Below are 144,179 nucleotides of genomic sequence, written 5' to 3'. Positions count from 1 at the left end.
TGACTTTTTTTTTTTTTAGTTTTTTTAGTTTTTTAGCAACGTATAAGAATTTGAACAGTTTTAAATATTACTATACTTTTACTTGTGCAATGAAATATTATTCTATGGCATTTTGTAGACGACATATTATACTCTGATGTCTTCTTGAATAACATACTATTTTAATATACTGCACTATGACATTTTTTGAACCACATATCATACATGACAATTTTAGGCAACATCCTATCATTTTGCACTTCTTGAACCACATAATAATCAGTTGGTTTTTTTTGCCGACATGCTATACTATGAACTACAGGCCATACTATGTTATTGTTGAAAAGTATACTATACTTTGACATTTTCTGAACTACATCCTATACTATGGTGTTATACACAGAGTGCTTTGGTTACATGTTGATTTATAATCTAGATTTTTTTTCTGTTTTGTTTTTTGATGGAATTACCACAGACCTGACCGTGAACACCGTTGACACTCACCCGAGGGAGACGCTGCCTAAGATCTCAAGGCTGCTTGGTCGTGGTCTTTCTGGTCCTGGTCCAGAATGCCTTTATCAACTACGTCTTCTTTTGAAGAGGCCCTCAGATGCTGCAATCGCTGACCTTAAGGAGGAATTGCTACTTTCACTCTGTAACGAGACGGCGGTTATTTTAAAGACCCAGCTCCTGGCGGCTTTGAGTGAAAGTTTAACACCCATCAAAACGGAACTACAGACAGTTAAATCTGAGCTGTCGGTCAGTATTTCAAACATCAAGTCCGACCCCAGCACCCTAAAGCAAGCTGTGGGTGAAACGTAAAAATAAAAAAAAATAAATAAATGTGAAGAATGTGAGCAGCAGAACAGATGTGATCAGAAAGAAGTCATTTTCTTTATGGTTGACTTGATGCTGTCAGATGCAGATGTTGGAGCTGATTCTGATCTTTCAGGATAAAAAGCTGCTTTTCCTTCACAGACTTTTCAGGAAATTATTCTCTCAGGTTTTCTCTGCTATTTATATTTCATTATCTGTGATTATTTCATTATTTCTTTATTGTAAAAATAAAGTTTGAGGCATAAAGACTCATTTAGTTATTTTATTCCTGAAATCTTTGACGTAGCAGAACTAAACTTCCATTTTCCTTCTTGTACTTCTGATACTAGAACTAAACGTATCTTCAACACGGATCATCTGCTTTTAATGAATCAGCAGCAACATCACAACAACAAATGAGACAATTTTCAACAAATTAATGAAACTGATGTCATTTAAAACTATTAGAGTCTGTTTTAGTGTCAAATTAAAGCTGATTACTGACAACTAGAACATTAACATTACTGTTTTAATCACATTTAAGTTTCCTGAACGTTACATTAATGTCAACCAGCCACAGTTTTATGAACTTAATGAACCACATTACAGGCACACAACACACTACAGCTGTTTACATGAAACTCAACACATTAGCTTGATGCTACGTTAGCTTTAATCAGGCTAAGACTAAGCAGCTAGCTCGGTTAGCATCGCTAACATTAAAGCTAATATTTATTATGTTAACTTTCTTGTCTGGTCAACACACACTGAAACAAACTCCACCAACATCTGGAGTGCATGGCACATATTATATCTGACACTAAAGCTGCATATAAAGTGCATTAAAAGCGGCACCGATACGAAAATAAACATTTACTTACCGAACTATTAGAGTCCTTTCAGTGTCTGCTGGTAGAATCAGCCGAAGGTAGAAAACTGGTTAAAACAAGCCAACGGGCAGGAAAACTGTCTGTGGAAAATGTTGTGCTGCTGCACCGATAAATAAACCAACAGTTATTATATCAGAATGAATCCAAACGAGGAGAGCAGAGTCTCTCCTGCCTCCTCCATAGGACTGTCAATCGTTCCAGACCGGACTGTCAATCAAGTAGTCCCGCCCCCTGGCTTCGCAAAACTTTAACGCTCTATAAAAAAATCAATATTGATTTATTTTAAGATCGGCCACCTGATCTCTCATATTGACCACGAAAACTCACGAAAAAAATGTATATACAGTCTATGCACCGTACTCTGTTTGGCTCCACACTTGCTGATGACCACTTCCGGTCTCAGACAATGAAAAGACGGACTTTTTTTCGTTTGTCTCTTACTGATTTTACTTTCTTGTTATTCTAAATATAAAACGAAAATCAAAGCATTTAAAAAAAATCGTATATCCCTTTTTGATCATGAAAAGGAAAAACGCCTTGTATTTCAATTTTAATTTTTGTATTTTAAAACGAAAATCAAATAACCACTCATTTTTTTGTTTTTCAATGCCCGTTTCAGAACGGAAAATCCAATTACCAGATCCGTACACGGACCCACATGAGGACTTTTTTTTTTTTTTTTTTTTTTTGTAAAATAAAGTTTCAGCGTAGATTTATTCAAAGTGATTGGTGGAAAATTGTTTGAAAGTCAACTTCTGATGTAGATAAAAACATCGAAAACAGCTTGAAACTGATGCTTCTGTTTGCTCCATCCATGATGACTTCCTTGTTGGTTTAGCAAATAACTACATCACATATGAAAGATTAAAACTGTTATTTATTACATTAAAACATCGGAGGTGATAAATAGAAGATGCAGATTTTGAACATGGAAATTTCACTTTACATGATAATGAAAAAAAGATGATTACTGACACAATCACTACTGGTAAAACATCAATATTTTTATGAAAGACCATAACATTAAAAAAAAAAACATTTGAAACATCTGATTATGATGCCCTTCAAGCAATATAAATGATTAACTTGGCAATATTAGTTGTAGTAGCTTTCAGACACGCTCATTGTCCGGTTTATCTGTCAAGTCCTAAATCTCCCTTTTTCTGTAAACATATGACCTTAAACAAACCTCAGAGAAATACAGTGTAGCTGATGGAGGCTTTTATGAAGAGGCCCAACCATACAAATATCACACAACTGAATGTTGGATTGGAGCACGAGAGGAGAAAGAAAACTGTATTGGGACGCTCCTGTTACACTTTTTCTGCTGGGATACCGTGCTTTAACACACACAATATTTGTTATCTACCGTCAGTTTGTACTTGGGTCAATCTCTGCCTCCTGGAAGACAAAAATCACTTTGAAAACAAGATATTCATAGAGTGCTTCACCAAAAGGGAAGACAACAACCGGTGAAGACACAGTTGGATGCATTAGAGCCACGAGCTGGAGATTACATTTACATTAATTTGTTGCTTGTTGTTATGGCTCTTCCTATGGCGGCAGCGTTCTTCTGAGTAGCGCTCCCCTCGGTGGACATCCAGGTAGGGGTGCCATTTATCAGACGGAGAGCACAGTGACTTCAGACGCTGCAGAGGGTATGAACCGCATGAATTTGGAATGCTTTGCAAAATGTAGAAATAGACAAGAACAGTGTTTTGGTCAACCACGTTTTATACACACCTTCCATGGGTTTCCCTTTGCTTTTATCAGCTTATAAACAGCGACAGCAGGGATCCATAAAAGGATGAATGCAATCATCAACCAGCCTAGAGCCAAACCCCACGGTGGGTACGGGACTTCTCCGTAGGTGGGAGGTACAAAGGTTATCACAGACCACACCAGGATCACCTAGATGACAGAGATATGCGACCAAAGTTTTATATTTCTTTATGATCCTTTTGGATGGAATCAATAACTGTCAATTACACTCCTGCAATGGGACTACTTTGTTTTTTGTGTCATTTCAAATATTGTCTATTCACTAGCTTTAGTATAATTGTGTGTGTTAAAGATTCCACAATAAGGTAAAGATGACAAAATGTAACACCGTATGAGGCTGTGCTTACCACTATGATGCAGGGGCTGATGAAGAACCAGCATGCTCTCCACCACAACCAGAAAGCAAAAGTCTTTTTTCCAAGCATCATCTCAATGTCTTTAATAAAACGATTTCCTCCTGAAAAGTGTAAGAACAATAAACAAATGCTGCAGTTCAATGCCGTCTGTCACTTTTATATCCACAAATCTATCTCTCAAAGTAGTATATTTACCGTAAATGTAGGCGACGCCAGCGACTTCCAAGAGAGCCAAAAACAGCAGCACCCAGCTGGCAACAAACTGGTCAATCAGAGTCACCCAATATATTCCTGCCTATCACACACACACACACACACACACACACACACACACACACACACACACACACACACACACACACACACACACACACACACACACACACACACACACACACAGACACAGAATGAGCAAATTTAATAGATCTATGTCCGACAACAGTAACACAAAGTCACACTATAAGGCAGACTTACCCTTGTGACACATGGCAGGCCCAGGAGGTAGAGGATGGAACTAGTTGTTAAAGTCAGTAAGGCGTGTTTGGATTTGAAGAGTTTAGGGAAAGCATCAAGCAGGCAGGTGGTTATCACCTCTAATGACGAGAAGAAAGATTTTAGCTATTAGAATTCTATCAGTGGTGTGCTGAATGTTAAGTACAACGTTTAATGGAAGATGAAGCTCTAACCAATTCCTGCAAACTGAGAGTCCAGCCCAACAGTCAGCAGCATGAAGAAGAACAAAATGGACCACAGCGGGGAAATGGGAAGCTTTGACAGAGCATCTGGATACGCAATGAAAGCCAGACCAAACCCTGCACAAAGCAAAAAGAAAATACATCAGAAGTCATGAGCTAAACTTCCACATTTTTGCTAACTGGAGCCCAAATCTGTTTTCTGTCTGACCTTCCTTCACCACTTCTCCTACAGGCATTTTGTAGATGTGAGCCATATGACCCAGGATTGAAAATATGGCAAAGCCTGCAAACACACTGGTCCCTATGAAGAGATGAAAACAGCAAAAAGATTCCGATAAATTCATACGTTACTTTTCATCTTTCTCTAAATAATATGATTAGCGAGGCTCCTACCAGCATTAGTAAGTGATACAACAAATGAGTCCTTGAACACATTGTTGTGAAAGTTGTTATAGGAAGCAAGAGTCATGACTCCACCCCAGCCAACAGAGAGAGAATAGAAGGTCTGAGTTGCAGCATCTTTCCACACCTAAAACACACAGTTAGGCTTTGGATCAAAAGAAGGTTTTAGAGTTTTGTTCAAACTCTGACTACTGCAATGTATTGTGCTTGAACAGGTACAGTCGGGTTCCTACCTCTGCTTCGGTCAGTTTAGTCAAATTGGATTGGGAACCGATGTAGAACTCTATTCCATCTCTAGCTCCCTCTAGTGTCACACCTCTGATCAGCAGGATCACAATCACCACATAAGGAAATGTAGCTGTGAAGTACACAACCTGGAGATGCAAAAGCAGACAAGTAACTTTTCTTTAAAAGCATTTTCTTGCACCTCCTATTTCAGCAGTTTCCATTCTTAATTTATTCAGTATTCCAGTCTAAAGTTTACCTTAGAAGCAAAGGCAAATGTGTACATTGTAATTTGACTTAAGATAATTGCAGATTTTTGTGAATCCATGTATGTGCTGTTTTTTTATGGCAAGAGTTCGATGACAAGTTTGATACCCTTCATATTCTGTACACATGAATATAAAGCAGTAAGCAGTCTGAGTTTAACATAAAGTCTCTCTTAAACGTAAGACAATCCAGCTAACAACACCTCTAAAACAAACTAATCAAGTTTAAAAATACATGGGTTTCTATCCACATGTGGGACTATTTCCTGTCCAGTACTACAAACCAAATGGTCCCAGTCAACAAATAGTCCAGCGTACTGCCCCACATGGAATGTAGAATTGTCGTTTTAGACTTGAACTTTCATACAATACAAGAAATTTTTTCAGTTAGGTTTGGGGGTGCTGATAGGCAGATTTTTGTTATCTTTAGGCAAAACAGATGACCCAGCTAATTCTGCAAAGTTCTAGCAATGTTTTCAAGTTTGTTTTTTTAAATGTTCCTCTTAAAGGTAGGATAATGTTCTCCATAGACATTCGAAAAATATTCTTTGATAACATCGTTAAACCATTATTATGCACTATCAATCTTAAAACATTTTACAAATGTCACATTAAGAGTGTCCTTCCTTTGTTATAATGTAATATTGTGTAACACTGACAATGTTTTGTAGAAGAACATTTTACACTGTGTTTTCCCTAAACAACTTCCCCTAAGCTCTCAGATAGCAAAAGTGAAACCTTTGTTAATGTATCACATTACAGGAATGAAAAAACCTTGTGTCATCAAGACACTTTTTTGAATGTTGGTTTGTGAATGTTCTTCCTGTGTTAGTAACATAATTTGCTGACCTTGACACCTTAATCAAAACATCCTGTAAATGCTGCAGTTAAACGTTTTTGACCTGATTAACTTTTAACCTTCTAACCTAGATGCCTTTATGTCTGTGTCAGCTCCAGGTCATATTCTTAGCTGTGCAATTCATGGGAATTCAGAGAGGTTTAGTTAAGTTTCTTTTGGTTCATGAAGACATTTAGGACACGTAGGAGGTCAGCAACACCACTTATCATGTACTTAAAGTGCAGTCTTGAAATATCTCCCGAGTACATTTCACCACCATTAACATTCTGAGTCATCGTTGATCTGGTAGTTTCACAGCCAATGAAACCTTCAACCATGTGAGTCTTGATTTATTACTGGGCTATGTGATTGGGGATAAGAATAAATTCATGGGACCTCCAATTAGTTAGTTACGAATGAAGAAGCCTCTTAAATGAGAAGTAAAATGTCTCTAAGAATGAAAAAGAGAAGTACAGTTTCCTTCAAGTGAAGCTCTTGTGAAAGATATCCTGAAAACATTGCTTGAACATTAGATTTAAATGCTTTCTTTAAAACATTATTAGAACTTGTGGGTAAAGTTAGCCAGTGTTGTTACAACATTCTCTACTAGTTGGATAACTCCTTAGCCATCTTCAACTTTTATGCTAAGCTAATCATCTGTTGGTTGGCTCTTCTCACATAACTAAAGCAAACAACTGATTAAGCTCATTTTCCAAAATGTCAAAGTATTCTTTATTATAGGAACTATTGTGGTGCAAGCGGTGAACTCTCTGCATTGCACCATTTAAAGCCACAGTCTTCATGCTTTTAACTTTTCAGACTGTGAAAAGGATCAACTGCAGCTCAAATGGTTGATGGCATGGCATTTTGTGGTAGCTTTGACCTGATATGAGCTGAATGTTGACTCACTTTTCCTGATGACTTGATGCCTCTGATGAGTGCTGCAGCAACAATGATGGAGCTCAGCAGCAGACAGAGAGCCAAATGCCAAACTACTGGTCCTGTTTCATCCAGACCACTGGATCTCTGCAGAGCTACACGACTGAGAAAGAAGAGACATGTTGATCTGTGGAGCCACATCAGTAATGATAAGAGTGTGCGTTTGTGCTTGTTTGTTTGAGTGTGTGGTTCTTACTCCCAGTACTGCTCACTCGGTGTCTGCACTGAAACTGGCATTATGCTGGATGAAGGACAAGTGATGTTTTCCTGAGTCCAGTTGGCCATCAAAACACCACTCACATTACAATACACTAGAAGAGGAGAGAGGACAAGTGAATGACTCATGTTCGAAATGAGTCTCCAAGTATTATTTCTTAAAATAAACCTATTGAAAGAATTGCTATCATTTCTCCAGAAAAAAGTGAGTCAGAAAAGCTAAAAAGTACTTTAGGATACTTTTAACCTTTTATTTACATAAAATAATTTCATCCTGTCATTCCAGCACATGAGAGTAACATTTCAGCTTTCTGCAAACAGCAGATTTAATCAACACCTCTTCACAGGAATAGGAGGTAAAGTGAGCACCTGTAGGTGTGTCGCTGCAGCTACTGTTACTGGAGCAGCTGGACCACGGCAGAGGAAACTGCATGGAGGCGAACATGTAGTACAGGCTGTAGGCGATGATGACGTTATAGTAAATTGACACAATCAGAGTCACCATAACCATGGCAACACCAACACCTGGACAGGCATAAAAGAGACGATTAACCATTATAAAAAAGTTTATGAGAAATCACATTCAAAAATAGTTACCACGCACAAAGTAAGATTCGATCATATTTCATGAAGATCTGTAAAAACTTCAATTCATCAAATAAAGAATAAGATTTGTTTTTAAGGAAATTAGAGGCCACTGTGTTCAGCACTTAAACAGCCTTTTAATGTCCATGTTTATTGATTTTACATATTTAACTTCCTCCACTATTTTTGTGTATGTCAGCTCCAAAAAAGTATAAGCTACTGCTACCACCAACTAACAAGCAGTGTTCATGTGACTGATGCACAAACATTGAACAGTTTCAACTGGCTGTCCACAAAACCAGATAACATCAGTTTTCATCTCACATCAGTCTGTGCTGCAGCAATGAGAACATATGTTGTTTGCTTAGTACAAGTACATTGCAATTTTATTTTTTTTTTGTTGCCACAAACTCAGGCACTAGACTCAGGAAATAAAAAACGTGCATTCTTTATTTTGACTGAAATAGCAGCGGTCTCTGAAGTCATTTACAAGATTGGGGTTAGGGGGTTAAGGTTAATTATTGGTTACACAGCTAACCATTAACCTCAAGCCTCCTCAAACAGGGGTGTGGGTTAATGTTTTGTTACACGGTTGACCATTAACCACAAGTTAAATGTGTCACGTTATTCTATCTGTTTTATTAATCTTAGTCCTCAAATGCACCCAAACAATCTCCCAGTGGATTTGAATGGTCGTCTTACCCTGCAGGATTGGCACTGCTCTCCATAGGTTGATTGGACCTTGACTGCAGAACTGACCCAAGGCACTTTCCAGGAAGAAAAGAGGAATTCCCGTCAGCACCAACATCGTAAAATAAGGGATGAGAAAGGCACCTGTTTAAAATGAAAGATTTAGTGACATGGAAATAAAAGAAATGCTATAGTAACAGCAGTGTTTTCAAATACGGATGGATTGGATTGCAAATATTAGAGTACCCCCTCCATTCTTGTAGGCCAAATATGGAAATCTCCAGATATTTCCCAGTCCGACAGCATAGCCGATCATAGAGAGGATGTACTCCTTCTTGTTGGCCCAGTTCCCACGCTCAGTATTCTCATCGCCATCGTCCACATGTAGATCCTGCTCAAAGAAAAACTGTCACTCAGAAACTTATCAGCCAATGAGGATTGAAGGTTTGTGTCAGAGGTGCAAACAACAAGCAAGACAGAGCAAACGAGAGCTGGCAGTGTGAAGACAGAGCTAACAATGAGGGGGAAAGTCAGTGAGAAAGAGGGAACTTTTTAAGTTTTAGAGATGAGCTTTTTTCCTGCTTCAGTGTGTTTTATTTTCTCTCAAATCCTTATTTTTGTTTGATTTGTAATAAATTTTGCTTGTTAAACAGACACAGGTCTGGTTCCATAGAAAAGCTAGAACATGTGTCAGCAATTATCTGATGCACCAGGCCATTTGGGAAAACAACTCTAAGTGTCAACAGTCAGTTTTAGAACAATAGCGAGGGAAATACTTTAATTATTTCCACTCTTGGAGTTGATGTGGTGTTTTTAGCACAAAGTAAAAAAAAAAACAAAACAAAAAAAAAACAGAACATCCATCATGATCAACACTTTTACTTTAAATTTTTTTAAAATTACAGTTACACTTGTAGCCATTGTGTGTTTTATTGAGATTTAGTGTCTTGTTTCAGCTGTAGCAGCGCATCATAAAAGATGCATTATCTCCACATTTATTGCAAATAAAAAGAAAGAATGGTATTTTTTTATAGCATTGAGCAAACACTGTTCTTGTTTGTGTTTCTAAAAAGACTTGCACTGGATTTTCAATCAGAAATACATGAAAACATCTACTTTTTTAGTCTTTTTTTTTTTTTTTTTATAAATATAACTGTGTAGTAAATTATCCAGTGAAAGTCTGGTCAAGCTGGTTTGTCATCTTACCTGTTCGACAACAGAAGGATTTCTGAAAATTAAATCCTTGAACGTGTTCCAGCCGTATTTCCTCATGTCCTTTCACGTGCTTGTTAAAGGTGTGTATACGAAATGTGAATCCTTCCTGTTGGTTTGCTTTTAAGTCCTCCTCTTCTGAAGACAGACAGACTGGAGATGTTGTCCATCCAATCACCTGACTGGACCATCCTCCTGAGGGGTTGTGTGTCTCTGCAATTAAACTTTCTAAACTGCAACATGATGCTCATCAGTGGAACAAGCTCACCTTTTGATGCTAATTTCCAGTGTACTAAAATATACCTACACTGTATTTGACTTCTCTTCTTGCATGCATAATAATGTTATGTACTCTGTGCTAATAAATAGATAAAACAGTGACTGTTGCTCATTGTCCAGTAATACAGTACAATGATGCATGTGTGTGTGCTGATCAGGTGAATCACTCTAAACATGTAACCTTCACCACGACTGCCTGATGTCACAGCTGAGATGATGCTTCATAGGGCTCATTTTGGTCAATGACATCTACATATGGTCACTGTTCTGTGTCACCTTTAATCACTGCTTGATGCTTTGACCACAAACCTCTCAGATGACAGAAGAGAAATAAATGTAAAAGTTTACTCTAGTCTTAATCAGGTTGTTTCACCAGCTATTGCCCGAAACTCATGTTGAACTTGTTACGTGTATTCTGCCTCTCATGATGACAAACATAGGTGTGTGTCCTTATATACATCAGATGTTTTATAATGCTAAAAAATATCATTTCTTAGAGGCATATTTCCCTGTGGAAAATACTACTGTAGGGAGTTTTTTCATCATTTTTGGGCAATGTGGATTTTGGCAAATATGAATGTCTATTGTGATGGATCCCATTAGTAGCATAATAATGGATCTCATCCCCAGTGTAACTGAGTGCACATTCACATCAGGCCCACATTTCACACTAAAATAACACATTTTAGCTCGCAATTCTGCACTGAGACAAATGACTTCAAATGGGTCAAGAGATGTTCAACAAATGGAACAATAGCTATTGCTTGTACAAATTATGCAGTTTTTACTGTACTGTAAGTGACAAAAAACATATTTGGGATGCCTTAATACTGGTTTATAAACAGAACTTTGACAAATGAGCTGCACTCCACCTCATTGGCTCTGTGATATATGTTTGCTGTAACAGTACGATTTCGCCTTGAGATTAATAAAGTTCTCCATGAACCGCACCATTCCTGGTTTGAATTCAGCCGTTGAGCATTTCTCTCTATCATCTCCTCACTTTTACTATGTTATAAAGACATATGGTGCTTCTCTTATTTTGCAAGAAAACTAACCACTAAATAACTTGCATAGTCAACTCCAACATGGGTGTATTTGGTCGTAACTGATACATAACCCCTTCTTTTATCTATTGCTGAGCTTGTAAGTTTGAAGCAGTTGAGTGAATATTATTATTATCACTTTGTAGCTGTTACTCAGACCTGCTGGGAGCTTTATCTCTGCTCACAGTTCTCTTTGTACGTTGTGCATTAGTCTGTACTTGATGTTCTTTTGGGTTCTTATCTTTTCTGGTCAGTGACGTTTGACCACAAGCTAACTGCTGAAAACATATAATATACATTATCTGTAATGATGATCTGCCGATGTGGCCACAGATTACAAAACACAGTGGAAAACATTACAAATATAGACACTGTGTATCCTCTGACCATCTCACCACTAGCCAGCTGACACAGATTCCCTGATGCATCACCGTTCACATAGAGACACAAACACACACACAAATCACCTCAGAACAACTTGGTTTACAGCATGGTAGACATAAAGAATTTAACAACAAGAGATATGTTAATGTTGGTACCAATAAAAAACAATTAATCAGTAACAAGAAAAGTACTCAGAGGGCTCTTCAGTCTTTGTATCATTTCCAAGGGCTGAAATCTTGAAAAAAAATTGTGGCAGAAATCACGGCATCATAGAATGTGGCCATTTAATATAGATGTACTCACAGACAAAATGACCTTATGCTGAGCACAGGCGTGTGTTATGCATGTGTACGTTGTGTACGGATACCGAATCGCATGAGCTAAATATGTAGCGGGCGGCAGGAATTGATATGACTTGGAAACACTGCCTCAATTTAATCAGTTGTTCCTTGTGTCATTTCCGACAGATAAGTCCCGATAAATCCACAATTTGTAGTAGAATCATGTGATCCTCAACAGGCAGCTGACATAGTGTTCACTTGTTGTCATGGTTACAGTGACACCGTGCCGCTATCTCGCAATGATACAGAAATCTTTAACAAATCCATGGATCCAGACTATAAACTGCATCACTGCCAAAATTGAATCACTTGGTCCTTGTGTCATTTCTGACCTTCCCTGAACATTTCATCCAAATCTCAGAATCCATTTTTGGGTAACAGTGCAAACAGACAGACAAACAGACAGACACATAACTCCGCAGCGCTCCTTGGCAGAGTAAAAATTTAGGGTTAAATTGAAGAACACACGATGAAGTGAAGTTGTTCTGCCTGATGACTCACTGTCAAATGTTCACTTCACAGTCAAAAGAAACTTGGTCTCAGCTGTTTCTCAAAGTTAAAATGACATGCTCATGGGAAAAAAACTGTCTAAAGAACAGAAGATGATGAACAAAACAAATTTTCACAAATTCGTATCTGTACACTGCCCACTAACAATTTCCCAGTGAAAACTGTGGTCAAAGTATTTTATTGTATTTCTCAATGTCACTGTCATATTTAAACTCTTAATTACTGTAAACTTTTAATCTGCATTCTAATGTAGAATATTAGTTTTACAGCAAAATACAGGATGCTGTGGTTATAATTTACTGAAAGCTAATTAGTCTGTAATAGATAGCAATATTCCACAGTAGAATATGGGGGTTACTGGTGAATACTCTAACTAGGCTTTCCAATAATATACTATATTTGTATAGTTTCCACTGTAATTAGCTTTAACTTTAACTGTAGCTATCTGTGAAGATTAATATTGTGTTCTTTTAAATTATACACTGTGCAGACAAATACCATAACAACAATGTTTCTTTAATCTTTAATCCAGAATTGGATCATCCAACTCCAACAAAACCTCATTAACCACTAAAAAATAAAGAATAAAGATTTAAAATTACATTTTACTTTACTGAGAGCATTCATCCAAAGGCAGCAATGTGTGACAAAGTGGACTTTATGAAATACATTTTAGAAACCAAAAATGTTTTTATATGACTCAAGCTTGAACAAACAAACAAAAAAAATTGAACAAAAGAAAACGCTATAAAAATGATGATTATGATGAATTTAGGACATCAGTCTAAAGTCAGCAATGATATTCTTGGCTGCCTAGATCCTGTCCCTGGTCTAAGCAGTCGCTTGCAATCTGAGCTTAGTTTGTTTTTTTGTCTTTCATCCCTTTGTCTCTTGTCTGTGTCTGCACCTGGGTTCTCTGATTCCCCCACCGTAACACACATGTTTGTTACTGGGGCATTGTGGGAATTCCTCTTTTGCTTCATTGCCCTTATTAACTTCTTTGTACCGACATCCTCTTTCCTGTGTTATGTTGGTTAATTTAATGGACAAACATAGCATCAATTACAATGTTTTGACTCTTTGTGGTTACCTCCATGGACCTGGCCTCTCTGTGTGCTTCAGGGTCATGAAGTAAAGTTAAATATCATTTCATGCTGGCCATTAGGCCGTACAATATTCATCCTCTCAGTTCTTTTTTCAAAACCTTGCACTCTGATGTCCTGGTCAAGTACTTGAATGTAAATGTATCAAACATATTAAAAAAAAATGCATTGGCATAAGCTTCACTTCAAAAGATGTAACATTTATTGTTTCTGTGTTTTCAGACAAAAGCTTCCATGTACTATTTGTAGCACTTGTTCCAGATCATTGACGCTTTCCTGTGCAAACAGGCTATAAAAGCCACAAAGACAGGAGAATGTAGTGCATTCTTCAGTACGTATATTGTATTGCAGGTGATTCATGGGTCATCGAAAATAAAACAAACACAGATCTCTTTTTAAAAAATCCCAACTTTTATTTATCCTGCAGTGGGCTCCAAAACAAAAACCCTTTGTCAGAATAAAAATCAATCCATGCAATGCATACAGTAACTCAAGAATCATAATTTATACGTCCTCTCCTCTCTCATCTAACTCACTACAGTACAGTATGGAGATAATACTTCATGTGGAACATAGATGTTTTCTACATCTCTAAGTAAGAGGATTTCACTGTGCAAAAAGAGGATCTTCAACAGAATCAACAAGTCACAGCATTTGTTATCACAAACACAAAATAATGTATTCAGCTGCAGTAAACATATTTTCATGCAGTAGACAAAGTCTTATAGTATTTTATGACTGCTAATGATGTTGAAATCATATGATTCACATTACACATAATACAAAATGTTATTAGACAAGACAATGAAAAGCTGGGAGAGAGAAAAAGAGAAGAAAACCTAATTATAAAGGTCATTGATCCTCACAGTAAAATATAGGTGGGATCAGGGTCCAAGAATGTGTGACTCATTTATCTTACTGGGCTTTTGCACTGTTTTTGTGGCTAAAGGCTCCTTGATTTGAATTTAATCAGATGAATTTGAGAGTAATCTAATTTGAGAGGCTATTTGTGAAACTGAAATGCCTTTAAAAGCTTCTTCACATCTGAAGCTCTCATCTCTCATTGTTATTAGGTGTTATAATAAGAACTGCTGCCACCTGCAGTCAACCTCAAGTCATATCATTACAGCCTCGTGTGATTCCTTTTTGGCACACGTCATAAAAACGTGTCACACTGCAGGTACATGTTGTGAACTGAGTTGTGTTTGAAGGTGCCACAGTTAGACCTCGATGCTGGAGGCCTGGCGCAGGCAGAGGGCCGACTCTGAAGGGATGTCCCGACGGTCGATCTCGTTCCCGTCCAATCGCAGAGTTTGCAGTTTGGAGAAATTTGTCACATCCACAATAGAGCAAAAACTACCCAGGGTGAACTCTACAGCCACAGACAGAGAAAGGATGGTGATTAATTTAGCTATGTATAGATACAGTTGCACTGCAAAGTGCATTTACAAACTACCCCAGTAAAACTACTCGAAACATTTCAGCAAAAAGGAAAATAAAACCGGTTCCTCAAGAGATCCTGAGTTAAAATAAAAATTAGTATATTAAGTGTTTTGCTGAAAAGTCTGCCAAGTCTGCTAGAAAAAAAATCTTTAATCACCATTTCAGAGTAGAGTTCCATTGAGAGTAGTTTTTTCTTCAAAGATGGTGGTACACGATAAAAATGGACAATAGGAGTCGCTTACCTTTGATCTGATTGGCCTGCAGATAAAGATGCTGCAGCGTGGTGCTGACAATGGGGATCCTCTCCAGTTTGTTGAAGCTCAGGTCCAGTTCCACCAGCCCAGTCACATTAAAAGTGTTTGCTGGGATGCCCTTATCTGTGAGCTGGTTACGAGCCATTCTGACATACTGTAGCTGAGTGAAGCCACCCAGGAAGCCTTCAGGTAGAGAGTCGATGGAGTTGGACTCCAGGTAGAGCTGGTGCAGATGTTCAGGAAGAGCATCTGGCACCTGAGATGGGTAATGAAAATATACTTTAGATTACACATGTGCTTGGTGAGGCATTCGTGAAACACACAGATGCAGAATTACCTTTGTCAACTTGTTGCCGCTGATGTCAAGCAGTGTGAGGGACTTCAGTGCCTTCAGTGATGCACCCATGTCTGAGACAGCATTATCGTGGAGATACAGGATAGTGAGGTTATCCATTCCTTCCAGGTCTGCAGGCGTTACCTAGGCAACAGTGGCAATAAGTTTAGAGTCTAATGATTAGAACAGATTCGAGAGAACACAGAGGAGCTGTGCATGAACACCAAACTGTGTGAAACTTTACCTTTTCAATGTGGTTATGGTTGATTCTCAGGTCTCGTAGGGAGCGAGGAAGGTTTGGAGGAATGCTGGTCAAATTGTTGTGTTGGAGATATAAACGCTCCAGTCCTTCTAACTTGAGAAATACCTAGAACAAGATGTGGAGAGCTCACTTACATGTGCATTATGGAAAATCACCACTTACGAAACCCACAATGAGGAATGTTATACATAAAGTTATCCGATTTTGCCGTTAAACTTTTTATTACTAAAATAAAAATTGCCCTTCGGCATCATCTCTTTGGTGTAGAGAGACACGTCTGTGTGTTTGACTGACATCAGCTGGCAGGTCCAGCGGGAGAGCAAAGACAAAACTAAGCCAACTTAGCTGTGGGAACACAGTGTGTTGTTAGAAGCGGTACTGAAGCGTAATGAATTTACATATTTTTTAATAGATGCAGCTGACTCGCTAATTAGACATCTAGCATGCAAATTGATGAATGCAGAGACTTTTATTGGGGTGAATGAGTTTTAACGTCTTTGGCTGGTTCAAGGTGTGAGACAAGGCATGTTTTCATGTTTGGAAGTCAAAAATAAGGCAAATTTATCCAAAATATTATTGTGGGCTACAAAGTCAGTGACCATCTGGTCTGCTTACACTCATGTTATTTCTTTAACCAAATATGGTTTTTTAATTAAGCGAGCAGAAAACTAAACATTATAAAACAAACCAAAAAAAATGCATAAAACATAATTTTTTCACTTTTGGTTTTTTTTTGGCAGAATCTAAGAAATGTGTCTCACAGAGTAGATATGTTTGCTGCAGCAGATTCTAAAAGGAGCAAAGTATTGCCAGTTGGCCGATTTTTTTTTTTTTTTTACCCCACTAACACATACAGCAATAAAACTAAAATGACACAACCGGTCAGACACCTGCCAGCCATCTGACTCCCATTTAGAACCGCATCACTGCATCTGAGCTCATAAGTGCGTCTGGATATGTGTGTAACCAGATGTATTTTTACCTTCGTGCCAATGGCATCAGATCTCAGCTGGTTGTGATGCATCATGAGCCACACCAAATTGGTTGCATTGACCACAGCTGAGTCAGGCACAGCTGTGATGGCATTGTTTTGGAGGTACAAGTACTTGATGCGGGAGGGAATGCTTGGCATGGCTGTCAGACCCCGCCCGTCACAGTACATGGCAACAGGGAAAGTGGGGGGGCAGTCACATTCTTCAGGACAGTCTCCTCCTCCTGCTGTAAGAGCCTGAACCGAGCCATAATAGTATCCTGGGCTCTGGCGGGTGTATAACCAGGCTAAAGGGTCCCGTCCTTGGGAGAGAGAGAAAGGGAGCAGGGCGGACAGGAAGACGAGCACCAGACGCATGGCCATAGTCACACAGATCTTCAGTGTTATCTAACCCAGAGAGAGACACAGTGGTGTCAGCAGTCAGTACTAGAAAAGTCATCCACAGATGCACATTACCTTCTTAATAGTATATTGACAGTCATTCTAAAACATTTTGAAACAGATACAACCCAAACACCCCTCCTATCTGTTTATCATTTTTTCTATTTATATACTGTACTTAGACTCTTTAATACTTTTTTGATTGTAAATACTAGCAACTTTTGCATCTTATTTCCTCGAGCGGCACAATTTGCACGTTCTTTCGCACATTGGTTTCTGTATTTATCTTAAAATTAATGTGTGTTACCTCCTAGATACTTTTTTCCCCAATAGGATGAATAATATATTCATGTAGTTGTCTATCTGTCTAAACTAGTGGTGTTTGTATGTATGATGGGCAAATTCCTCTCCAACATCATGCCTTCAGAAAGAAGCAACGTGTTGATTAAACCACCAAAAGGTCTGCAAAAGAATAACTTCTCTCAGAGAAAGCTACCATTCTTCAAGAATATTTTTCCTTTAAGCCCAAACCCCCTCCCCAACTTCACTGTTATCCTACTGAGGTTAAATGAACAGTCCAAGGTGCAGTTCAGACACTGACTTTGTTTTGGAAATGTAACTGCCTGCAGAGGCACATTCTTAGGGGTCTTAATCCACGGGGAAGCTGGAGAGAAAGCAAGCCTGACCTGACTGGCACTTCTCTGAATGGTTCTTGGAAGCTGTTGCAAAATAATCAAATAATCCAAATTTCGGAAGGGAAAAAGTCAAACAAAAATGTGATTTTGTCCCATCAGGCAGACACAGGTTCACACACACATGCACACACATGCACACACATGCACACACATGCACACACATGCACACACACACCTACCTGATTAGAGAGACTGGCCCTCCTCGTCCCCCTCTCTCTCTCAGAGTGTGCTCAGGACTGGAGGGGACTCAGACAAACACTTTGTAAAAAAAAAAGGAAAAAAAAAAACTTTCCCCTCTCTCCTTTCCGTTCTGCCAGCCCCCCTCTCCACCCTTCTTTCTGGTCCTTTTTGCTGTTGGTTACTTCCACCCCCTTATCCAATCGCCTGCACCCCATTGTGCTGGTTCAGGAATGGCCCAGTGCACCCCACACCACTCTTTTTCCGCTAATGTGAATGATGTGAGATGCAGTGGCTGTGAGAGATTGTTCCCATCTGTGTGCAGCACATTCAGTCCCTCAGTTTCCCCTTTCAGATGGACCCCACTCTTTCTTCACAGTAAACAGACCTTTGCACCTTTGCTTTGGGGCTCTTTAAGATCCGATTTTTCTAAAATTTCTCTTCCAAAAATATGGGAACGACACCACACATCATGCATTTTCATAAAGGCCCCATGTGGAAGTCAGCAGAAACACTGGTACACTGGTATAGATGCTGGCAGAGTGAGAAGGTTTGTGTTCCTGGGCAGCTTCGTTTATATGAGCACAAAAATTGCTATAGTGCAATGTCACACAAAGGCTTGAAAGTTTAGGTTTTTTTTTTTAACTGTATGACTGGTGACATGAAAGGCAACACTAAAAGGCTTTTCACAAAGGTGATATGTTTCTGACAAAAGCAGCCCTCGGGTTGAACTGTAATTTAGGAATCAGGTGCCAGCAGAGGAAGAAGAAAATGAGTACAAGAGGTTACAGTATTTTGAAAAAAAACTAAATTTAGGAAAAATGGTACAACCTGAAAGGTATGTGTAATGAAAGTCAGCAGTTGTTACCATATCCTGGTACTACACAGTGTAATCTAAACTACACATTAAAGCCCCAGTTAATAACAAACCTTATTTCAGGAGAGAATACCATATAAAGTGTGGTGTTTTTTCACAGGTGTGCTGTCAGCAGGCCAGCCACAGCCACACTCCAGGCATTTATTAGACCGATGTCTTCTGCTTCATTGCAGGATTTGGAATGAGAACAAGTTGGGGAATGGGCGTCCAGTCCTTCAGAAATTTTATTTTCTTGCAGCCCCGTTTCTGTGGCGCTGCAGGGGCCCATAAAAAGCACACTGGAGTAGAAAACAAGCATACCTTTGTCAGCACACAGCTGTAGGAGGCCTCTGTTGTGATCTGATGAAGAAAATATACAACATAATTAACTAATAATGTAAGAGGATTGAGAATCTAATCCTTATTATTTAATGGCTGCTTTAATATGTAACAGTAAGATTATTTTTCCCTGTAGTTGTTTTTCTTTTGTACCCATTTTGAAGCACCCGAAGGAGCAAGTGAGTATTTTATTATTGCCTAATTCACAAACTGAAATGACACTGTATGTCATGGGTGGTTGTTTCAAACATTATTTAAATAGATCATTTAAAAATGCACAAGAAAACAGAGATGCTCTTCAATCTACTTAGCAAAAATCCTTTGTCAGAGACAAAGTTTTGAAGTCAGGGTGGATCCAACTCTTTCCGTTCTTCTCCAACATTACATCTTGTAAAGGGTTAAATGAAAACACGTGTGACAGTCTTCTTATGTCGTCTGTCTGGTTTTAATGTGGGCCTCTTCCTGCCTCTGCATCTTCTCTCAGATTCAAGTTCCATCTAAGCCAGTGTTTTCTCCTCACTTTTATCTTTCATTTCTCAAAACAGCATCAGTTCTCAAAAAGATTTTATCATATCTGTTTAGCTGTTCTTCCTGGAAACTCTCTTCTAATGTGACAAGTGCAGAGATATGTGATTGTTCATTAAATAAACATGTTTATAATGCGATGGTGTGTCTGGGCCTTATTTGTACTTCATTAAAATTCTATGTATGTAAACATTGAGTATGCAACATATGGAAACATTCAAATGTGGTCTGATAGTTGAACAAAAGCATTAAAAAAGGAAATTTTTAATGGCTGTGATATTTCGTGTTGACTATAAACCCAGCTGCTTGTGCTTCCTCCAGAGTTCCACACATATTGTCATTAACATGCTGTGCATGTTTCATCCTCTGCATCTATTTCTGCCTGAGGTGTAACAGGGAACTGTAGCAAAAAGAAGAGCTGTGTTCACTCTCATCTGACGTATTTGGTTTCTTGCTGCGAGTTTGGTGAGAGGATCAACACCAGCCTTATATCTGTCAACTAAATATGCAATAAGAACCAGGAGACATTTAGGGACTGTATGGAAATTATTGGACCAGTGACTGTGACTATACCTTCTGACTGACTCTGTGAAAATGACAGCGTCTTCCTGGGGTTATTAATGTCCTCTTTGAATTCTCCTTGACTTCACAGTGTTTGAGAACAACAGAACAGTGTTAAATGAGCAGAGTTGGTTCAGTCATGCCCACCAGTTTAAACCATAGGAACATAAGGAATGTGCAGAACCAGTGTAAACATTAATAAAACCCTGGTGCACAGGCAGAATTGTTGCTCTCTACATATGGCAACGAACGCATTTATGGACGGCGGGGAAAGCGGTGTTTTTGATGTAATAATATATGTTTCTGTTTATTTTGTTTGTTTTTTTTTTTAAAGAAGGAATGCTAAAATAAAGTACAAATTCAGGACAAAAAAATCTTCTGTGGTTCCCGGGGAAGAAAAGAGTAAGACTATGGTGCCATTTGCCATCAGAAAATAACAAAACTCTCCTCTTTTCTGACTCCCTCTCTCTTCCCAGCAACTTTCATACAGTCCCTTAGCTTAGCTTAGTGTACAGACTGGATAAAGATTTGCTAAAAAACAAACAAACAAAAAACATCCAATATGCTGAATCCATATGAAATTTAAAGGTGAAAGGTTGCACATCTGAACATCTGTTGGCAAAGCTCAGTCCAACCTGGACCCTCTGCTTAGAGCCTTAAGATCAGCCAATCGTCTTGTGGCTGCATCTTGATAATTCTTGAATATATCTAAGAATGGTTTCAATCTTTTCTGTTAAGTTTTGGCAAAGAAACAAGTACGTAAAATACTGAAATATTCCGTTAAGTCCCTTACATAAGTTTTAAAAACCTGTCCAAGCGCTGCATCACCTCAGTGTGTGATCAAAGAGGAGGCGTATCAACACTTGTCATAACTAAAGTACCTCTGAAGAAATAATATAAGAGAGTCTGCTGGCTTTGTGCCTTACAAGTGTTCTTTAAGTTGGTTGTTTCTTACTGTAGCTATTTTGTCCGACGTCTGATGGTAAAAGGCTTTACACATCAACAAAGGGTAGAGAGGAACAACCAGATGTCCACATTGCATTGCAGCCGAGCTGGGGAGGTGTGGCGAGGACTTTTCCCTTTCCTGTGTGTCCGCAGGCATCTGTGGTCACCAGATGCAGCAGACGAGACCTGCCGGTGCTGTGCCCAGTCCTGTGAAACACCACACCAGTCTTATTCATTTTATCAACGTGATTTTTTTTCTCTCAATGTAGCTTTCTTTATGTCTGAATAACTCAGTGAAACTGTTTGTATTTTGCACCTGTGAAATGGACTCGTGTGAACTGCGACCCTTATTCTCACTAAGCTGACAATCTTACGGGCTTCATGAGGTTAATTCTTCTTCCAGTATAACATCGTAGATCATTTTTTATGATCTGGTTAAGCAGATAAAACTTTGTTGTGATCAGACGTAAAGATAACGTGTTCACAGAAACATAAAGAGTGAGAAACGGAAGGTGCAGCAGTTGTCATTTAGAGCGAGAGAAACTGATTCTAGGACTTCAAAGTAAGAGGCCAAAGTGGGCTTTGAGCAGTTGCAAATACATCCAGCCCCCACCCCTGTCCGTCCCCCCATCTCCTGTCTGAGTCCTGAGCAGCACTGGGCAAAGATCAGAGGATCAGAGGACCTAACCCTTTCAGCTCAGGCTGTGAACGCTTCACAGGAATGTCATAGAAGTTTTCTTACTGAGAGTTGACTCGTTGCAACTCACCTGTGGAAAAAAGTTGCAAAAACGACTGCAAAATACTTTAAACTTCACAGAACATCTAATTTTCTTCATTAAAACATTTTTTTCATCTCCAGTATGACATCAGGTCAATAACACACTTACACACTTTGTTTTGGAAGGCAATCTATTGCTCGAAACTAACTGAACTGTATTATTGTGCATGTATGGCAGTCAGGTGTTCTCTCATCTGGATGCCTTTGAGATTTAAACAGCCCTAACAAATTTGCAATAATAAAAAAATGCAGGATGTCAGCTTAGAAGTAAAATGTTGGAAAATATGTTGTGCTTGTTGCTACAAAAGAGCTTATGGATGAAGAAGACTCAGCAACGAAATAGAGTGAGAATCAATAAATAAACTCTGAATCACTATACAGCATATTATCAGCAGCACGTTGCAGTCATGATCTGCAGCAGATTTCTTTGAACTACATAGCTTGTCCATTTTCTTTCATTTCCTGGACACTAACTCTAACCTTAACCGTAACCTTTACACGCCTTAACCCCAATTCCTATCCTAACCTTGACCAAATGCTAATGGCAAACCTGGTGTGAAGCAGGCGATTGTCTCCACGTGACTTACACAAGTACACACACACACACACACACTGCAACACACACATACATCAACATTTCTTTTGAAGTGTGCCTGACCTGCTCACTCACTGTACGACACAAAAAAACAGAGCAAATTCTACACTTTTTTCACCATTGCATGAGTTAAATAATAAAGAAGATTCAAGTGTAATTACACAGAGCAAATAAAGAAATTAATTTTAAGGAATGATGGTCTTTGTCATCCTTGGACAATGTGGTTCCTTAAAGTAACTTGAACCATGGCACCCTAGGGCATAGGGGCAGCAAAACCATGCGATAGAAAGCAGATGTCCACACACACACACACACACGTGCGCATGCATAAATCACACACAGATGTTCAAGATTATACCCAGTCAAGCTTCTCATCTTTTTCTCATGTGGATAAAAGCAGCAGCTTTTTATGTATGTATGTTTTAATTATGGGTCCAAGCTCAATTCTGGCATCATCTTGGCAGAATTTATGATTTGGCCAGTGTTTAAATCTCCTGCGTTACAATGAAAAGGGAGAAATGAATGCTACGGTGAGGGTTGTCCTGGTGGCCTAGTCCAGCTGCAACATCTCCAGTTTATCACCACACTAGAGACCAAGCACAGCGCTGTGAAGAGGACAAAGATCAAGAGCTTGAAGAGAACTTAAAATGACAGTTTCCAACAGAAAAATGTCTTATAGTGATAAAAAGGACTTTTTTTTAGGTTATTTTTCTTCATATTAAAAAAATCCTATCTTGCATATTGTTTTCTATCATTTTTTGGTGCTATTGTGTTGTGTGTATCCCAGCCCTCACCAAGTTTGTGTGTGCTGCTGATTATTGAGGAAATAGAGCCCTCTAGTGTAAATGAAGGATAGATATCTGCAGAAGATGGTGAAGAAAAATACTAGTAATTAAAAAATGACAAAAAGTCAGACTCAGTGCTGTGGACAACTGGCTGCTCACATTAAATATTCAATGTAAAACCATGTCAATCTGTATTCCTGTAATACTGAAGAACAAACATTAAGTAACAACTAACATGACAATGTCACATCATCACTTTGTCATATATTTATTTCCTCAAGGCTTACTGTAACCATAACTACTACTTGTCTCTTACTCTGACCTTAAACCATACTAACATGTAATGATTTATTCTTTGGGAACTTACTTTCTGTCCCGAAAAGCTAGGCGAGTCCCCACAATGTGACTGCGTGAACTGATTTACGTCACCACAACATGAGTAACATATGTACACACAATCACACACAGACACGCCAACGAAAAGTGGAAAAAAGGTCTAATCAGGGTTGTTCCAGATGCTGTTTTCAGCACAAAAAAAAAAAATGACTGTGCACCCGCTGTCCAGACGAAGTGTAGTTAGTGACTGGTGTACATTTATCTTTAGTATATTTCTCCCAGGAGCTGGAAAAACCTACATTTATCAGGTGAAAGTGGCACAACTTGAAATGTGTATATGGGCAATGGTACGCTCTTAAGTGGTTGGAAAACAATACAAACTGACTTGGAAGATTTTGAAGCTACTGAATACACTTTGAGATGAGAGCATTTTGTCAACTTCTGTTTTTGCGGTCGAGTCTGAACTTGAAACTCATCAGGTAACATGTTTGAAATGAAAGTTGGGTTGCTTCTGGCAAAACCTCTGCAACATCTGACAAGCTGTTCGAGGATCTGCTCACCAAACAGGTTGGGAACTGACGGGTAAAGCAGACTTCTGCTAAATGTCGTTATTTGGAAACGCTGATGAGTCATTAAACATATAAAACGAGAAAGTCTGTTTAACCAGCAAAAATGTAAAATGACTGAATGATTGTTGTACTGTGACGTAAATGACTGTTTCTCTGAAGTTAAGTCAGAATGAATGTTGTGTAGTGTTCCTGAGAATTTTGTTCATACCGCTAAAACTACAGAATCCAGGTGGCTGCTGCTTTTGTTTTTCTGACAGATTTGAAGATAATTTAAGTAGACATGAGGCTCTATATAATCAAGTAGACTGAAAATTAATGGATGAGTAAATGAATTTTACATTTGAAAATATAAAGGATTTTGTTGTATTTTATATGATATCTCCATAAATTATTGCACAGATGTGAATAAAGACCATACTCTGTTGTGAGGTCCTGGCTTTCCTTTAATGTTACAGTCTGATCATAGACCAGAAATCTGGAAATTACAATAAATTCAATTAGAGATAATGTTTTCTATTGCTTTTCGATTCATTATGTCAGCTGGATGGTGTAATTATGTAGAAAAGTTGTGTGTGGAAATGTTTTTACTTTTCAAAGATCCTAAAGGAGTTCACGCTGTTGACTTTCTAATCAACTTCTTTTTTCTACAAAATATGTTCTTTCTTCATTCCTGAGCCTCAAATACTGAATTCACTAATTACATTACTTGTAAGCACTAATATGTTTATTTGGATTCTCATCTCATGAGTCTCAGGTAGTTTTTAAGTAGCCAAGAACTTCATTAGTGCCTGTAAAATTTCCCCTAAAGTTTAAATTAAGCATTAAATTCTTCCATCATCTTCCTCATTTTTATTTGTCATCTGTAAAATGAGAGTTTCCTTATGTATTGAGCGATTCTTCTGTATCTAGTTATCTTCTGCAGACCTGAGCAGTTGTAGTCATTCCAATCACACACTGGGTGAGAAAGAGTTGTACACTACAGTTAAATCATAAATATAACAAATTTATCACCCACCTCGAAGCACCTTTCAAACAGTTTAATATGACAATAAGAAAAAGCTTAATTTGGCAGGAAGAATGTTTACGTATTCATGCTAAAAATATGAATTCAGTGTAAGTGCTCCAGGTAGGACTGGCTTTATGTATGAGGGAGGTCAAGATTTATGAGTAGAGCATGCAGGGTTTCAGAGAGAGGTATTATTCAGTACAAGGGACATCAGAGCCAAACCATTTCCTTCTGTTTATGAATACAGCAGACACAGTGGAGCTCAGAGTGTAGGATGGTGAGAAAACTGCTGCTGTTGACACTGTGTCCAAGCCCTGGTACATTATTCCAGAAATATTCAACCTACCTGTTAAATATCACTTACAAAACATTACATGGTTTAACCAGAAATCTTACCAACAAGAATATAAGGAATGGTAAAACTTAACATAGCAGGTTAATAAGCATATGTATTTGTATATATACACAGAATATGCTGTATATTTAGATATATACCTATATTTTTGATGGATATTTTTTTCCCAGATTATTGTTGCATTATTGCTCAGCATTTGGTTAAGACTGAAATGTCTTAACTTCTGTTGCACAAATTGTTATGAACTTTTTATGCATAGATTGATTGTCTCCAAAATGAAAAGCATTAATTAATTTGGGAATTCAGTCATTTCTTAAAGAAATTTCTCAATAGGTATCGGATGTATTGCATTTTATACAGATACTGACAATGCCCTGATGATGATTCCCACTAACTTCGATCTTCCTCTGAAAAATACTCTAGTGTCACCACAAAATGACATTTGAGGTTTTGAGTGAAACGTCTTTATAACTATTGGATGGATTGCCATTGTTTTGGAACCAACATTTGCTGCGCCAACATTTAAGCTGCTGAAAGAACAATGATCATGTCATTACAATGTAATATTCTGCTGGGAAACCTTGGATCCAGGCATTTATGTGCATGTTACTTTGAAACATACCACTTGGTCACACCCCAAACGGCAATGGCAGTCCCCAGAAGCAGCCTCCCACAACTCAACAATGAGGCCTGTAACACCATAAAAATGCTCAGGAATGGCTTCAGGAGAAAGAACCCAAAGCGCTGACCCAATCTTCAAATCGCCAAGATCCCAGTCAAATCAAGCAATCACATGATGGACCAAAACAAGCATGGTCGATGGAATCTTACCTTGCAACCTAAAGAACCCAAAGGATCCACCACTAACGTCCTAGTTCCAGACACTAAACGAAAACCTTGAGAAGTCCTGTTTCCATGTCACATGGGTAGCTGTGGCTCAGGTGGTAGAACGTGTTCCTACAAGGTCGCAATGATCCCCAAACAACTCAAAGTTATCTTGTCCAATGACAGACCGGTCTGTGAATGGGAAACACTGTAATATGCCTTGAGAGTATTCAAGGTGTTGTGGAAGACACTCTCAAAAAGAATTGATGGGTCTTCTATCAGAATGCTATGGATGGTACAAAACATCTGGAAATCACACCTCAACAACATGTCGCTATATGGCCCACATACACGCTTGTCAACCATCATTAGGCAACGTAAACTAGCCCTGGCTGGGCATGTGGTGAGACAACGAAGCAGCTGGTCGAGTATTCTTATGGAAACTGATACTGTCAGAAAGGCTGGCAGGTCGAGCACAACATTAAGGAAGGTGCTAGAAGAAGACACTGGTCTGGAAGGCAAAGAACTTATAACTGCAATGCTGGACAGAAGGAGCTGGATGAAGAACTTCATTCATGTCACCGATTCCGTCGGATGCAATTGACTGACTGACTGTAATGTGCCTTGATCGCCAGTAAAGTAAAAATGCAGACCATTTACCATGTCTCCATGGATCAGCAGCGATGACAAAATTGTGGCGGATCAGTATGTAATTTGCTGTAACTTCTTTATGTCCAACATTTTGGTTCACTCTGGGGTTTTTTTGTTTTTTTTTTAATGACATTCCCATCTGCTTAAGCATTACTTGTATTTCGTACTGATTAGCAAATATTAGCTAACATGCTAAACTCAGACAATGAACATGGTAAACAATATACATGCAGCATCTTATTATTGTAACTTTGATCATGCACTAATTAACCTGAGTTATAAGTCATTAACAAGCAGTTGGTGTCACTGAAATGTACAAATTAACTACACACACATAATTGGGAAAATCTGTCTTCCTATGCAGTCATGATCTGAAAATAACACTAAAACTGCAGCAGTAATCCCCATTGTACATACAGAGAGAATGAATGTGGCATAAACCCATGATGGTGTGATTGTTTATGACAAATGAAAAAAGTCTTTGTCGTCTCTTTTCTCCCTCAAATACAAGTGCTTATTTTGGAGAGTCCATTATGGGTGTGATTCTGTGTGGTTTTCCTAGAGGGAGCTCTTTACATGCTATTGTCAGGAAATAGATGTCCCAATTTTTCTCCGTTTTTTTCCACCTTACCTCTTTTCTCACAGCGCTTCCCCCATATTAGGAGTGAAAGGAGTCTGGAACCGTTTTAGTTTCCTGTAGTGAGATGCTTGCAAGAAGTTTCGTCCTTCATGACACACACAGACACACACACACAGAAGTGTGCAGTCAAACACATAGATTTACACACGTACACACTGATGCACACAGACTGGTCTCTTTGGCTCCCCAGGTACTTTGTGGCTTAAATGCCTCCAGGCAGATCACATACTGTAGACTCTCTCTCTCTCTCTTTCTCTCTCTCACTCACTTACTCACTCACTCTCTCACACACACACACACAGACATACTTGAATACTGATCAAAAATTTCTCATATTCACTCAAAGCTCTGTACCACTAGAATCCCAGTCCAGCTGCCCTTCATTTCTTTCCATTTCTTTTTCCTGTGAGCCCTTTTTGTGTATTTTTTTTTTTTGTGCATCTCTCCAAGCAAACATGTTTCCACCAAATGTTGTGCATTCAACTGTTACCAAAGGCTGAGAGAAGGGAAAAGGAAGAAGTGAATGAGGGAAGTTTATGGAGGAGGTCTGGGGTCTGGGATGTGGGCAGCGTTTGAAGAAGAGGAATGTATCAGACAGCAGGCAAACATCGCTGGTAGCTTGAAAAAACACATACACTCACACACTCACACACTCACACACACACACACATTTAGACACACTGACACACACTTGCATTTAGCTCCCGAGGGTCTCACTGGAAATTTAACTCAACCTGTCTCCGTTCTGTAGCTCCTGCTCAAACAGGTAAGCGTCGGTTTGCCGTTTGTTTCTTGCCTGCCTACATTTCCTCTTTCTGCAAGGGAGGCAAAACTGGAAATGATGGAAACTACAAAGTGTGGTTGTTTAATTACAGTAATCTCTTGGCAGCGCTCTGAGCATGTGCTGCGCTGTAAGACGAGTGAGGAAGGCAAAATGCAGCTTTGCAAACATGCTGATCAAGTCAAACTTCCTGATGATGCAAAGATGTCTTTCAAATTGCTGTGTTATGTAGTGACTAGCATGTGTGTGTGTTTGTGTGCGTGTACTTTGTGCATACCAACTATGTGGGTGTTACAGTAAACATATGTGCAGGCAGGAAATAATGTATTCTTCCTTTTCATTTTCATAGGTTTCAATGTAAATAAGTGTGTATGCAAAAATAACCCATATGCAGTGGGACACGGCTTCCATTAATTAGATTTTAATTTGACAATCCATGCAGTTGGGAGAGATGGCCATAGGAAAGGTGATGTTTGATCTCACATATTTGTTTAACTTAATTTTCAAAGCCTCAGATGGACATTTTTAAATTTTCAAATTTTACAATTTAACAGTTCATTTCCTTTTACAGATCAACTTGCCTGCTATGTACTTACATCCAGGGACTCGCGAGAGACAAATAAATAACAGGACTAACCATCTACAGACATGCTAGCAGCTCTTTGAGGCTGTATGTTCAATTTTATTTCCATTTTATATAAAACTCTGGATAACACATTGAGAGAAATCCTTAATTTTCTGTGGTCCTTAGGCGCATACAATAAATGCAGAAGTATGTCAGATGAAATCCACTTTTACAATGCTGAATGTGTAGCAATTACCAATTAGATGAACAAATCCAACAAAACAAATAAATAAATGAAATCAATGTCAGTGACATTCTGTAAGCGTAGCAATTCAACCTCAGAACTGCCTCAATGATAATAATGAGGTCATCTTAAAGTTCTGTTGAAACATACTCCAAGTATGTGGTTTACAGTAACTAGAGGACCAATCCATAGATACAGCGGTGCTTTAATTTACATCCTGTTTAGCTGGTATAATTCATCATGTTCACCATGGTAGTGTTGTATGTTATCACTGGCATCGAACAAAAGCACAAAAGTAATCCAGATGAATCCTGAGATTGGCAGAATTATCTGAAATTAATGTCATGACAATCCATTATGTACATTTCTAGATTGTTTTACTTTATATCAGAAAAAGTAACCTGCTGCTAGCATTAGAAGTATGAGGATTTTCAAAATCGATCAAAGTGGTAGGCCGGCTGGGTGAGCTACATTGTTGTCCTTAAAGCGGTACTATCACATGGCTAAAATTGGTCAAAGCTGATTCTCCAAAGGTTACATGAACCTTACACCTCCTGTAATGTGTTTGTTTACACTCTTAATGTCTGGTAAATTCCCACATTAGACTCCAAATTCAGTGCACCCAAGTTTCAGTTAGAAATGTGTTTCCAGTGTCTAAGCCACAAGTCTGTCATATTTTACTCCACCAGACTCCTCAAGCTGTAGAGAAGACATTACACAACCTTCACAGGCATATAGCAGCGCTCATCCTGACTCATGAAATGACTCTGATTCGAAAATTCTGATTTGTCTTCATGTTAAATCTACAGGATCTCACCATCTTTCTCCATGGCTCTCCTGTGCTGTGGCCTGTTGATGCTGCTGTGTTGTTTTGGTTCTGGCTCGGCCACCGTTGGTGAAGACGTGGACTATGGAGGCATTCCTCTGTGGATTAACCGCCTGCTGGGTGAGCCCAGTGTTCTGAGTCTGCAGGGACGGATGGATCCGGCCTGGTTCCGAGCCAACAATCCCCTGGCCTGCCCTCAACAGTGTGACTGTCCCATCCAGTGGCCCACAGCTCTGTACTGCGACCACAGAAGTCTGGCAGACATCCCTGACCAACTGCCAGACAGAACTCAATACCTGTTTCTTCAGGTAGGACAAACACTGACACGGGTTCTGAGCTTATGTTTTCTTTCCAGTGGTCTGCTTCTAACCCATGGTGGTTTTTCATTTCCTTTTCACGTTCTACACAGTAGCTGAATTCTACCGCACTATAATGTATATTTTCTTTGAATGGATGGAAAGTTTAAAGCAACAAACTAGAAAAAGCATTGTGTTCTGTTGTTTCCAGGGTAACAACATCTCCTCCCTGCCCTCCTCTGTCCTGACCAACATCACTGGTCTCCGCTGGCTCATCCTGGACAACAACAAGCTGCAGAGCGACAAGCTGGAGCTGGCCTCCCTGCAGAACCAGAGCCAGCTGTGCTATTTTTTTGCCAACCACAACCACCTGACATCAGTGCCCAGTGCTCTGCCAGCTGGACTCAAACAGTTGCGACTGGCTCACAACCAAATCAGCAGCATCAACCCAAAAGCTTTCCAGAAACTGCAAAACCTGACGCTGCTGCTGCTGCAGGGAAACAGACTGCAAACCATCAAAGAGGGAGACCTCAAAGGTAGTGTAATGTGTCATTTCCTTTCTTTGCACATGCAGAGGCAACTTTGAATACCTGGGATGGAAAGTGAGAGAACAAACAAAAACTCCTTACGAACATTTAGAAACAAACGTTTTGTTGCGTTTATTGTGTGTAAATCTCACTTCCTTTCTCCTGAAACTCAGGCTACATACACTCTAAAAATAACAACAAAAACAACAAAACGGTTTGCATTAATGTTTATGTTAAAGGTGAGTCAAAGGTAATGTAAATAATTAACAATTATGAATAGAATAGAATGTGCTTTATTGTCATTATACAGTGTACAAAGAGATCGGAGAGCTTCTCCTTTTCAGTGCAAACATAGCAAAAGGTGCAAGATAAAAGTCTTAAAAATCTTAAAGGTAGTGCAAGCAGTCTATTTACAAATATGCAATTATAAATGTCACAAATGATAAATATCTTAGAGAATATGTGAGAATTGTAAAGAATTATATATTTTTTAAAGATAATTATCATTTTATGTATCTGATTGGAAAATGAACACAAGTTTTAAATCATTTGTAAAAATTTAAGTTGCTTCAAGTGGCATTTTTATATTACTTAAATGGAATTTTTATGTGCTTTGTATCTAATTAGCATAATTATTAACACAAGTTTTTAAGTTTGCAAATTTAAAAACAGTCACACTAGTGTTAAGTAGACCAGCAAAGGGACTTGAAATCCTGACTTAAAAGTGAAGAAATATCTAGTTATGAAGCCAATTTCATTAAGTTATCTCAACCTACATTTAGTTTTAATTCAACTAATGCAGGAAATTAAGTTTAACTGACACAAAATATGAAGTTGATGCAATTAACGACGATGTTTTGTCAACTCAACCCATTTTAAAAACGTTAACTTGAAATGTTTAAATGTTTTTTTTGTTGTAGTCATCTATTTGATAAAGTTTTATAATGTGATAATAATTAACACTGATTGGACACATCTGTCAAACCTATTTGTGTGTATTAATGTCTGCATGTGCGTGGATGTTTTCTTGTCAACCTATAGGCCTGCTTAGGCTGAACCTGTTGGACCTCAGTGGAAATTTGTTCTCAACCGTCCCCAAACATTTACCTCCCTCCATCCAGCAGCTCTATCTGTCTAACAACTCTCTGTCTGCGCTGGATGACGACAGTTTTGTGGGATTCCTCAACCTAAAGTACCTTCGTCTGAGTCACTGTGGCCTGCAGAACCTCGGCATCCACCCGCAGGTCTTTAACTCCTCCAGCTTGGTGGAGCTGGACTTGTCTTATAACAAACTTACTACCATTCCCACAGTTCCCACCACCCTGCAGAACCTCTACCTGGAGGCCAATCAGATACAAGGTGAGCTGCATAATCACAAAGAAAACACACATGAATATATACACACGAATACCTTTCACGTCGTTGATTCGGATTTCATGTCTGTGAAGTGCCAGTTTTCCACATGTGCACACATTCAGACATTCTAGCATTCAGTAAGTACAATATTGGTGAATTATGTGCCTCGACACCTGGAGCAGATCTGACAAACGCTGCTGCGGTGGATATGAAGAAATATAAAACACGTGAGAAGAAACTTTCACTGCCTTCGCTGCTGTATCTGCACATGGGAGAAGCTGCAAGTGGGTGAGGCCAGGAGAGAGAACGCAGGCAGAGGAGGGACTAAGTAGGAGTTATGGAGAGAAAAGAAGTGAGAGGAGGGTGGAGGATGGAAGAGGGGAGGGGATATTAGTTGGTTGGATGTGGGGAAAGTAGGTTACCAAAGAGGCAAAGGGAACGGTATGAAAACATCTGTGATGGATTCAGAGGTAAAAGTGCCAGATGAGCCCGAAGCACAGGCTGTTCCCCTCTTCAGTCTCCCCTTTCCTCTTTCTCTGTCTGCTCCCTGTCATTTTAACATTTGTTTTTGGACACATACTACTTATATCACAGTGCAGCAGTCTTGTACCCAGTAGCCAAACTGTGACTCACATGACTATCCAGCAGCAGCGACCTGGTGTGCAGGTCTGGGTTTCTGGCAAAGTGAAAATGTGTTCTTGTTTCTCAATCTGTGATGCAGCAGACAGAAGGGCTGTGTACCAACCAGACAGACGGACAGAAAAACACTTCCACAATAACATACACCTCATCGTCTAACTAGCTAGCAGCCTGACAGCTACCACAGTTCCTGTTTGCCAGAGCCTGCAGTCTGGGCTGAGAGCAGCAATACTACTGAAATGCCTGACAGAAAGCAAAGGAGGGTGTTGTGGTTTCTTCTGCCTCCGTTTTCACCACAGCACCTGTAAGGCTTGTAATGGTAAAAGCAGACTGTAAGAAGAAGAGGGTTATTTGCAGACTGCACAGAGCTGCTTTGATTTGACAAATCGCCTATTGTGACCGAAGTGCTTCATCTTGATAATTTACATGTGACGAACACATGGTACATGATGTGAAATCACAGCTCTCTGGAATGGCGACATTGTCTTGGCAAGACAACAATGATCAGATGACTGTCTGTCTGGTGAATAATGGATCTCTAATAATGAATGTCTGTATTTTTTTTATTCCTAAATCCTGCCTGTTTTCTGTCTTTCCATCACAGAGTTCAACGTGACCAGTTTCTGCAGAGAGGTGGGACCTTTGTCCTACTCCAGGATGAAAATCCTCCGATTGGATGGAAACAAATTGTCCTACCATCTGCTGCCTCCCGACTGGGTGTTCTGCCTGCGAGTCCTTCGAAGTATTTACATCTGACTCCACCTTCTGAACATGAATCTAGTGTACAAGTACTGTATGCGACTGGCCAACCTCATCTAGCGCTACAAAGAAAAAGTCATGACTCAACTCACAATTTTTGTTTTATTGTCCAACTCATAATCTGTGAACTCAAACAACCCAGCCTTAAAGCTTGAAACCAGAGACGAAGACTGTAATTCATTATGTCTCCAATATGTGGATACACAGCCCAAAGAAAACTGAGCTTCAGAAGATGCTGAGCTTGAACTTAATGCTAAACCAAAGTTATTTAATGGTAATGCAACAAGCTATGATCAAAACTTTTCTCATATCATCAGTGTAGGCTCTTTGGGTTTCTCTGTCTCATTCCATGTTTTCCAAGTTATGCCTCATCAGGGTTTTACATCTGTGTGTTATTACTGAATAGGACCAGTGACAAAACCTCTCATTTCTGACTTGACTGAATAATGCGCTCTGGTTAAACTGAGCTGTCTGAGGGCAAACGGAAACATTATGAATGTATGAGTGGCAAAAATCAGTAGCTTTCCCATGAGAGAATCTGACTCAGTTAACTGGACAGTGTTTAACAGCCACACCACACAGAGAGCTGTGTGTAAATGGAAATTTCATGATGAAAGTACTAAGAAGTTGAAACCTCTTATATATGTGTGTGTAATAAAGTGAAATGTAGTTACTTTATGTTTGATTTATGAACTGATGTTGATAATCACAATCATGAAGTTTGGTTTGAACAAGTAACTGAAACATAATATCGATATTAACATAATATTTAGTGAATGTGTCCTCTTTTTTTAACTCAATTGCAAGAGCAAATACTAACGTGCTATCTCACAATGATACAGAAATATTTAACAAATCTGTGGATTCAGACTATAAGCTACATCACTGCCAAGATCTAATCAGTTGGTCCTTGTGTCATTTCTGACCTTCCCTGAAAATGTCATCGAAATCTGTTAGTCTGTTTTTGGGTCCTGTTGCTGACAGACAAACAGAGGGACAGACAAACCAATGCCGATCGTCACAAAACTCCACTGCGTTCCTTGGCAGAGTAATGAGTCTGGACAGACATGGATGTGAATTGAAACTACTTGTTGGTGGAGGCATATAGCCACAAGTGGTAACTCTAGTTTCCATAATTATTTTAATCATGAACAGTATAAATAGAAATAGTTATGTAATATGTATAGTATAGAAACCTTCTGTGGAGTTTAATGTAGCAAAAACAAAGTTAAATACAAAAATCAGAAGAACAGACATAGTAAAAGAGACCCATGTAGCAGCAGTCTTCAGCACTGACCTCAACATTTGACCTCTTTTGATGCATTAAAGGATTTGTACTGTGGTTTTTCTTCCACTTATGTGTAACATTTCTTCACTCTGTTTCTCAAGCCTGTGTTGTGTCATGATGTCATTTCACGGTTTATGATGTTGGAAGAAGAATCTGAGAGAGTGGCAGAGCCGGTCATGGTGCTTTAATACTATGAAGATGACAGATTTAAAGATCTCAAATGTGAAGACTGGTGACTGGGTTAGAAACTTTTCTAGCAAAGTGAATGTAAGCTAAATTACAATAGTTTAAAAAAAAATCTAATTCTGTCACCCATGTATTTAAATGCTGACAAATGTATGAAGGTTAGATTTAAAACATTTATTAAAGATAGATGTATTAGACTCCAGACAGCACTGAATAAAACTGTGATTTCAGTTAACTCATAACTCATATCCCCTCATTTACTCAGCATCTTACAAATGACTCAGCTGATTTATTCATGTAAACTGAAACCTCAGGTGGATCACACTGTGCTTTATGGAACCTCACATACTAATAACAATACTGTCTACATCTTCTTGCAAACATAAAACAATGTCTTGCCTAATGACTAACGTTTTTTTTCATAATGGCAGTATTTCCCTTTAACAATGCTGCCATAACCTCATACTTGCAATATCCTCTAGTTTCTTATCATCACAAGATAACAATCGTACAACTCAACAGGTTTCTGCACAATTCCGAAATGCATTGTCACCATTATGAGATATGGAGTTTCAGAAAATGAGAGAGCAGAGTTCAGCACATGAAATCAACTTTTTGTGACAACATTATTTTTACTGCGTCAAAAGGGGGGAAAAGACATCCCATCTAGCTTACTTTGTAAACTTGAAATATGCTAATTTTGAATAATCTACAAGCCAACACTTGCTTTCTGGGTGATTAAGAGCAACTTAGCACCAAACAACAACAAAAATGTCTCCAGGGGACACAAAAAACTTGTTGTTCGGTGCTTTGTGTGTGTTATCGATGTTAATGGCTAAACGGTAGAGTTTATTTTACCATCGTTAACATCATAAACTCAGCTGGGCTGTGTTGTATTTGCAGCATGTTTGTTTATTAAGCCACATTGTCAATTTGTGAATATTTCAGTGTTTGTCAGTTTGGTTGTGTTCATTCTGTTTGTATTTGTTTTCTTAACCTGCACAGCGTTGAGCTCTCTTGGCCACTGTACAGAAAATATGTTTCCTCAGATTAATTTTTTTGAAACCAAGCAATACTTGGCTACAGATATTCAACAGCTCACCAATTTGTACTGAACTCATAGTACTTTAGTGAGTGTTTGTTTCACTCTGTGCCATTACTAAATCCACTGCCATATTTTCCCAGTGACACCATGTCTTATAAATGCTGTGAGTGTGTTTGATGGTCTGATCAGACTTGTGCAATGTCTGGACCCACTTTTACCAGAGGCAGGAGTCACTCACACAGAGTTGCTGTGAGGGACGAGCCTTAACCATAGAAGTCGGTATAAGCTGGAACCGGTGACGACCAGCCGGCAGTCTGCTGGCTGAGTATGAAGTCATGGTGAATGGAGACAAGCTGCAGGAAAAAGTTCTCTGCTTCCATGTTGCTGCTGACAGATTCAGTAGAAATCAGTATCCCTACCAGCAGGCACAAGTATTTTTTTTTTAACTTTAGTTTGACCACAAAAACAACTTGGTAGTATTCAGAATTATCTAGCTTAGCTAGACCACTCTCCACTGTACTCCACCTGTGTCAGCTCAGAAGAATAGTCTGCCTACACCTTGCTATCATTCTGCTAGAGGAGAAAATACTCTGGCTTGTTTTCATTGTTTTTAGCCCAGGATGCAGCGATGGTACCCCTTCATAATAGTGACAGGGGAAATTGTTTTAGTAGAGCATTTGCATGCAGGAAGGTAAGTAATGCCAATAAAATGGATAATTCACTGCATTTTACAGCGTATAGTTGCTGCTTGGACGTTGCAGTTGTTGTTTCTCATAGTGAACTACAGCTGCAAGCAGATAGTTGAAGGGGAGGACAAAACTGCATGAAAAGAAGCAGAAATGGTAGGTTTATACCTGAAGTCTACATCTGGTGAGTCAGAACAGGATTAAAGAGAGGTCAGGGCTTGGGTCCATTCAGCTCGACTTCACTCCTATGTGCTCAACAACAACACAACCTCACTTTCTCTTTTGCATATTAAGCATCATATGACCACTGGAGGGCACTGTCATTAAATGTAATTACAGTTCGCAATAACTCGCTTAAAAAAGTGATTTGTTCTACAGGAGGACAGTCACTGTATTCACGCTATTTTTTCACCGTGAACTCTATTTTGTTTCATGCAGGCTGTAAGGCTTGTAATTCAGTCGTCCTTGCATATTTAAACCAGACATTTTCACATTCCTCTTTTTAAGACCCATGAAGCACGCCAATCCAAAATGAAGCACAGATTTATTAGCAGAAACCATACTGGCATTTAAGGGAGAACCACATTTGAAGTATGGTTCATTGTTTGCATTGGTGAACTCTCACTTGTGAATCCAAACCAAGAAAAGGTGCAGATGTAAGTTTTCAAGAATTGCCAGCTGGCTGGAGTTCACACTGCAGAAGGAGGAACCGTAGAGCCAGATGGAGCGTGTTAATACCAGAAAAGCTGCCTGGCGCGTCACAGTGGAATGAACCACTGACTGAAGATGCTTTTGTTGCCTTAACAGCAAAGCAGCCAGGTAATTATTGTTCTTTAGTAGCTGATAGCTAATGTCATTTTTTCCATCGCTTCTTCCAGACTAGCTGATTTGCGCGACCGTGAGGCACAAAATGAAGTGGAAAAAATTCAAAGAAGATATGGAAAAATATTATACCAATAACATTTAAACTGGTAGGCTTCAATTTGTCAGCAAAACATCAGCACCAAGCAGAATTATCTATTATATTTTTGGGTTTCAGACTCAGTTGATATGAGTTATTCCTCATTAAATTGTAAGAAAGCCAAAAATGTGTGTTAGTTTAGGAGTTTTTCATAGTCAGGAAGAACATCTATGCAGTCTTAAAGAAACAGAATAAAAGTCTGGCTGGTGGAAACATTATCGCTCAGGCCATTCCTCTCCTCTGAATTAAACTCTGCCTTGGAAACCACCAGTCAAAACAATCTGCTATGAAGCTCCCTGTGGTGTCATAACAGCAACTTAAAGAGCTGCAGAGCTCAGGACCCCTCACATATCACATCCCTCAGCCCACAGAGACACTTTACAACAGTACCAAAATATCCTCTCAGGTTAGATAGCTGGTCTAGCTCCTGAAAACTCATTAGAACGAATCTTTTAAACCCTATTCTAATTCAATTCACTGCTGTCAATAACCTGTCTAATATTTCCAGATGGCTCTTTGTCTGGAGCTGTTCTCCTTTTCTTTTCAGAGAATCAGTTACTGAATTTGAAAAATACAAGTCTGGGACCAAAAAAGGGAAGAATTCACTGTGCAACTCGTCAAAGGTCTAAGGAGCATTTCAGCATCTTTGAGTTCATTGTTTTGATTTTATGCTCAGCAACTTTGTTGTCAAACCTATTTCATGCTGCCTTCTCAGCACCAAGCAGCAGACAGACACAATTAGCGACTAGCTGGTCAACATAATGGAGAAATTATACTCTAAAGGTCCATATATTTCCCTCAGCAGCTGGAAAAGGAGAATAAACATGGACTTTACGTTGTTTTCATGCCTTGTGGTGCTGCCAGCAGGTTCCCAAAAAATCATTTAACGCAGGTTGTCGGTAGTTTTGCGAGAATTACTTGTCAGAAAGCATTTTAATGTTGGAGCTTGAATAATGGTTACTTCAGTTGCTGATGGTTTTTCTTTTCTTTTTTTTTCTTTTTTTTGTAGAGAGCATTGACGTGCTTCAGCGCAACGTTGTCCTGCTGGTTCTTACTGTGGCCTCTCCGATAACAAAAAGTGTTTTTCCACTGTGAGGGTGTTACTCGCACTGAGCTGTTCCATGTCTCCAACAGCTTCCTCTACAGTCAAACCGATGCACATTTTACCACCAAAACAGTGTGTATTCAACTGCTTATAATGCAATTTCATCAAATTTTTGTAAATAAGTTAAAGACAAATGTTAATTGTCTTTAATGTATGAGCCAAATTAGTTGTGTGAATGAAAACTACATGAATTCTTGGAGAATGAATGAACTCCTGTTCACATGTGCTGCAGAGGAAGGCATGAAAATATGTTATGGACTGTTTAACTGCCAGTTCAGTGTAGCTGACTATGGTGTCAACATGGCGTTATGCAACCTGCTGCAGGGATTTGATCCCATTCAGACAGCAGACAGCTAGTGAGGTTCAACACTTTCTGCATGTTGGGTGATGAGGTGTTGTTGACGGCTGACATTCCAGGTCATGTGAAGGTGTTGAATGTGGTGGAGATCAGAGCTCCGTGCACTTGAGTCCTTTATGGACCTTTGTTATTTGTGCAAGGGCCCCTTTTAGAAGAAGGAAATTCACCCACTTTTTCAAAAGAAAGAAGGTAAAGATTAGAGGAAAAAAGAGGGCTCCGAGGGGAACGCTCACATATGGAGCCAACGTCTTGTAGCCAGGATCAGCCCTGCAGCTCACTTTAGGTCCTGAAGAATGAAGGAGACTGACATGGTTCTTGCTACCAAGCAGGACCACAGCAGAGTGGCTCAATGCAACTACATGTGTCCCCTGCTGTGATGCTCCAGTATTGTCATCACAGTTCGGTGCTAAAGCGGTCCACCTCAGGCTTGTGGGAAAACCCAGAAATATTGTGGGAGCTTGTGGTACCCTACATTTGTGATAAAAAAATTTGTCAGTCCTTCACCAAATTTCATAAGCTCTGTCTCAACCATTCATCTTTGAGGTAGAAAAGTGGCACCACTGGGTACACTGTGGGACTTTAGTTTACTGCTTTCATCATCTGATTTGTGTGTTTTCTGTTGCTGAGGTCATGACTGACTTCAGGTCTGGCTGGCACTTCAAGTGTTCCAGCCGACGCTGGACACCGAGTCGGGTAAGTTGTGTCACTGCTCTGACCGTCCCATGAAGTCAGTTTTCTCAGCATGTGTGTCACAGCTAAGCCTCAAACAAAACTAATAGTTAGGTTGCTGGACCAAGCGATTCTAAGAGAAGAATAATATACAGCGATGTTGGGACCTCCCAGATTTGTGAAGCGTCTGTTTGTAGCTAAATCCAACGTAGACTTGTATGGCTCTTGTGGTTTTGGTTAGATGAATGAGGAAGCCGTTAGTGACATTTACAGGCCTGTTTACAAGCAAGACTAAGACCTCCAGGACTCTCATTAGACACACTAACACATAAACACACTCATAGATGCTGATTGTGCCGTCTTGTCTTTCCTTTACGGTCTGAAGAAAGTTTCTTCTGTATCACGCAGTTCTTGCTTACAGTGCAGAAACAGCTCCTCAGTTCAAATGAGAGAAAGCTCACACTTCTTGACTTCTGGCAGCAGCTCATGTCTGAGCAGTCTTCCAGAAACAGGCCACAAGCTAACAATAATGAGCCTCAGTAATATGAAAAAGAACACATAATCTTGATAAAAGCTTCAGACTTTGAGACTAGTTGTTTCAGCCAAGGAAATTATAAATCCGCACATTTTTGGTTGAGTTGCCAACTTTGGATTTTATCATCACATCTGGATTTTATTTATTTATTTATTTATTTATTTATTTATTTATTTTACGATAAATGTGATAACATATAACATTGACATATAGGATTTGCAGGTTTTCCTATTTTATTTACCTAAATGACACTTTCGTTATCTTCGTGACAAAGCGTAAAGAGAGCCGTAGAGGTAAAACAGGCGATGTAGGTAACTGTGACAGAGCGGTTAAAGGTGTGAACAGTCCAGGTTAAACGTTGTATGTGTGAACTATGTGCGTTGCGTGTGAGAGGAGAGTTCATCCTCTTATGGAATCTGTATCAGACATTCTTTATTTCACCGAAGAGCACCGACGCAGCCCCATATGTGAAACACATGCAGCTTACTCAACACAATATGGACACGAGCAAACACACTGCTGTACCACACAAGTATTACTTATACTTCATAAAAGGGCATAGTAAACTTATGTTTCCTTGTTATCTTAAAGAATCCATCTGTGCACACATCTTCAGCTTTTCCTCCGTATTATTATGCAGTGAAAAAAAACCATAGACAGTTAGTCTAAATAACAGTATAACAGGTCTGTCATGTTTAGGATTTCTAAACATGCTGAGGCAGCAAGTGCTGTCAGTGTGAAGACTTAACTGATGGTATGCTAAAATTTGCTTAAATACCATGTTAGCCACAGATGAAAAATAAGCCAAAGACAGCCGTCATTTAAGCTAAAAAGTAGTGAATGGTCGGAATTTGAAAACCCCGCTCAAATAAGCTTCTGTCCAACATCAAAGGCCCAAAATTTCAAAAATTCCAAAGAACACCAGGCAGTAAATCTGCCGCTGCAATCACTGTCAACTCCATATGTGCCGTGCAAAAACAGAAAGCTTGACAAGTTTAGTAGCACTTACTAAGGGAAGTTCAATCCAAACATCATTGAGGAGATGCAAAAAACACAAACAAATGAGCTCTAACTCTGCAGTAGTGCATCTCTGTGACTTCAGATGAAAGACGGCTATACCACATACGGTAGATATTGAAGATTTCTCATTTGCTGTAAATTTGTACTCTCTTAAAACTGCTGTGATCAATTACAAAGCACTAATCAAATGCAGATACAATCAAAATAAAGCTGGGAAGCAGGAATAATGCAAACAAAACTGAACAAGATGTCTGAGCCACATTAAAAATCTGAAAAGTGTTGGATGTTTTCACTGAGTGGCATGGAAACCCATAGAGTTCATGGAGTTTCACCAGGACAAGACAGTCCACACAATGGCAGCATAGGATGTCTTTAATCAGCCATATGCAGCGGATTGGAGTTGGTTAGACCCATCTGTCACTTCCAAAGAGAAGAATCACAAGATCCCCTCTAGGAACGTCCCAAGATACACGAAAGTGCTCTGAATACTCCTTGTTGTAATTATTTATCAATTTTTTCATAGCAAAGTTCAAGCAGCTGGTTAGAAAATCTTAAAATGCCACTGCTACTTGTAATATGCTACTTGTAACATCGTAAATCCTGTTTGCAGCTGCACACCTTTACCTCGGAGAACCTTTCCAACTTCAGCAGATGAATTTTAAAACAATCTTCTGCAGATACATCACTCTGAACAGTGAAGCTCAAACATCCAACAGAGGTGACATTTGCCAGAACACGTTTTGAGTGGAAGATTCCTTTAAGCATTTTCAGTCATCGTTGAAGAATTTTGTCACTGAAAGAAAATAAGCAACTTATTCCAAGAAGTCGCTGTACCACTGAAGCCCATTAGATTGGGCATAAACTGTGTGAGCGAAGGCCTGCCTGGGCTGGACAGTGGTTGATTTTGTTTTACATGATGGATGAGCTTAGATTTGGAAGTGTCCACTGCGCAGGTGGTTTGTTTCTAGCGACATGTTAAGCAGTATACTCACTGGAGAAATACATTTCAGCTAATAGCATGCAGGCTCTGATTCTGTAATGACGTCAGTGATTGCCTGAAACTAGTTTTATCAGCTTTATAATGACATGTGCTTTTCAACTGACTTCATACATAAACAAAGCCTTCCAGCTACCTGTCTCCTCTGACGAACAGATATTTCAGTGACATAAACAGAAACTCTGTACAAAGGCAGGTGGTGCAGGCGGCTGCAAAAGCATGAAAACAGAATTACAACTCTGCGTGCTTTATCTAAACAAAAAGCTCTGAAGCACATATCAGTGTGGCGACTTCGTTTTGACATTTCATCTACTTAATATTTATAGAATTAACCTCACTTTCCCCTTTTCTATAAACACCCTGCATTGTTTCAAGTGTATACCATAGTTTATTCATGATTGATTCAATAATAATGCGGTTTTTGTGATCATAAAATGATTAATGAGACAGTAAGTTTGTATTAGTATGAAACCTTCAAGGGCGAACACAATGAGAATACTGTAAACATTTAGTTTTATGAAAAACATTTGCCAAAGCTCTGGACTTTCACTGTACTTCAGAAAGGAGAAAGTGGGTGCAGCCTGCAGAACTTGGGTACGTACATGCAGTGCTAACAGGATGCTGCAGTAAAACTCATTAGAAAGTTGCCTGTAAATTTTAGGGGGAGAATATTAGTATTCATTTGGCTCTACTTCCTCTGGGAACATTTCTGGCTGAAGCTCATGCGCGTCCTCTTTAAAGCAAACAGTTCAATCATCCAGATCACTCCATAGATGACAGAACAGGCCGTTCTTGGAAAGTTCTCACATTATTATACACACCAAGTGATTTTGGGCCTGAGCCTGCCCTGCTCTCTGCATCTGCTTGGAAAACAGCTGCTGCGGTATGTTATGGCACCGACGAGGACTGTTGCTTAAAGATTTCCTGCAGTAAAAGCAAGTTTTCGGCCCTTTAAATATCTGTCTTCTTGAATCAACGGGTTGAATTCAGGCCTGAACAAAACGGAGCGCTAACATCCGAACGTCTCTGTCCAGACTGCATGAATCTGATCACTGCAGGCCAAGAAGCTGCATTCCACAGTTCATGTGACTCAGTTTCCACATGCAAAACCAAACCACACAGTTTTACTCTCAAAGTTCAGCCACTTAAGCTCTGAATAATTCAATAAGAATAATATAAAGCAACACATGCATGATGTCTAAATTTGTAGAACAATGGGCAGAGATTCTGATGGGCATTATGCTACATGTTTTTAAACACAGGGCACCAATTATCTGACAGAGAAGATGTGAAGTAATCATAGTGACAAAAACTGATAAGATTCAGGTATGAAAAATTAAACTGAGCTACAACAGACACATTTCAAGAGGTGAGAAAAGAGAAAAGGTGATCAGACTGGCCTGGTCTTTCTGTCAATTTAATAGGTGAACATTGTGTCTTTTGTGTATAAAATAAAACTCAACTCAATGAAATGTTAGAGGAATTAGTTGTTTCAATTTCATCTGTAGTTACCATCATCAACAGTTTCACCTTTTCTGTACGACTCATCTTAACAACAATCACTTTAAATATATCTTTTTGAGGGACCATGTTACGGATAGATGCATTCAACCTAATAATCCATCCACAGACTCAGTAGTATACATTTACCCTTCCCTTATCTTTATATCTTCTCTCCTATCTCCTTGGTCCCTCAAATTTCTACAGTCTGTTTTATTTTTGACTGTATTTCATCTGTTTGTGTCTGTATGGTAAATAATTTCCTGAGGAATTTCAGAAATGACACTCCTATGGAATTCTATTAGACCTTTGCAGATCAAGTCACAAAGCAAACTCAGTCTCAAATGTAACTCTGTTTCTTACTTCCACTGTCGACCTTCTCTCTATCTAAGCAAGAACTAAAGTAGTTATGTCACAGTGTTTCATAGTACTCTGACGTAGCCCTCAAAGCAGAAACACTTACAAGTGATGTAACTATGTTGTGTTTACACCATCGGTTGGACAGTGAAGTGAATTACCATTACTGAACCCAAATAATCTGTTGAAACAGTGGAAATGTCCAGGAGGCCTCCCTTACTGCATGAGCTTCTGATTTGCCGCTCATTTTGTCCTTTTAAAGCATCTTCAACCTCTGGACAGAGATGCTGCAGCCACAGAGCAGTCCTGTCACATTTAGTGTCAGTCCAGAGCCAAACAGTAGCAGGATACCAATAATTAGTGGCAGACCACCTCATCGAGAAAATTACCCTGATTTAATTTCCAGTGACTTCAGGTTAAACTTCTTGCTTACTGTTTTGAATTATTTCTGATGATATTATGAGCACGATTCATGAAACATTGACCCAAATCATGAAATATTCTTTTAAAGACTATCTGAAATGATGTCATCTCTGAAAACGGCACAAAATAAAAACGTTTACACAGAAACAAGGTCGCTGCTGTTAATCACAGGAGCTGAGTCATTAAATAGCTTTCATGAACACTCTTTTAACTGGTAGCAGAGAAGCCGAGAGAGAAGAAGCACCCACCCAAAAACTGACGTATTTGTTTCATTTATTCTTTTTTTTTTTTTTTTTGCTGTTTCTTAAAGTTTCCTTTTCTTACTGAGCGGGGACCAGTCAGATCCAGATGTTTGGGCCCAGCAGTGCAGTGGGGAGAAGCTTGGAAGGAGATGTGTGTGTGTACATGTGTGTTAGAGACTGATCCCCACATATGTTCGCCTCATTATCGTGCGGCTGCAGCTCACCAAGCAGGAATTCAGGGCAGCAAACACATGTCCACCTCCTAACCCCCAGTGACATATAAGCACACACACGTATACACAGAGGCTCTACACTTTGTTAATCACAATGCCACCCAGCCCCACTTCCTGAGAGCCCCACCACAACAACCAGGCCCTCAGCTGGACCTCAGTAATCAGACTGCTTCGGTTTACTTATACTAGAGGGGGGGGGAAAAAATCCTCCTGGACGTCCAACTGACACAGAAAAGATGCCATGGAGTCAGTGGAGAGATGCTGCTAATGAAAAGCACATGACTGGATCATCTAAACAATGGCGGAGTGGGCGGGAGACAGAGAAGAGATGCAATAACAGCTGGGCTTTCCCTAACAGAAGTCCAGTGTTCACAGCGTTTCTCAAAGACCTCTGATATAGAAACACATGCTTGTGCACAACAACAAATATGCAAACATGTCCAAAGTACCCTTGTTTTATTGCTCTTTTTTTCATGACACAGACACTCTCATCCATCGGTGTGGCAAAACAAAACAATAATAAACTGAGATACAGTTCAAACACATGAAAGAGACTGCGGTCTTCCAGAAGGAATTAAGATTAAATCTCTCTGGCCCGTCGCCGAGCAGAGGGGGAGAAAGAACCACTGTGACCTTCAGAGGGAAAGAAGCCAGGGAACAAACCCAACAGGCAGGCTTGTCTACCAAAGGAGAGAGAGGGAGGGAGGGTTAGGGACGGAGAGAAACAGAGGAAGAGAGAGAGGGAGGGGAAGGAAAAGAGTGAGAGAGGCAGAGAGAAGAAAGACAGAAAACTTGTGACTTGACAGAAGAGGGCAGGTACCAGAGGCAGGTAAGAAACTTTATTTGTTGTCTCCAGTGGGGCTGCTTTTCATGGAACGTGATCAATAAGATAAGAATGCAGGCAGGAGTGTGTTTGTGTCAAACAGAGAAGCAGAGAGAGGAAAGAGGGACGTATTTGTGGACTGAGGGGGGAATCCTGGCACAGGCGGCTGAGCCAATGCTGGTGTGTTTCTATAGAAACGCGTTGCCACACAAAGTGGTACTCTGTCCTCCGTGGAGCTGCCGCACATCGACTCTGCTGCTTTCTGCTGCTTCCTTCATGCTCACCTTGATTTCAGCCTCTTTTTTTCCATCACTGAGTGAGGAGAGCTGCCACTCCAATAAAGTGAGAATGTGGAGGAGCTTCAGCTGTGCTTCTGAGAAACACCTATTGCTCCCTTTGGCTGGTGCAATCAGACTGATCCTCAAGGTTTTCAAGGTGGTCACTCACAGGATTTTCTGCTCTGCTTACCCTGCAGTGAGTTCAGATGCTGCTCCAAGATGGGTGTTAACCAAAAGTCAAAATAAAGATGAGAAGGAATATTCTGGAAATATCTCAGGCACGCATGTTTTTTCTCTTCTCTAAATTGTAAGTGAGGTTCAAAAAGATCATCACTGCAGCATGTGAAGAATGTTTCAAGGAAAACAGCAATCAATCTTGGTTGTGTTGGCTGATGAGCAATACAAAGAAGCAGGATGACAGTGTTCAGGTCCGACAGAAGAACAGGCTCCTGGAGTCTGTGCAACAGTATAGACTTCTGCTTCTTCTCTCAGTTACATTTTTCTGTGTATTTTCTTCCTTCTTTACTGCTCATTTATGTGAAGTCACCATAGAAACAGATCCAACCTGTGATCCAGGAAGCAGGATCTGTAATTGTGCTGATATTTTCAGATATGTGGGTCAGATAAATGAATTCTGCTGTGTATGACGTGAGGTCTTGTGCGGTTTAACAAAACACTGGTGATGATTTTTGGTTAAAGGAATGACAGTGGCTGTTCTGCCAAAACAAAATGGGAAAAAAAATGATTGGAAAGAACTAATCATCAGGGACTTTGTGATGACAATGAGCGCTATTTATTTGCATGCCACTAAAAAAATGAAAATCCAGATTTTTTATAATTTCCAGATGCACATCAGTATAAACAACAGTCTAATACATGCAGCTCTGATGATGACAGAAGACATAAATTACAAATACCATTACTTTTGACTAGTATCATTTAGTTCTAAAATTTCAATATATCTGAACTTTAGTTTAATAACTGCAGCTGGAGAGACCATCAGTTGCTCTGTGGAAATAAATATTTAGATTTTTTTTTAATGTCAAATAAGACAAAAAATACATATTTAATAAGAAAAAAGATATCATATGTTGTGTATTTAGTAATGGAACACTTTAATTACAGAAGACAACTGAGTAGATGAAGTTCAAAATGCAAAAAATGCACTATGGAGCCAGTAAACAGGAGTTAAGAACAGAATCCCACCACTTAGTTGGTCCATTTAGTCACATCAAGTGGTCTTCATGTGGATTATGCCAATGTTTTAAAAGGAAGATTTAATTAAATGACATAATATATTGTCTTTTCAATTAAGGAGTGAAAAACTAACCAGATAAGGATAATTTAATTATCATCGTCTGTAATCTCATTCCAGTCCTTGTATGATAAGATAGTTTGTCATAGTGTCTCTGACTGGCTGCCATGAGTGTAGTTCTCATACCGATATGTATCACACTAACTTATTGAGGTCACAAATAACAAACCAGTGAGTCACACGTCTCTGACTCTGTTTCTTCAGTGGTTTACCAGACTTCTGGTCTTGACTGCAGCATGAGGGGCAGGAGGAGAACTGGTCCTGTCTTTGAATGACGGGCTGCGAGTGAAAAGGAAGGGCAGTGCCAGGCAGCGCTATCAGAGGAACGTTCAAATATGTTTTGTCAGGCATAACAGATTTTGGCGCTCAGCCTTATTCCTGCCCTCAGACTTACATGTGATGTTTTTTGAGCTTTCCGAACCAAAGCAGTGTGATCGGAAACTAATAGTGCCTTGATGCTGAGGGATTGTGTATTCGGAAAACTGTGTGGTGATCATTTAGAGTTTGTTTAAACTGATGATGCGCAGTGAGAAGAAATGCTTTAGGAGTTATGAGATGCAGTCAGCATGGCCTAAGAGGATCATTGCACTCTGAAAGATGAATTTATCTCAGCCGAAGGGTGAATACAACTGCATCTGTGTGAGGGAGGTCTTTACATTGTCCACACAGTTCAGCCACTTTAAGCCTTTCACATCTGTTGGATATATTTTCAGAAGTCACGAGTACACACCTAAAATCTCCTCCTCTCCTGCTGGAATGAAAACTCCTGGGTGTGTCTCAGATGAGTCTGTATACAATTGATGTGCTACAATATGCAAAGAAGAAAGTCCTTAATGTCAGCAACTCTGCAAACAACAACACAGCCACATAAGCTCATTCCTATGTAATTTACAAACTTAAAACACAGATGTAAAGGGTTTTAAGATACATACTGGTTCCAGCAGAGTGTGTCTGGGGTTTAGTACAGTTTCCACTGGGCCTCTCCTGGGTCAAAGTGCATTAACCTTCCAGACCTGCAGTTTTCTACCACAGCTATCCCTCTGGACCAGTGCTCACAATACAGCCTTTATCCTAAAGTTTTCATTCCCTCTCATTCATAAGTACTAATTTCCTGTATCGCCGTTCACCTCCTCCTCTTCTTGAATGTAATCAAATTAAACTAAGTATTAGTTCCAAATGGAGGACGTAATCAGTTTATGTCACTTTCACATTATGAGATTCGTAACCCTTATTCTGCTTGTCATAACAGATACTTGTTCATACTTATAGAAACACTGAAGGACACTGGAAAGTTCATGTAAAAGCCTGGATTGCCAGACTGCTCTCTCAGTGTGCACTGAATTATTTTCAGCTCAACAGGACACTGAAGTTTTAAATATCCTGTTTTTGTAAATTTTTGAAGTTGAAACAAGAGTATACTTGGCATGGCAGCCTGCTGAATGTTTGGGTATATGACTATACAGACTCAGTGTTTTCATTGTTAAGATGCCAGTGAAACTTGTTTCATGTTTGCCTTCGGCTTTTGACTTGTGCCAGAAATATTCCCATGCTCCTTTCAAAACAAAAAAAAAAAGTCCAAAAGCAAACAAAAACAGTTGCTCACTGAAAATTTTCAGCGCTATCAAAGATGAGATGACCATCTTGGAAAGCACTGAGCCCCGCGAGACGATTAAGGGTTTGTACACGAGTCATCACACCCACACGGAGACAGAAGCTCCCAGTGGACTGATGTACTTTAGCTTTCAAACTTTCTCTTTCAGCCTATACCCACATAACTGTACTCTACATGCTGTAAAGGAATTACAAAACAACTTCCATTTCCACTGTAGGACAATGAAGGCTGGTGCGGGACTCTTCTCTGCATTGGCTCTGTTCCTCCTAATCGGGGCAGTGGCCACCCAGAGAGGTCGGCAGCCAAAGAAGCCCAAACCCAGCAGGCGGCCACCGACCACCAGAAGGCCGCCACCGATCACCAGGAGGCCTTCTGTCCCCCAGCCTGCCATACCGGCACAGCCAGAGCCCCAGGAGCCCACAGACTTCCCCCCGCCCATCCTGGGCCCACCGTCCATCTACCCCGACTGTCCCAGAGAGTGTACATGCTCCCCTAGCTATCCCAATGCTCTCAACTGTGAGAACCGGAACATCCGTGTGATCCCAGTCATCCCATCCAGAACTTACTATTTGTACCTGCAGAACAACTACATCTCAGAGGTAACAGCGGAACCGTTCAACAACGCCACCGAGGTCCGCTGGATCAATCTGGCAAACAACCGCATCCACCGAATAGACAAACAGGTCAGAGAGTTTCCTCTAATAATATTCATGATCTAAAAACACCATTTTACAGCGTTTTTTTTTGTATCTTTCTCTTGTGCAGGTATTTGAGAAGATCCCGGCGCTGCTGTATCTCTACGCACAGAAAAATCAGCTAAATGAAGTCCCTTCAGGCCTCCCAGCAAGTCTAGAGCAGCTTCGCCTTGGAAGGAACCGTATTTCTAAGATCCCTGCAGGAGCCTTTAACAAGCTTGAAAATCTGACTCTGCTTGACCTGTACAACAACCAGGTGATCCTCAAACTGTTTCTACACTGCACTATTTCAGCAAAACAATCAACTATCGTTCACATTTTCTGGAGCAAATATGAGTGTGTGCTATCTGTCTTTTCTGTCAGTTGAGTGACAGTGACATAGGAAAGAACACATTTAAGGACCTGAAGAGCCTCATGCAGCTCAATCTGGCTCGTAATACTCTGAAGAAGATGCCTGCAGGCGTTCCAAGCAACCTCATACAGCTTTTCCTGGATAAGAACCATATAGATGACATTCCAAAGCAAGTATACAGTGCACACGACGTCTCACAGCAGATGGAGGGTTGGATGTGAGCTTTCACTGCTGATGTTCTTGTCTTGTTCAGAGACTACTTCGGAGGTTTCACTCACCTGGCGTTTGTGAGGCTGAACTACAACCAGCTGAGTGACAAAGGAGTTCCCAAAGCTGTGTTCAACGTGTCGACCCTGCTGGACCTGCAGTTGGCCCACAACCAGCTCGCCTCGGTTCCCCTCTTCAACGGTCACCTGGAGCACCTGCACCTCAACCACAACAGCATTGAGAGTAAGTCATCTTTTTATTGTACATCATAGACTCATCTGCATTTTGCTTTTGGAAACATTTTAGCTGGACGCCTACATTTAGGGAGAGTAGCTACAGTACATTTAGACAGTTTGCCCGACTATGAAGTGATGAAGATTTGAGCGTGAGATTCTTCAACTTTGCGCATTTCAAAAATTCTTGATCATAAGCCTTCAGAGGTTTATTTCTGTGAGGTATGCGGCTTGGAAAAAGAGAATTCTAGCACAAGTCAGAGCAGCTCTCATCCACATCTGCAATCTGGATTCACTAAGTGAAATGTTTGCTGACTCGTGACTCAGTCTAGGTTTTACTGATGTCATTAGTGCAGTGATTCATAAACAGGGCCTATAAAATATTCACCCTCATGGTAGTTTGGGCTTTTATTGCTTTTTGACATTGAATCACAGTCAATTTGTCTTTTTGTATAAGAATTTACAAAAAAGACGCTTTACTGTCAAAATGAAACCACATTTTTCCAAAATAATGCAAATTATTTAAAAATATGAAACATAAAATAAATGATTCTATTCTATTCACTCCTTTAAAGTCAGTATTTAGTTGCTGCACCTTTGGCTAATTAGCATTAAGTCTGTGTGGGTAGCTCTCAATCAGCCGTGCACATCTGGACACTGCAATTTTGCTTTTCAGTAACTTTTTCACAGAGTTCTTTGGAATGTTCTTTTGTCTTCATGGTGCAGTTATATCTAAGAATACTGACTAAACTTTGCAGATACATGCGTCTTTATACTGCAATACCTCGAGACACATTCACTGCACTCAGATAATCTCTATTTTAGTAATTGTGTGACTTCTAGCACCAACTGGGTGCATGTTTGTTGAATTAGCTGAGCCACTTCAAAGGGGATGAATACTTATGCAGTCACGCATTTTATATCTTCAATTAATTGCCAGAACTTTGTAGAAATCCGTTTTCACTTTGACATGAACGAGTCATTTTTTGTAAGTTCTGGTGAAGAAGTCAAATTAAATTGATCAGATTCTATGTGGAAAAGAAAAAAAATGTTTTAAAAAAATGTTTTTAAAAAGTGAGTACTTGTCATAGCCACTGTTCATCTCCTAACCTACACTGTGAATATTAGAATGATATATTTAAATATGTACAAGAACAAATAATGATTTTTTTGATATGAAGATATGGTCAATTTTTTCATATAAAAACCAATCATTCTTAAAGGGTTCACTTACTTTTTCTTGCTACTGAATTTGAGGTATCCAGTAGGTTTTTGTTTTTTTTTTTTTTTATAATAAAAACTCTTGTGGCTTTGTTTGTGCTGAAACTAAAGCTCAGCAAGTTTTTGCTGACAGGGCAGCAAAGCTTTACTCCAAGCTAAGAGGCAATAACATTTTTTAAGTCATCCTTCAGAAGTTAATCCTCTTGTGACGTGTTCCATAATATTTGCAAATAATTAGCGCTGTCTTCTTGTCTTGTCTGTAATTTATTTATCCGTAGTTACCCTATTCCTCCTGTGCTTCCTGACTGCATTTGTCTCTTTTACTGATTATCTTTCCCTGGTTTGAAAGCACTTGTTACGAGGGGGGAACTGGAGAACCAAGTGCAGGCACACAGAAACTGGCAGACAGGTGAATACAGGCAAGAGATTTATTTAACCCAAAAAAACTAAACCAATACATAAATTGAGAACTGAACTGAGAGGACAGAACTAAACCAAACAACTCAAAACTCGACAATAAACACTATGAGTACAAAACGGAAGTCTACCAAAACTAAACTAAGGAGGGGTACTCACAAGATGGGGGGAAACTGAATACAGAGGGCAAAACAGGCTGAGAAAGTCCAGAGGCTAATGGAGATGAGGTAGGAACACTGACTGGAGACTGAAGCAGGGCTGATGGGAATCCGGGAGGAGAACTGAGTCCATGTGTGAGAAAATCCAGGAGGGGGGAAAACAGAGTCCAAAAAGTGGGGAAGCAAATCCCAAAGAGCGTACTGAGTCCGTGACAGGATGGGAGTTTTTGAAGGTATGTGGGTCGATGATCCAGCGGGGAGTGAATCACAGCACAGAGCTTAAATAGCTGGAGGTGAGGTGGAGAACAGGTGAGCTGATTGTCACAGCTGACTTTCATTGCAGCAATCAGCAGTTCAGGCAGTGAGAGTGAGTGAGAGACAGAGAGAGAGAGACACAGGGGCAAGAGCGACAGGGAGAGAGAGAGAGAGAGAGATACAGAGGAAGACAGACAGGTCAAAACAGACGCAGAAAAACGAGGGAGAAGGAGGGAGAAGGAACAGGGACAGAAGCAGAATCATAACAGCACTTTGGACTCTGTCTTTAAAATTGTTAAATAAATTACCATCATTAAATCATGTGTACTATTGACAATCACCACTAAACTGGTAGCTTTTCTTAATTTATCTTTGTGTGAACACTTGATGCTGGATGTTCACAACCGTGTTTTCCTAACAGGCATTAATGGCACCCAGCTCTGCCCTTACAGCCTGCATGCCGACCTGAGTGATCACAGCGTGGTGCCCAGGCTAAGGTATGGCACATTATGTCACGTCTTTGCACTCCATAACATGAATTGGCACAGTTCCACGGGAACAAAGGGATTGCATCAGCAACTAAAGTGTTTTGAAAACCCAGAGTCATTGTGATGGCATGTAAATTTCCTGGGTTTTTTTTGGTGTGTATTTTTTGCCTCAGGTACCTGCGTTTGGACGGAAATCACCTGAGTCCACCCATTCCTCTGGATGTCATCATGTGCTTCAGACACCTTCACTCTATTGTTATTTAGGAGAAAAGTGCCTAAAGGCCTGCAGGCTTCCGCACACGCACAAACCACACACACACGTACACGCAAACACACAAACGCAGAGTCACTGTGTACAAAGTGAATTCAAGACAACACATCATGGTCAGTGACGTTTATCCAGCCGTGCGAATATCTGTAAAGCTTTGATAGTTCAAGCTTTTTGACTTTGATGAGTGTCATCGTTGCCAGAGAATCCAAACATTAGACTACGAATCTGCAAAAAGTGGATGTTGCAACATTTAGGGTTAGGTTTTTGTAGGAGTTTCAGTTTATCTGTCGTATTTTGTCTACAAAGATACAATGCATTGAATATGAAAAAAACATTAGAAAAAGCAAAGCCTGAAAATACAGGTACATTGACAGACATGCTACAGATATAAAAGGTAGTTATGCTTGCTGGCAGATGTGATCAGAGTAAAGCAGCTGCCAGCGTCAACAAACAGACCTGCAGTGGATGTCAAAAGCACCAATTTAAAACATAACTACCATGTAGTTGAAACTGTCCCAAATGTGCCTGTGATTTTCAGGGTACTCCATGTAAAAATGTCGTTTTATTCTTTTTACTCTTAGTCTTCTGTATATTATTATTCTGTATAAAGAAGCTTTGTACAAATAATGGTAAATAAAAAGTTTTCTTGGATCATTTGATTGTGTTTAATGTTTAATTGAAATTATAAAATACAATTTTATAATCACCTTTTTAATACTGTGTCCTCTAACGGCATCAACAGTAACAGAGCAACGGCAATTTCGGGGGAAATGAAGCGTACAAAGCTGTGGAAAGTCTGGTTTAGAGTTGTTTTCTTTGAAAATACACTGTGGGATTTTTGACCAGTAGTAAAGCTGAGGAGCCATGTTTTTACAAGAGGTTCCCCGTTTTATTTGTGTAATGTCAGTGCAGGAGGACACACAGGATGCACATGGTGAGACATTTTGTGCTGGTGTCACGCTATGATGCTGATACGTGAGTTAATATGGATGTAATTAAAGCTTAAATCAAACTGTCTAAAATATATGAAAAAAACAATATGTCCCCTAGTAGTCTGATGCCTCAGGCACATACCACATACAGAACTGCAGTGTCAAAGGTCTGACCCCTGGCTGCAGGACCTTTGTTGTTTGTCTGATTTCCCTAATTTGTGTTATTAGGACTGCAGTGAAAACCTTGTGTAATACAGTGTCTTTTTAGATTTGTCAGAGTGATGTTGATACATTTCAAGCAGTGACTTTCTGGCTTCGTGTGTTCATCTGAGTTCTCACTGGTAGTCATAAGTAGAAATAAACAAAGGTTACACAACAGGACTCCACAAAAACAGAAAAAAGGCCTTAACAATGAGTAACAGGAGTTACAAGATGACAAATATCTACTACACAACCTCGGGAAATGACCACAGAGTTGAAAAGAAATAAATTTGACAATATTTGCTTAACCTAATAGTTCCCAGTGTGGGTCATAAAACAAAGCTGAGGTGTCATAAGATGATTATTAAGATAGTACTGAAGAAATACATGCATTTTGTACATTATTTCTATGACGGAGTGAAATAGATAGATAGATAGATAGATAGATAGATAGATAGATAGATAGATAGATAGATAGATAGATAGATAGATAGATAGATAGATAGATAGATAGATAGATAGATAGATAGATAGATAGATAGATAGATAGATAGATAGATAGATAGATAGATAGATAGATAGATAGATAGATAGATAGATAGATAGATAGATATTTTACTCATCCCCTCGGGGAAATTCAAGATCTGCCACAGGAACATTCTTTGATGGAATAACTGTCTTCAAGTCATTGATTTGCAGCTTTTATAGACATTGTGTTGTTTGAGAGTATCACAGCTCAATAAAGGTTGGAAGACGCTGGCTTATTATTACGGTGTTATCCTACGGTACTTCTGCTGCTTCTGTTGTTTTATTCACTCAGAGCCAGAAAAATGTAACTCTGTACCTAACCTTTGTATTAATGTAGTAAAAGTGATTTATATGACCATAAATATCTTAGAGCAGCTGGTGAAATACTGTCCACATGCAGAGGATTTTGACTTGAATCAACAGAGGTTTCACCTTGTTCAAAAAGCTTCACGACGACCTCTAGTGGTCAACAAAACTACAATCTACCAAACATCAAGCATTCCAGAGCTGTGAAGTGCTGTCAGGTATTTTTAGTACAGATGATGACACCTACAAATGTCCTAGACAGAAAAAGCTGGAAATTTTGTACTTCCTTGTTTATAATTATATTCCTATAGATTGCTACTGACAAACTTCATATTATTCCAACAATGCAGGTTATTCCTGTTTCCGCTGGACTTCCCTGCTCTTGATTTCTTCCAAGCAGATGAGCAGGTCTGATGGGTGTTTCTGATTACCACTTGTCTGGCAGGAGGAACGTCACTCCCTGTGAGAGAGGACTGCTCAAGGGAAAGAAGTTCAGTAATGTCTCATATTGTGCTGAAGGAGGTTTTATTTCCAGTACAGACCCAAACAGTTGTATAACCTCTGAAGAAAAACATGGGGATCAGTTAGAAGTCTATGAGAAATCAAAAACAAACGGATACAGGAGACATAGTAACCACTTAGAAACCCAGAAACAAATGATATTGGTGCAAAACATTTTAATCACACATCCTCCCCCTAAAATAAACATCATTATGGACTTTTTGAATACTTCTTAATAGAACCCGTGCATCTGCAGAGGAATGATGATGCTCTAATCTGATGAATGCGTCATTAAATAATTACACAGCATGTCACTGACTGCAAAGGCATTTCTCTACACATCAGACAGGAGCAAACCGTCAATCATTTCTTTCCCGTGTCTTCCATTCAGGTATTGAGACATCACCTGGCAGTTCCTTTAATTGCTACACACTTCCTTCTCCTGTAAAGCAATTTGGGCACATGCAGGTTCATGCATGAGTGTGTGTGTCTGTGTACGCTGTTCAATACCTGGTGAAAATCCCCCTCACTCCACTATAAGAGGCAACAGCATGGAGGCTCAGAGACACATCGTTTCCAGGACTCTTGCTCTGATTAACGCACACAAACACAGGTGAGTTTAGACACAGTTCTGGTCATGGTGGTGGATGATGATACTTGTGAAGCAAATTAAGACTATAATTAGTATATTTCACGTGCTTAAATGTACTATACAGATGAAGAATCGCATGTGTATTATGTTGATTATCAGAAAAAGCTATTCTATCAATTGATTACTCAATTATTGAGTAAAAAAATTAAAACATTTACTTCTGAAATATGTACATTTTTGAACATTTGACACCTTTTCTTGACTTTATGGACAATCCCTAGATTGATCAAACATATGTTTAAGAGACAAATCAATGGTTAAGCTTATCCCTAATTGAAACCCTACCTATCTAAATATATGTATGTGATGTATATATAGACATTTTTGTTATTATTTCTTTCTTTTTTTCCCCCTAAAGATATTTGAACATACAAAATGTCTGTTAGTTTTGCCTCCAGATAAACGTGATGATGAAGATGCTGCTCGGCTGCTCCGTCTCTCTGCTGCTGCTTCTCATCTGTCTGACTGAACCTGTGGAAAGTCGAACTCTGCATCTGGACAGCTGCTCTGTCAATGTCCACATGCATGAACTGCGCAAATATTACTCTGACATACGATCAAATGCGGTGAGTTTAATACACAGACATTCTTTTTAAAACCTATATCTCCAAGTAATCCAGTACAGCCCTTCACTCAGAATAACATGCAGGATACACATGACATGTCAGACACTGTTCACAACTCATACTGTTTATGGCACTTTTAAGTGGAAGGAAACCTGCAGACAGTGATTCTAATTTGATCCGCTGTGTTTTTTTACGTGACAGATATCAGAAGACAGTGAGATCGGAGTGAAACTTCTGGATAAATCATTAATGAAAGATGTTCAGGTGAAGTTTTTTGTTGCCTTTGAGTGATACTTACGAGCTGTTCATCTTCACTTTAGCTTTACATTTATTACATTTGTCTGCCCTATATGAGTACCAGTAGGAGTGTGTTAAAGGTGCTGTATTCTGACTATTGTATGTCTCTATCAGGAGGGTCAAATGTGCTGCTTCATGCGTCTGGTGCTGCGTTTCTATGTGGAGAGAGTTTTCAGCAACTACGCCTCTTCTCATCCGCAGCAGCAGCGCTGCTCCAGCGCTCTGGCCAATGCTTTCGTCAGCATCAGAAGAGAGATACACAAATGTGTAAGTCAGCTATTCAACAAGTTGGTTTAATTAGAAAATGTGCTTTGATTAAAAGCATCCCAAGTTGTAGTGATGGTTGTCCTCTGCTCTGTGCAGCACTGCCTTTGTGAGGAAGAAACCCAGAGAAAAATAGACTCTGTGCACGCTGAGTTCATCAAGGTATGCAGAACACAGAAAAACAGTCTCTGTAGACACACAAAACATTTTCTCATGTTCTACATTCTCACAGCAAACTGCAGAAGGTGCTAAGGAGTAAACCCCAGAATCAATTTAAATCAGTTATTCAAATGATATCTTAGGTGATATAAAAGTGATCTGTAGAAACACAGCTTCCTGAAGTGAATATTTAGTTTTGTTAAAAAGAATGTAACACAATCAAACAGAAGGTCACAGGAGTTCAAAGATTAAAGAGCTTTCAAATCTACTTTTAAAGAATTTTGTCTGTTTGACATTAATAGGAAAGCTCTTTCTCCAGAATTCAACACCATAAATACAATATTTTTTTCATAAATCCTGGCTTAACATGCAAAAAAACAGACACAAAAATAATATAAATTAACTTTTGTCATTGTGCTGAGGGCAGAATCCTTAAACAGGGTAATGTAAACACAATGGGTTTGGAAGACACGTTGTAGCTGCTTTGACCAAACCTCTCTTACCATGAAGACTAACTATGTTTTGTCTGTGTAATTATGTTCATCACTTACCCTATTTTTCCACTTTCTCTTCTCTCACCCTTTGCTTCTCCTTCATGCTGAGCAGCTCCAGATAAGCCAGGCGGCCCAGAAGGCGGTGGGAGAGCTGGACACTGTGCTGGAGTGGCTGGAGGGACAGAAAACACAAGCTTAATCTGAATTCCCACACTACTCTCTTGACCTGATACTTGCAAATTTGCTGATTTCATTTTTTTTGTGTCATTTTGCATATCTTTTTTTGTACTTGAATTAACGTATCATGTTGTTGTTTTTTTTAGTCCACTAACATGTACACCAATATTTCAATGCAATATTTATACATAAGGCAATGTATTTTAGATGTATATTTATCAGAAAATGAACACTTTTATGGTGCCGTATGCATGCTTGTACTGTAAGGTAATGATGTAACTTAACAAATAAGGGTTTTATTGCCAGCATTGCTTTGATTTCATCATCAATAAAACACTACTCTTGACACAGTAACTTGGAGCGTCTCCTTTCAACAAGTGACGTGTGCTCTGCATTACCATCTAGTGGTGATCAATTAAAATGCAGCTTCTTGGGCCAACACAAGACACAGAATTGAACCTAATATTACTCAAATGCATGTTTGTGTGTGCTGACTCCCCTTATTATGCCGTAAAGCAGTGTTTAAAGTGTATCCCACAGATCACCATGTTCTTTTGTTCCATTACAGTCTGTGGATGTTCTCAGTCATCCAGGTCATGATAAGTCTCAAGCAAGCATAGGTTATGGCAACTGGACTAACCTCGTGTGAGTCGAAAACGTTTCACCTCTCATCCAAGAGGCTTCTTCAGTTCTGGCTTTCAGAACTGAAGAAGCCTCTTGGATGAGAGGTGAAACGTTTTCGACTCACACGAGGTTAGTCCAGTTGCCATAACCTATGCTTGCTTGAGACTTCCATTACAGTCGTGCTGTTAGCAGTTTGAGCACCTGTAGGATGACATTTGGACCAACATTAAACAGACATTTAGAAGGTGACATGGGTGAATACTGTCATTTATTCATGTCCAAACAGATGGTCCACATAAAAATCTGTTCTTCTTGTTGAGGCTCATAACAGTAATGGCCAATATCTGACACTGTACAGATTAATGTTGACAGTTTGCACTTTTTTGAAGATTCTGAGATGTAGATTGCATTCATAGGAATTTTATATGGAAAAAAATCTTAAATCTACCATGTGATATCTGTCTTAAGTATAGAAAACCTACGGGCTTCCTGATAACTTCATTTGATCTGGCCTGTTAATGTATTTCTCCTCCGAGCACCTGAGCGTGGTTTGTCATGACTGTAATATTGTATAATTGATCCTGTTTGTTCCTACGAATCCTCTGAGCTCACCTGTGCCATGCAGATATTTGTATTACATATAGCATAACTGAGAGTTTTGGGAGACACTATGTGAGCTATAGCAGCCCATCATCATCATTTCAAATCAGCAGCAGCAGCACCATGACTGGTTATGACCTCTAGATTGAGTATAATTTAAAGGTCCCATATTGTGCCTCCTTTCAGCAAAAATAATACGTCTTACGTGTCCCCAGAAAGTGTCTTTTGAATTTTCAGCTCAAAATACTGCACAGATGATTCATTCACTGTGACTATATAACCCCTTGTTTTTGCCTTGTTCTGAACAAGCTGTTTCATTGTTTGTTGTATTAAATGTAGGTGAGTGCTGTCAGTCCACACACCCTTAAGGAAGAAAACTCTCTCTGCGTTTGTGACTAACGAAGCAAAACCGTTGACCACCACTGCACCTGGCATAGACATGAATGAGTGTGTGATACTAGGACTTTCTATTGCTTCTAACTTTCTGTTTCAACGATTCTTTTTACTTGGAAATGTCACAGAATTCACAGCTGTTGTTTTTGTGTTTGGTGAGTTTGTCAGACAACCTTATACTTACAAAATTAGTAGTTTAGCGATGCAGAGTGGCAGCTTGGAAATGGCCCTGAAGTAACTTCTGGTTAACAAATGAAGTCTTAATCTCTGTCATACTTGTTCTGTTGTTTGCACATTAGCAACACAACATGTTAACACAACGAATTGTCCTATTGTTGGTGTAACATCACAATCAAGAATAAGAGCAATCCACTGAGTCTTCAGTTCTTTAGATGCTAGAGGTGCATAAAGACTCTCATGTTCACTCTTGCAGCCAACAGCAGCACACTTGGTGAGTTTTGCTCAAAGCTGAGGTGTTTTCGAGTTAGCAGCAAATAAATCTGGTGAACTGTGAAGCTGTTCATCCTGAATGGTTCACCTGCAAGTAGTGGGCAGTGAGGAGAATTATACAAACCTTGAGCTAGACGATTGTTGGTTATCCAGTTGGAATGTAGCAGTTCAATAAAACTTTCACAAAGCCAGGAGGCTATCTAGGTACTGAGGGGGTTTGATGAATGGCAAAAGTAAATGTGTTCAGATCCTAACAACCACAAGGCACAATATAAGTGGATTTTTTATCAAACTGGGTCTTTAAATGAAGTCTTGTGAAGGAAGTGTTCCTTGCTATTATTCTGGTTCAGATCCATACACTGGCCGGGCCACTCCAACATGCTGTTTACTGTTAACCATTTCTTGACCTTTTCACAGCAGTATGTTCAGCGTCACTGTCTTGTTGGACCATCTGAGGTCAAGCTTTTCTGCTGTCTGCCTGATGTTTTCCTCCAGAATCTTCATGCAGTCTTCTCTTCTCATGATGTCATTTGCACTGACAAATTTGCCTGATCCGTCACTGAAAACAACCCCACAGCATCACATTCCCACCACCGTGTTTGACTATGGGGATGGCGCTCCTGGAGTTGAATATTTCTCTTTTCTTTCACCACCTGAGGCTACATCCCTATGACTAAACAAGTTTCATCTCATCAGAAAGCAGAACTGATGATTAAAATCTTGTTCTTTGTCCAGGTGAACTTTAGCAGAGGCTAGGTGAGCTTTTGTGTTCCTGTATTAGAGAAGTGGAGCCCCCTTTGGTTGATGTCCAGCAACCCAGCCTCGTTCAGTATCTTCTTAAGTGTCTGATGGAGATGTTGGTACCAGAACTCCTAAGGTTCGTGGTTCTTGGTGGTGATATTTGGATTTATTATGGCCTCTTGTAATACCATTCTTGACAGTACAGAGATTTTTCACAGAGTGGAATTCCTTGTACTTCTTGACTATGATTTGCTCTGTGGTCACGGGCACTTGGAAACATCTGGACATGTCTTTATAGCCTTTCTCTGTCATTGATGAACCCTAACAGCAAGCTCACTCAGCTCTTTGGCTTCAGCTATGATGTGTAATTGACTAGTAACTGTTAAGATAAACTGCATCAGTTGTTCTCAATTTATAGTTGATAAGAATGCTTTGGAACACACTAGAAACTAACAGGAACATTTCAACAGGTAGAGAACTTGCTTTTTTTGCAAATATTTGAAACCATTTTTCAAGGCCATACATACTATTGAACATCCAATCATCCATTTTCGATATACCATTTAATCCTCATTAGGGTCATGGGGGGGTGGGAGGTCTATCCCAGCTGACTCAGGGTGAAGTCAGGGACACCCTGGACAGGTCACCAGTCTGTCGCAGGGCTACATATACAGACAAACAATCACACTCACATCCACACCTACGGGCAGTTTAGAATAATCAGTTAACCTCAGCATATTAGTGGACTGTGTGAGAAAGTCGGAGTTAATATTGAACATGACATTTTTAACAAAAACTGTTTTTTTTTCTAAGAAGAAATGGTTAAAATTCATCACTACCATTTATTACACAATGTCCTACTGTCTTTGGTCATTTCTTAACGTCATTTACAGTCAGAAGAAACCATTGATTTGTACGTGTAATCTAAATTTGGCATGGGTATGAATAATTTGGGGTTTAATTCAATGAGTAACTGGTGAAACCAGAGCAGTTTGTCTCTATCACAATGAGAGATGTGTCAATTTAAAAGTCAACTGCTGATTTCTCAAAAACAAACAGGAGTTGACAAGACAAATCGCTTTGAAACATTCCTGATTCAACATGGACCTATAAGTTAAGAGTATGAGGAGCAGATATTAAAAATGTGGCATGATGGCTCGAATATGAACTGGCTACAACTGATTTGAAGTTCAACATCATTTTCAAATATTTTTGTTTTTTAATGAAAAGCAAGTTTTGGACATTTGGACTACTAGGGCTATGAGTCACAAAATGCCACGTCATCACCTAAATGTTGCTCACAAAATGTTCATATTAGTTCCCGTTTTCATACAGAATCAACCAACCTGTGGTGTCTTTTACAAAAATATGTGATGAGCTCTGCAAGTTAAATCTCAATGACTAACACCATCTTCCCGTTTTGGACAACATCCAAAAGTTGTCCAAATATCCCCCATATTTTTGACATGAGGTAAACATATATGGTATTAGTAATAATATTGTATTGATCAGAGAATCCTAAAGTGCTGCAGGATGCATGACTGCACATCCACATTTGGAGAAAAAGGAAGACATGTTGCTGTATTTCAGGATGTAAGTAAATCTTGGTCAAGAGCTATTAACAACACTTGATTCATGACAGTGGGGAAAGAGCTGTGGGTGTGTTCACTATAACAGAAAAAGTTGGTGATGTCAGCTTTCTGTGCTTTTCATGTCAGAAGAAATTGGACCTTAAATTGAGAAATCTTGCTCAGGTGAAAGTCAAAAACTATGAAAACTACAAAATGCTTTCAATTCTTATACAGTACAGTGAACATATGTGCATAGTGTTCAGAAATACAGTTCAGTGTTTGCTGCTTGTGATTGCTTCAAGTGGCTGGAAACTGGCAGAAACTTCTAATGTGTGTCTTCCTATGATGGAGGAAGGTGATGTTACTCACTGAGATCTAACTTGCTGAGCGGATATTTCTTAAAGGCTTTCCGTCTTCACTGTTTCTGTGAAAAGCCTCCAACTTTTAAGAAAGCTACGTTAACAGTACGAGCATTCATGTGTGTGTGAAAGCTGCTGTAAGCTGACCTTTGTGTGCCTCAATCAGGAGGACAGTCAGCTGTTTCTTGCAGCGTTGCAACACTGAAAGGGCGTTCAGCAACCTTATCTCTTCCCAGCACCAGTCTGACCAACGCTTTTGTTTTATTATAAGAGGGTCAAGGCGTCCAGTGTCAGGGGGCCAAAATGAGCAACTGCACCAGAGCTCCAGTCCGTAAGAGTCTCAAAAATCCCACAGCCGAGAAGAGAGCAGGTGAGGTCAGTATGGGCACATTGTGTTAATACACAAGCTCAGCTCTGTGCAGTACTGTCACGCATGTCCAGTTACTATACAGAATCAACTTTATCGGACCATGAAGAAGTATTCTGGATCATCTGGCTTGCATCATTGTGGGGATGGATTCGTGCTGCAGCAGGATAATGATCCCAAACACACCTCAAAGCGTTGAAGAGCTTTTTGAACACCAAGGACTCTTATCCACAGTCACCTGACCGCACTGAACATTAATGTGGCCGCTTGAAGACAGAGAAAACCAAACATTCACGAGAAGTTCTCTAGAAGGTTGTCAGATCATAACATGAGCATTTTTTGGAACAAACTTGTGGATCAAAATTGTTGCTGGAGGGCATGTTGTCAGTAAAGTGACGGGGAAAAACGAATACATAGATATTCTGAAATTCATATTTCTAAATGAAATACATATTTTTAGATAGTTAGCTATTTTTTATTCAACATGTCTATTAGCTCACACACACACACACACACACACACACACACACACACACACACACACATATATAGATACCAAGAACCAAGTTCAGGTGATGAAAATTAGATGAAACTATGATTCATCATTGAAATTGCTTTGACAAATTGTGTTATTTTTTTTTACTTTCACTAATTCAGCATTCATATGCTTAAAAACCATGGAAAATATGAGCTGTCACAACGTGCAGTGCTTACATAGGTGCGGTTAACACCATCACAGGCGTCTATGCAAATGGCCGCATGCTTGGATGTGCTTACGCACTTGCGCCCAAACATGATAGAAACAAAAACAGTACGGAGCGTTTTATGTCATACTTAAAGCATCAACCTAAAACATATACATAACTTATTAAATCACAAAGGTTTAGCTAATTTGAACTTGTATTACCGTCAATGTCCTGGCTGACGAAACACTGTGTGCAGGCAGAATTTCATAGTTTCATGTCCAGTCGACAGATGCTTGTTCAACAGAAGGAAAGGGCTATTTTAGTTTGGGGTTACAGCAATACATTCCTCCGGTGCTGCTTGCTCAGCTCTACAGAAATGATAAGGTTTCCGAGGAAATTTTACTCAGTATCTGAGGTCACGCTTAGATGAATATTTTCTAATATTTTACCTGTTTTCTTTAGAATCACATTGACAGATCTTCCGCAGATATAAAGTGATAAAGATTCTGAGGGCGAGGAGGGTAATATTACTAATCAGAGGACAGTTCACATTTGCCATGATGCACAAACTGGAAGGAAGTCTAAATGACTAAAGAATTAATGAGAATTCCAGAAGGGCATCTGCAGGTCGTTAACGCATATGAAACTCCGAGAACTTTGATTTTCCATTCTGCACAGTCCCCAAAAAAGGGCATCCACCCACTGAGATATCAGCTGTCATATCAGGTGTCGTACCACATGTCACCACAACCAGCAAAGTGCGAGTCTATCTAAATGAATGGCTGTGATCAGCGTTACCCTGTTGAAGTAACTTTAGGAAACTGCCCGTACATTTCTCAATTTCCTCATTCCTCGGAAGCTTTATCAGGGAAAACTATGAAACACTCACTGCTGTTATTTGTATTCAAGTAACAATACTCACTCGACACAATAGAGGATTCAGTACCACACGCACAAAAACACACACATATGCAGTCAAACGGACAACCGGTGTGAAAGTGAAAGAGGAATGTGGTGAATCTGTTTCGAGAGACATATAGGCTTCCTATAAAGGTTATACTTGCAAGTACACTATGCAGACACAAAATACGTACAAACACAGAAGATGTGGTGCGTAAGGTACATTGTGCAGCTCGTCAGTCTGCAAAGCACAAAGACTCACAGACGAGATCATCGTGTAAACAGCTGCCAGCATCCATCACATTGTGTCACGTATTTGAATTGATTGCGACAGTGTGTTCCATTTTGATTCATGTTCCAACAGGGGGCAGATATGATATCAGCAGTCTGGTTTCAGGTAATGTGCTGAAAATTGCTGACGGCATATTCTGTGTGTCTGACAGCATCAGAAAATGACTTTAGAAGGCAAGAGGTTAAGAAGCCCAGCGAGATAAAAGCAAAAAAAAAAGACACCCGCACCACAGTAGCACAGCACATGATCATCCATGGAACAGATGACTTTCTGATCAACAACAAAGTGATAGGTGTAAGATATGATCTGACTGATTCAGCTTTGACCTGTTTCAAGGAGACAGTGTGAACAAAGCTCCTTTATCTTTGACCTGCATGAGAAGTCTGACTCCTTCTTCAGGTTTAAAGTGAAATTCAACAGACTGAAGGTTCCACTTGACAAGCATGTTTTCCAACTCACAGAATTACACCTCAACATTGAACAGATTAAAATTCTTACATACACAAAGAAAACAAAAACGGAAAAATCGCACACCCGCTCGATACTCAGATCCACTGAATCCTACATTTTGCAAAGCTTTGTTGCCATTCAGTCAAACGCACTCATTTCTTTGTCAAATTGCTCTTTTTACTCTATGTGCTGAAATGAGAGAGAAATGCAGATGGAGCTTGAGAAATGCAGCTATATTAAACTGTCATGTGGTTTGCTTTTCTTTGTCTCTACAGACGGTTCTGAAATGAGGAAAACAAGTTGTTCTAAGTAAATATCTTGTGATAGACACAAGATAAGTAATATTTCATACACTGTTTCACTGTAAGACCTTCACATGAGATACTCATAGCTTGATGACATGCCAGTTCTGTGAACAGCTGTCGAAAGATAATTGTGTGTGACGGTTTTATCACTCAGCAGTTTTCCTGGTCACTTCTGAGCAAAACGCTATGAGTTGTGTGTGAGGAAGAAGCCCTCTGACTAACTTCTTAAATTGGTTACTTTTTTGAAAAAAAAAAAATCCAACTGTATGACTTAATAGTGGGCTCAAAATGACTCTCCCCTCTCACTCACGTAAAAAAAAAGTCACAACCGAAATCCCAGTAAACACAGAAGCATCTAAAATGCAACCGCAACCTATTGAACTCACATAATTCAGAGAGCAGACATGCATGAGCTCACATACACATGCAGTAACAGAGAGGGGATTCCCATAAACGGTTTCTGCTGGCTCACTAATTTTACATTTAGTTTTCAAACGTACACACCGATCAGCCACAACATTATGACCACTGACAGGTGAAGTGAATAACATCGATCATCTTGTTATGATGCAACGTTCTGCTGGGAAACCTTGAGTCCTGACAATCATGTGGATGTTCGACATCTATCACCCACCTAAACGTTGGAGGTCAATCAACCCCGCCACCCCAAACCCCCCCATGGCAACAGCAGTCGTTGATGCCAGTTGCCACCCTCAGCAGGACAATGCACTCCAACACACTGCAAAAACTGCTCATTAGTGGCCCGGGGAACATGACAGAGCTAAGGTGTTCACCCGGGTTCTTTCCAATAAATCTTTCCAATTTAACACCTTAAAAAAAAACATACTTTTTATTAACCCACCAGAATGCAAAATGCAAATGCCATCATTTTTTATACATTGTTGCAGTTCTTTCTGTCCAGCGTTCAAGTCCCTCTCCAGTTAACAAGGAAACTCATCTCCATCTATTAAAGTTACACATTTAGATTTTTTTTTTTGCCTGCTCCAGAATAAGCAGTCCCTGCATCTCCGCTCACTGCAGCTCAAGCACACCAGCTCACCTTCAACTCTGCAAAAACACTACTCTAAGTTGTTATATTTAAATAACTCAAGACATCCAAGAAAGTGGGGAGCACAAATAGGAAGGAACATGCAGCAACTCATGAGCTGGAATTAAACCAGGATATCAGCAGCTGTAGCCTTTATGTACACATTATAGTTATACTATAGCTACATAAGGACTATAGTCCTTGTATCTGAGGTGCCTCCACATCCAAGTGTGCTATGGGGTCACTCCAACACAAACACCAATTTTGAAAAAGACAGAAAGCCCCACTCTGAAAGTTGACAGAATTAGTTCCTTAGGTTTATTACATATGAAACCCTGGAATGTTGAATCTGTGATAAACACTGTAATAATCATTATCAGCGATATCTGCTGATTTCTGAAACACACTGAAATACAACACACCTCTTCACTTTGCTTTTTGTCTCGTGATTTGATTTAAATAGGATATAGAAAACTAATGATGTCCAAATGTCACATTGAAACACAATTCATTCTGTTAATAAAGACAAAATGCCAGAGAACTCTCCTGTTTAAAGTTTGTTTTTCATTTCATTATAACACAGTAACTATACATATGCAGGCAATGAACCTCATTTTATTTAAACATTTTTTGTGTGCTGTGTTTTTATTTAGGCCCTTCAAGTCTTCCATATTATAGTCCATGTTAAAAACAAAATCTAGATCTTTTTCCTCAGACTGGCCATTCTCATACTGGTGCAATCTTTCTTCACATTCGTGTTGCTGATGTACTCACTGTAACAAGTTTATTTCATTTTGCAGAAAAACGCTTTGTCCTCTTCAATATGGTGTAAGTTTCACATAAATGAACTTTAACTTTTGCAAATCATCCTGAACATTGTGAAGTCTTCATAATGCAGAGGTAATCACTGGGGAATGATTTTTCCTTCCAAGTATTTCTAAAATACCAGTGTTGCCCAACACAACTTAGACAAAGTGTGACCCGGACAGACAGAGAGAGCAGTTATGGATGAGTGGATATTCCACACAACTGAAAAAGTACCAAAGGAAAAATACCCCTTACACTGCCACTTCTGAGAGAACCGAACAACTTCTCTATGTGGTTTCTTCTTTTACAAGAGCATCATTTTTTTCTTGCCCCTGCATATGCAAACCTCACCGAACAAGATAATGGAATCCCATGAAAGAAAAACAACTGAACACCGATCATCAATTCACCATCAAACGCAGAAACTAGTGGATCTCTTCACTCTTGTCACTCTTGTTGCGTATATCTGACATACAGAGAGAATCCACAGCGTCATCAAACCACAGCTTTATATCATTTCCATCTTGGTGGCGTCACTTCCTTTGTTATTGTGCAGAATACATGGGATGATATTTTGTCATGTTCTGAATTCAATGCGATTTTAAGCACAGTTTAATTTAATTAAATATCATTTCTGTATTCAGTAGTTAAGTGGATTCAGCAGGAATGATGTGTTGTCACCCTACCAGTTTTGATTGAATAGTATTGATTCATTTATAATAATAATAATAATAATAATAATAATAATAATAATAATAATAATAATAATAATAATAATAGTAATAGTAATGATAATAATAATAATAATAATAATCAGAATTATAATAATGGCAATGATCATTGTTATTGTTATGAACATATTTTTAATGTTTTATAGAGGAGTATTGTGTCAAATATTGATTCACATATTGACAGTAAATAATGATGTATTAACAAATTTCCACAAATGGTATGACAGATTTTTTCCCTCCTTGACAGTTCAAGATCATGAGATCTCTAGTGGGAGTACCCCCTTTGTAACACATGAGTCTAGAAAAAAAAAAAGAAAAAAACCAGCACGCATGAAGCATGTTTAACCGTTTCTCTTCCAGTTAGTCTCCTCCCTCGAATTTCTGTCCCAATTTTGCCTATAAATACAGACAAATGAGGAGCCCCAATATGTGCACTTGTCTCTTCTGAGCTCTCCAGCTAGATTTCTACCCAGAAGAACCATATTTTCTTCTACTCACCTCTCCAGCCAGAAGACCTCAGCAGCTTGTCCAGCAGCAGCGACCATGACTCTCCGCTGTCTCCTCCTGTCCGTCCCGGCTGTCCTGTCGCTCCTTTGCATTGCCTGGTGCAATCCAACCTGCAATAACGCCTGCTGCCGTTTCGTGGAGGGTTTCCCTGTCAGGCTGAAGAAGCTCCGAGAGGACTATTCACAGATCAGAGACTTCTTTGTGAGTAAAGAGACGCTGCACTCTCACATGCACCGTGACACTTTGTGCAGCATTGGAAACATTCCCACCACGCTTGTGACCGCGTTGCGCGTCTGCCTGTCTGCAGATGATGCTGCGTTTTCTCACCACTGTTTGCGCTCTGCAGAAATATTCTCATGGCACACTGATCACACTTTTTAAATGTTTGTTTGTTTGCAGGAAGCCAACGATGACTTAGACACAGCATTGCTAGACCAGAGTGTAGAGGATTCTTTTAAGGTAAATCTCTCCGCAAACTATCCAAGACGTTGATTTTTTATTTATTTTTTTTGTTTGTTTTGGTTTTTTTAATGTTTTTGAAATGCTGTGGTGTCTCAGATTTTATCGGAAAATACGCAGTGGTGCACTAAACTTACTGACATCCAATAACCAGACTGGTGTCCCACTCCCTCCTCTCTCAGAGCCCGTTTGCCTGCCACTCCGTGAACAGCGTTTTGGGCTTCTACCTGAGCACCGTGCTCCCCTCAGCGCTTGCAGGAGTGACCGAGGACACCAAGGACTTGATACCCCACATGGAGTCCATACAGCAAATTTTCGACCAGCTCAAGAATGATGTCACCAAATGTGTGAGTAGCTGATACACGTGTTACTCCTGCAGGGAAATAAGAATGTAAATACTCACCGGCGGCGCGCAGCTGGAAGATGAGACGGAGCAAAATGTGCAGCAGTATAGTTGTTGTCCTGGTAACCTTGTGGTGATAGGATGCTCATTTCGTTGCTGTTGTCACTGTGGAAAATCGCAGAAATATTGTTGGATATAATGACATTTGAAAACTTTACTAAAATCATGCGCAATCGTTTTCAAGTCATTATGCGCAACTGGAAGGCAACAATTGGCCATGCAGGCTTCCATTTTTAATTGCTATCAACCAAGCTGATGTGCCTTTATTTGATTATCCGTCAGTAAATCGAAATTGTAGCCCCTATCTGTCAAATTGCGACCCTTAATGCCATCTTCAGATTGTTTTTTACTCCTACAAACACTGTCACAATATTCTCCAAATTTTGTGACCTCAGCCTGACACAGAAAAGGGAAGAGGTTAGCAATGGCTCACAGAAAGGATCATAATCTTGCATTAGTCAGTGATAAACTGCAGCAGCTGGCACAACTGTGCATCATCCAGTCCAGTACTCAAATGTCTGTTAAGACCTAATGCACATTAACAATAACCACTGTATAGCACCTGTCCTAACATCAGCTTTCTGTTCTTCTTACAGAGAAACTACTTCTCCTGCAAGAAGCACTTTGACATCAGAGACCTAAACTCTACTTATACTCAGGTAAGTGTCAAGATTACAAGTTACTAAAATTTGATTTACAACTATTAAAATGTGTAGTGTGTAGATAGTATATGCTCTGATAAATCTTAAGTTAGTAAGTGAACCGTGTGTTTGTCCACAGATGGAGGGTAAAGGTCTATATAAGGCCATGGGAGAGTTGGATCTGCTGTTTAACTACATTGAGACATATCTGGCTTCTAAGCGACACAGAAGCCGGCCGGCCTCTGCCTGAAGACCCACTGACCGTAATTAAAATGTAATCTTGTTCGCCTCAGGGAAAACACTCAATCTTGCACTCTTTTGCATTTTATCCATTTTTTATACCTTTTTTTCTGTGGTACAAGATGCTATCAGATTTTGATTTTGTTTGATGAGCCCTCTGATGTCTTTGTTATTGTGAGACTTACGTTTTTGTCCTACGGACAAGTTTCTATTGTACTGACTGCTAAACTTGAAGATGTCAAACCTGTAACTTGCGAAGCGCTGATATTTATTATATATTTTTCCCATGTCGAATAATATATTTTTGTATTTATTGTGACTATTTTCAAAGATTAATAAATAACATTTTTGATAAAGAATGCCTCTTTGCATTTTATTTCACAAGAAGGCATTTATTGGGGATGGTTAACTGGTAGAGAACTGAATGTATGACTGCAGTAATGCACTGAACATGGGGAACCTTAAAGCATAAACTCAACAAGCTGATGCACAAACTGCAAACGTGACCCACATACACCACTTACCAGCAGCAACCCTGCTGTATCTTAACTTACCGTAACCGTAACTAGCCAGCCTTACCCTCTGCCATATGCACACTTGCACAAACACATACGCATGCAAAAGCAGTCTCACTTAGTCACACACGAACGCATATAGAACAGAACTAACACGTATGGTGAAATGAAGCCTGCACTGAAACACCACAGGCTATTAGTATCACCTTCTTCACTGCGATAGAGTCAGAGAAGGGGCAAGTGCAGGTTTGTCCTGAAGTTTATGTAATCAGTTATAACAAAACACTTGAGAAACAAAAGAAGCACTCAAAAAGAAATGACACACAAACGTGTTGTACATCTTGCCCTGCGATTTGAATCTATGTAAGTGCATTAACTCTGACTGCAAAGTCACACAAGAGTAGGGTTCCTGAATTGAGTGACTCTTGACTTGACTCAGGACATTGCACTGAAACTACTCTACAACATTTCATCAGTCATTTGCTTAGTCAGTGTGGGATGATTTGAATAGTATCATTCCATCAATGACAGGATGAAAAGATATTCATAACATTCGTCTGGCGGAGCATGGCTGTTTCATTTTGACCAGTGTTGATAGCAGCTTCCTTAACCACAGCTGTGTTCAATTCTTTAAAAATGTTTTTAACAAATGTTGATTTAGACTTCAGTCTCCTTGAAAAAGCTGTGACATTTTCACTGACTTGTCTGTGAACTGATGAGGATAATTTGTCTCTGTTTTGTAATGAGTGTATGCTTCTGTTCAGGCAGCAATGGTTTCAAGGCAGGGTGAGAGAAACTAGAGGCAGTCATTTTCACACTACTGCTGTACAGTAATGTGCAGAGTACAGTGGTGCACAAGATAAAAAGACTAACAATAATCAGAGTCACACATCTTTGAATATTGGGCAGATGCCTTCGTAAAGAGCAGATCACCAGAGAGGTAAAGAAGTTGAAGGAATGAGATGTTTTGTTGCCCTGAAGCAGGGACAGCATTTAAACTCAAAGATTTCTGAAACTTTCTACTACTACTAATAGTAACAACAACTTGTATCAGTTCCACTTCATGACATGCCATGATGAGTATAAACACAATAACGCCTCCTTATATCTGCCTGTCGTCTGTCTCATCAAGATCGCCACAGTGTCGTATTTACCAACACTAGCAACATATAAACAGAAGTCACCTTCCAACATTGTGCAACGAGTAGAACTCTGGGTACTTCCTGTGTACGGACATAACCATACTGAGTGTTGAAACGAAAAGTCTCTTGTCACAGTTTGGCGCTGATTAGCTCTCCAAGACTGTGTGTGTGATCCATTGAGTGATCCCAAAATGGATCACTCACACAGTCTTGGAGAGCTAATCAGCGTCCAACAGCATAAATGTATATACAGAATGTACAGGGCCTATAAAAAGTAGTCTTCATGGCATAGTCATAGCCAGGAGTACTGACTGAACAGTGACTGGATCTTCCAGAAACAGGTGTCTTTATACTAAAATTCCTTGAGACACGTTTTCTGCACTCATTTGAGCTACATTCACTAACTGTATGACCTGTAGTACTTTGGAAAAACAATAAAAGGGGGCATCTTTCAAGGAAGGGCAAATACTTTTTGTAGTAACTGAACATACACTCACTGGCCACTTTCTTAGGTACACCGCTAGTAAAAGGTTGAAGCCCCTTTTGCCTGATCTGCCTTAATTGTTCGTGGCATATTTTCAACAAGGTGTTGGAAACATTCCTCAGAGATTTTGGTCCATATTGACATGATAGCATTACGCAGTTACTGCAGATTTGTCGACTGCACATCCATGATGCCAATCTCCCGTTCTGCCACATCCCAAAGGTGCTCTGTTGGATTGAGATCTGGGGACTGCGGAGGCCGTTGGAGTACAGTGAACTCATTGTCATGTTCAAGAAACCAGTATGAGATGATTTGAGCTTTGTGACACGGTGCATTATCCTGCTGGAAGTAGCCATCAGAAGATGGGTACACTGTGGTCATAAAGGGATGGCCATGGATAGAAACAGTACTCAGGTAGGCTGTGGCATTTAAACGATGCTCAGTTGGTACTAAGGGGCCCAAAGTGTGCCCAGAAAATATCCTGCACACCATTACACCAGCAGCAGCAGCCTGAACTGTTGATACAAAGCAGGATGGATTCACGCCATGCTGCTATGCCAAATTCTGACCCTTCCGTCTGAATGTTGCTGAAATTGAGACTCATCAGACCATGCAATGTTTTTACAATCTCCTATTGTCCAATTTTGGTGAGCCTGTGTGAACTGTAGCCTCAGTTTCCTGTTCTTAGCTGACAGGAGAGACACCCGGTGTGGTTTTCTGCTGATGTAGCGCATCATCTTCAAGGTTGGACGCGTTGTGCGTTCAGAGATGGTATTCTGCATTCCTTGGTTGTCACAAGTGGTTATTTGAGCTACTGTTGCCTTTCTGTCATCTGTTGCGTCTGTTTAGCTATTTGTGTTAACAAGCAATTGAACAGGTGTTAAAAATAAAGTGGCCGGTGAGTGTATGTAGTACAGTGCAAAGGTTTTAGAAGTTTAGATTTTTAGCATCTGATAGGAGCCAAATTCATTCTGCACAATGGCCCCAAATATGCAGACCACACCATAAAGCACCACATTCAGCAGCAAGAAGAACAAGGAGTCCTGCAAAAGAAGGTCTGGCCTCTACAGAGTCCTGATGTCAATGTCACGGAGTCAGTCTGGGATTACATGAAGAGACAGAAAACACAGAGACAGCCTGAATTTACTGAAGATTCATATTCAAAGCATGTATCTTGAAAAAAGACTTAAGTGTACCTTCGACAACTGAAGCTGTTTTAAGGGGAAAGGCTGATTACACCAATTTAGGTTTCTCTTTTTGTTAATTGATAAACAAAATCTACTCATGACCATCAGTTTTAAAAGCATTTACTGCATGTAAATCTACATTTCCCCTTTAACTTTTCTTGGAAGACACTGAAGAATACCTTTCTACACAAGAGGCATGTTTTTAAAGTAATCAGCAAAGACACGAACAGAAAAAGCCACAAACCACAACATATACCCACAGCTGCACTTGACAGTAAGAACAATCGGATTTCCAGCACACGTGAAAGCAAATGTTGTTGCATATGTAAAACTGACACAGAAAGGCTTTCCATTTGATCATGTCTTCACCCAGAGCTGTGGGCTTTGTACTGAGGTAACTGCTGCCTTGAGTGGGGCAGGTCAGTCAGCTCCGTCTGGTGAGAGGAAGTGTGTTATCATGCCACTTCAAAGCACTGTGTCATCACCTCAGCTGAGAAGTCTTCAACCTCCACCTTCCTCCCACACCTATAAAAAGTGACATTATGGGGTCACAACTAGGGAAACGAATGTCACTCATTCTCATAATTGTGAAAAAAACAAAAACAAAAAAAACACTGAAAACTCAAACCTTTGATGATGAAAATCCTCCAGTGTTAACTGTTGAGAGGATCTCTTCAGAAACCACACAGATCATGAGCCTCTGAAGTTCAATTCAGCTGAAACATGACCTTGAGTTTTAAATCATGTATTCAGTCCCCCCACGTCCTTAACATAATGAAATGAGAGCAGGGCCCTTCCACTTTTTACAAAAAGTGTGCTGGGTGGGTGTCCTGAGGTTGATTGTGGGTATTGTAAGGGGGTAAAACCTCATACGGGACTCCCCTCAAGCCCCATTTACCCCCATTCTCACTTACCTGGCAGACAGACTGACAGAGATGACTGTGGGTTTCGTGACACTCAGAGCTGGAAGCTCAGAGCCTACGGTCGCCTCGCACCTGAAGAGAAATAACCATGTGCACTGGCGGGAAACCGCTCAGAACACACCAGTGTTGGCAAATGTCCGTGTTGACTCAATGCCACTGTACTGTTAGCTACGCAAATGCGTATATTCCAGGAGTCACTCATGCTAGCAAAGACGAGAGGTTTGTCACAAGTTGAGTCTGTGCACTCTGTGTCAAAGCCACAAATCCCAAACCGACCCAACAACCTGAGTCACAACTAGAGATGTCTGAGCTGAGAAACTCTGTAAATGTGGAAGCAGAGGTCAACTATGAAGAAAATACTTTTAAGATAGGTTTTCTTCACAAAATGTTGTTTGTTCAGTTAGACGACAACTGAAAATCCAGAACAGATGTCACACATGAAATGCATAGTAATCACAAGCAAATTGTTTATATATTAACTTTGAATTTAGACACCAGGGCTACTTCTTCTTGCAATTCATACATAACTATACGCTATACATAATTTCACATTTTCAAAAGAAGCAGTGCTCTTGAATGTCACTCAGCGTAAGAACTATTTTATAATAGAGTTAAAACTAGATGCTATAACATCACTAGACCGCTAAAGGTGAAAATTCTATCAAATGTTTGAAATTCAATAAAAGTTTTCCAACAGGAATTACTGAAGATTTTAAGAGTGTGATACAGAAATCCAACAATTCTGACATCTATATCATTCGTTATATATTTTTAAAATATGTTGCCTCTATAAGTGTAATGGTTATTTTCTTGGTCTTTCAAAATTGATTTCAAACTCAGAAAAGAAGATTGTTTTTTATATGTTTTTTTTTTAATCCAAAGCCGAAGCAGACAAAAGTACGGCAGGTGGAGCAGAACAGACTCAATGACAGGAAAACAGAGACACATCTGTGCTTCCACTACAAAAAAATTGTGTTGAGGGACCCAAAAAAAAGACTTTTCATAAACACTCAAGAAACATTTGTACTTATTGAGAGACTTTAGGTGTGATGTGAAAAGTAACGTGGATGTGACTTTACAAAATTAAGGGAATCAAAGTGACCAAGTCATCGATCATTCTCCATGATCCCAACCAGACTGAGAAGTGTCCTTTGTGCAAAAAAAAAAAAACACTAAAGAGACAAAACATTTCCCCACTCTGAATGTGATGACAGCTTGCTGGTGGTATGTCAGACAGTCCTCTGGGATGAGGAGCAGCTCTTCAGTACTTTCCTACTTTCTATCAATCCTTCAGGGCATATGAAGGATTGTTGGAGAATGCTGGCATTGCGCCAAATTAGCCAAAGACTGAGCTTGCCTACAATTGAGTTGGTGCAACAACAGTAACTCTAAATGACCAGTCTGCACTGTGTGGTCTCAAGGGGATGCTACTGCTTACACAAACACACACAAACACTCCCTCTTGTCGCCTTGCATTTCTCCGACATATTTGCAAACAGAAACCGCTAACAAAAACATTCTAGTAGTACTTCAAGCTGACAAACACATCTGCATAGCATTAACATGAAATAACGTGGCAATGTTTTAAATTCGGAAGCATAACATTGGTAAAAGCTTCAACCAAATGGTAGGCAGGGGTTAAAAGCCATTTGCTGATTTAGCAATACTCAGTAAGGCCTATGCTAAAACGATCATGAAGACCATGAAAAAATACAGTATCAGTTGCCTCCTACTCTCCTATGAGCTACAAGCAGGAGAAAGATGGGCCAGTTTCTGTTTTTAAACATGGCTTTTTTCTCTGCCCTAAAACTATGTACCTGAAAAACAAGCGTAGATTAAGGTAGGAGAGAGGGGCCACGAGTGAGGTGCTCTGTCAGAATGGCACACGGCCCTTGAGTGAGTGCATAGGCCTCTGTTCAACATTCACAAACACAAACTGAATCTGACAGACAGTCCCAGTCCAAGTCACAGAAATTAGCAACTATTTCCAGCTAATTCCAACAGTCAGGGACAAGAGTCCTTACATTCCACACGTCAGTTCAAAATACATCTGCTTACTCTGCATGTATGTAAAAAGAAACCGTCCCTTGTTTATATTTTTTGGGATTTAGCCATTTGATTTAACATTCAGAAGTTTGGGGCTAGAGTAGGGCTGCAGGGTAAAAGATAACTACTGCTAATGCTAAGGCTTCATGTCTTATTCCAACATTCAAGCCCCTCTGAGTACAGAACCTGATATTTGGGAAAGAAGAGGAAAGAGATCTCACTGATTCCCTGTCCTCCCCTTTTCTATAGTTGATAATCTCTTCAGTGGTGTAAAAACGCAAATAATCATCCTTTCTGCCGGAGCAGAGTGACGAGTTTGTTAAAATGGTAAAAGTAATAAAAACAAAACACTCTTACAAAACATTAGAATTTGTCATGAAAAATAAAACACTGACAAAATCCATGCAATGCGACTTGTGTCGACAAATTATTGCTTCCTTTTCACAACCTGTGTTTGTATGTGCATGCATGCGTGCATCTTTCAGTGGGCGGCGGACTTTGGGTCCGCCATGGCATTACTGGCTTTCTTCCTCCTTTTCGTTAGCAGTGGATTGGTTGAGTCATCAATGGTCTTGATTTTGATTTGCTCATAGTCAACCCTCATTGTTGCCAAGGCACTCGTCATTTCCTCCTAGAAAAAATTAAGAAAAGAAGATCAAGAGGCTACTGGCTCCGTCCACCAAAATCTGCTGTTTTCCAATAGACAATATAAAATGATACTGGAAGGCTCATCAAGTTAGGAGAGCATGTGTCAAAGCACAATATCCGCCCTACATGAAGCTACTGCCAGGAGACAAGAATTGCAATCAAATACTTCGTAAGCATAGCTCCTTTCTGTGTAAATTATTTTTTCAATAATGAAATTTCAGTTATGACCAATATCTTTGACATTTCAAGTATTTTCTTCAGGGCATTTGTGAATGACAAAAAGCATCATCGTAAAACCAGCTTCATCTTCATAAAGCTGAATAAAACTAACTGCGCATTTCACACTACACCTCAGACTAAATTTTAGTTTTTCTTTTCCGATAATAAGCTCAAGTACGTGAAGTTTGGCTGTACTGTAGTGTGTGTAGGGGTTCCAAAAGCCTGTAGGAAGACAGTTTCCTATTTTGCGGTTTAAGTGTGGATCGAGGTGTGTGCACAAATAAGCTAAAAAAATGTTATTCTTTTTATTCATATTCAATTGAGGATACAAAATCAAAAGTTCCAAAACTGATTTATGAATCAAACATGCACACACAAAAAATCACAGCATATTTTCCCCATTACACTCAAATCAAAAATAGGAAATAAAAAAATATAATAAAAAAAAATTTAACTCACTAAAATCATAGCAACTTTAAACTTTGTCTTGTAAAAGTTTATATCTGTTCACACAAGTGAAGTCTTTAAACATGACATTATTGAAAATACTTTGTTGAACAAAAAAACCCAACAACAATGACTTATTACTATTATTACTTTATCCCACTAAACACAACAATTCGCTGCACATAGATAAAGTGCAGCACACAAAGAAGTCATTAGATTGCTGATCTCACAAATTGGAAATAAATAAATATCCAGTTCAAGTACAGTACTTCTGATTTCTCAATTAAATATGTAAAGAGGAAACTACACTGTAAAGCCAAATTCCTGCAGTGGATATGTAATTATTGCACTAAGACATTTGTAGAAAATTTAGATGGCTTAATGTAGCCGTAGTCAAAATTAAACAACGAACCTACATTGGGTATACGATGTAAATCAATTAGCTAATAAATATACTTTCATGTGACCACAATAGATGGTGGATACAAACGCCATAAAAACAGTTTTTTTCATTTGATGATCATGAAAATGTCTGCATGGTGCAAAGAGAACAAGATATCCAACCTTAACGTCCTCCCATGTGTCCTTCTCCTCCTTCAGAACTCGACTGGTGTGAAGTGGTGTCTGGGGAACTTCCATTGATTGCTTTGGGAGGACACACACAGTGACGTCCAAATCGTACTTTAGTGTGATCACATGGGCCGCAATAGCCGACACAAAAAGGTAAGATGAGTAAACACATGTAATGTGTATAGAAGTGCTTACATTGATCCATGGATGATTCATGAACTCTGTAATGGTCATCCTTTGGGTCGGTTCAGTCTTTAGGAGGGTCCTAATCAGTTGTTTGGCTTCAAACAAAATTAAAAAATAAAGCATTATGTTAAAAAAAAACCTTGCTAGTACAACTACTTTTCAGAAGTCTTTCATCAAAAATGTGACAAAATGAGAAAAGTGCATAAAAATTACAGACACATTCAACCACAGCTTGTTAAAGACAGAGGCCTTTGGCCCTGCATGAAGGTGATAAAACATAGTTATCATATACTTTTGTTATGTTAGCATTTATTAGCATACAGACACAGCATATGTCCATATATGAAGAGCTATCTACTAACATAGACAGGGTTTATAATGCCCCATTTTCTATATAAAATTTTCTGTATTTCTAGATAATGTGAATGGGAAAAGAGAGGTGAGGGAGTTTTGAAACTGCAATTTAGACTGATCTGGGAGAGGCAGCCTTATCTGTTGGGAATTTCTCTGAAATATTACCTTATCCTTTCATTGTTGAGAAATCCTACTTAGAAGAATCAACAGTACAGACTGTGCTGGTTCTTGAGTATTACACTAAGAACAGCACAACCATCCATTTTGTAGTTTCACACAAGCACGTACACTTCTCCGTTAGAGTTAATTGGGTAGGTGCATACCATCACCATCTGACTTCTATTTTCTCTTTAAAACCAGCGTATTAGTCAGAAAATAAGACTTCACTTTCAATTGCAGTGAATGTGAATGAAAGCAACAAATTAGAGGTGAAAAACCATCGGTTTCTTTTTCTTGATCAGAGAGTAAAGACCAGGCTGTTTGTCATGTATAGCCGAGATGCTACGTAAAGGATACCTGCAGGAGTTTATGAAACAATGACACCACCATGAAACTTATTCTCACCTCTATGAAAGTTTTTTAAATTATACAAATTTTGAGATATCAGTTACTCTGCCAAGGAACGTGGTGGAGTTATGTGACGATCAGCGTTGGTTTGTCTGTTCACAACATTACATTGTTCATACATTAATCATTTTAATGTGCAATAACCATTTCATACTGAGCATTTTACTTAATCTGACACTTTAAAGCAGATGTTGCACCTCATTGCACTACTACACTACTTTTACAGCTTTTAAAATACTTATTTCTATTTACTTGTGTGTATGTGTGTGTATATATATATATACATATACACAGACACACACACACACCCACACACACACACACACACACACACACACACACACACACACACACACACACACACACACATATATATATTTAATACTTGTTTTATACAGCTGTTCGTTGTTTGTTATACTATGTTGTTTTTGTTTTTTTGGAAGTGCCAACAAAATTTCATTGCAGAAAAGCATTGACAATAAATATCCTTGAATCCCTGAATCCTTGAATTACTCAAAAACAGACTAACTGAAATTTTTAGGGAAAGTCAGAAATGACACAAGGACCAATTGATTAGATTTTGGCAGCGATGCAGCTTATAGTCTGGTTCCACAGATTTGTTAGAGATTTCTGTATCATTGTGAGAAAGCGGCACGGTGTCACTGTAACTATGACAACAAGCGAACACTACTTAAGTTGCCTGTCGACAATCACCATTGCTCTCTGAGTGCTTTTCTTGTTTTAAATGTGATGACTTTAGATAAACAAAATGATCAATTGTAAATTTTGTTTCTTAAACAGTTTTAGGACAAAGGTTAACTCAACAGTGTACCACATTTCAAATCAGTTCTCCTTTACATGAATAGAGCAAATACATCTAAATAAATGACTTCCTACTGTACACTGCAGCAGTTTGTAGTCTTACCTTCCTCTGATACATCAGACCATTCAGGGTTGGGAAACTCATACTGGCCCATCCTGATTCTCTTTTTCATCCCAGGAGAAATGGCTAGACCGTGGTTAGAATAAAACGGGGGGTACCCACACAACCTGTTGAAGGTTTAAAATGGCAACATTACATTGCAGTAACGACAAATCATACATGATGAAAGGATCAGTGAGATCACAAAAAGGCTGACTTACAGGATGTACATGATCACACCCAATGACCACATGTCACATGACTTGTCATATTTTTCTGGGCCCAGAACCTCTGGAGCTGCACAAAGTCAGGGAGGAATAAAAGCAAAATGTCAGAAGGTGAAACCAATGTGTTATGCCTATTCATAAAAATAGACAGGTGGAGAGAATATGACATGTAGAAACAGATCCTTACCAACATAGTAGGGTGTGTAGCAGGGAGTAGCTAAGGAGTTGTGTGAAGTGGTCTCCTTGGCAAAGCCAAAGTCTGTGAGTTTTAGCAGGGCACTGGGTCGCTTCGTGGAATACAGTAAATTCTCTGGCTGCAAGGAGTATCGAGGATCCACGCAAAACAGAAAATAAATATTGTCCTGTTAGTAACCGCAGCTGTGACTCATCCAATAACCACACTGCTTTAATTTCTCAAGAAATAAAGTGTAAATTTCCTGTTTCCTCGAATAAAAATACCAGGTTGTGACACAAACCTTGACATCCCTGTGGGCAATGTTGATTGCATGCAGAAACTGAATGGCCTCCCCTATGCTCTTCATGATGTCAGAAGCCTCTAAAGTAAAGAGATAAAAAGCTCTTTTAGCAGATTACAAGCAGTGCACTGTGAGAGACATAATGGCCAGATATCTCAACTCTTCTCTTAAGATGCAGCAAATGTGAGTATCACATAAAGACTTTCTGATGCTGTTGACCCTAAAAGTGGTCTATATATTTGGCAGGTGGCAGTCTATGCTTGTGTAGATACAGTGGTAACTCTGAATCAGTGCACTATGAAAGCACAAAACAAAATATTGCAGTAGAGTAAGAAATGATGTGATGTTTAGGTGAACATCAAGTTGTTACCTCTCTCTGTGAAGGCTTGGTCTCCTCTGTCCTGGATTCGACTAAAAAGCTCACCACCATCCATGCTGGGCAAAAAAAAAATATATATATATATATATTAGGATCATATTATTTTAAGTAGATGCATTCTTTGTATAAATTTTAATTCATAATATGTGAAGCCTAGTATAGATATTTAAGGAATCAAACATCCATGGTGGAGTGTTGCAATGACACTAATGGAGATACAGAATGGAAACAGACCTTAGGAACATTTTTTGTAGAGGAAGTTTCCAGTAAATTAACTATTACTTCATCTAAAACTGATAACCATTGTATGATTACAAAAAAACTGTGTCAAAATAAAGTACTAAATCAAAATAACTGACGTAAAATCTAATTTGACAATTGTTCTAATGTGGTCAGAACCAATACTGAAGACTTCAATGAGCACCAGAGAATTAGCACGTGTTAAAAGAATATTGCGACTGACTACACTGTTTGCTATTATATGGTTTCTCCTGAGGCAAGGATATATTGTGTTGTCTGTACATCTCAATAGAAAAATATCCATCCATCCATCCATCCATCCTCTATACACCGCTTAATCCTCACTAGGGTCGCGGGGGGGGGGGGGGGGGGGGGGGGTGCTGCTGGAGCCTATCCCAGCTGACTCAGGTGAAGGCAGGGGACACCCTAGACAGGTCGCCAGTCTGCCGCAGGGCCACATACAGAGACAAACAAGCACTCTCACATTCACACCTACGGGCAATTTAGAATGATCAATTAACCTCAGCATATTTTTGGACTGTGGGAGGAAGCTGGAGTTCAATAGAAAAATATACACAAAATAATAGCAAGAATAATCAATTAATCCAAGAACGTCAGATATCAAATATGCGATGCAGCTTTCAGGATTTGACACTTCATGCTGGTTGAGTGTATAAGACGTATGAGCGGTAGTTACTGACAATGTATTTTGGACAAGAGAACACATCAAAAGCAGAATTCTATAAAGATTTAAAAGAAGGCAGAAGCAGAGTTTTTGTCCTGATGTATATCTAGAATTTGACTCTCACACAACAACCAAATTCTCAGTTATGTCATTTAAAACAGTCAAGGTATAATTAAAGTATGCTGGCACTTGAAAATCCTTGTACACAAAACGCATCAAACTGCATGGATATGATTACGAAAACACTTGGTAAAGCCATTTCAGAGGAAATGCATAAATAGTTAGCTGGTCAAAGGACTTGAAACAATGACGATATAACTTGGAGCCATTTTGTTTCTCTCAATGACACAAAAGCTGACTGGACATTTCCACACTTAGTTTTTTATGCATTTTTCAAAAAATAAAGAAATAATGCTTGGCATTTTCAATAAATCAAATGTATCTCCCCAGTGATTTCGGTCCTTGCAATGTTTTTGTTCTCTCAAGCTGCTAAGATATGAATCTTGGTCTTAAGCGGCTACTGTAGTCCTGGGCAGCTTTCATGTTTTCAACAAATTTCAAAAATTGCATACTTGTGTTATTTTTGGAGTCAGTTGCTGTATGAAAAAAAAGTATCTACATTTAAATGACAGATTTCATAAAATACTACTGGCACCTGAGTAGTTTATGATTATATCTCTGCAATGTTGCAACCATAAAACAAAGGAAGTAGAAAAACAAATAAAAAATGTAACTGGGGTAAGCAAGTACTGTCAAATGCAGAACTAATGGCTGTTAACTTCACATCTATTGAGTATGAGAAACTCATGCTAAGCTTACTTGATAAGTTTCATTTAGTCTAGTTTATGCTCAGTATGACTAAGTTTCAGGTCCAACCATCAATACCAATTTTGTGAGTGTCGAAAAGCGCATGATAGCACAGACTGATTCTTGAGGGACGGCTGTGTTAATGGGAGAGCAGGATCTGCAAACTGCGAGCTGCGGGACAGCCCTGCTAAACCACAGCACACTTCTAACTTCTCATAATCAATCATCGCATTTTGCATAGTGTGAAACAGACAGCAGCTCGATCGACCGTGCGCGCTCAGATATAAAAATGATGGCTCATGTGAGAAACCTCGAACAGTGAGGCAATCCCTTGGTTGTGCAAACGAATCTCACTCTGGTCTTTTGTGATGTGGTCAAAGGTATGAAAAATGTTCTCTTAAACCCCACCCTCTTCCTCTGCATTTCTCAAAATTTTGAGAGAAGTGTGATTTCTCAGCAGAATAGATACTAAATGATTTTGATGAACACGAGAGTACTAAAAGTGCACATCTTACACCATCTCAGCAGAAAAATGCATCACCCTACAAATTTCCAATCTGCCCTCTTTCACATCTCATACACAGTGCAGAGCACTCTCACCAGCAAGGAGGATGAAATGGAGATATTGAATAATTTAAAAAACAACTCCAGCAAACATCTGTGTTCTTTTACCAAAAGTTTAAAAAAAAGTTTTATCATTCTGGTAAAGCTTTGGAAATTATTATATTGATCTTTGACATTGGATATATAATAAATAAAAGTTTACATCTGGTCAAATGATCTAAAGCTCCAATGATGAGTGAAAAGCTGCAATATTATCCATCTGTACATATTACACTTTAGAATTCTTTAATGAGCAGCTGAACCATTGCCATAACTACTTTGAATATGCAATGTTCGCAAATATTCCATGTTTAATAACAACACGGTATGCATTTCAATTAGTACATTAATAAAAAGAAGGGCCAGAAATCAGATGAGCACTGAATTTCCTAAATGACTTGGCATAGTGACCCTTTACACAACATGGGACATCACAGCTGAAGCAGCAGGATATAGGTCATACGACTGACTCAGTGACTCAGGGCAGGTAGACAGAACAAAGAGATTTGATTGTGTTTCTATCTCTCCTAGTGTGATATTCTAGGAAACATTTTAGTTTCACCAGAAAACTTTTTTATTGGCAAATAATGCTGAGTTCATTTTCTCAGGGAAATTAGTCATCAGAAGCATTTCTGCATGTGAATGTGTAGGCAGACGAGTCCATCCTCTGCACTACAGTGGTAACCACAGACCTAATGAATGCACGTGTGACAAGGTGAGAAGGGGTTGGTGGTTAAACATGCTAGAAAATGGAAATGCAAAGGTGAGGAAAATATACTTAGCTCATTTAGAAGAAATGGGCCATTTTCTACTAAGGTCATAAACAACAGTTTTACAATAATTGACCCTGCTGAAATGTGTTAAATCATGCACTTTCACATGAATATCACAGTAAACACATGAAGAAAAAAAGAGTTAAACCTAATAAAAAAAAAAAACTAATTTATTCATATAAATTCTGAATGTAAAAAGTGCAAGAAAACAGTAAAATAATGTAACCTTATTTCGGCACCACCTATTTTTAGTGAGCTGATATTAATTTTATTGTGTTGACGTGTTTTATCTGAACTTCCCTTAAATTTGAAAAACAGATCATTCATAACCAAGTGTACTTTTTGTAATCAGATGAATCAAATCTCTTTTTCTTGTCATAGTTTTCTCTTTGTTAATGAAAGGCAGCCTTGCTGTACTGCATTGCTAGTATCGCAAAAGCTGTTCCTTGGGCACTCAGCACATGCTTTCCTGGTCAAAATGAAACTATGTACAAGAAGGTGAGTATTTGGACAGTTAAACATTGTTCTTCAGGCTCCTTACCTAAGCACGCTGTATTTGAAATAAAATGACGAATATAATATTAAATTGCCACGTGGGATATAGCCATTTATAACACATTATTTCCCAATTGCAGAGCTTCGAAATTAAGAGGGCACTTGACAAAAAAAATCTTTTGTTTCAGTGTTAGGTCATGCACCAATTCATGCTCTGGAAAGCTGAGCCTTTTCTAAGCTGCCTTCACTGATATGCCCTCCAAACACCTTTGCGCTACAGTTCTTGGCAGGATGACAATAAGTTGCATTTATTTATGGTCTGCTGCTACATTTGGATAAGTATTATATTCAGTATACACTACCGGTCAAAAGTTTTAGAACACCCCAATTTTTCCATTTTTTATTGTAAATTTTGCATGTTAATGTCTCATTGTACTCTGAAATGAAAGCATAGAACAAATAAACAAATGAAGTTAAAAAAAAAAAAAAAGTCAAAATGTTTTCTAACTGACTCATTAAAGTACCTACTTTTGGCAGATATAACAGCTGAACACACATATGGCATTCTTTCCACAATGGAAATCAAATATTCTTCATAAAGTTCTTCCCAACTCTGTAGCAGAAGTTCCCATAAATGTGTGGCTCTTGTAGGTTGCTTTGCTTTCACTCTTCTGTCAAGTTCATCCCAGGCCAGCTCCATGGGGTTTAAGTCTGGAGACTGTGCAGGACACTCCATGTTTTCAAGCTTGTTCTTTTCCCTAAGGTAGTTGTGGCATAGCTTGGACTTATGTTTTGGGTCATTATCTTGCTGTAGGATGAATCCCTGACCAACTAGGAACATACCAGAGCATGGTACTGCAGAATACCGTGGTAGCCGTTTTGGTTCTGGGTACCTCTCACTCTGTACAATCACCGACCCTGGATCCAACAAAAACAGCCCCAGACCATCATGCTTCCTCCTCCATGTTTCACAGTTGATGTCACACACTGAAGAACCATCCTTTCACCTACTTGACGGCGTACAAAAATCCTGCATGATGAACCAAAGATTTCAAATTTTGATTCATCAGTCCATAATACCTTGTTCCAGGCTTCATTAGTCCATTGGTGGCATTTCATGGCCCAGGCAAGCCTCTTTTTCTTATTCTGACATCTTAGCAAATGGACTTTCTTGCTGCAACTCGACCTGTCAAACCTGCAACTTCAAGTCTTCTCTTCACAGTTGAAACTGAGACTTCTTACTACGACCACTATTAAGCTATGCTTGAAGCTATTGTCCTGTGAGCTGCCTATCACCAAGCTGTTGACTCTCAGAAACTTGATTCTGTTGTGGTTTTGGGTCTTCCAGACCTCTTCCTGTCAGAGTTTCCAAGAGTTTCTGACTGCAATTTGATGGTGAAGAAAACTGTACCTTTATTTTCTTCGCAATTTCTCTGTAGGAAAGACCTACATTTTTAAGTGTTATGATGATCTGTGTCTCTTTTATATTTAATTGTCTTTTCCCCACCATTTTTATAGCAACACACTACTTTCTGCAGTGCAGTACTGTTAAAATAATTCTCTCGAGGGTTTGGTGCCACGTTGTGTTCCAACACTACTTTTATGCAGACAGAGAGGGTTGTAAGTAATCAAGAAAAGCTGGGACACCTGTAGGATTTGGTAGCACCAACTTTCAAGGCTAGATCAACCTCCATTACTGTAGAACAGCTTTAAGTTGATAACCCATTTCTTGTTCCCTGAAAAAGACCTTTTTGTATAATTCTGAAATTCATTTCAATTCAATTTTATTTATATAGCGCCAATTAGAGTCAAATTGTCTCGAGACGCTTTACAGAACCCATAATGTACATTATTTTTCAGTTTTGGGTAACCTTACCTTTTTTAATCTCTGCCAGTTCACCACTTACCTTTGTACCATTTCAAGCTATTCATTGGACTTGAACTACTTGAATTCAATTTTTTTTTTTTTTTTTTTTTAAAAACTGAAAAATTGGGGCGTTCTAAAACTTTTGATCAGTAGTATATGTGTGTGTGCTTGTGCATGCCTGGTTACTCACCACTCCATGACAATAAGAAGACACTTCCTGCCTTGATAGAGGTTCTCAAAAACATCAATGATGCGCACAATGTTGGAACAAGGCGACGCCCTCCAGTGGAGCTCCACTTCCCTGCGGGCTTTGGAACAGTCCTGCAGCATCTGATCACAGAGACAGAGTTGGACAAGGTGAGGATGATTAACATCAAATATACATATAAAATATGCTATAAGTCATCATTGGGCAGCAGGTGATAAGTAGAGCCCAGGTAACTATCTGTCGCATGATAGTATTATCAGGTGTGCAATGAAATGATGTCTTGTAAGTTATAAAAGGAATTAAAGTACAGAAAAATGGAAAGCACTGCTATTACTATAATTACTACTATTAACAATCACACAAAAGAAGTACAGTGCTGCCATCAGATGGCAGAATGTTGAAAAGATACTTCAGCTTTTCCAGCTAGTCTTGTATGAATATAGCACCCTCTGTGTGTCACATATGGTCAATGCAGTATTCAAAACCAGGTTTCATTTCAAATGATTTATCAAATGTTTCTATGTATTTATTCACACTTAGAATATTATGATTTTGTGAAGTTAATTTTAAGCCTTAAATACTTAATTTAAACTGGGAATTTTGTGGGGATGTATTGTGTTTTTTTGTTTGTTTTCTTTTATTTTTATGTCATTTTGAACCCAATATTATGTTTATCTACATAATACTGAGCAAACACATATTGACAGGGTTAATTTACACATCTTTTTCAATAAATTTAGTGTACACACAAGTTATTTAATTTGTTCAAAGGTAGATAGAAGAGAACTGTGTGTAGACTTTACTTTAAACCTTCTTATGAAATAACCCCTTATTCATGACAAGCACTTGTACTTTTTGATGCTTAAAACGTTTGTACGCACTGGTATTTACAAATTTCCACAATTAGAATAGGATATTCAATATTGGTAATGCAAGTAAAAGTGAAGTAAGTGAAAGCTGTCAATAAGTTACTAAGCATGAGTTTTTTAAAACTGGGTACCCCTATTTAGTAAGCAGTAGAATTTACTATGGACAGAGTCGTGCATTATATGACCCTGCCAGTTGTAAATAACACAGCAAATGCCACAGAGATTGTCATAGGAAACTAGCCGCTTCCCTTACAGTAGTAAAAACAGTTGCTTGGTCAAATATAGGTCTGAACTTGTGAACTATGACCTCAAGCGTGTCTCAACGAGCAAATATAAGAAACAAGAAACAAGGCTGTCCTGAGAACTCACTTAAAACTATAACTGATGCAAATATAACATATATTCAAACTAACTTCCATTTCAAAGCAACTTTCATTTTTGGTGTTATTTAGAAATCAAAAGCTGCATTATAGCTCTCACAAATGATTCAACAATTTTAACCGCATGTATAAAATAACTGATTCATAGTTGATTCAAAGAGGTTTTCAACTACAGAAGAGTGTTTACTTCTAACCAGAGGCTTGTAAAAGTATGAAAGCAGGGACAGTAAAAAGACAAGTAGAGACAACTGACTGTTAAATAAGCAATTGTGTTTGTTTATGGAATTAATTTTACCAAACAGAATGCATTCTAGCAAGTAAAATCTTAAAATATCCCTGTCAGTCAATAGAAAGAATTCAGTCAAGTGGCTTTGACAAAGAGCCATCGTCTGTCCATTTTGTAGTGTATTACATTCCAACGCTGCCCACATTTACAGCACAACAGTGGGCTTCATTCCAGTGGACAATGAGTATGCAGTCTGCTGTCTGGTCTGGCACACAAATTTGTCATTATGTTTACATGCTCGTAAGAAGCCAGGTTACTCAGAACTAGCAAGTTACACAAGAAATCAATGTGTTTACATACAGTGCTGTCACGTGGTTCCTGTGGAGATGCAAGCAGCAGTACCAGAGCTCTCTCCCAGCACCTACCTTATTTTTGGACATTATTACATATTATACCGAGGACAGAAAGCATAAATGAATCCTTATTATCTGCATTTGTGCATACATTTTCCTTAAAATATAGTCAGACCTTCAAAAGAATTATGAACAAACATCATCTATTTTAACTGAATAAAAATAACCATACTGTCCTTGTCTATACTGAATATGTGAATCCACAGTGTAATGACCTCAGCAGAATTAAAGTGAAGATAGGCATTTGCAAACTGGGAGTTCAATCAATAAAACAAGACTTGAGGTGTGGATTTGAGCTACTTTGATTTGCAAAAAAACAAAAAAAAAACAAAAAAAAAAAAAAACAACCCACTTGAACATTTTGAGTTTCCTTTTCAAATGAAGCATCTGCTGATGAAAACCACTGAGATCTTATCACCAAGACTCAACCATCAAGAACTGTTCATTTACAAAGAGCTGGAAAAGATTACACTGTAAAAAAAAAAAATAACAGGGAGGAAGAGCTCAAGGTAGTTTACTAACTGCAATGTGTAGGCAGTAGCTAAGGCCTGACAGTTGCATCTACTTGTTCTGTGTGGCTGTTGGCCTCTCGTCATCTAGATGGCATGATGGAAAAACGGAAGTTTGATTGGCATCTGATTTGTTGTAACCAAATCATTTTCAGAGAACATATGAAGCTCATCAAGACCATGACGCTTTTCTTGTTCGTAAGCAAGTACACAAGATGTTAATGTTATGGATGCAAACGCTTCATCATCTACACTGTCAAGTCCAATGCTGAGTCTGATCAGTAAATTGTGATATGCCTCAGCCCCATTTCCAAACATTACTGGTCAATAAATGACACTTTCATTCCATAGTTTTTATAGAGGAAGATGACTAAATAAGATGCTTCCAAGTAAGTAGAGATAAACATGTCTAAAAAAAATAAACCAAAATTATTGGGATGAATTGGGATATAATAACTAATACAATCACTAATACAATGTGACCTGAAGTCAGCAAAACAAGGCATGTGGTGGAACAAGTTTTTCCAACATATTTTCCATATTCCGTAATCCGATTAGTTGGAAATCTCTTACTGTCATCTAGTTCTCAGAGTTTCAGATTCTTCAGCATACTATTTATATCCAGTATACTGAAGAGAAACATTTTTACAAATAAATAAAATTGTCTTGCAAAATAAAAAGCAGTGAACAAAGCACACTTAAATCTAGTAGTGGATTTTCAAGTTCAGTAGGCCCACAGCTCACTTTTCCTGCTTCAAATCACTGCAGAAGACCTTTCTCAGTAGTGTGGGGATCAGGCACACATTTATTAAAAACAGGTTTATTTTTATGTGCTTTTATTTTGCAATTATAAAGACCTACTAAAGGGTCAGTCCATTGTTTCTTTGTCCCTCTCACACTGGTCTTTGATTGCTTTGTCACTTTGGCCACATTTGTTTTAAAGACTTCACTGGCGGCAGTTCTGTGATCACATAGCTGACTGAGATGTTACAGTGTGTTTGTTCAATTATTATAAGACCTGACTCGATCAAGACGTTTGAAGAGGAAAATGGCTTATGTAACATAAAAATGTCACTTCTAATGTGGGCCATTCTGAAGAAAACAGCTTATGAAAGAAAAGTAAATGATCAAAAAAAGGAAAGGAACTTCTAGAGACGGATCAGTAACGTAGACTAACAGGAAAAACAAGACAATGGAGAGAAGAGATACTATCGGGGAGTTTTTTTTTACTTTAACTTGTATAACCTTAGTGGGAACATGCTGCTGTAAGACAGATGAATTAAACTTTGTCACTGGCAATTGAATTTGTAGTACTTGGGGAAAAAAAGAACACACACGCCTTCTTCATTTCTACTGTTTCCTACAGTTTAAAAACAACACTGAAGACATCAAAACTACAAAATAGGACAAACTGAATAATGTAGTGAAGGGAAAGCAAACAGAGAAAAATGCTTCATATTTTGCATTCGATGGTGGCAGAGTCAGTCCGTCCACCGAACGATTAAGAACAGAATAACGATTTGCTTAATTCCTCATATGTACTGTATAAGAATGAAAATGTATTTTAACAATAATGTTGTGCCGATGGGATGATCAGAGCTGTGGCCAGTGTCACAGGTTTTACCCAAAACAAAGTACCATCCACTGTCTCAATAAATTATCCAACATTATATCAGAATTTAAAGCTCCACCTTGAACAGATAATAAGTAAATGTGACTGTGTTGATAAAACCAGTTTCATTTTTCACTTTTGAGTGTAAAATTATTGCAGGCCTTTGACAGTATTTTTACTGTGTGATTTTAATAGTTTAGTCAAGAAAACAGTTTTTCCACAGCCTCCAAATCACTAAATCTTGCTGTTCTGTGCTCTGAAAGAGAAACTGATATTCTGAATGACAGTTCAGATGATACTCTTAAGTTCAGACCGAATTTGCAGTCAAAGTTAAACAACTGGCTAGAACACTTCGTTCTTACTTAAGTGTAAGTCTATGTCTGTATAATTTAGTTGACTCCATGTTCGATCTGCTAGCAAGCATAACAAACCTGGTTATCGATGAATAAATTACAAGCTCTGCACATGAAGAATTTTTACTCAATGTTTCCACAGATTGATCCGTGTTCCTGCTCTGATATACAAATGACTTATCACTCTTGTGGCAACGATTATTTTCTGCATCAATTGTAATGAAGTTTAATAATAGTTTTAAATGTATGTTTCTCCTCATTCATTACCTGTGTTGGTGCACGGCACTGCAGGAGAGTGACAGAGAAGCTCCGCCCCTCACACACCTGACGTTCCATTCGTCAAGAGTTTTGCATTTAGAAAACAAAGGTGCATCATAGATAAACACACATCAGAAATGTCTTATGTGATGAAATGAGACAGAATGTGCAACACAACAATCTTCTTACTCTAACAAGTACCGTTAACAGAACTGTTACCATCGGAGCTTATTGGTAGTTCCGTATTGAAAAAACTTCGCCCCAGCACTCTGTAGTACCAGGGCTCAGTACCAATCCCTACTCACTAACGGTACCTGAGATTAGAGCCCAACTTTGATGTTTTCCAGAGTTCAGCTGTTAGTGAGAGCTTGTATCGATCAGGCTTTCATGTACAATTTGCAATTTGAATTTGACATTTTTGGTTTCAACCGCAGTGTCTTCCTGGGAGGCAGAGAAGGTGAGGACTGGAATCTGTATGTGTGATTCCCCTGTGAAGCATGGAGGGGGAACTATAGTTTAGATGGGAACTATTTTGGTGAACTTGCTGAAATATTCAGAATTCAAGGTGTATTTCATGAGATGTAAGGGATATTTTACCAAGGAGTGTGCTGATGTGTGGCATCAGATGATCTGGCCTCCACAATCACAAAAAGAATCTTTGGTTGAGCCAAGCAGCAGAGGATGGAAAAGCAGCCATCTACAGCTCAGTGTATGTGGGAACTCTCTTAATATTACTGGGAAAACCTTGCTGGTGACAATGTCATGAAGTTTGTTGACAGAATGCAAAGTGTATGCAAACTTGGTTACATATAGGAATGTGAAATATAAAACATATTTTGCATTGTGTTATTTAATAGTTTTGATGTCTTCAGTATTGTCACACCATATAGAAAATATCACATTATAATACTATGGTAATGCATTAATTGTATAGGTTAGAAACAAGGGGCTGAGGGGCTCACTGACCAATAAAAACTGACTGTCTTTGTTACCAGGAAGAGTTGGTATGGCATGGTGGCTCATGACTGCTTTATCTCAACACTGAACACACAGCACAGTTCAACCACCCTTTGGGACAGAACAAACAAGGGTGGGTCTTACATCCTGCGTCACAGCACAGAAAAAAAAAAAAAAACACATCCTAAATGGCCCATGAACCTCTGGATACACAGTAGTAGGCATAGCTGAAGCTGAGGGACTGTAATCTTGCAACATTTTCACCCTGTACAATATATTATCACAGCTGCTGCATATTTGAAAAAGTAATATATAATGGAACTCAGCTACACAATTTATCCCCATAAATATGGGAATATTACATACGCCCTGTATTTCTACTTCACTACACTAAAATTATGAGAGAAAAAATTGTTTTATAAAATTTAAACCTACTGGACTAAATCCAGAGCAGTGTATACAAACATCCCTGATGCACAGCTTGTTGTCCCTCTGATCTATCATATAACTTTCCTCTTATTCTGGGGAGGGACTAAATGGACATACACTACCTAGCTGGCAACTATTACAGCTGGAGGCTGAAGCAGAAGTACCTTAACAGGACATAAATAAAAGCTTAAAAAATAGCTGGCTTTAAGTGGAAACCATCAATTTCTTCCTAGAAACACAAGTTCAATCATTTTTTGCAAGTCACTGTGATTTCAGTCGCTAAGTTCAAACTTTCTAACATGTGTGCAGATAGTCTTTCTGTAAACTATTACTCCATCAATAAGGGCTTTGATGTTTGCAGTGTGCCCACTGGTTGACAGCTATGACAATTTGCTTGTCTGCTGCTCTTTCCCCTGAATTTGGACTTTTTTGGAGCTTCTATTTAAAGAATAAACAGTCATTTTTCTCCAGACATACATTTTTAGATGGAGAGATTAGATGGATAGATAAAACCTTTATTGATCCCACAGCGGGGAAATTTTCAGTGTTACAGCAGCAGAATCAGTAAAAAAAAAAAAAAAAAAAAAAAAAAAAACAACAAAAAGAGCAGCACACAATGCACACAGTGCTCAGATATAAATAAGTACTTTCTACTGTGTTTGTGGTTATAGAGATGTCTTAACAAGGCCCTCACAGAATGATATCATGCAATACTTAAAAATTGGCATTATTAGCACAGTGTAGCATAAGTAGTAAGTGTTAGTTGATGTGTGAACAACTGGTGTTTCCAGTAAGCAAGCGTTTGCTTCAGACTGAGGCAACTTGAAAGGCAGCCCCCCTGTATTCCTTACTTGGAAGGGCTTGACTGCAAATGGAAAATATGGCATCAACTGCTAGCTACAACTCTGGACATCAATGCCAACCCATACATTAGACCTCTCTACATAAATTTTTATTATGTCAGCAGCTTCTTTTCACCTCAGAACCTTTAAAAGCGCTTTTGTACTTAAAAATCATTCTCAAAGTAACAGGGTATTTAAACAGTCATCCTGTAAAGGTTACTCTTCTTCCAAAAACAGCAGTATTTCAAACATGTAAAGTTTTTTCCAGTACTGCATTCCTCCATGAATGCCTATCTAACCTTATCTTGTTATGCAGTCAATATTACAGATTCCAGGCAGTACAATTTAGCTCTAAACTGCTAAATATACAAATCTGGTAAACATGTCTGTCCTGAGCCTGGGTTTAATAAAAGACTTTTCTCTGTTTGAAGTTATGCTACCTCCACTAAATCAGGGAATACTATCACAAACGGAGGATTTTGTCAAAAAAAAAAAAAAAAAAAAAAAGTATCTGCATGTAGAACCCTAGCAGGTCCATGTGGGGGCAGGTAGTCAAATAAACTCTCTTAAATGCATGAGGTGGGATGGGTATAATATAACGGTGTGAGAGCAAGTGTATTTGCCCTATTGCAACCATTTCTAGGGGATGCTTGGGTAGGCACTACACTGCCTTCGGGTGGTACGAAATATGATTCAAACTGTTACTTGTAAAATAGCTATTTATGGTCTGTGTACTCGCACTTCAGGATTAGAAATTCTACAGCTTGAGATCCATCAGGACCATTTTGGCAGAGTGCTACTTGCTATCTATCAGTTATAGCATGCTAGTAGGGCTAGCGCGTAAAAATAGGCAGACACTGTGCAATGTTTATAAATAGCACACAACATATCGTACACTATAGGTTTTAATCACCTAGGACCTGTGACTCCTCTGCTCACACATTAGGGGCGACACAAGAACAAAGCGCTTGGTTAGTTTTGTTCAACAACAAACTTTCTACTTCAAAGAAGTTTATGTTGGCTGTGACACTGATGTTGACAAAAAGAGAGAAAAGAAGCATTATTTGTGCAATTTTAATACCTAAATCACACTGCTTTGTTTTTAGTAAATATCAGTTATCAAAGTACTGCAACTGGCTTGATAGATTGCGTTTATTTTTGCTATTTGATAGTTAACCCACAAAAAGATTCATAGCCAATAAGCTACTGTTCAATGCTTGTGTTATTCTGTGAATTGCTTTTGTTTTCTCTAATGTTTCGACAAAATGTACCAGATCATGACCTCTAAACACCAGACATCTGGGGAATACCATTTTAAACAGAACAATAATGGCAAAGAGGGGATAGAGTAGTGAAAGTACTGTTACATTGTTTTAACACAACAGGGTTTTTTGACTGCTTTGTAATTTAACACCACTAATTTACAGGGATACATATTCAAACTGGTTTCAAATCAATCAGTGCATGACAATAGGATTGGTTCCTCATCATTCATCATTATAGACAGCAGCTTTGTGGTCTTTGTATTATATTTGTCATTAATAGGGCCCGAATATCCGGAGCCCAGGAACTGCTATTAGGGCCAGCCCTAGTCTAAATATACATTGCTGACTAAAATAGTAAGTTTGTGTAGCAGTAAGTTATGCACTGGGCAGTTTTTGAGACTAACTATGAGATTATTTTATGGTTACTCTGCTGTCCAACTGTCAGAGAGGAACTAAACACTGACATGTGGGCATGTGTGTACTGGAAAAGACAAACTAAAAATAACAGACTTCCCTCCACAATCAAAGAGTTTACACTGTCCTTTTAACACATGAGAACCCACCCCTGACACCTCTCTGCTGGTGCTCGTGTGACTGCATCTCCCCATCTGCTGTTGGTCCTTTGAGGCTCAACAGTGAGGCTTGTGCAGAAGGAGGGAGATGAGGGGGGCAGATGGGCACACAATACACATCCTCTGGCCAACACAAAAGCCCCTGAGCCTGGGGCAGGACAGTGGGAGGTGGGATGGGGTTAAGCTGAAGAAGCACCCATCCTCCACCTGCCACTCATGAGCCAATAAAAAGCCTGGGGTTCACTTTGGTGAAAACTGAAAAAATATCACACTGAGGGTGACAGGGCAGTGAAATTCTGTGGCGGGCAGAGATTATAGAGGGGTGACAGGTTAAGTTTTGCGTAGTCAGAAAAGCTTCTTAACCTGACGAAAAAGGGTTAAACAGCACAGGAGGAGTCACTATGTGAATTTGACCTTTTCATTGTGTGCTTAGTGAAGCTGAAAACATGTTTATGTGTCAGTAAGACATGATCTGATTAAAGACATCTGTTAAGCCACAAGCCTGTCACATGTGCGTACTTGTAATAATCATGTTTCATGTGTCTGTGTGTGTGTGTGTTAATGCATACAAACATCTATGCTATTAATTAAGAATAATTCTGTTCCTGACATTTTAGTGACATTCTGGTCTAAGCTGCCATGAGAACTGTGTGTTAAGTTATGTCAATCTGAATTCTGTAGTAATAAGAGTTTCATATGCCAACAAAAGAGAACAATGGTGAGGTTAGTGCAATAACAACTGTATTTTTAACTGAGGTTGAAGTCGATTTTTTCATGCTCTTACTCTAAATCTGTATGATTCTACTTCCTAAATGTATAGAGACAAGAGGGAAACGGACTGATAAGGAAAGAAAATAACAGAGAGACCAGGAGTTCCTGATGACTTCTGAGGTCAGACATTCTAAGTTGACACAAACACAACTACATGCAGTTAATGCTTAAGTTATTGGCCAGTTAAAGCTAGTATGTGCAGAAGCAGAAGAACAAGCTGTTTGGAGTGAATAAAACACTGCATAAACACTAGCTGTTAACTGTGGGGGTAATAACAGGTGAAAATCTGTTTCATTTGAAAGACAGAATCATTAACTCTAAATGATCCTCTGTGTTTTGAAGGCATCACCAGTCATTATAGATCACTGCTCAAGTTTTGTCACCAACGGTGACAGCCACACTCTCAAGACCAACAGTTAGCCTGCAGCATCCCAATACACAATATACATTCATAAAAAAGGTGGCTAGTAAAGGGGAGGAAGCGAGCGAGGACAACATTTATAAAACACACAAGCAACTGTCTCACTTCCTGAAACAGGCCAAAAAAGAGAAAAAAAAATGGAATGAGGGAAGAGTAGGGTTGTGAGTAATAAAGACAATTGGAGATAATTACCAGAAATGTGTTGCTATAAAAGTGAAAAGACAAGCGCCATAATTTTGATATTTATCATCTCTAGCCCTTTCTTTGTGGTGGAGTCATTGATTCTTCTCTCTGGACACTTTGACTCGTAGAGTAAATCCCCTCCTGTGTCTGTATGTTATCAAATGCTTTCAAATGACAGTGATGTGACCCTTCGGTTAGTCACGTGTGTTTATAAGTGTACAAGTGAAACATACAAACCATGTTTTTTTTTTTTTTTAAACCAACTGTCCCCACAGACAACATGGTGAAATTAACCCCTTAACAATACAACAGTAACAGCGTGGTTAAAAAAAGAGTTACAAAGACAAGTCATGTGCTGCTACAAATATTGATTACACAATCATGTGGCACATGATGAAACAAAATAAAAACACATAAATCAGAAAAAAAAGAAGATTGTTTTATTGACCACTTTCAGTTTACAGTTAAATTACTTTGTTTTACTGTAATTAAGCTTAATCATTTAATTTAACTGTCTTACAATGACTGACTGACTGGTGTATTGTAAAGTTTTGGACACATTCACACAAGTGCAGCTGAGTGTGTCACATGAATGAATGAACTCTGAAAGGGGGAAAAAAAAAAACATTCACTTCCTTTTACGGTTGATACCATTCAGCACAATTTAACCATGTAGCTTCCCTATTAGGAACAGATCACAAGATGCGTAAGTATTAACAGTCAAGGAAGCACAGAAACATGAAAATTTGTTTTATAGTAAGGTGATGTCCGCTGTGAGCTCATAAAGTAAGGACTGACCAATATTCATAAACAAGGCGCATTTCTGTGTAACAGAGTGCTGCCTCAGCTTGGAAATTACTCTGCATCACATTTACAGATGGCCAGCTTCTACTGGGTCCTACTATCACAACCACAATACCACATCCTTCCAAATGCATTTCCCTCGTCAGAAAGAGATGCAACAGAGTAAGACAAGGACTGTGTGTGTAGGTGGGAGGCTAGTACTGCACTCAATCACAGATTACATACAGTAAACTGCCACTGAATAAAACATATTATGTCAAAGAAGCTTACAACACTGAGATAAATGTTTACCAGAGGAGGTTTCAGCTGAGTTAATCTCTTTGTTTGTGGCACACGGCAAACAAATATTTTCATGACAATCTTAATGGAAGAAGGTCGTATTTTCATGAGATTTGTCACCATTTTGCTATAATGTTGACAAGCAGCACAGACTTAAACAACACAGACTGACTGATCACTGATCAACAACCTCTCCACTAGCCACGGCAACCTTTACACAAAGGAAAAAGTACAGATAGAAAAAGATAATATATCTCCTAAACAGTGAGGAACAAAAGGTTACTCTTAGGCCCTCAATTGTGATAGCTATCAAAAAATAACAAGTAAATAGTTCACTCTTCACAGAGATAAGGCATATACATCTATACACAGAGACACACACAGGTTTTGTGTAAAAGCAGACTTATGGTTCCATTTTGGTGTCTGTTTGCAAAGCTCTCCGCACATGTAGAAGGGACTTCAACCAATGCAGAGGCAAAGAAGACGTGTGCCTACAGTCCTGCAACAAACCAACAGTACGTTACACCTCTGTAATGACACTTTCCCTGGGCCGAATGCTGACTGAGTTGATAGTTTGGCTCCAACTGTAAAGGGTAACAGATCGGTGTAATGAACAATGAAAGTGTTGATGTAAAAGTACCATTTGTAACTCCTCCTGAGGCAATAGGACTCTGTTTAACATTCGTCCTCTCCACAGCAGTGGCAAAGGAACCAGTAACAGCACAAACACAATCAAGAGAAGTCCACAAAACCAATATAGTAGTTTCAGCGAGGCAATTTGGCACTAGATATATTACATTACAACTTCAAACTACATCCAAAATCAAGCAGCATGCTAAGAAACCATTAAAATGTGAGCTTAAATACTCAATTATTTTCATTCCTTAGTCTGTCACTTTGTTCAAAGGGAAATCCTTTGGCCTATAAAATATCAGAAAATTGTGAAAACTATTTTTATCCCATGATAAGATAAAAATATTACTCCCCCATCAACAGCTATTACATCTGTTGGCAAATTAAATTAAAATGTTGTAAGGGTATTGTGGAATGAAATATATTGTGAAATCACATTCTTTTTCTAAGGATTTTTTGTAAGAGTGTAATCACAAGTACACATTATAGGTAAGTCAGAAAGATCACATTACTGAGACAAAAAAAACACTGATTAATTTTCCACTGAAAGCAGGGAGTTTTCACTATTGCTCAAGCATGTAATCAGTGGTATAGTGGAGGAAAGAGTAGATAATGATCCAGTAATGAAAAGACTGAAAAGAGATGCCGCACTCAAAGGTACTATTAGAATGAGTAGAGACATTACTCAGAGGACCAAAAGAAAACCTCTTCCTTCCTCTGTCCCTCCCTGCTTTTCCTTCCTTTTCTCACCATCTCATGACAGAAGTGAGGGCCGAGTTCTTTCTTTGTAGTCTGACTTTTAATTAGACCCAGTAACCGTGAATTCAGAAGGATTTATGTTGTGTAGATGATGGAAAGTCAGTACTTATAAAAACTTTATTTAATTTATGTAACGATAGAATTCTTCTCCTCTATTTCAACTGCCTGGTGGTTCTTGTTCCTCTTTTTTTCTAGCCAACTCCGGGCAGGTGTCTTCACTTCATTACAGTGACTTGCATTTCTTTCCAAATTTCAGGACATGCAACTGTAACGACTCACAAAATGCGGCCAGTGAGTTCATTTTCAGTTATTGTTGAAACTGTCAAAAAGGTGATGACTGTACTTAATCTGTATTATTGAGGTCACCGCGGGTGGTGGAGGAGCACTGTACTGCATTACATTACAAACTGTTCCAGTTATTTTATCCAACCTATTAACATACATGGTGGGGGAAAAAAATTAGAGACACAAGCTTTGTAAAAGTACATTTATGACGGCACTGTTGCTAATGCATTGAATTGCATTAGATGTCACCTAATAAAATGGCCGGTGAGTGCAGATATGTCCCAGGATTTTTTTTGGGGGGGGAGATATTTGGATCTCAAAATAAATATCCGGATACCACCGTCACAACCAAATATTCAGAAATTCGGATATTCGGGTCCAGCCCTATTAATTTGATTAAAAATCTGAACGCAATTAACCCATCTGCAGCGCAGAATGACTCAAAATCCCTGAAACGTCTCTGGCAACGCATTTCGGGTATTTTAAATTTGATGGGCCGCTTCTATTTTACCAGCGCAGCTTTCCCACTGTTTATGGCATTAGTTCATCAGCTCAGGAAACACATAGACCAATTAGGTACGAGTTCAGCCATCCTATGTAACGCTACTCAGCCAATGAATTGGTCTCTGCATTCCAGCCGCTAAACATCGCAGCTGGGTTCAGAAAACAGGTGAGGGACAGACGAGAGAAGGACGAACAAAAAGATAAACAAGAAAAGCACTCAGAGAGTGCAATGCTCTGCCAAGACTGTTAATTCCTCAATTTGTGTATTCAGAAATCACGGCAACATAGAATCTGGCCTTTTAATATAGATCAACCCACAAACTAACTAAACAAATACAAAACTGCCTTGCCTGAGCACAGGCATGTGCTGTGCATGCGTACGTTATGTAGTACAGATACCAAATTGCGTGACAGAAATATGTAACGGGTCGAGTGAATTGATGCAGCTAACTGAAACAGTGTTCACTTGTTGTCATGGTTACGGCGACGAAGTGCTGGCCGCTATATCTTGCAATGGAAAATCCTTAACAAATCCGTGGATCCAAACTATAAACCGCATCAGTGCCAAAATCTAATGAGGCGGTCCTTGTGTCATTTCTGACCTTCCCTGAAAATTTCATCCAAATCCGTTAGTCTGTTTTTGAGTACTGTTGCAGACGGACAGACAGATTCACAGACAAACGTTCGCCTATCGTCACATAACTCTGCCGCGTTCCTTAGTGGAGTAATAAACAAATCGACACCGAGAGGAAAGTCGCCCTGCACATGCTGACTATACAACATACAGCTGTAAGCCAGCTTCTCAACTATGAATATAATCCAAACTAAATATGATTCCAGACTCACCAATGAGCTCCAAATGTGTTTGAGAACTACCCTGACACCATTCAGACCACGATTCAGAATACTGGCAGCTCAGTTCTCCCATTAAGCAGCAGGGATGTAAGGGGAGTGATATAAGAGAAAAAAAATGTAAGTGTTCAACTGTTTAATTTTTTTAAAATTTAGGGATTGTTACAGATGTATATAAGTTGGTTCAGGTTGTTCAATCATTATTTTTCACTCTATTTTCAGATATACAGTTATATCAAAAGTTATTTCTTAATAAATGTTGTCAAAATGTTTTTGAACTGAACTGAATTTATTTGATTTGACGGTCAGTTATTGATTAGATGCAGACACTAATAAAACTACCAGGTTGCATCAACATATATCACACTAATTCAAGTTAGACATTAAGATTTTCTGGACCTTTGCTTTAATACATTTTCTCTGACTGGACCTCTTTGAATTTTAGTTGAATGCCCCTGCGCTAAACAGCACGTTTGCCCTCTTTTTGAATACAAAATACACCCCCCAAGACAGAACAGTCCACCAGCTTACAGTAATATGAACACTCTGAAGGAAGGAGTTTTCCTTTCACTGAAGCTCAGGTGTTTAATAAACATGTTAAGTTCATATATATTCAATTCTTTCTTGTAAAATGAAATGCAATTAATATAGATTTTAAAAAATGATATTTAATTGTGATTAATCAAAATTAATCTACAGCAACCCTCTGATTAAAAATTTTAATCGTTTGACAGCACTAATTTAAATAGAACACTGCTTTCATTTCTACATTGTGCTAAACTCTTCCTAATGCACATCTCTGAATCAAAGTAAAGGTGGTCTTTATTGTCAAGGTATCCCCTTCATGCAAAAAACAAAACTTTCCAAAATCTTTTACCCACAAATTAAAATACCAAAGCAATGCTTTTAAGTAGTGCAATATGGTGATTCACGGTATAGTGTTGCTTTTTATAGATATTTTAGTGGAGGCTTAACAAGTACAAGGATTCAGTGAGGTAACGTGAGCAACGTCATTCTCTTGGCATTTATCAATTTAATCCTTTGCAGCACAGATTAAAGTCTCCTGCTGTCTCTAAGAAGCACTGGACTTCATCTGCAGGACAGTTTTCTATGACCGCAGCATGCATTTTTAACTTCACAGTCAAGCAAGTTCATGTAATTGTGGGAAACCAAAAATCATTTTGGAAATTAATATTCAATAAATTGTTGAGCCCCATAACACACACCGCTAAACCTTTGCTGCAATTTATTGCAGCATGATCCAGAAACACCCTGTGTTCCAATTGAGTGCAACTTTGAGGTAAAATGTATAATTAAACTGTTCAACACACAAGGAGACAAAAAAAGAAGCTTCACAAAATCCAAAATCAAATTCCAAAGTTGTAAAATCATGTAATGTTGGGACATCTGGTAAACCTTCAAAGTAATGAATGCATTATTTAATCTGAAGTTTATGAAGGAGTTTCCTTTTTTGTTTCGGCATCACGCAACACTGTGGTCACACAAATACAACTCTGTGTCTTTTTAAAAATACAGTGCTATTTTTGGTCAGAATGTGGCCGTAACCTGATTGCTTCCAATAACCCGGTGAGCATATAAATGTCGTCACTGTAAGACGACACCTGCAGTGCTTCACACCTTTTGAAAATGTGTCTGTGGTAGGACACCTTAAAGGCAGACCAATCAACACAGAAGCGCTCAAAGCTTTGTCTCAAACAAAAGCCACAAACTAAAGGCTATTGATTCTACAGGACAGGTTACATTAAGCAGAATGCATTACAAGGATGTGAAATATTAATTTAGAGGACTTTCAAAACATAATCTCTCCACTTCTCTGCCACAGTCTCTTTTCCACAAACACAAACAAACACACACACACACACACACACACACACACAGACTCATAAATTATTCGGCTGCACCGTTAGCACAAAACTTGATTCAAGAGACAGGTAAAAGTTTTACAAGGTGATGTCACCTTGGGTCATACCAGCTGCTTCATAGTATGGGCATCTAATGCAAACCTAATGAATACAATAGATGAGATGGGGCTGACTCAGTTGACGTCAATAAGGGGAGCAACAAGGACATTAGTTCATGCAGTACAGACGTCAGTGTATGCGGTTACAGTCTGTCTCCAACAGTATGAGAAACTAACAGTGAAGCTAGCATGTCATAGCAAGTATATGTATATGACAATATATACATACATGCATTTATCTGAAAAATAGAGGCTACTTCCAGCTCTGACATAAGAGGAGGAGATAAAGCCATCTGTCCAGAAATTTGAGCACAGAAATATTTGCAGTATATCGTTATGGGCATTTATGTTGTTAGCCAAAATGACACAAATAAGCTTTAATGTGTTGTGGCAACTCCCTGCCACTTCTCTCTCAGGTTGGAACTTGTTTTGCTAGTGATGATAAATAAATGTCGGTTCTGTTGAAGCCCATCTTTCTCAGCAGTGTTATTTCTGTTCACTTTTTGAAAGTCTTTTGTGTAACAAAGACTTGTCTTCTGATCTGTTTTCTCGATTGCTTTGGATTAGTTATGATATGCTAAAAGAGGATGTACATAAAATGAAATGAAACAAATAAACAGATTCAAGTTCATGTAGATCAGCCAAAATTCTGGAGCTCACCATGATCAAAATTCACAAAGCCTGACTTATATGAAGAATATGTTGTATTCCTATTTCTGTACTCACACAATCCATGGTAGAAATGTTTAACACTTAGAACAAAAAGACCAAAGACAGCTTGTTTGGCATATAATTCTCAGTTGTTCCACTGTTTAGAGTGACCTATTTGATGTATTTGGAAAACCAAAACACAATTTTAAACAAGTTTCAAGTAGATTAACAAAAATGGTCTGTGAAATTGGGGAGCCCACTGGTGATTTGAGCAAGCTGAGGAGATATTCCATACAAACATTGTGAGCTTGGTTTTCTATGCACATTTCTATCTTAGGACTTTAAGTCATATCACTTTGGCTGATAAATTGTACTACAAAGTCTTTACACAGGAACAGGCTATAGTGAAAAGGGCATGTACTCATACGGAACAGAAGCCATTTCTGTTTTTACATAATATTACATAGATTTATCTCTGGTAGTCAATGTTAGTCTCAGATATGCAGGGTCATTCCATAAAAATCTATTGCAAAAGAATTACATTGATTTACTATTTTTTTACACAGAGTAAGTCAATCTCTCCTTTCCATATGCAAGCTTGTCTTCTCGTAATCCTCTACAGTTGCACACATCCATTTTCTCTTTGTCTTGCTTGACATTTTTTTCTCTCATGCTCTCCTGCTTTGAAAAGTCTGTCAAATGACATACGTGTCTGATGAAAGCCTTGACTGGCCAAAATATTACATCACTGAATTTTCACAAGCTTATAATAATCAGTGAGTAGACTTCCTCTTTTGTCTTTGTATGCAACTAATTGAATACACTTTGTGACCAATTTTATGTAAGGTATAAGTAATTTTTTTCTGAAAAATCGGCACTGGTGAGACTGCAAAATAAACAGGTGATTTTTTGGGGTGGAAAAACAGGGCTGTTGTCTAACATCACTTTAGAAATAACAATCAGAGATAAAGCCAAAGACAACGTGTGAGCCATAGGCATACTATCTTCACACTGTTGCCACTGCAATGTTAACACAGACACATTACTGGAAGGCCACCACTAACATGGTAGCTGTGATGAAATGTGCTATTGAATATTACTATGTGCTAAGCACACCTAGTGCTGTACCCACAGGCTAACAGAAACAGGGTAGCTATATAAAAAAAACCAAAAAAAACAATGTATTTTGGCACGAGTTTGGCACTGTTCTTAATTGCGATACAATTAAGAACAGATCAAGATGCTCTTTGTGAATTGTGCAGAATATGGTGTTGCTAGTGCTGGCAATGCTAAGCTTGCAGTGTCAACAAACTTTAAGCACACAACTACTAGACTACACAACAACAGCATGTGGCCTAAGCAGGGAGTTTGTCTTTGCTCGAAAACTGCTCCTCTACCCACAAGCTTTCGGCAATCAAGAGAGCCGAAGCCTGGCAAGTGAGATAGCCAAAGTATGCACACATTAATCATAGCCCACACCTAAGAGAAGATGTCCTTCACTGACTTCAAATTAGAAATTCTACTGCAGAATAAATATTGACTACTGATGAAATAGCCATGGTTGTGAATGGTTGTACATATAATAATTTTAGCCAGGGGTATTTTTCCTGCTTAGTCTTAACCATCTGTTAAAAAAAAAAAAAAAAAGTGCAAAGTGCTCTACAAGGCAGATTTAAAAAGGAACTGACTAATAATACTCATACGCTGCAGATATATCGGTAAAACATGTCAAACAAATAAAGATGATAAGTAAGTGTTATGAAAAAGTGAGTTTTCAAAGTAAGTTCAAAGGTTTAAAAGTAAGATACTAAATTTGCAAGTGTGACATACAGCGGTTTCCTGACAAAAATGTCTATAAGCTACACTCACCGAGCACTTCATAACTTTATTGTAATCAGTAGATAGATAAGGCCTCTCCTTACTCTCAAAACAGTTCTTCATGGCACAGATTCCACAGGTGTTGTAAATGTTGCTTTGGAATTTCAATACTTGTTGACATAATTGCGTCATACACTTTCTGCAGATTTATCACTATTCAAGCTGCAAATTAAATGTTCATGTATTATCTGACTCTTGCTTTTTATTTTGCTTCATTATCATGTTGAAAATAAATAGTGGAAATGAAGGGACAGGCATAATCAGAAACAATACTTCGACCGAGCTCAGTTTTTTTAGTCGTCTGCTGTCCAGTATTGGGGAGCGTGTGGCCAGTGCATCCTCACATTACTGTTCTGCTGTTGTTGTATCTATCTAAACGTTGGCTGTGTTATGCATTCTGTGATGCCTTTGTTCTCACCAGAGTTATCTGAGCTAATGTAATGTTTTTGCCAGTTACTGGATGTTTTTAGTACCATTCTAAGCAAACTCCAGAGACAGTTTCGCTTGACAAATCCCAGGAAATCCGCTGTTTCAGGAAGACTCAAACCAGTTTGTTGGAGATTATACTTTTCCCTGTTTTGATGTTTGATGCATACAGTGACTCGGACCCCTGACTTGTACCTGTGTGATTTTAAGCAGTTTCGTGTAATTTGACTGGCTGAGTGGACAACAGAAGGAATAAGCTGTTTCTAATAAATTGTGTGATGAGTATGATTTGATTTTTACATTATGGGCCACATTAACCACTGTTGAACTTCTTACATACAATAAGTATCTGACTCTCTTCATGTCATCAAAAGTATATTCATATCGCATGGTAAAGTGACGGTAACCGACAACATTTCTAGGATAAAAACAGTTTTGTTTCTTCTTACTTTCTACTGGCTGAAGCATCAAAACTGTCAAACAAATTTAATGGAAAAACACAGGCCTTGTGAAAAGACAAGGCAGTGTGACTCTTTATGTTTATACTGCTTAACCAGGGTTTACTAACAAACTCAAGGTTCACTGACGTATAACAGCAAGCAGGTTTGAGAAGGTGCATGTATGTGCACTCATGTTAAATACACACACAGACACACAAACCGGCAGATAGCTGTGACCTGGTTATTTATACTGAATTTTGGTTTGACCCAGTGCACTGGATTTTCCCAGACTGTGATTCACTGTGGGAAGATTTTGTGTAATTTGAACAAACTACACGTTACAAACCATTCTTTAATGATTAAGAAAAACTGAATTGGCCCTCAGCGATTGAATCTACACTGCTTCCTGTTTCAGCCACCTGTGTGTGGGTAGCTGCCGTGACGTTTATCCTTTATCAATCATTGACCAACAGAAAATGATCATTAAAGGTAGTTCCATGGGTAGCAGTGTAGCTTTATGTTGTTAGTTGAAATTATCAACCAATACTTGGCAATAGCAGTTTAATCATCACAGTAAATAGCAGATATAGATGATATGCAACACCATTACAGGACATAATCCAGGAAAACCACTAAAGCTAATAAAAAATGGCATTAATATTACATAACACATCCAGCAATGTTATCTGTTCAACATGCAGCTCCTGAGATAAGACGCAGCACATTCCCGGTGAGATGGTGTGATGTCTTTTAGAAATTCATTCACTGTTTGTGTGGAAGATACTCCAGTATTAATGTACTATCATCTCAACTTGGAACATGAGACTTCTCCCTTCTCACTGAGGTGTATGAATCACTGATAACTCAATAACTCATCAGCAAACGTCTGGTTATGTCGTAAGGTGAGTAATGATGGCCAGTGATTACAAAATTTACCAAGATAGGTGGGGTGCCAACTACAGTTACATCAAGAAACTTTGTCTGAAGACTGTAAAATGTGAGAAAAACTCAAATTACATTACAGTGACCAACAGCCAATACTGAAACACATGAACTAATTTCCTCAAAAATTACTTCTTTTCAGGTTTATTTATTTGAATAATATTTGTGTAAGCTTCAAAAGGTGTATAGCCAGAGTTGAGAAACCCACAACTGGACATAAAGCATGCTGCTTTCTTTCTACTTTACAGGTCAGATGTAACCTACCTTCAGTGCATACTTGTCGCCAGTCTTCTTCTGGAAGATTTCCAGCACTTTGCCATTGATGCCCAGCCCCAACACCTGGCTGGTCACCTTGTAATCGTCTGTTATGGCGTTCTTCTTGATCTGTAAGGTGGGTCTTGCGTGGAAGGGGAGGAACTGGCCCGTGGGGTTCTGCTGCCCTGCCGGGTTCTGTTGCCCCGCCGGGTTGGGAAACAGTGGCTGGGTCTGAGCGTTGGACAGCATGCTCAGTCTGAGATGAACAACAGGCACCTCAACAATACTGCTACGCCGATTCCCTCTCAACACAAACCGGGTCTTCCTGAGTTAGCCGGCCTCTTCACGGTGTAGCAGCCGAGCCTGGGGAGAAAATGTCGGTAGTTGTGGCGGTACAGGTTAACAAAGTCACTCGGTTAGCCGATAAAATGTTAAATTAGCTAGCTGTTAGCATGCTAGCTCCGAGTCCGTGCTACGATCTGTGATTCTTGGCTAACGACTCAGCTAGCGGCTAGCTTCTCCATCTCGGCGGGGTCCGCGGTCCACCGGTTTCCTCAAAGAACGCTTCAGGAACTTTTCTAAAACATCCTACAAGTCCGCGACAGCGCCGGGTTTGGGAAACGACAACGAAAGACCTCGAGAGTGAAGCTAGAAACCGACAAAAAACACGAAACGAAAGACAGAAAACAGGGGGAAAACTCCGACAGCAGTAGCACGCCAAACACACTTCACTTTCCGACGGACACCCAGCCGGAGCAGGTTTTACTCCTGACGTCAGGCCCGGGGCTTTTTGGGCGCTTAAAGGAGACGTACGACCGAGAAGACGCTGCTTTATATAACACAAAACACAAGGTCTCTTTATGCCATCTGGCAGCCTCAAAGTAAACATTTGTGGTTTATGCACAGGGTAAAATGGAGGTAACATGCCCCATAAGAACCGATAAGAACATATAATGTTCATAACCGTTCAAAAATTTGGGGTCACTTAGAAATGTCCTTATTTTTGAAAGAAAGGCATTTTTTTTTCAATTAAGACACCATTAAATGAATCAGAAATACAGTGTAGACATTGTTAATGTGGTAAATGACTATTCTAGCTGGAAACGGCTGATTTTTAATGGAATATCTGCATAGGAGTACAAAGGAACATTTCCAGCAACCATCACTCCTGTGTTCTAATGTGTTAGCTAATGGTGTTGAAAGGCTAATTGATGATTAGAAAACCTTTATGCAATTATGTTAGCACATGAATCAAAGTGTTTTCATGAAATTGTCGGGCTGACTCCAAACTTTTGAAAAAGAAGCAATTAAATAGAGTCAAAGAAAATAAAATGAACAATGAAATAAAGAAAATAAAAATAAAAACCAGTTAGATGATACAAAACCAAGAAGTGAACTAAAAAAGAGGGTAAAACCATAAACACAAAGCCAAAAATGATAATGATAGTAGTAATAGTGAATAAGTAAAATAAATAAAGGGTAATAAAAATAAAATGAACAATGGAATAAATAAAGTAAAAACAACAATTAGATAGAAGTAATATTAACAATCTTGAGGCCCTACTTTAGTTGTATGTGTATATTTATGGCTTGATAGCATTTTTAACACTTCATTTTTACAGTTTGATTTTATCATTGCGTGCCGAGGACAGGCTAAATACATGCATTTTCTGGGTATATTATATATATATATATATATATATATATATATATATATATATATATATATATATATATATATATGTCATTATTTTCATTATCATTATTTTATTATTATCATTATTTTTTCATTTTATTTTTTTTACCTGAAACTATTCACATGCAACTTTAAGTGGTTGTATACTATTCATATATTTTCATAATAATCATAATAAAAAAGCAACAATAAATAATATGTAGGACATGTTTTGCTTCTTTTGTCAAGAATTAGTTTTTATATATATATATATATATATATATATATATATGTGTGTGTATGTGTATATATATATATATATATATATATATTTATAGTACAAAGTACAAAGTTGCTATTTATGTACAACATTAATTTCATTTTATAAAAATGTGAGATTACTCTTTAACAAAGTAAATGATAAATAATAAAAACTATTTTGCATTGTTAAACAGTTTGATTATTGCTAATTAATTTAGATCTGATGGGTCTGCGACAAATCACAGAGATGCGAGCCTACACAAGTGTCTACCCCCAACAATCCTCCTCTTACATGTTCACACGCTACAAAAAGGTATTTGTTATTTTTTGTTTAAACAAATGGATAATCCTCCTCATGACTCTCATGTATACAGTTAAAAAAGTTTGTACAAATGCTTATTTCATACTGCCAAAGCAAATATCAGCTTACCTTAAAACCACTTCTTTTGATTTCCACCTGGAAAATGACTATGGTGTCATTCAAAGATTCGCAAGGCGGCTTTCAGAATTGAAACTTGGCTGTGTGCAGTATTACCATTCTGTACATTCTGCTGGTTTTTTTGGCTTTTATTTGATAGATGTAGTGGAGACAGACAGGAAAGGAGGGAGAAGAGTGGGGGAAAGACAGGCAGCAAAGGGCCGTGAGCAAGAATCGAACCCTAGAACCAGCACCTGTACATGGGACACTCGTTTAACCTGTTGAGCTATCCAGTCGCCCCCAATCTGCTGTTTTAAATTGGTGCTTTTAATAGATTTGCTGTTGGTTAATTTTTAAATTTTTATTTATTTTTTAATTTATTGCTGTACATAATCTTCTGTTTTACATCTCTGACAATTATATGGACACTACTACAGCTGCCTTCACTACCTTCGCAGCAACCACTCATACTGTCACTGGCAGCAGGCCTGCCACCGCTGCACATTATCTGCTGCTTTCGCCCACCCACCTTTTTTGCGGTTTTTCCTTTCTCTTGCTCTTTTTTAATGTGCCGCTCTTTCTCCACCTAATTGCTCCTCTGGGATAAATAAAGTTTTTTCTGATTCTGATTGCCTCCAGATGGCATCTTACTCCAGTTTACCTTATATATTTGTGTTTATTAAATGTATTCAGATTAAATTTAGTTTAATATATATAGCACAATTTCCCTACACAAGCCATCTCAGGGCACTTCACATAGTTAAGGAACAAATTTACAATATTTTATCATAAAGAGAAGCCCAACAAATCTAAATGATTCTGTTTGAGCAGCTCTTTGGTAACAGTCAACAGGCTTTAACAGGAAGAAGCATCCAGCAGAACCAGGCTCAGGGAGATTGCTATCTAAACAGCACACAGGAAAACACTGGGCACTGAGGAGGATGGTGAGGCCAGTAACTGTAGATCAATAGGGGGATTGACATTTTGGCCTTTCATGAGATGTTTTAAGCCATAGCACTTTTACATCAAGTGACTATAATAATAAGCCTAAATCACCAGTATGTGGGCCCATTACAAAATGACAACAACAACAAAAAAATAACAATAACAGAAAATGAATTCATTAAGAGGAAGGGATGCTGCATTTGTTTTGCACACTGATAAAGCATTTAAGTTTAACACCAATCTAAATAGAAATTCACGTGAAAATACAAATGTGATGTAATAACAATTGCTGATAAAGTACATACAAAAATAATCCAAAGTACTTTGCTATTTGAGTATCAGCACTGTGTCAGTTAAAGGCTACAGGAAGAACAGACTAGAAGGACAAAGCAACTGGTGAAAAACAGAAAAACTACACCTCTGCTACTGCAGTTCCTCAGTCCAATCAGTCAGTAATCTTATGCTGTTTTTTTTCTTGTCTTTTACAGTTTTCTTCTCATCCAGCTTCAATGTTTTACCGTTTAGCATTTTCTTTGAACTCAGTGAGACTATTGGAACCTAAACGCATCACATTCTTTCACCACTAGATGGCAGACCAGCCTTAAATTTAATGAGAATCATCACAGACTTGTTGGACTCCAAATAAACTTCAAACTCCTTCATCTCAATTAAAATGGTCACGGTGGTTTGAAGAGACCCTTGAGCCTAAAGGAAATCTGTTGATTTAACTTTGCTGCCTTGATGATATGAAGAATTCAGCAATGATATGTTTCAATATGTAGGACAATCACACAGCTGTGCCCAGCCATATCTGAAAAAAAATTTGAAAAATGTCTGGAACTTGATTTCCCAGCAATGAATATGCTTTGGCAGTGCACTCAGCTGACCCTGGTTTATTTGTTTATTTGTACAGTTGTTCTCATTCACAATGACCTTCTCACAGAGCTTCAGCTTAACTTAATGTTGTGCCATTAAATTAGAATTACATCTTAAATAAAACAAGAAATGTTTGCAGGAAACAGTAAGTCTATGATAAAGGCCTTTTGTGACATTTTCACATGTCAACCTGTTCTTTACCACTACACATTGGTCCTGAAGTGTAGATTCTCGGTCATTCAGGTCATAATAATCCAGTAAAGTGCTTCAGTAAAAGGTAACTGGACTTCTCCCAACTGGTCCAGTAGAACTGACGAAGAATCTTAGATAAGAGAAGAAATATTTTCAAGAACCAAAAAAGAAGTCCAATTGCCTTGTACTAAAACACTTAGGCTCCTCAAGTACTTCTTCTTCACTGATATTTAATGTGAAAAACTTCGGAAAATGCAGTCAAAGTCAAAGAGGGTGTATTGCTCATGTTATATTTAATATGTGTGAATCTAACATACTGTAGCTCTTGGTGAACTTCTGGAAATCACCACTGCTAGTGCAGAGGAGACAGACAGCTGTAATCTGTCCTCAGCCCAACATCACGTTATAGATGGGGCTCCTCATTCCACTCTGGTTACATAGTTTAGGTTGTTAGATCTAATAACAAAACGTAATAATGCACCTCTGATAGGTCACACATAAAATAATTTACACAGTAGATATACCATATTACCCACATTAAGTACTATATTTGTTTTAGCTGACATTCATGTGACATTTATTACTAAGTGGCTAATGATACCAGGGACATACTGTATTTCAGTTAGAGTTTTTCTGTCACATAAAGAGAAGCCAATGTATGTGGAAGGAAAATTGACCATGTTTCACTTTAAAGTGGCACTCTGGTGGTCTATTGTTCCACTTCTGCAATGTTTATGGACTCATAAGAGTTGTCAGGGTCAAAATCAAAGCAGAGATATCCTAACTTTTAGTACTGGTCTAAACATGGTGAATCTTAAAATTCTCACAATGCTTATTAATAGTGTGCAAACTCAGCCCAAGATGTAAACACGAAGACCGTACAAAGTACCTGCATGTGGGAGAAGATATTATGAACTCTTTACATTAGCTGAGTAATGCTTTTCATTACAAGTAAACTGATGTGGGTGTATAAACAGTGGGTGGGCTGCATTTTTGGTAACTATTACTAAAAAAATCTTCTGTATGTTTGCCAACTAGACTGTCAAGATTATTTTTGTCCTATAGTTTGGAGCAGTAACTTGCTGAATTGCACTATGCATATTACTCCAGAGAGAGAGTGAGAAAATAAGACATATTAAAGAACATATAATCAGTCTTCAGAAATATGTCACTGATAAAACGTGTCCATAGCAATGCAGAGCTTTTTGTAGACTAAAAATATTAATTGTGTGCACACATCTTGACATGATCTAATAACTTAAAGTAATTGTACAATCTTAAACATTATGCTCCACTTGTAATCTAACAAGTAAGCCCCGATCTTTTCTTCAACCCTTCTTTTCACTTCATGATGTAAGGCTTGCAATGAAACTAAATATAATAAATCTCTTGTATATTGTATATTAAGTCACATAATGTGCTGTAAGATTATCGTATCGGCTTCACAAATTTCCCATCTATAGTAAATTTTTCTGGCCCAGCACGGAGGAGTGACACCGTCCTTTTGTCTAGTTTCCACCTGGATACATTTCATGTTATTATCAACTGTTATGTAAGAGACGCACATCACATGTCCTCATGTACACCTTTTTAAACACCTGCGCACAAGTACTGTACACGCACGCACTTACACAGAGTATGCACTTAGACACGCACACATAAATCTAGTATATGAGAGACGAGTCTGAAATTGGAAACTGTTGACTGGCCCTTTTACAGCTTTGTATTGATGAATTAACACAAGCCATAGATTCACTTTGCATAGCTCTGAGTGTACTTATAGCTTCTCCCCAGACACTTGGGACAACATGTTCATTACAGGGTTCACCCCAGGGAGATGCAGTCATGGCCTCAACCATCTTTCTCTTTATTCAACATCACAGCGACCAAAATGGTCATATCACAGCAACTGTACATTGAGGGTTTCTGTCCATAATGGATGGATTATGTGCCAGTGTCTCAATGCTTGCCATGGTTTACAAAGATCAGGAATGCATGGCCTTGTGCACAGAGCTGCACAGTCCAGCATGCTGACATTTTCCCTTTCTTCACTCCTTCCCAGAAAGCTCCCCTGACACTCTCTCCTGTTTCATAGCACTTCTTTTAACTTCCTGACTGGAAGGAAATCTCAGGGGCAGGAGGTGCATCTCCCTTTGCATTTCCTCCATCTCCCCCTGTTCTTCATTAGCGTGCATAAGTCAGAGCAAGTTTGGATCAGTTATTTCAGGCTGGCCAGAACCCATCTTTCTCAGAATAATCCTCCACCCAGGGCTGAAACACTATCCGGCTCTTGATATAGACCCATGGTCAGCACTGGCTCTGATATAGGATTCTAGCACCTGAGCACTCACAAGCCTCCCACCCAACATGGGACCTGTTGAACCTGCTCACCCCACTGATGCACGCAGACACACTCTCCCTTCATGATGCCCTCTTATGATCTCTCTCTCTCACTCATTCTCGGCCTTTATGCCCTTTGTCTCTCTTCCTCTCTATAATTGCTATGTGGAGCACCAAGAACCCATATTTACATTTGATTCTTTTATACAATTTTCTCTCTGCATCATTCAACCACTGCATTTGTTTACATTTGGTTTGTCCAAACTTAGCCTTGAGATAGAATTTGTAGAATCTAGAACCTTCATCTATCATCCAGTCTGTCTGACAGCCTGTTTACTTGTCTGTCTATTTGTTCCCTTGGTCTGGTTTGCCTCAGTAGAGGTGATTTCCCTGTTCTGGTTTCATTGGAGACGAATGTGAAGTTCCTCAGACAACTGCTCTTAAATGCAGGAGCTCGGCAAGCTGTCTCTCTCTTTATGTCTCCCTCTCTTTCTAATTTTCACACACATACGCAAGGTTGCTAAGAGCCCAGCAACGAGTCACAGAAGTAACCAGCTCCAAGGCAGTCTATGGCTCGATGCACAGTGGGCAAAGTCACTTCCAATCTCAGCTCTGGATCACAGGCCTCTGGACGTGGAAGTATATCACGAAGATGAAGGTAGTTTGTGTGTGTGTGCATGGGTGTGCTACAGGAATTGCATATATTTTATTAATGCAGCTCATATATAATTAAGTATCATAGTAGTTCATTCATATTATTCTCTCAGAGCACATTTGCCTGATTGTGCATTCCACCTAAAAGCCTCAAGAAACAAACATAAAATTCATGGCTCTTTCACACACACACACACACACACACACACACACACACACACACACACACACACACACACACACACACACACACACACACACACACACACACACACACACACACACACACACATACACCTATCCACGTGAAACCTGACAAGACACGTGTCATGCATAGGTTGCCTTTGACAGAGGAATTGCACAATGCCACAGAAACCTGCCCGTGCATCCACACACAAAGGAAAACCATGTATGGCTTGTCATCCATGCGACGGTTGGCCTCTTCTATAGCGCTGCAGGAAGCATGTGACCACCACTGGAATCCCCCTTTCATCTATGACTGAATCACATAGGTCCCTGCAGAGGCATGAGAGCCCACAGTGGCTGCATGTGTTGACCTTTTCAGACTGACCCCGGCTCTCTGTGTAAGTGAAAGAAAAGCACATAAAACAAAGAATGGACGTGAGGAAGTGTAGTTAGGAGAAACTGAAAAATTTTAAAATGAAATTGAAATAGGTTGGAAATGTAAAGCATGCCAGTTTTCTTTTTCTTTCTTTCTTTCTTTCTTTCTTTCTTTCTTTCTTTCTTTCTTTCTTTCTTTCTTTCTTTCTTTCTTTCTTTCTTTCTTTCTTTCTTTCTTTCTTTCTTTCTTTCTTTCTTTCTTTCTTTCTTTCTTTCTTTCCAGGTTAGTAGGACAACAACTTGCTAGCTCATGTGCCAGCAAGTTGCTCTCACGTTTAAGTCACATGGGCATTCCTGTATCCCTGTCCGCAATAAACAAGAGGGTGTTTGATGATAGGACATGATGATTTAGCCTACTTCTGTTGCCAGCCTCTCTTTTGCCCTACTCAGCTGTAAAGAATGCCCTAATTTCATTTCCATCCTGCTAACAAACAACCGCACACATACGTGCTGACACCCCCTATTCCCTTTCACCCGCATACTTGTAGCTCTCCCTGTCTCTTGTTTCTTTCTCACATTTGCACACATACACGGATAGGCCGAGTCTGATTCTGCTGACCCAGAGACATGTGGCTGTAGGATGCTCCAGTTATCTTACACAGAGAGTGGCCTCTGCAGTTATGGGTCCTTTGGCACAGGACTGTCTTTCTAGCAGACACAACAACGTCATTGCTGCTTTTCCTCTCAGTGATTCACTGCAGGCCGCTGACCCAGTCTTGGAGAGGAGATACACTCTCACACTCACACAGACAGTTGAATGTGTCTGTTGAGGCACTAGTAGGGTGTGCACAGTCACATAGGCTTAGTTAAAGGGCTGCTATAGTGCCCTAGAAGGTCACTGGGCACTTTAATTAAAAGGTGCCTTTCATGGATATGTATGTATAGTGAATGGCTACTTTGTGAATATGAATTTCTTATCTAATTCTGGGTAAGTGTCTGTGTCTAAAATTAGTGTACAAGCACTATTTGCCACTCCATTTGTCTTTGACACATCAACATGAAGGTCACACAATGCCTTAATGCTTATATATTAAATTTATTTATATTAGTATTCTCTCAGTGACACCGAGTGACATTTCCCCATCAGCCTAGTAAATAGTGTCAACACATGACACTTGGAAGTGTCACAGCTTCCTGTTTTTTCCTCTTTCTGTGCCTTTACTGCAGTCAATTTCATGCTTTTATATTGCTTATCTTTAGTTTAGATCATGTTATACACAATAGAACATGGTGTTTAAAAGGCCCAGAAAAGATCAAGCACTAGTGTTTTAGGCAATTCCGAAACATAATTAAGCTTTCAGGAAATGTAGGTGTCCAAGCTGAGTTGCAAATATGCAAAGTTAAAGGAAAAGAAATTACGACATGCAGTTAGTAGTAAATTTAAAACTCAGGATACAGCAGTAATCTTTCCTGATGAAGACAAAAGAGCAAGACTTGACAGGCATTTGAAACATTTGAACAGCTGCCAACAACCTCCAGGAGAAACTAATGTGGTAGGAACAAGACAATCTGTACAGACTGTAAGAAGAACTCTGAGAAGGTAAGAACATCATGTCCAGAAACATTTCCACGCTCCATTTTTGACCAAAGATGCTTTTTTGAATATGCAAGAAAACAAAAGAGTTTTGTGAGTCTGTTTAATGGAAACTGAAACTAGTTGGATCCACAGGTCAGGAGTACGTCTGGTGTGGGAATGGTAAGTCCAAAGGGACAAGAAGAACACCATCCCAGCAGGCACTCAGCGAGATGGATCTGTGGGGGCGTTTGCTGCACCAACTGGTAAACTTGATCGTGTGAGAAGCAAGTAGGATTTTTTGAAATACCAGGTTATTTAAAGAAGAATGCAATGACCTCAGTGACTAAATTGTAGCTTAGTCATCACTTGACTATTCAGCGTGACAGTGATCAAGCATTTATCCAAGTCAACTTAAGAAAAGTGGTGAACTGGCTGAAACTCAAAAAACAAAGAGGAGTCAGAATCTTGTGAGAAACGATCAGAAATATTTAATGGACATTACAAAGGCCACAGGACATAATACTTACATCCTGACTTTTGAATAATTTTGCTTTCAGGGATCAATAGGATTCATTTCGGTTCTCTAGAGCAGTGGTTCCCAACCTGTTTGGCTTGGAGCCCCCACTATAAGCTGCACGCCAGATTAATTATTAAGCTTTCTTTGATTGCTTACCAAGGCTTCATTTCACAACTTTTCGATAAATATTAGCCACCAGTCGTCAGTAGAATGTTTTGAGAGTTTATTGTGTTGAACAATTTTGATTGCAACTGTAAGTGGCTGACATAGGTAGGGGCAATGTATCAAGCTCAGTGCGTAGACAGGAAGATTAATATCTCTCTCATGTTTGTTTGGAAAATTATCAGTTAGGTTATATCTTAGCAGCTAGCCTAGTAAAAATATGTCATATTTTAGGCTTGGATTTTTGTACGGTTTAATTAAACAAGATATAATTTTTTAAATAGTGAGCTGTAGAGGTGTTGATAGATGGGTTTTGTTGTCTTTAGAGAGTCAGTATTGTTTTATCCTCCTGGTTCTAGTCTTTGAGCTAAGCTAAGCCAAGTGGTTGTTGGTATTTGTGTCATATATAGTCCACAACTAAGACAGTGATATCAGTCTTCTCATCTAATTCACATCAGTGAAGCAAATAGGCATATTTCTCAAGTCAAAATCTCCAGAAAAACAGTATATTAAACATAAACAAATAGATATGCTGTATAATTGTGAAATTGAATGAAATGGATGGTATTAATAGTGATAATATTAATATGTTATATTGCATACCTAAATATATACATACTTCCCATGTTCATCAAGTATAAGTTTCAGTAATCCATCTTTTTGTGTCTCTGTCTGCCTCCCTCCCTCCCTCCCTCCCAGAGGAGGCTCTTGTAATCCAATAATCCATCTTAATCCAAACTGAGATTATGTGAGGTGAAAGAGCCACTTTGTGCATGAGATTATCCTCCAATTTAAATCAGTTGTATAGTTTATAGTGTGTATATATATGTTGTATATGTACCACAAACATTTTTTTGTGTTTATGTGTATGTGTGCATGTGTATTAATAGTTATGTGCGAGTGTTGATGTGTTGTGAGGGCAGAGTGCGCTGGGCCTTTTTAATGAGCAGCTGTTCCTGCAGCCTCCCCTTGGTTCTTCATCCCCGCTCTGTGTTCTGTGCATTAGCAGAGGTTAGTCCAGTGCTCTTTAATCCTACAAGTCTGATCCCCATCACGTTTCACCTCCTACACCCAACCTACTGCCCCACTGTCCCTGCACGTCTGCACGGCTCGCTTTACCACAGAGGAGTCCTTATTCTGCAGCTCACTGGCCCTGTGACACCCGTAACACATCCCGCCCCCTACCTGACACACAGCATCGCCTTAGCCCAAGAACAGCACACTCCCTCTGCTTCCTCTAGTGTCTCATAATTAAAGCAAGGCGGCGGAGATACGGCCCTATGAGACGACTCGGTTTAATCATCACCCTCTCGTTCTCTCATCGCAAAGCTGGGAGAAATCTGCTGTGAATTACTACCGAACCAGCAGTCATGTGTTCCTAGAGTCCCGTGCAGTTGCAATCCTCCACTCCGCACTATTTTTAAGCTGCCCAGCTGGCACTACCACCACCACAGACGCACACACCCACATAGATGTATGTGCATGTGCGCCCTGGTATGATGGGCCTTTGCCTCCACTATGCCCTTGTATGGCTGTATGACCCACAGACCAGCATGCCCCTCAAGTATGGATTTCCATTCCTGGAGTCCACTCCTAAAACACACATTCATCTTTGCCAATATCACGTCCTAGTAGCTGCCCTGCCCCTGCCATGCATATACAGAATGTCCACGTGGACACACACACCTGCTTCTCTATAAGATGTGAACTCATGCCATTTTCACATATGTGACACAAATAGATTATTTTCAACCTTTAGTCCTCTCATACTGTATATACATAATGCTGCACAGCCTTCCTCACGTTTCCAGTGTACATTTCACCAACTGACAGGATTAGTAACATTAAGCCCTGAACTCTTGAACTCAGGGCTCGGTGCACACAGACGACATGGTGGATGTCCTAAAACTGTTCAGTCCTCTGTTCTGTTTTGTTTGCTTGTTTGTTCTCTAAGTCAGGTGGGAAGACTGATGCCACTGTCATATCTGCTCATTAAATATGAGGGCGAAGCCAACAGTTAGCTTAGCATAGCATAAACACTGGTAACAGTGGAAAACAGCTTGCCTGGCCTTGATCAAAAAAGGAACAAAATCAGGGTCAGACCGTCTCATGGATCAGAGCAGGCAGCTAGCAGAGGAGCCAAAAAATAGTCATAATCCACCTATAAAACAGAAAGTTGTCATTTTTACACATTAGGTATTGTATACATTAATAAAACAACATACTATAATGTCTTAATTAATGAGTTTTAGAGGTGCTAGTGGGTATATTTTGTTGTTACTGGACACACTGGCTGCTGACAAAAATGAGAGCAATTTTCTAATCTCTCCACCAAAAAGCTTATAAGCAAATTTCCTAAAATGTCTAACCATTTTTAGTGAAGGACACCTGAATGTAAAACAGGCCAAAACTGCGTCCAACAAGTGAAACAAAAATATAGCCACAACATGTGAATGGTCTTCTTTACTTACTGTGAGAAAAAGTTAAGAATCAAATTTCTATTGTTGTGGTCAGAAAAGAGTTCAGTTAAGAGCACTTGTGCAGAAAAGGTTTTTGAGCTGTCATTGAGTTAATCCACGTCCTAGCCAGGTGTGACTTTAAAAGACAATAACCAGATAGTAACTAGTACACAGAAACTCTTTAGACCAGTGACTGTAAAAGGCCTCCTTTAAGTGCAGCTTTATTCAAATTACACATTGTGTCAGATGACAAGATGAGAACATGCTGCTGGATGCTGGTATGTCAGTGAGGGCCATAGCCAGACACTTAAATGTGCATAACTTCATTATTGATCATCTCAGAAATCATTTCAGACAGCATGGTGCGACAGACAGTCCTTAGCCTGTTCCACAAATCTCCACCAGCTTTGCCAAGTTGTTCAGGACCACATTCCATAAGTCAGTATCACCACGATAATGAACTGTGTATCACTGATCCGTGACTTACTACTGACTTGTGATTTCTGGTCTATGAGCCTATAATCTCCTTTTGCTCATTAACATTTCCAGTATAGTGTGTACTTGTTTGTTTCATGACGTCCATTCTGTGTGTTCGAACAACAATAATGATAATAACAATATACTTTGTTTCTATATTCTGTAGTACCTTTTAAAAGCGTAGTAAAGTGTTGCTGTAAAAATGTTAACATATAAAGAGACAATGACAATAAAACATTTGTAAATACAGTGAAGCAGTGAAAAGACCCCGACCCCCCATTCCCCCCGCCAAAAAAACAAACAAAAATATTAGAAATTCTTGTGAAATGTCTGTCTGAGCAGGTGGGCTTTGAAACCTTCTAAAAACAGTAAAAGGACTTGGAACAGTAATTCTCAGATCGGCAGGGTGTATAGGTGCAGAATAAGGAGTTAAAAGCTCAGAAACACCAGAGTGGAGTCAGAGATTTAAAAGCAATCAAGAGAATCTTAAATGGAATATTGTACTAACTGGAGAGTGAGTGTAATTCAGCCAGGACCAGAATAATGTGCTCCCTGCGTTTAGTATTTGTTATTAATCTTGCTGCGTTTATATTGTTGTTCAGTATATTTTAGCCCTTCAGAAATGTTTTTTTTCCTGGAAGGCTCTTAGCAGTTTTGCGATGCTTTACAAAGCAGCTACTTTGCCTCTCAACACGATACTTGAGGTCTTAATATAGACCTGGTGACTGTGTTCATCCACCAGTGAAACATAAACATCAACGTAGTGCAGGAGGATTGAATTATTGATGCCCAGCTGATGGGACTGTGCTCAAGCATGTTTTCAGGCCTCCTTAGGGTGCGTGTGAGTGAGAGAAAAAAAAACTGGTAAAGAACCAGAAGAAAAACAGAAGCTAACTCATAGTGCGATCATGGTTTTGGCTCCTGAGGGAAACTCTCCTCTCTTCAGTAGGTCAGCATGTTTCCTGTCAGAAGCAGACGGAAACTGGCTCTCCACACTCTGCCATGGAAAAAAAAACTCTCAGGACAACAATTCAGCCAGCAGCTGTTACAAAGGAGACAGGCATGGATGTGAGAAAGAGGGCAATGGAGAGAATGAGGGCACTGGGGCTTCACCTCCCTGCAAACACAAGCAATAAACATATACATAGATATCTTCTGTGTACACTGCTGGTGCCACCCTGTCCTGCAAACATTTCCATATAATGTTCTGTTTAATACCTTCAGGGAACATTTCAGTGGAGCCTTTGTCAGCTCTAACAAAGTGAAGCCGTGTCGTCTCTTCAAACCAGATTTACTATAATCAGCGTTGAATTGACTTACCAAGTATCCACTGATGGATAACGACTGGCTGTGGAAAATGAAAGCATTCAAAGAACAGCTGCTCTGTCTGAAAGCACACTTAATTGTTCTTCTTTTTGATCAACAGTAGTGCAAAAGGACAATTTCACAGAATTATCTGTCCTTGCTGGATAAACGTGGAATACATTGATTTTTGTGCTTGGAAAACAGCTTCAGTGAAACAAGGCGAAGCATGTGACAGAGGCTGAAGAGTCCATGTTTACAGATGCAAACACACGAGCCCGTGTCATATACATACACATAGGGAAGCAGAAACTTGTAGGGACGGTCATTTGCATGTTCCTTTTGCCTCATCTTTTCTTTGCTTTACAAATGCAATTCCTGTGACTTACAAATGTTCCCAAACAAGGTCAGCTAATCTGACGTAACCCGAATGTCAGGACTGATGGGAGCCCAAGAAGGAGAAGATAAACGAAACAGGAGGCTAAGGTTAACGCCGGCAGATGATCGTCTCTCAAACTCCAAAGATTCCCCGCTAAAGGTTGTCCTGTCTTCTCCAAGAAACATGAAACCAACCATAAATATCCCATTTACCCAGCAACAGAAAGGATGTGACAACAGGGTCCAGACTGTAGGTGCCTTCCCAGAAAGCAGGGGTCTCACCGCAAATAACCTGTAGCTAAACATATAATGCAACAGATAATGTGAGGCAGTGATTGAGAGACTGTGAGAAAAGCATGTAAACAAAGAAGTAATGAGGTGACGGGCTGATGTCATTTATGAACTGAGGAAAGCAGTTTGACACTTCCAGGTAAAGAAGTCATTTATGGCCTACAGTGATTTGAGGACAAACCAGCTATAGGTTTGGGTTTCTATTTCATTTTGTGTGATTTCTTTTCCTTTTTTTCTCTCTCTCTCTCTTTTGCCTTCATGTTGCTGTGTTAGTCTAAAATAAATCAATGAATCAGTACATCAAATCAAATATTCATCTCTCTTTTATCATAGAGCCTGAATGAGTGAACTACACCGACATACAGTCAACAACAGACAACACTGGATCGATTTTCTTAATCCTAGTTTTTGTCTTATAAATCAAAGCTTGAACGTTATTCTTGTAGTGTACTCGTTATATTACTTGTTGAAACAGTGTAACATTATTGGTCGGTGTTTTACAACACCCTCATTTTCCTGTTTCTTTGTGAAAATTTAAGCTATTCAGTTCCACCAAATAACCTTAAATGGTACAAAGGTAAGCAGTAAAATTCACAAGGTAGCAAAAAAAACAAGTTTAAGGCACAGAAAATGGAAAAAACAATGCAATTTAATGAAGAACAGTGACTAAAATAAAGTAAGCTTTGAAAATTAAAAAAGACAATTGGTGTGGATGCTTCAATTTTTGTTGATTATTTTAAAAAGTTCTATTTGCACAAAGGTAGTGTTGGAGCAGACTGTGTATCTACACACTGTTATATTATATTAAGGAGCTACTGTGGGAAGTATTACTGTAAGTTGCCATTAGAATGGTAAGGAAAATACAGGTGACAAAGAAAGACAGACTGGTTGTCAGGGATTCGTAATAAAGCAAGATAATGGCTAAGAAAATTTTAAAAAATAATGGAACAGTGGAATTCCAATGACGGAAGACCAGCATAGTATCCAGACATAAATCCCATTGAGCTGGTTTGGACTGAACTGGACGGAGGAGTGAAATAGAAATAACCTTCAAGCTTGACACATTTGTGGGAACTTCTGCAATAAAGTTTTCTTTCCCTTGTAGAAAGAACGTCACGAGACTGTTTGGCTGCTGAATGAGTCAAAAATGTAGATGAAACTTGGGATTTAAGATTCCATTGTTAGATATTTATTATTTCTTGTACACTGGGACGTTACACTGTGTTAATTTTAGTAACAACTAGAAATATGGGGGTGTTCTAAAACCACTGATCCACAGTGTATTCAACTTTAAAACCATATCTGCGTGTCTTCTTGCTTTGTGTTTACCTCATGTATTGACTCACTCCTTGTTTATGTCTCATACAAAACATTTCCTCATGAAAGATATTATACAGATACACCTGCAATGTCTTTACACTGCAGTGAATGGAAGACAAGACATCACAACAAACCTCTGGACTGCTTGATAAATATTTTCAGCTACATCTTCATGTGTTCTGTTGAGCAAGAGCAGACAGTAGAAAATATCCCTTCAGAGCTTTTGAGTAGGTGGGTTTCCAGATACTGGGAAACGGCTGCTTTGGAGCTTCTTCCTAGCGTGTTGCTATGCAGACCTGCTACCTTCGGGCTATAAGAGAGGTGGAAAGATGCAGTTGTAAAAACACATGCAAACTTACACAAGAAACACAAACAGACACCCATCTCCGTAGACAGGGGATGAGTCATCCTCTATTCCAGTCCTAACTGTGACCCAGCTGGGTCATGTAAACAAGACAAGGAAACCGAAACCCTAAATATGGGGGCTGCATATGCAGGCAGCAGATATATTAACTGTAGGAACAGATGAAGCTTGGGTTTCAAGCAGTAAAAAACGAAGGCCTCAACAAACTGCCTGCATAGAAAAAATGCACACATGCACAGCTTCTTCTACCCTACAGTCTGTTCAGGAATGTAGATGGGTGCAATTGGTGGGCTAATGTTCTTGGAGCACTACCCCGCCTCTCCCAACGATCTGCATCTGTTCAGCCTGTATAGACATGTGCTCAGTTGTGAGTTAACGTGTGTGTGAGCTCAGCTGTGAGTGTGTCACTGTGCGCATATGAGTGAGGAACAGTGGGCCATCGTCTACTTTTGTGCATGTGCGGGCATGTGTTGTATCGGTGCAACAAGGGGGGACTAATGTGGCATTCTGCTGCTGCTTCTGTCGCTTGGTTCGTACCTCAGCTGTCCCAGTGGACCGAAGCCAGACGACACACATAGCTCTGGTGTGTGTCTGCACTCTGTGACCCGCCGCCGACTGTGTGTGTCTGTATTGTCCATTCCAAAACAAAAAAAGGTGCTTGTGTAACTGGAGAAATTAAGCAGTGAGGATGGAGCTCAGTGCAGTGGTGAGTCACAGTTGGGGTGAAGCTTCAGTCCAGACAGCATGAGTTCCTCTGGTGCATCACGACAGAGCTCAGTGTGACATCAAACAAGCCGTGTGAAGGATTTTAACATGCAAATATACAAACAAACAAAGCATTTAAAAAAACACACGCACTGCCAGCCCTCAGAGAATCCTTCATGTTTGCCAAAACCCATAAATCACCTGTCACATCCTTGAACGCAGGTTCAGTACGTTTGCTGCCTCAGAGAGTTTTCAAGGAGCACAAAGTTCTAGCTTTTGAGTCCCTACAGTAACAACATAATATGGAAATGAATGTAAATTGCGCTACTTTAGGAGTTTTAGGTTGTGTTTGGTTACATCATACAGAAAAGAGATCTACATAATGACAAAAAGAAGTAGTAAAAATTCTCTAGATTAAAAGAAGCAAAGGTGTTTCTGGCTGCAGTCTATTTATCTTACAACCAGCACTGCTGCGACAATATCACTTTTAAAAACCCTGTGCAATATCTGTTTTCCCACGTACAGGCCTACTAGAATATACACTGCCACATCAGCCACAAATGATTAACCTGTGAGGTGTTTCTGAGTCTCATCAATTCCTGCCGCCTGCTACATATTTAAGGTCAAACCCCAGCCAGACAATGGTGAAGCTCCTTCACAAAGCCTTTATTTATGTTCAGCGGTCAGCTTTATTTTGAACACAAATTCACCTTTCTGTCCTTCACTCCTTTCTTTAGGAAACACCATAAGAGCTTGTCTCCATTGCAGTTAGGTGCTTATAAGTTTAGACACATCCTTTGCTAGACAGCAACAGCGTGGAACCGTTTTCTTTCATCTTTATGTGAATTTTCGGACTTTTCGGCAGCGTCTTCGTCTGGTCAAGAAACTGCTTCTTAGATAAACACTTCCTGTACCGCTGGATAGGTTACAAAATAAAAGCCCATAACATTAAAAATACGCCCTCACAATAAAAGCCTGGAGATATGACAAGCTTCCTCATCATGACATCAACAAAGGGGGTAGAAGGAGATACTGAGAGACACAGACACGTGTTTACACTTTGAGCCAAACACCAAACATGGAGCAACAAGCGGGTCAAGATTTCTTAACCTGCATGGTAATCAGAAACCTGTCACCACTCTGCCCCTCCTCAGCCACACTCTGGACCAGAAGTCCTGCTGTGGCTCCATATGGTCTACAGGCTTAGACTTGTTGAGAGTTTCTCATATGGAGGAGAAGGAGAAGGAGAAGGAGAAGGAGAAGGAGAAGGAGAAGGAGAAGGAGAAGGAGAGGAGAGGAGAGGAGAGGAGAGGAGAGGAGAGGAGAGGAGAGGAGAGGAGAGGAGAGGAGAGGAGAGGAGAGGAGAGGAGAGGAGAGGAGAGGAGAGGAGAGGAGAGGAGAGGAGAGGAGAGGAGAGACATCATCTAATGTCCAGGTTCACTGAATAGACATCAGTGTGTCAAAGTGGATGTAGAGCAGAGCTTTAGGCCATATGGTCAGAAGGTGACTGGGTTGATGTGTAATGGGATTGGTCTAATCTGCTTTTACATTATTGGAAAGACAAGGAGAGGGATTCAGACAACTTACTAGGAAATTTTGAGATGAGATCACGAATGAATAATTTAAAAATAAAAAGGCCATGGAAAACTAGAATACAAGAGGAATATGTCATTGTTAACGCTCTGAACCCCCAAACCCAACAACTTTGTTATGGTCCTTGAATGTATGATGTGTTTTTCTGTCAAGCAAAACAACAATCACCTATCAAAATCACTTCATTCTACATGTCTCATTTACAAATTTGCCAAATTCAATTTCAAACTTTTGGGCTCAATTGAGAACAAATTCCGTGTTCTGCAACGTAAACAAGAAGCTATTAATGACTCAACTGTGAGTCACATGACAAACATTCAGGATATTTTTGGTTGAACTACAGGTTGTTTACACAGAAAAGAATGGAGGCAAAAAAAATGTTTCTGGTCTGTAAAGCCACTAGTTTTCCGAGTACTTGTCACACCTGTTGGGACTTGAAAAAATGTTGCATGTGTCAACTTCAGGATTTCTAAAATTTCTGGTTAAATAATCAAAGAAAAAATAAATGTAGTTTTTCTTTTTGTTTAATTTTTGGCATGATAACTCTGTCAAACTGCATAACAGACATTCTGGAGTTCTCTCTATTTCGAGCCATGGTTGTGCTGTTTGCATTGAGGTGCAGAACTTTATACTACAGTGAAAATGAGTCCACAGTGAGTAAAAAGATGACAGAAGCAAAAGTTCAGAGGGTTAAAACACACTCTTTGGAATATAGACACCAACTTGAAAGACCTAATGTGCTACACCACAGATATTCTAAGAATAGCACTTTTGTTCAAAAACAGAGCAATGTGAAGATTCTTCTACTTCTCTCTTGTTAAGGTCAGCAAAATAAAACCATCTTTCTACTCTCCTACAGGCCTGCTTGATGGCTTGTTCAACCTGGCCACTTATTTGAATGAGCAAATTAATGAGGGCACGATGACTTGCTTCTGCTGTGCCACACCCAGAATGATAAAAAGCAATAACACGCACGTCATTTCAGCCTGAGGCGCCTTTCATACTTTCAACATCAGCTGGCATTAAACACCTGTGTCAAACTCTCTCACACACACACCACCACCATCTCTTGAGGTCGCTCAACCGGTTTCTTCTCTTCCTGCTGTTGCGTATATACCCTCAGCTGACTTTTTCTCGCCTGTGGGCACCAGCCCGCCAGCGTAAACATTCATGAATCATCAGTGTCGATGATCAGTGTGCCGTCACTACTACTGAGTAGTCATCTTTTATTTCCACTCAAATTTATGATAGATTTGAATGTGCCCTGTTTTACAAATGGCACACAAAACATACAGTGAAGGGTGGTGAGACTGGAGAAAAGCAGAAGTACATTATGAGGAGGTGCAAACTTTCAAACTTTAGAAATCTTGATAAATAAAACAACACTAAGTTGATTTAATTGGAAGAAAATCATTTTAAATGAGGACTAAGAGTCAATAAGAGTTACTTAACCATTCAAAAAGCACAGTGGATTTTCAGCTGTCACTTCCTTAGAATTTTCAAGAATGTCAGTAATGAGCACCTGAGCTTTCCTTCTGACTGAAACTTCCATCAGTATACACCCAGCAGACCTGTTTTGCATGTTACAGCAGAGTAGATGGAGCTACAGCAATAAATCAACAAAAAATGCCAAATATTGTCATCAACCATCATCATTTGTCTGGCTGCTGCTACTTCAGAGTGTTACTGCAGTCACGTTTTATGTTTCACTGTCTAGAAGTGCTACGTAAAGAAAGCAATAATATGGTCTGGATGAGTGAATCATCTTCACCCACAGATGTTACCAGCTGTCTTCCGTCAGTGTTTCATGGCTTTCATGGAAGTGCATAATAACAAGGCAGTGTCAGTATCACAGGCCACTGACTCATCAGTGTCCCAGTGCTGGCTGAATCTGTAACCTAATCACTGACTGAAATCCAGTTCACTTTATACTGATTCACTATACCGACACAACTGGAGGCCATTTTGTTTCATAACGCAGGCCGCAGGTGTCAGATAGCAAAAACAACACGGTTACCGCTGGATACAAGAGCTTCGGGTCAGCGGACGAATGAGCTCAGACAACTCCAACCGAAGTTTAATTTTATCTATTGTTGCGCTCTCCCTGCAAATCTCCCCAGAGAACAGAGCTTTCCTCAGAACTGAACATCAGATTAAAAAGTCTCTCTATGGTTCATTGACTGGCTCTGCAGACAGAGCAGACCAGATCTGGGAGCTGTTGGAAGATATAAAAGGAATGTTTTCTTGGAAAAACATTTGCTAGTATTATGTAGCCTCGTTTTCTCAGTAATAAAATATGCATGTTTGAAACCAGAAATCACCCCAGAGCAGTGCATTTCACTTGATAGTCATTTTTATTTTTTTTTAGAAAAAGAAACTATCACAACATCATTTGGTTACTGTACAGTTTCTCTTCTCATAGTCACTCGGTCTGATAACAGGCTGTGATTTCATGCTGAACACCAAACACCCTCCTACTAACTCACACCACTAGTACAACATGACAGTATACGACTTCCTCTTTTTCTGCTTTTGCATTTTACCTCCTCTGATATTCTGGAGCGAAAAGCAATAGAAACCACTTCTATAAAAAAAATGGAGACAGAGTACAAATCCCTGACAGTTTCATTTAGAAAATGAGGGACAAGAGAAAGAACTCTTCGAGCGGTGTGGTCCATACCAACATGCACCTGACGCGTTTCTGTGTGTTTCGGACAGCACCATAATTCACTATATATGTGTGAGTTTAAGAGGTTCCCTGGCCTACATGAGACAGGGTGAGAAAAAAAGAGATAGTGGGGGAGGAGAGAGAATCTAGGTCAGATTGTGGAGCATGCAGACCCCCTGTGCAGACACACTCGTAAATGCAATCTCTCGCTCTCAGTGGACAGAACCGCATGCATGTTCATCCATAGATGGGACAAATGACTGTAAGTGGAACACAGTAAATGTAAGATTAAGGGATGTGTCAAGTATGTCTCCCTGAGAAACATTTCTTTCTTCAGTACCATAAAAACTCTCCTTTGTCACTGGCCCATCTTCTACACCTCCCCAAAAAGGAAAAAAAAAAAGATCTTGGCTCATATTAAACTTACTGTCCTTCATATTATCCCATAATCTTTCGGGTTTTTCACTGTTCTTTCATTAGAATTACCACCGCCAGCAATCACAGTCGCCTATTACAGGCAAAGGCAGGTGACGTTCATCCAAACTTTAACTTTCCAACGACAACTTTCCTGACAATCACCCCATTGGTGTTTATGTGCAATGACTTGCAGCTCTCCATCTTTATCTCTCTCTATATATATATTTATATATATGTCGGCTTGTGTGAGCCGGTCTGGCATAGTCTCTCGCAACCCAGTTGTGAAGTACCGTGTGTAACGGTGACACCTTTGTGACAGAGTTTGAGTGATGCTACTGTCCTCCCTTCTCCCTCTTTTTTCACTCGTATGGTGAAACTAGGAGGGGGAAGGAGGGGCTGTAAATAGGTTGTCCTGTGCCCTCTTGATGTCTCCTGCAGTAGCACCACGAAGTTAAAGTACACACATATTAACGTCACATACTGAGCTGACATGCGAGCACCAGGGATCAGGAGAGGCAGGGAAAAAAGAGCGCACTAAGAAAGACTGAGGAAGTGAAGGCTTATTGCTAAAAATGTTTTCCTAATTGTTCACTACATAAAGCCAATCCTGTATTACCTGTAAAAAGGCATTCTGTTGTAGATATGAAGGATGACTGTCAGTGTTTGAAAGACCCAAATACTCGAGCCCAATTTTTTTAATTCTATTAAATTATGTCGGCTGCACAAATCTTTTCGATCTAACTCTAACCTGATAAGAGTAATCTCTGTAGCCCTTTTCAAGTTTCACTTATACAAACACTTCCCCAGAAAGGGTGGCGTCCTACAAGTGTTAAGAGTGTGAAGTGAGGCAAGTGACAGTGCAGGTGTGTTTGAGTGTGTTTTACTAAAACCCAACACTCATGTGAGATCACACACAGGTTAAAAACATTTTCTTCTTCATGAAGCTGTCCACTCACACAAGGAAGTTTTTAAAAAGCATTATCTAAATCAAACCATATCAACTGGCTGTATAAAGAAAATCCACAGCCACTCAAGGAAATCCTCTGTATAAAAATGTTTTTAGAGTGTTTCTTTTATTACCTCTTCCTCTCTGTTCAGCTAATAATAAAAACCAGGAACTGGGGTGTCGACACCTCTCAGTAGAAAACAAATAAAAGAACAACCAAACAAGTTTTAAAACCTAGGCTCTACTTTTTCCAGCACTCTGACTCCTCCTGAGGAGTGCAGAAGAGGAGAAAGTGGAGCAAGAGAGGAGATTAGAGGACTCTCTCTCTAAGAGACAAGTTTGGGTAGGACCGTGCGAAGAGGTATGGCTTCCCCTGAATCTCCCATCATGTTGCTCCTCAGTTTGTTGTTGGCAGCTGTGGTGCCTAAGCCAGGCCCCCCTTTGGCCAGGATAGAAGGAAAGGAGGTGCTGTGGTGCTCTGGGAGTCGTTTCACAGGAGCCCCTTGGCTCTTCTCGGTCCCAGGCAGGGGTTTGGGAAGCCTGCGATACAGCCAAGGGTGTCTGAGAGCTTGGCTAGGGGTGAGGCGAGATGAGGGGTCCCAGTCCAAACACTTCTTTATGAAGTCAGTAAAGGTGGGGTCTTCACAGCCCTTAAGTGCAGCACTCCACTCCTTGCTACCTGGAGGGCCTCTCATCTTGCCTCTGCGAGAGCGAGACCCCGTCAGCACAGTGGCCCCGGTGGGCAGGGTGTTGGCTCCACAGTAGCGAGGGTGACCTTTGGAGTTGATGAAGTTCTTTGCTCTTTTGGCTTGCTCTAAGACCTTCTGCGGAGGCATGCCCAGCAGCTCCATGACACAAGCCAGTTGGTCACCCTCGTCTTCACCGGGGAACAAGGGGTACCCAGTCAGCAGCTCGGCCAATATGCAGCCGAAGCTCCACATATCGATAGGAAGGCCGTACCGTGAACCAAGAATCACCTCTGGAGCTCGATAGAAACGAGACTGGATGTAGGTGTACACCCGCTGGTGTTCAAAACAACTGGAGCCAAAGTCAATCACCTGGCAGAGACAGGAGAAGAACAAATTGGAGAAGTGAACTTAGAATGTAGAAGACCTGTTAAATGACACACAGTTTCCGAGGATGTAAATATGAGGTGTATTACCTTGATCCCGCTGCGCCCCTGCTGTTTGAGCAGGATGTTCTCTGGCTTGAGGTCACAGTGGATGATTCTGTGTCTGCTAAGGGCCTCCAGGCACTGCAGGATGGAGTGTGCAAACTTCCTGACCAGAGGCAGACTGAAGCCCTGGAACTTGTTGCGTTTGATAAGCTCATACAAGTTCATGCTCAGCAGCTCAAAGGTCATACAGATGTGGTTGCGGAAGGTGAAGTTTTCGAGCATGTGCACGACATTCATGGTGCCATTGCGATCCTGCTTCCGCAGGTGCTCCAGGATGCGGATTTCTTCCTGCGCCTGCCGGTGGAAACGCTTCTCATTACGCACCATTTTCAGGGCCAGGTGTTGCTGCAGTTTGTGGTCATATACCTTAGCCACCTGGCCAAAGCTACCCTTACCAATAATCTGAAGAGGGCAAGAAAAAGAAAAGACCAGAGAGACAACAATATGAGTTTTACAGGCACTCAACTAGTATTAAAATAGCCTTTAAAAACTTCACAGTATCAAGATATGTCTGACCTTGAGGAACTCGTAGCGGTAAGCGAGGTGGTCATGGGGGACATGAATGTAACCACCCTGCTCATCATCGTAGCCACAGTTGTTTACACCTCCAGCAATGGCAGGCCTCTTCTTGGCACTGGGTCCCACAAAGTAGATGTCTGGGTAGGAGTGAATCTCCGTCTGCTCCAGGGTTGTAAGCTGAGATCGGTACAGTCTCAGGGCCTGGTCAGGAGTGAGTGGGCCGCATAGCTTGCCGCCGTTTCCACCATTCCCAGCTCCATGTGGGCCGGAGGATTCACTGGAGCCCTTACTGGATTCAGTGCTGTGGAAAAAGAAATATGGTTAATATGGTGACCAACAACTGAAAAGGTTGTTTTTCTTGCCTGTAGGTTTTTAGCTGCATAGCGTACTCTCAAAGATGTTATTTTTGTATCTTTATGGTTGCTCTTTCTCACCTGTCAACACTGTGCTCCTTGGACATGCTGGAGACTGGGGCAGATTTACTGGGCGTCTGGCCAGTGGTCCCACTATTCTGAGTGGATGCTGTGGTTATGGCATTGATCTTTCGGTTGTTAGTTGAGTCTTCATACAGGTACTTGACTTTCAGCTGGCCACCTCGCACAGCCACCTGATCCCTCATTACAGCCTTGTTACTGACAACCTATAAAGGAAAGATGATACACAAACATTAGGAAATCCAGGTATACATGTGGTTTATTCTACTGTAAGAAAGAAGAGGGAATTTCTCTTTTTCTAGTTTATTTAACTACAGAAAGGGCAACTAACCTTCAAAAGACTGAACAGAATATTAAACTAAACATTGCCTTGTTGACTCTAATCACTTGATCATTTCACATATAATATCAGCAGGGGTAATAAAGATGCCATTAACACATATTAACACCCTACAGATATATTTATACATATTTACACATTAAGGTGTTTTAGTGAGTTTGAATGTGGCCTGAGGCAGTGTGGAAAGAGTGATAACAGGGATTCAAAAGGAAATTGTGACTAATACTCCAAATAAAAGCAAAATGCTCCACTAATTACCAGATGTAGGTCAGGTTTTGTTAGATACAGGCCGAAATATCAACAGCAAACTCTTTTGTCGCGGGCAGTGAGCAATCAGCTGAGGCGCAGCTTGCAGTTGGTGAACCAGCACAACTGGATCTAGATCCAGTCAGGCAGTAAATACTAAGATATGACAGGCCCACCCCGACCAAAACACATGCAAACGACCCACATTTCCTGTTACTTGTTTGTGTCCTGACTGTAATCAGGTAAAAGGTATCAGTGATCTTTGGATCAGCGTAAAACTCGTTGACATTATTTACACATGCTGACTGGACTTGAACTGCTAAAAGTGGCTGGCCACAATCACTAAAACCTCACATCACCAGCAAAATCAAAGCAATCAAATCCCAAACCAACAACAGAGATTGCATCTCAATCTGGACTAAACAAACAAACACTTTTCATTTTTGTAATTCTTTTTGAACACAGTTGTCCACAAGCTTTAAAAGTGACACATCTGCCTTTGGTTGGAAGGACCTGTAAGGTTAGAAGAGTTTAAGGAAAGGTCTGAAAGCCTTGCCAGTAAACAGCTTCGTTTCAGCAACCTCAAGAATTCACCGCTCCTCACTCCCCATCTCCCTCTCTCTTCTCTCTCTCACCAGCGGAAAGAACCATCCACAAGATTATGGAGCACAAGGGAAATGACAGTCATTAAAGTTAGATTATACTCTTAAACTATAGAACTAGTGCGACTGCGAAGACATGCTGATATAAACTCCGCAAGCCTTCCCACATAAAGCGACACTGGAGATGCGTATTAACTGGATCTTTTTGGCTGTCTCTTTTGGTTTCAAGGCCAAACAGGTCTATGGCTAGAAACCATGTCAGCTCATTAAGACAACACAACAAGGAAACGTACTTTAAGAGTAGGTGTCGACATGTTCCACTGAAAGTAGGCTCAGCTGGGAGTGTGTTTGTGTTGTAGGTTTGAGTCCAAAAATAGAGGTGGAATGCAGGATGGGTTTCCATACATGTAACCATATAGTCTTAACTTATTACAACAGCCCTACTGCTGACCCAGGATCCCATGCAGCTGTTGTCCCAAAGCTACTGCAAACACAGTGAATGTCATTGATTGACCCTTTCACACACACACACACACACACACACAAACAAAGGCATAAAAATCAAAGCGTTCGACATGTGGGGCACCAACTGTGGTCGATTACTGATTGACCAGACAGGGGGTGCAATTAGAAAAAAATACATGAAAAAGTGGCTGAAGATGGGAATAAGAATAGGGAGTGTGGATCTTCTGAAACAGGTATTACAGAGGGCGTAGAGCCTTGTGCGCAAATCTGCATGGTGCAACAGATGGAGAAGAGCTTATCCCTTTGCTGTTAGAGAAACACCTAAGTATCTTTCTCTCAAGCACACACAGGGTTGCACAACTCAACACACATAGCAGCCACACAGACTTTTTATTGCAACCAAACCAAATTTTGGTAACACATAGCTGGAGGTTGGGTCACTGTCAACTAAACCGAGGCCTGTGATACCCTTCGACATTACTACCCTCTATCTTGCTCATTAATTTTGTATTACAACGCAGACTGAACTTTACTAGAACAATATATTTTAGTAGTTCATCCCCTCTGCTAACACATAACGGAGACAAAATCAGTTTACTACTTTAATAGAGCATGAGGCAACTCTGCGAGTACTGAACACGATGAACTGGGGCGAGTGACTGACAGTCACATTTAGCAGAGGACAGTACCTCTGTGAGCGTGACAGAAAATACAAAGGAAGAAGGACAGGACTAGAATAGAAAACTAGGCCTAACCTCTGTGCAAGCCCACTGGTGGAGGATTACACGAGGTAGAAGAAGAGGAGGAGGGGAAGAATGCTGATTGGCGATTTTGTTTGTGGGTCACATTTTCAAGCCCAATAAATCTTTACAATATATCAAACCAGCCTTTTTCCTCTTCTGATGCGGGAGGCAGCGGAGGATGTGTGTGTGTGTGCATTTTCTGCCAAAAGCACTATTGAGTGGCAATCATAGGAAAAAGATACTCCGCCTGGGCTGCAACTGATAACAGGTGTACATTTTTTGATAACAGATCAATGTAAAACTTGTTAAAAGTTATTTCTAGTTCCCAAACTGATGTCCTCAATATGCTGATCTTGCCTTACCACAATCCAAAATGGATCGACTGATCAGCTGAAACTTACTGATCAACTTACTGAAACCTATGAACCGAATCTTATCAATAAAAGATACGGGTAATCCAATAAATATGCTGGACTACTGCAGACCTGCAAATCAAAAACAGTCTGTGACTGGACCTTGAGTCCAGTTATTTGTCCAAGCAGATGAGAGCAGTTGTGTATGAAGGAGGTCGAGACCATACAACATGTAAACAAAGTGTACACTGATAAATTTGCATGCTGTCAACTGTAAAACGCACCATTCTGCACAATCAAACATGTTCCCAAGGTTGGTAGTTGCCACTGGATATTTGTATTTGCTCAAGCTGAAGACAAAAAGTGGATACCTCACTTATCTAACATATGGACAGCTTTCAAGACGTACCAAACATTCTCATATGCCTTCAGGCAGCCAATATTACTTGCACAATTACATAGTTCTCACTGAAAGGTGTAATATTCGATTGAACTTCACATGTTGAAGACAAAAAAGAGATAAGTTACCAACCCTACACAGCAAGACTAAGGAAGGAGGAAGGAGGGGTACAAATGTGATGAATAGGGGCAGGGTTGACCAGGGAATATCTCTCAGAGGAACAGGATGTCTGGAGACAGAGTGTGCTTCAGCACAGGAAACAGAGCTTAACTAGCTTTGTGCGTATGAGTCTGTGTTTGTGTGTATACTTACTGTGTGTTTGGGCACTGGGGGCAGCCCAGACGGACTGTTTGTATCTGCCTCGTCTTTAAGGATGTGGTCTGTCCTCATGTACGAATCATACAGACCATCACCATGTCGTGCTGAAGGGACAGAGATGAAGAAATAAAACAGTGTGATTATGTGGGACCATCAAACCTGCAACACAGACACACTAAGGGATAAAAGCTGAGGATGACGTTCAGAGGTAAAATCTACAGAATGCAATTTAATCTTCTCCACAGAGACAGACAATCCCTGGTTTGCCCAAAGCAGACAAAGTCCCATTGATTATCACATCAATCAAACTCCCATTTCCAATAACTACTTTGAGACTAATGCAAATAATTCTGCATGACCCGACAATTCCCTTGAGCTAATCTTAGCAGGCCTGCCTCATTATACTGATCAGAGGGAATGAATATTGTCTGCTACAACACCCTAGCCCACATTTACTGTGAAAAGGCCATTATTAGCAGATACACCATTGTATCTATTGTGTCCAATACATTGTAACCAAGGCCAGGGCTCCGACCTGACCAGCTTAGATAGGGCTTAGGGTCCCAGATCGCTAGCGCTGCAAGTGGTATTATTGGCCTAATGGGGGTAACAGATGCCTCTGTGACGACAGCATCTTTCCGTCTGTCCATCTGTCCATTCAGGCCAAGTCATGTAGTGCACACACCAGGTGTGGTCAGAATTAGAGCTATTATAGACGGCTGCAGGTGCCTGTCATTCAATAGTGCAGTGTTTCATGCTCACCTCCGTGGCATCAAGCCAAACACCTTCTGTGAGATGTGGATGAGAAGAGCATCTGGGAGTGTAGGCGGAAGCCAGTTACTAAATTAACAAACCCCCATCTGCCGGCTGTTTATCTTAACAGTTATCTAGCCTACATACAAGTTGCTACATCAGTGGAATAACACTGAGACTATAATTGCTGATATCTTGAAGCTAGACAGAGCGGCCTGCTGGTACAAGCCATTTATATGGCTGTTGTGTTGGGTTAGCTCATTAGGAAAAGCCTAAAATTGTGGCATGCCTGGTGTTCTCCCTGACTAGCTCCTGAGAGTGCTATAACCATGTGCAGGTGCGTCAGAGCCCACGTCCCCAGTGCAAGCTCGTCAACAGACCAGTTCCAGGACAGATTAGAGCTGCTGCCTGGTTACAGATGCATTAAACCTGCACAGCACAGCAAACAGCGGCATTAGGGCTCCACGCACAATATTAGGCAAGCATGGACCCCATTAGCAATCTGCAAAGTCCTAATCACTCAGTGGGGGCTCAGCACTTTCTGTACAGAATCTGACTGTGTTGTCCAAGCAAACCTTGTGAAGGCAAAACAATTAAACAGAGCCCAAACTTCTATGCAAACAAACATCCAGCCATCTACATCCAGCTGGCCTTCAGCTCTCCACACTGTACAGATTTCCCCTCTGCACAGCAAAGAGTAGAGAGCAAGGTTCAAGCAAACAGACAGCAGATCATGTGTCATAAAACGTGTGAGTGGGACTGTGGTGGGGTAAAGTCACAGCTTTCTGTCCTCCCCTTCCTGGTATCCTGGACAAAGTGTCTCTTTTACAGAGAATACGCCCAATGTAAACTATAGGGTGCATCTGACAGAGGCTTCAGGGCAATGTCACTTTTTTCCCCTTACATTTTAGAGCATGCGATGCCTGCAAAAAATGCAACTAAGGCTGAACACGCAAGGAAACAAAGATGTGGTCAGGGCCGAGATACACATAAAATCATAACAACAACGAGGAGAGTCATGGTATAAACTCCAAACCAGCACGCAAACAGCTCACATTACAGCTTATCAAACTTTGATAAAACAATAATTGCTTACGAGAAGGGTGTGAAAAAAACACGGCGCTTCCTGGACTGTCTTCTGAAACACACAGACACAAGTCTCGTGATTGAAAGCAAAAGAAAACATGTTTACAAGTCGCGTCTTGTAAAAGGCCCACGGCACTGTGACATTAGCCGCATCTGTCCGCTCTCTGTCCACGGACTGACACGACGTGACATTTAAGCCCGGAGCCCAGAAAACTATTTGTCAATCAAAGCCGTTTTGGGAACAAGATATTTGTGTAAATGCCAAGAGTTGCTCGAGGATGAAACCAAAGCTACGGCACGTTCCACACGGTCCACTTTAACGTCCAATCTGTTGTCATGCGAGTTAAATCAACTCCACTTTAAACAAAAACTATGTTTAAAAACATTCATACAACATGGAGGAAACAAAAGCTACTGACGAAACACTTTGTTGTGGTTACCTGTTGCTATTGGGCCCTCTGGTTTTCGGCTCATAATCATCATGATTGCAATTAATATGCGATGCCAGCATCCGAAGTTGAAAAAATCCCGAGTAAAAAAGTGGAAAAACAAAATATCAAACTGGTATCAGGTAGTACACTGAGCTAGTAGCATTGAAAACTTTGTTTGCTAGTGAGTCCAAGCACTCTGGAGTTTCGACTGAACTAACTCAAGTTTTTTTTCTCCTCTGGGTTTGTTACCTTTGTTTTGGCTATGACAGTAATTTATCCCCGTTTGATTGAAATCCCAGAGTTGTGTATTCAGTGTGTCGCCGTGGCCAACATTAGCCCTGGCTGCAGTTTGAAAAACCTGAACAGGCGGTGGGGGTCGTCTCCCTCCGCTAGCTAGCCAGCTAGCTCGCGCAGCCACAAAAACAGTCGTCCGCCGTAGAGCCGCTCCCTCTGTTAAAAATAGTTTGAGTCCAAATGCTGCAGCTTGGTGGTCTGACCCGGGTGCCCCTCGCCTTTCTCTGACGGTACAATGAGTCAGTCCAGAGCACCATTCCCGTGCTTATTCCTGGTTAGCAAAACAGCGATGCTACCACTCGTCGACACCCCCAGGACCTGTCCTCCTTCGGGACAGCTCGGGGCTGCTTCGCTCGTCTTCTGGGATGGCTAGCCAACACCGGCTAGCTCGCTAGCTGGACTCAAGCCCCATGCTGGCCGCTGAACCAACCGGAAGATCCCCTTCGCACAAAGGCTTCACCTGGAGTCAGCGCAGTAAAGCTGCACTGTTAAATCCCTCTTGTGTGCTGCGAGTATCTTATTCGACGCGGCTGTATGTTGTTGCTAAGGGCGTCTTCACTGAGCCTGGAGTCAGCAGGCAAACAGAGGGAGGGAGGGAGAGAGGGAGCGGGGCGGCGCTTAGCGAGCAGACAGCCGGCAGAAGGGCGCCCCGCAGCGTCCAAGCAGGGGATCTGCACTCGAGCCAACGCTGCTGAGTACAGGCACAGTACTGTAAGTCTTCACATGTACTAGTACATACTGTGTTTGTGTGGGAGCATAATTTAAGTTGACACGTTGTCACGAGTCTAGCTGTCTGCTGAGCCATTCTACCAAACAGGAATTCTGTTTCAAGACACTAAAACAGCGAAAAGCCAAAAGGGACAATAAGAAAATGGTCCCTGAAGGTTCCTTGAAGTTTTTTTTTTTGGTTGGTTGGTTGGTTGGTTTTAGACTTGTGTAGACTTAGCCATTAATTACAGGTAAAGACATTAAATCTGTAGATTTGAAAAAATATTATTATTATTATTATTATTATTATTATTATTATTATTATTATTATTATTATTATTATTATTATTATTATTATTATTATTATTATTATTATGGAACATTAAAATGTATACCATTAAAATAAGACAATGAAACAAAATAGATAATGGAAAATGTTGTCTTAAGGTTCCTTGAAGGTTTCTGTTATTTTTTTTAACCTTAAATTAATAGCCATTAATTACAGGTATAGACATTAAATGTGTAGATTTTAGTAAATTATTAGTTATTATTAATAATAATTCTCAGTATTATTAATATTATGGTTAATATTGATATTAATGTTAACAATGCTAATAAGAAGAAGAAGAAGAAGAAAAGAAGAAGAGGAAGAAGAAGATGAAGAAGAAGAAGAAGAAGAAAGTGCTTTACAAAACATTAAAATAAGATTAAAAAAACTTGGTCAAGACACTGAAACACAAAAAAGAACAATATATTTTTTTCTTTTTTGTGATTAGTAGTTATTAATCACATGTATGGACATTATATCTGTAGACATTAAATTTATTTATTTATTTTTATGGATTGAGTATTCATAAAATGAAAATAATAATAATAATAATAATAATAATAATAATAATAATAATAATAATAATAATAATAATAATAATAATAACGTTACATGGTGCTTTTTGAAGCATTAGAATCTAAAACAATAAAATGAAACAATAAAACATTTGTAAAAGTGCTGAAACATCAAAAGGATGATAGCAAGCATTGGAAAAGAGATAAAATGTTACACAAATACCTGTTTGTACAGGTGACATTTTAAAATCCTTTTTTTTTTTAAATGAGACACTGACTTTGCTGTTCTGACTGTAAAGTGGAGCTTGTTCCACAGCTTTGAGGCTAAAACAGTAAAAGCTCCTATGATCCTATTTGTTTTAGCCTGAACTGTTGTAACAGCAAACGATTCTCAGATCTGAGGTGTCAAGGTGCAGAATAAGGAGTTTAAAGGTCAGAGGCCGATGTAGTAATCAAGCCAATCAATCAAAATTAACCCTACCGATACGCTGATGAGGCCGTAACAGATGGTAAAGCAACCGTTTGCAATTTGCAGTTAATATAATAAATGGTAATACATTTTTTGCTAATGAAACTGGTTCCAGATTCCCCACAACACTTTTGCAGAAAATCAGAGGTTAAAACGACTCTTTGGAAGAAGCTTCATAAATTCAATGTCAGTTAGTAGATGACTGTACCAACCACAACCTGGCAACCCTAAAGTGCTCATTAAAGGCTTGGTTAATTGTAGAGGTCATTTTTAAAAATTACCATTTAACCATGAACATTGTCATTGATTGTAATGTACAGCACTGAGGATGTGTAAAGGAAAGGCTGCATTGTGAGAAAGTGACCCAGTAAAGAAAGTTTTTAGCAGTGTCGATAATTCTGTGGCTATAAAATAAGTATTTAACTACTATGCATAGCTATAGATGTGTGTAAAGAGCATGTCATTGACATTTTATATACATGAAACAGATGGACGATTGCAACGTTGCTGAAATGAAAACGTTTTCGCAATTTTGTGACATTTTATAGAGCAAACAGTTCACTGAGCAGTCAAAAAAAAAAACCCATCAGATTAATCAATAATTAAAACAATTGTCAGTTCCAGCTCTAAGGTTAGGTGTGACTTCTTTTCAGCCCACACAGTGCTACTGGTCGTTTACTCTGCATACCCTATGAGGAAAACTGTGGATTGTAACTGGAGACAGTTTGGAGATACAGGGCTAGATATAGCTAGAGGCAGCGCAGAGGACAGACGGAGTGAGACCGGGCAGGCATGAGAAGGGGAACAGGCTAAATACAGATAGTGATACATGCTGGGCAGAGGGTGATGCTAATCTTAGCTCTTTCTCAGAGGTGAGAAGAGGAGTCTGTCTATATTTGCTACCATAAATATGCATGCTGACACAGTTTCAGGCAGCCCTCTGGGAAGTGGCCAGCCCTTAAGACCAGTTTGGCCATGCTGATTATTCTTAGATGGTAGCGTATGGAGTGAGTAGGGTGACAATGCCTATAAATTAATCTGCTTATTGCACTTCCCTTTCAAAAGGGTTCAAGGTGTAAGTGTGAGGACCAAGTGCCACTTTAATTACAGCCTGTGAATTTACAACTACAGCAAGAGATGGGACCAGGTGCAGAGCTACCTATAGGTCCTTGTGGGGTTCTGGCTCTATTTGGTCTCAGACCCTGTGACAGACACCGACACCTGTGGGTTTATTGGTCTAACTCCACATTTTAATTGTCCTGTGAATACAGAATCCAGTTAAAACAATCTTATTAGGGAAAGTATTGTGGAACAGTGTCCCTGCAAAACCTAAATACTTTAATGTATCTAGCATATCAGAATATATAAAGATAAAATGACACAAACATGAATCTGTGCATGAACACTCAAGAGTTTCTTCTGCACAGACATATGGTAGGTGATGTTTAGATGAAGCTGCGCCATCTGCTGGTGATTTGAAAGCAGTACAAGCTGTTTTCTGGTGAAGAAAACATGAGCAGCACAGCAGTTTCTATTGGGGTCACGTGGTGACAACACGTGCACGGCATCCTCTCTTAAGAAGAACTAATAAATAAATAAATAAATAAATACTGAAATCCTAATTTCACTGCATATGATTTTTGCACTAAAGTAATGTTTCATACAGGTCTGCTTCAGTGAAACTATGTAGGGTTCGGAGACATGAAGAAATGAGAACATTACAGTAAAGCGATGTTTACCTTTTTATTTCA

At 39.4% G+C, this 144,179-nt stretch overlaps 9 protein-coding genes and 1 long non-coding RNA gene across 15 annotated transcripts in view; 4 read left to right on the top strand and 6 right to left on the bottom strand.

The window, feature by feature from the left end:
* Positions 1 to 2,542: 2,542 nt before the first annotated feature.
* On the bottom strand, positions 2,543 to 10,001 carry slc6a14 (solute carrier family 6 member 14). The gene is made up of 15 exons (XM_035946816.2): positions 9,886 to 10,001; positions 8,926 to 9,070; positions 8,692 to 8,823; positions 7,774 to 7,929; positions 7,385 to 7,499; positions 7,159 to 7,291; positions 5,154 to 5,294; positions 4,912 to 5,047; positions 4,727 to 4,819; positions 4,510 to 4,635; positions 4,298 to 4,416; positions 4,019 to 4,118; positions 3,815 to 3,924; positions 3,429 to 3,596; positions 2,543 to 3,334 (listed from the first exon to the last, which is right to left on the bottom strand). The coding sequence occupies exons 1-15, from the start codon at positions 9,949 to 9,951 to the stop codon at positions 3,179 to 3,181; spliced, it is 1,896 nt and encodes a 631-aa protein (XP_035802709.2). The 5' UTR covers positions 9,952 to 10,001; the 3' UTR covers positions 2,543 to 3,178.
* Positions 10,002 to 13,944: 3,943 nt separating this feature from the next.
* On the bottom strand, positions 13,945 to 21,517 carry fmoda (fibromodulin a). Of its 2 annotated transcripts, XM_055010988.1 has the most exons (7): positions 21,328 to 21,517; positions 19,269 to 19,307; positions 16,830 to 17,225; positions 15,830 to 15,952; positions 15,589 to 15,729; positions 15,240 to 15,507; positions 13,945 to 14,926 (listed from the first exon to the last, which is right to left on the bottom strand). In XM_055010988.1, the coding sequence occupies exons 1-7, from the start codon at positions 21,472 to 21,474 to the stop codon at positions 14,775 to 14,777; spliced, it is 1,266 nt and encodes a 421-aa protein (XP_054866963.1). In that variant the 5' UTR covers positions 21,475 to 21,517; the 3' UTR covers positions 13,945 to 14,774. The 2 variants fall into 2 exon arrangements, with proteins under 2 accessions (XP_054866963.1, XP_023123006.1); XM_023267238.3 differs by lacking the exons at positions 19,269 to 19,307; positions 21,328 to 21,517 and adding an exon at positions 18,094 to 18,353.
* Positions 21,518 to 28,204: 6,687 nt separating this feature from the next.
* zgc:113307 (uncharacterized protein LOC553753 homolog) lies at positions 28,205 to 35,559 on the top strand. Of its 2 annotated transcripts, none has more exons than XM_023267243.3 (5): positions 28,205 to 28,471; positions 30,257 to 30,581; positions 30,781 to 31,105; positions 32,138 to 32,455; positions 33,696 to 35,559. In XM_023267243.3, the coding sequence occupies exons 1-5, from the start codon at positions 28,443 to 28,445 to the stop codon at positions 33,845 to 33,847; spliced, it is 1,149 nt and encodes a 382-aa protein (XP_023123011.1). In that variant the 5' UTR covers positions 28,205 to 28,442; the 3' UTR covers positions 33,848 to 35,559. The 2 variants fall into 2 exon arrangements, with proteins under 2 accessions (XP_023123011.1, XP_035802710.1); XM_035946817.2 differs by lacking the exon at positions 28,205 to 28,471 and adding an exon at positions 28,478 to 28,623.
* A 10,593-nt stretch (positions 35,560 to 46,152) lies between these two features.
* On the top strand, positions 46,153 to 54,431 carry prelp (proline/arginine-rich end leucine-rich repeat protein). The gene is made up of 7 exons (XM_023267239.3): positions 46,153 to 46,284; positions 49,701 to 50,166; positions 50,249 to 50,434; positions 50,542 to 50,699; positions 50,784 to 50,980; positions 53,443 to 53,518; positions 53,683 to 54,431. The coding sequence occupies exons 2-7, from the start codon at positions 49,705 to 49,707 to the stop codon at positions 53,771 to 53,773; spliced, it is 1,170 nt and encodes a 389-aa protein (XP_023123007.1). The 5' UTR covers positions 46,153 to 46,284; positions 49,701 to 49,704; the 3' UTR covers positions 53,774 to 54,431.
* Positions 52,606 to 69,812, bottom strand: LOC129349011 (uncharacterized). The gene is made up of 2 exons (XR_008601794.1): positions 69,680 to 69,812; positions 52,606 to 58,852 (listed from the first exon to the last, which is right to left on the bottom strand). It is a non-coding gene; the product is annotated as an uncharacterized LOC129349011 (long non-coding RNA).
* On the top strand, positions 56,721 to 59,203 carry il19l (interleukin 19 like). The gene is made up of 6 exons (XM_023267224.3): positions 56,721 to 56,861; positions 57,287 to 57,466; positions 57,668 to 57,730; positions 57,878 to 58,030; positions 58,127 to 58,189; positions 58,793 to 59,203. The coding sequence occupies exons 2-6, from the start codon at positions 57,308 to 57,310 to the stop codon at positions 58,877 to 58,879; spliced, it is 525 nt and encodes a 174-aa protein (XP_023122992.1). The 5' UTR covers positions 56,721 to 56,861; positions 57,287 to 57,307; the 3' UTR covers positions 58,880 to 59,203.
* Positions 69,725 to 71,469, top strand: il10 (interleukin 10). Its single transcript, XM_023267228.3, has 5 exons — positions 69,725 to 69,889; positions 70,088 to 70,147; positions 70,330 to 70,494; positions 71,147 to 71,209; positions 71,331 to 71,469. Exons 1-5 carry the CDS (start codon positions 69,725 to 69,727, stop codon positions 71,439 to 71,441), a joined length of 564 nt encoding a protein of 187 aa, XP_023122996.1. The 3' UTR covers positions 71,442 to 71,469.
* Positions 71,470 to 76,531: 5,062 nt separating this feature from the next.
* On the bottom strand, positions 76,532 to 109,910 carry mapkapk2a (MAPK activated protein kinase 2a). Its single transcript, XM_023267227.3, has 10 exons — positions 109,160 to 109,910; positions 88,384 to 88,523; positions 82,715 to 82,779; positions 82,345 to 82,424; positions 82,056 to 82,182; positions 81,863 to 81,938; positions 81,645 to 81,769; positions 79,808 to 79,893; positions 79,607 to 79,687; positions 76,532 to 78,359 (listed from the first exon to the last, which is right to left on the bottom strand). The coding sequence occupies exons 1-10, from the start codon at positions 109,397 to 109,399 to the stop codon at positions 78,210 to 78,212; spliced, it is 1,170 nt and encodes a 389-aa protein (XP_023122995.1). The 5' UTR covers positions 109,400 to 109,910; the 3' UTR covers positions 76,532 to 78,209.
* Positions 109,911 to 130,551: 20,641 nt separating this feature from the next.
* Positions 130,552 to 140,975, bottom strand: dyrk3 (dual specificity tyrosine phosphorylation regulated kinase 3). Of its 2 annotated transcripts, XM_023267231.3 has the most exons (7): positions 140,124 to 140,975; positions 139,694 to 139,735; positions 137,839 to 137,948; positions 134,378 to 134,583; positions 133,941 to 134,244; positions 133,410 to 133,826; positions 130,552 to 133,305 (listed from the first exon to the last, which is right to left on the bottom strand). In XM_023267231.3, the coding sequence occupies exons 1-7, from the start codon at positions 140,164 to 140,166 to the stop codon at positions 132,574 to 132,576; spliced, it is 1,854 nt and encodes a 617-aa protein (XP_023122999.2). In that variant the 5' UTR covers positions 140,167 to 140,975; the 3' UTR covers positions 130,552 to 132,573. The 2 variants fall into 2 exon arrangements, with proteins under 2 accessions (XP_023122999.2, XP_023123001.2); XM_023267233.3 differs by lacking the exon at positions 139,694 to 139,735.
* Positions 140,976 to 144,157: 3,182 nt separating this feature from the next.
* Positions 144,158 to 144,179, bottom strand: part of rassf5 (Ras association domain family member 5) — a 27,072-nt gene continuing 27,050 nt past the window's right edge. For all 3 annotated transcript variants that reach the window (XM_023267240.3, XM_023267241.3, XM_023267242.3), the window contains one exon: positions 144,158 to 144,179. This exon is cut by the window's right edge and continues 2,480 nt beyond it. The gene's annotated coding sequence lies outside the window, so the exon portion shown is untranslated.

Source organism: Amphiprion ocellaris, chromosome 5 (genome assembly GCF_022539595.1).
Source record: "Amphiprion ocellaris isolate individual 3 ecotype Okinawa chromosome 5, ASM2253959v1, whole genome shotgun sequence".
Lineage (NCBI taxonomy): Eukaryota > Metazoa > Chordata > Actinopteri > Pomacentridae > Amphiprion > Amphiprion ocellaris.
Note: the sequence above shows the minus strand (reverse complement) of the source record. Positions and strands in the feature narration are given on the sequence as shown.

Coding starts and splice junctions, on each gene's coding strand:
- zgc:113307 (XM_023267243.3), top strand. CDS start 28,443: ATGTATCAGACAGCAGGCAAACATCGCTG. Junction 31,106..32,137: donor CAAAGAGGGAGACCTCAAAG/GTAGTGTAATGT, acceptor GTCAACCTATAG/GCCTGCTTAGGCTGAACCTG. Junction 32,456..33,695: donor GGAGGCCAATCAGATACAAG/GTGAGCTGCATA, acceptor TTTCCATCACAG/AGTTCAACGTGACCAGTTTC.
- slc6a14 (XM_035946816.2), bottom strand. CDS start 9,951: ATGAGGAAATACGGCTGGAACACGTTCAAGGATTTAATTTTCAGAAAT. Junction 4,119..4,297: donor GCCTGCCATGTGTCACAAGG/GTAAGTCTGCCT, acceptor TGTGTGTGATAG/GCAGGAATATATTGGGTGAC. Junction 3,925..4,018: donor TGGCGTCGCCTACATTTACG/GTAAATATACTA, acceptor TACACTTTTCAG/GAGGAAATCGTTTTATTAAA.
- prelp (XM_023267239.3), top strand. CDS start 49,705: ATGAAGGCTGGTGCGGGACTCTTCTCTGCATTGGCTCTGTTCCTCCTA. Junction 50,435..50,541: donor TTGACCTGTACAACAACCAG/GTGATCCTCAAA, acceptor CTTTTCTGTCAG/TTGAGTGACAGTGACATAGG. Junction 50,700..50,783: donor CATATAGATGACATTCCAAA/GCAAGTATACAG, acceptor TGTCTTGTTCAG/AGACTACTTCGGAGGTTTCA.
- il19l (XM_023267224.3), top strand. CDS start 57,308: ATGATGAAGATGCTGCTCGGCTGCTCCGTCTCTCTGCTGCTGCTTCTC. Junction 57,467..57,667: donor CTGACATACGATCAAATGCG/GTGAGTTTAATA, acceptor TTTACGTGACAG/ATATCAGAAGACAGTGAGAT. Junction 57,731..57,877: donor CATTAATGAAAGATGTTCAG/GTGAAGTTTTTT, acceptor TGTCTCTATCAG/GAGGGTCAAATGTGCTGCTT.
- il10 (XM_023267228.3), top strand. CDS start 69,725: ATGACTCTCCGCTGTCTCCTCCTGTCCGTCCCGGCTGTCCTGTCGCTC. Junction 70,148..70,329: donor GTGTAGAGGATTCTTTTAAG/GTAAATCTCTCC, acceptor CTCCTCTCTCAG/AGCCCGTTTGCCTGCCACTC. Junction 71,210..71,330: donor TAAACTCTACTTATACTCAG/GTAAGTGTCAAG, acceptor GTTTGTCCACAG/ATGGAGGGTAAAGGTCTATA.
- mapkapk2a (XM_023267227.3), bottom strand. CDS start 109,399: ATGCTGTCCAACGCTCAGACCCAGCCACTGTTTCCCAACCCGGCGGGG. Junction 82,183..82,344: donor TTGCCCACAGGGATGTCAAG/GTTTGTGTCACA, acceptor TACTCCTTGCAG/CCAGAGAATTTACTGTATTC. Junction 78,360..79,606: donor ACACATGGGAGGACGTTAAG/GTTGGATATCTT, acceptor AATTTTTTCTAG/GAGGAAATGACGAGTGCCTT.
- fmoda (XM_055010988.1), bottom strand. CDS start 21,474: ATGCCTGCGGACACACAGGAAAGGGAAAAGTCCTCGCCACACCTCCCC. Junction 17,226..19,268: donor ACAGCTGTGTGCTGACAAAG/GTATGCTTGTTT, acceptor TCTCTGGGTTAG/ATAACACTGAAGATCTGTGT. Junction 15,508..15,588: donor GCGGCAACAAGTTGACAAAG/GTAATTCTGCAT, acceptor TACCCATCTCAG/GTGCCAGATGCTCTTCCTGA.
- dyrk3 (XM_023267231.3), bottom strand. CDS start 140,166: ATGATGATTATGAGCCGAAAACCAGAGGGCCCAATAGCAACAG. Junction 139,736..140,123: donor AGAGGGCCCAATAGCAACAG/GTAACCACAACA, acceptor TGTGTGTTTCAG/AAGACAGTCCAGGAAGCGCC. Junction 134,584..137,838: donor CCCCAGTGCCCAAACACACA/GTAAGTATACAC, acceptor TTTCCTTTATAG/GTTGTCAGTAACAAGGCTGT.